At 40.7% G+C, this 144179-nt stretch overlaps 4 protein-coding genes and 1 long non-coding RNA gene across 11 annotated transcripts; 2 read left to right on the top strand and 3 right to left on the bottom strand.

Annotated features, from left to right (window-relative positions):
- Positions 1 to 24063: 24063 nt before the first annotated feature.
- Cdh26 (cadherin 26) lies at positions 24064 to 58026 on the bottom strand. Its single transcript, XM_020171755.2, is given in 16 exon segments — positions 24064 to 24646; positions 28594 to 28668; positions 34159 to 34227; positions 35260 to 35465; positions 36806 to 37030; positions 38176 to 38318; positions 40705 to 40974; positions 42728 to 42912; positions 44906 to 45034; positions 45221 to 45381; positions 47116 to 47171; positions 47173 to 47235; positions 47237 to 47265; positions 57475 to 57600; positions 57603 to 57641; positions 58015 to 58026. Coding segments are annotated over 16 exon segments (1992 nt in total). The 3' UTR covers positions 24064 to 24442.
- A 16332-nt stretch (positions 58027 to 74358) lies between these two features.
- On the bottom strand, positions 74359 to 81527 carry Fam217b (family with sequence similarity 217 member B). Of its 7 annotated transcripts, XM_074075051.1 has the most exons (5): positions 81340 to 81526; positions 80187 to 80237; positions 79982 to 80093; positions 79779 to 79864; positions 74359 to 78431 (listed from the first exon to the last, which is right to left on the bottom strand). In XM_074075051.1, exons 4-5 carry the CDS (start codon positions 79802 to 79804, stop codon positions 77276 to 77278), a joined length of 1182 nt encoding a protein of 393 aa, XP_073931152.1. In that variant the 5' UTR covers positions 79805 to 79864; positions 79982 to 80093; positions 80187 to 80237; positions 81340 to 81526; the 3' UTR covers positions 74359 to 77275. The 7 variants fall into 7 exon arrangements, with proteins under 7 accessions (XP_073931152.1, XP_073931148.1, XP_073931150.1 ...); XM_074075047.1 differs by having other exon boundaries at positions 80187 to 81526; XM_074075049.1 differs by having other exon boundaries at positions 79982 to 80237.
- Ppp1r3d (protein phosphatase 1 regulatory subunit 3D) lies at positions 81528 to 85060 on the top strand. The gene has a single exon (XM_020171752.2). The coding sequence runs from the start codon at positions 81970 to 81972 to the stop codon at positions 82867 to 82869; it is 900 nt and encodes a 299-aa protein (XP_020027341.1). The 5' UTR covers positions 81528 to 81969; the 3' UTR covers positions 82870 to 85060.
- A 5643-nt stretch (positions 85061 to 90703) lies between these two features.
- Positions 90704 to 142193, top strand: Sycp2 (synaptonemal complex protein 2). The gene is made up of 39 exons (XM_074075044.1): positions 90704 to 91965; positions 92238 to 92262; positions 94234 to 94319; positions 94946 to 95031; positions 95297 to 95331; positions 96124 to 96266; positions 96351 to 96403; positions 97719 to 97764; positions 98391 to 98486; positions 99961 to 100021; positions 108336 to 108484; positions 109295 to 109369; positions 109790 to 109927; positions 112305 to 112404; positions 113243 to 113400; positions 114371 to 114440; positions 114781 to 114838; positions 115350 to 115480; positions 115615 to 116045; positions 120807 to 120934; positions 121867 to 121903; positions 124546 to 124610; positions 124711 to 124768; positions 125259 to 125314; positions 125747 to 125804; positions 126481 to 126646; positions 128855 to 128892; positions 129511 to 129678; positions 131010 to 131205; positions 132756 to 132961; positions 136769 to 136859; positions 137112 to 137267; positions 137628 to 137755; positions 138882 to 138976; positions 139092 to 139191; positions 139892 to 139950; positions 140097 to 140175; positions 140313 to 140369; positions 141423 to 142193. Exons 1-39 carry the CDS (start codon positions 91861 to 91863, stop codon positions 141498 to 141500), a joined length of 4065 nt encoding a protein of 1354 aa, XP_073931145.1. The 5' UTR covers positions 90704 to 91860; the 3' UTR covers positions 141501 to 142193.
- Positions 91870 to 99134, bottom strand: LOC141423440 (uncharacterized). The gene is made up of 3 exons (XR_012448331.1): positions 98786 to 99134; positions 94264 to 94347; positions 91870 to 93332 (listed from the first exon to the last, which is right to left on the bottom strand). It is a non-coding gene; the product is annotated as an uncharacterized lncRNA (long non-coding RNA).
- Positions 142194 to 144179: the final 1986 nt, after the last annotated feature.

The raw sequence follows: 144179 nt of genomic DNA, 5'->3' as shown, positions 1-144179 counted from the left end.
GGAAGGTTCTGTGTGGCCATCAGAGATTTCCCAGGCTCTCCCAAGAGGATTGCCAGTGAGACCTGCTGACTGGTGGCCCTGGCCCCGCACCCCCTCATTCTGCTCAGGTTCCCTGCTCTGTCACTTGGCCTCTGTCTAGTTCACCTCCCCCCTCCCAGGCAGCCCAGGCTGTCCCCTCTGCCTGCAGTGCCCTTCCCAGCTCCTTCTGGGCCCCAGGCCTTGACCTGCCCCGACCACTCACCATCTTGGTTTGCTTTCTTGAACCCAGCGCTGTTCCACCTGTCCTGCTTAACTCCCTGCCGGTTGTATTTCCTGCTGAAAGTGAGCTCCCGGCAGTTGGTCTGCACCTGGGTCTGCTGTTCACCTCACATTGCATCCCCAGGCCTGGGACAGAAGCAGGTGCAGAACAAGTGTTCACTAAGTGATTATCCACACCCCAAAAGAGGCCTGTGGAAAACATCAAGAACCCCTCTTGAATAACAGGGGAAGCTGTCCCCACCCCCATCCCACAAAGCTTCTCTGTGGCCAGAGGGCTCAGACACCTGCAGCCCTCACGTGGGGCTGTCGGGCATACGTGGGACATGGCCTGGGCTCCGTGTAAGCTGGGTGAGCATCAGAGATGAAGGGTGGGTCTCTCCCCAACCACCAGACTGGAATCTCTCAGCTGAGCCCTCCTCAGGTCCCTGCTCCGTTCCTGGCTCGCTTCTGCCACCTGCTGGCTGCTGGTTAAATCGCACCCAGGAAGGGAATTGCTTTCCAGTGGAAGAAACTGCTTTCTCCTGGAAGAAAGTCATCACCATCAACTCTACCTAGGACGGTGTCAGCCCGTCTAAGCTGTCCCTCCAGCCAGGCAACTGGAGCAAACCTCATACCCCAGGTGGGTGGGAAACAGCCCCGTTTCTCATCTGGCCTGAGTATTAAGACTATTCCACTGTTTACATATAATAACTTGAATAACATTTAATATTAGACCTATGAGCCAAGGACAACTGGCATCTCTATTTACAGATGAGGCTATTCAGGCACAGAGAGGTTAAGTAACTTTTCCAAAGTCACACAGCTATAGAGTTGTGGAGCTGAGACTTGAACCCAAGCAATAGGGCACTTGAGTGCATACTTCATTCTCAACTGTGCAAATGGCCCAGGTGGCCCTGACTACGTAAGACTCCACTAAAAGGACATGTGAAGAGCAGGGGGCAGACACTCTGACTGGGCCTTTACCTATAGGCCTTGACTTTGCATCTAAGTTGATGGAGGCAAAAATTCAGGTGAGCGTGCAGCTGTCAGCACGGTTTTTGGTTCAGAGTAAATGCTTAACAGAAGCTGTCTGTCACTGTCACCATGTTAAAGGCTCTGAGAAGTCCTGCAAAAAAGAAAACCACTTCCTTTACTCAGCCTCTCCCAACCTAGCTGCCCACAGAGCCCTGCAGCTCTCCTTCTGCAGAGCCGCCAGCCCTCACCAGTTCAGGTTTTCCTCTGATGAGTCTTCAGACTGCAGAGAGCAGGGTCCAGCCAGAACGTGGGCCTCCTGGTTCCAGGCTCCAGGGTCTCTGCTCCTGCTCCACAGCCATCTACCCCAAGCATGGTCTGACAACCTAGGAAGAAAGGTGGCCCGAGGTGCCAGGCTCCCGGGACTCCACATTTCCCACTGGGATTCTGCAGTGCTTGTCAGCTCTACAGACCACAGGCAATTAAGAGTCTAAGGCCTAGATGCCTGTTTTTAATAATTCTGTCATTATTCTCAATTTTCAGCACCAGTACACATGAAAAACCCACTTCCAGTTTCTTTAAAGGTGTTAAGTGGCTTTTTGTGCTGTGTGTCAAGTTTACCGCCAGCCAAATTGCTGCAGAATGAGCACGCACTTCCCAGACCCTGGGCCCGAGAAAGGCAAGGCTGGGCCTGACTGCTTGAGTGAGGCCTCTCCCAGGGCCCAGGATCCAGGACAGGTGGGCTTTGGGGTGACTCGGTGCTGCTGGGTGTTGCCGTCCACCTCGACTGATTGCACAAGACTTGGGGTGCAAATACTCAGCTCGACAGATGGTCGGGCAAGATGTGAACGGGAACCCACTATTTCCTGCTGGGTCACCATGATGCACACTGGTGAAGAAACAGGTGACCAGCCTCCCAGACAGCAAAAGGAGCCCGGAAAAGGGAAGTGAGTTGGCACCAAGGGGGTGTTGGGAGGAGGGGCTCACAGCAGAGGCAAGGTCAGGGGCAGGAAAGCCCTGAGAGTCAACTGGAAGCCAAACCGTCTCAAACAAGAGTGATAACCATAGTATCAACTCAGATACACAGCATCTGTGTAACACTTACCTCGTGCCCACCTTCAGTCTAAGCTCATGCGACCCTTATGAAACCCACCCCATTGCTATCATCCTCACTTTGTGAGTGAAGACGCCAGGACACAGAGAGACTGAGTAAACTTGCCCAAGGCCACACGGTAAGGAAATAGCACAGATACAATATGGCCGGGAGCAAGTCAGACAAGTCCCTGACCTTGGGTGACTTGCAGAAATTAAACAGGAAGCTCTGGCTGTCTCCTGTGACCAGTGCTGTGACACAGAGGATCTGCTCTGAGAGGAGACAGGGTGGGCTGGTCCTGTTGGCCAGGCAGCCTGTGCAGCAGCAAGGCGATGGTCTCTGGATATTCAAACTCAGGCAGTTCTCGCCCTGTGAGGGGCTGGACAAGCGGGCAGTTAGCACACAACCAGAGACGTGATGTGAAGGTCCACACCAGAGTCCACCCAGCTACCTCGGAAGCTCCCTATAGCAGGTTGGAAGATCATAGGTGCAGGCAGGACCCCCAAATCTTCACACCCCTAATCATGTTCACTTACTAAAGAAACTTTAAGCTACCTTTCGTGCAGACCCCAAATTTCATAATTTGGTACATTTAGTAAGTCAGTTAGTACACAATGACAGAGAGAGAGAGAGAGAGAGAGAGAGAGAGAGAGAAGGAAAAGAAGGGAGGGAGGAAGGGAGAGAGAGAGAGAAAAAAAAGAAAAGAAAGCCAACCAGGAGAAACTGCAGGCTTCCCACCCTCAAAGTCAGAGAGAGAGAAATGCAGGAAACACAGGACAGACTTGCCAAGGACCCCTGTGGACACCGGTGCTGATGGATGGGGTCCCTGAAGGGACAGCCAAGCGATTCTGGGAGCCTGAAGCAAATCTGAGTTTTAAATACCTTTCTAGATTCTTCTTTCTATACAGGCAATATATCCTCTGGGCAACACTTTCAGAAATTATCGAAGAGTATTCAGAAGAAATAAAGGAGAAATAAAAATTGAGCAATCAGCACTCTGAATGTTTTACTTTATCTCTTTCTAGTCATTTATCTATGCTCAGAAAGATACTTTGTTGTTATTTTTTTTGACAAAACTAGGAACATGTTAAAATATATTCCTACTTTCCTTCAGAATGTTATTATACTTATATACTTAGCATAACAGTAAAAGATTTTAACATTGTTACTGACAACATATTATTCCAGCCTGTGAATGTGCTATACAGAGTCCCCTGTGGTTGGATTCTGCTTGCTCCCAGTGTTTAATGTGCACAGTTCAGGGTGGGTCTCAGTTCCTCTGTGGGGGATCAGGCTGAGGTTCTGCAGGGACACATTGTGCCCAACCAGTGCCACACCCAGGATGTTGACCACAGGGACACGCTGCTTTCCTCAGTGTAGACTGGCTGTGGCTCCCCCTGCCCAGCTTGGGCAGACCCTTTCCCACACCCTTGCCTCTCTGCTGGGCTGACCTTGCCCCACCTGTCCTCCCAGCCTCCCCTGAGTCTGGGTCTTTTTTCTGCCCCTCCCCTTGCTTCCCATGACAGCCAAGTAAGTTTCGACACTGACACCAGCCTCCCCTGGGCCAGAGGCTCCTCTCTTCCACATAAAAACTTTCCCTCAGCACTTGAGCAAGTAAACAAATGAGCTATCCAACAAGGAGCAATGGCTGACTCACAGTGACCCATACCAGACCCCAGAAGCCACCCCTCAGGCAGTTTCTACCCAGCCCATTCTTGTCACTCGCCCTGCTCTCAGAGCAAGACACAGAAAACAAGGGCTGTTAGCACTGGCTCCATGCTTGTTTGTTTCTAGGATCATGAAGCTTAGTCAGTTAAGAAAGGTTGAAGGCATGGCTCAGTGAGTCACACCTGTAATCCCACCTACTTTCAAAACCTAGACCCTTGATCATCAACAGGCCCTCAAAAGCAAAGACTGTGCCAATTTGTCAGAATTCCTGGCACATTTCTGCCAAACATGAAGGGCCTGGATATTTCTGGGACAATAGGTGCTATGGGTTATGACTTGATGAGGTCTGTAGTTATTTTCTAATGTGGGGTGTCTGGCTCTGGAGGACGGCGTGTTAGGGAGCCCAGCCTCCCAAGAACACGAGGAGAAGGATGAATGACAGCCAAGAGGCAGCAGTAGACCTCGTGGCATGGAAGGTGTGCAGGTGTACAGGTGTCAGACCTGGAAGGAGTTTCAAGACCCCCTGCCCAAAGGGAGGCCAATGGGACCATCTCACTCAAGGTCCCCATGCTTGTGAAGGCCCCAGGAGGACAATGAAGACCGGTGCCTCCTCACTCAGGCCACAGTGTCCGCAAGCCCCATGTACCAGAAGCGGCTGGGCTCCGGTTCTTTCTAGGTTCGATTCACCAGTGTCCACCAAACCTCCCTGGAGCTTCTGCTGGACAGAGACCCACTGCTGCCTGCCGGGAAGACCCTGTGCATAGATGCCCCTTAACAAGGCGTCACAAAGAAAAAGGAGTGAGGATGGGGACAATGGTGAGAGTGCCTCGGGCACACAGCCTCCTGCTTTGGTTTTCTGCCAGGCAAGCTTGGGCCAGGCAATGACGTTCACTGGGCCTCAGTGTCCCGGTAAAATCCACAGGGCTGGAACGTGAGGGCAGTGCAGTGACAGGTATGAAGGGCCAAGCAAGAGCCCCAGCACCTGGCATCTGGCACAGAATTGCACTGCACTGACTGCGAGCTCTTGCATGTCCCATTGGATAAGCTGCTGAAGCTCTATTACCTCATCTCTGAAATGAACACAGGTGCCCAGCTAGAGAGACCAGAAGTGAGGAAATGAGAAAAACCAGTGCCCAGTACATGGAGCACACGCCCTGTGGGCACTGCAGATGTAGCAGGAGCTACACAGTGAGAAGGTCCTTTCTTTTTCCTGACCGCCCATCTCTGCCTCAGTGATGTAAAAAGAGAATGTGTCAGGGTGGGGCCCCTTGCTGTGGCCGCCTTGCAACAAGGAGGTACGCTGTCAGCTTGGAGCCCCACAGGCAGTGTGTCTACCAGCATTTAACTTGGTTCTATGGCATTTATCTCTGCAGGATGCCTCCATCCTCTTTGGAAGAGGGGCCCACTCTAAGGCAATGGAGATAATTTCCCAGGGATCCGTGCCACCAGCCTGGTTGCCACCTGTCCCTAGCAGGTGTCCCTGGTTTTGCATTTAGAGGAGAGTTGGCAGATTTACTTTGTAACTATCTAATTTTAAGGGGAAAAAATGAGTTGATGTAAAGGAAAAAGTGAAGTAAAATCGGCATCTGCATCTTACAAACATGGCCAAATCCAGCAGGTGGTCTGTGATGGATGGAGGCAGAGAGGCTGGGAGACAAATGGATGCAGTACCATGGGAACAGGGCGAGGGTGCTGTAAATCAGAGCTGCGTCATTATTATCATTAGCCACAGTTAGCAGGCCTGGTGTGGGCAGAGGGGTTCCTGCTTGAACCACTTCCAGCTGCCACCCATCTGGAGAGGAGCCGGGTTCGAGGGCATGGGCATAATTACACAGGGATCCATGCCACTGGCTCAGTGATTCATCACCAGCTCTCTGACATTCCTGAACAACCCCTGCCGGGGCATCATCAAACCCTCAGCCTGGGTTTTCCCTCCAGCCACAAAAAGCGCCACGCGGGGCTCAAACAGATGCTCCTGGGGTGTCAGACCACAGGGAATGAGCGGGCTAATTCATCCTGTTCCTCTCAAGCACACACTCTTCCAGCCCTGCCAATATCTGCAATATCCGCATCCCCAACCAGCGAAGACCACCTACTGCTCAGAAGACCCCAGGAAACAAATGACAGCCTTTGCCTGTGATTGCTCAGGGAGCTCCTGGTGTGCCAGACCCAGACAGAGCCAGCAGGCCAAGTTCATGCTCAGTCCATCTCTAGGTGGTTCTCTCCCTTCCTGCCCTCTTCCTCCTCCCCCAGACTTGGCCCTGCCAGGTGAGCCCTGCAGCTCTTAGCCACCTGAGCCATAAGAACGAGAGCCAACATCAAAACACACCTGTGCAGGAGGTAAAAAAAAACAGCCTGGCTCTTAAGAGGCGTGTGTATGTGGAAATGAAACCGAGGCAGAGCTGACAATAAGAACCATGGCCCCTAATCCATTATCCTAAATGTCCAGCTGTCAAGTCTGTTATCTAAGGACACTCTTTAAGCTGAGGACAAGGCTGGATCCACACTAGTCACTGAGAGAGATGGGACTCCGTGGGAGGCAGAAGGACATGCAGGATGAGAGTGAGGGAACAGAGTGGATGGCACAAGAGGAAAGAAAAGGAGAGAGGTAAATAATGTATTAGTGAGACTTGGGGGCTGGGGATTGAACTCAGAGCCTCTACCTGAGTCAGGCTTCTGGCCCTAGTCAGGATTTTTTTTTTTTTTTTAACTAGAAGTGAAAAAAAATCTAAAAAAGTTTAGGTTTTTAAAGTGAGAGGAATACTGCCTGATGGAACTGAGAACGCCACAAACTGTGTGGGCTTCGGGCAAATCTTGAGGCAAGGGTCTACAGGGCATTATCAGCATGCAGGCTCCCTCCGTCTCCCCCTCTGCAGCCGTCCGCACCCCAGGGAGAGGACGCACCCAGGAGCAAGGCTCCCACGTGCGCGCTTCTCTCCTCTCATGGACAGAGATCAGAGGCGGGGCGCCCAGTCATATGCACCGCCTTGAAAGACTCTCATTGGCTTGCTCGGGTCACGTGCTCACCCCTGAGCCAATCACTGAGTCCTGAAGATGGACTAGTCTGATTGGCCAGGTTGGGACAGGCCGTTAATGGTCCCACCAGAGACTTGGAGAGAAAATAGACGGTCTTAGGCAGGTAGAAGTGACAGAAAGGGAAGAGGAGGAAACTGAAATTTCCTGTTTAATCCATCATAACCCTGCTAGTTATGTGTTTTCATCCCCATTTGACTGATGGGGAAATTGAAGCCGTGTCAAGTTTTTCCTCTTGCAGGGATGTGACAGGAGTGGAGGGGTTCCTGAAGCCCCTGCCCCCACTGTACCCAGGAGTGTCCTGTCCATAGGCTGCTGGGCATTGCTGATCAGCTGGGTGATGTGGAAATCATAAACACCTTTGTAAAAATAGGCAGAAAGGTCTTGACTGCGAGGAGCCCTCCAGACGTTTAACTAACCCAGGAGGTCAACACTTCTGTACAGATAAGGCCTTACCTCTCTAAGAATAAATTGAGGTTGGGGTGCCTTTGGCATACATCACTGTAGCCTTCGAGGCTAGTTGTCGCACACCAGTCGCAGCCCAGGCCTCTCCCGAGCAGCATCTGCTGCACACAATGAAGCCCTCCTTGGGTCCTCGTGAGTGATGTAATGAAGCAAGTGGCCTCACAGTGGTCCCTGTCTTCTCTCTCTAGTGCACGACCTGGTGAGGTTCACACTAAGTGAGTAGGCATGATGGCTTGGAATGAAGAGGTGAAAGGAACTCAAAGCCCAGGGTGGAGACAACAGCACCGGCCATTGGTCACAGAGCTCCAACATGCTCCCACCCACTCCCTACAGGCTCCTTCCTGCTCTCCCATCACCCAGTGTCCCATGCACTGCCTCAAATCTGTCTTTGGGGACTACCCAAAAGAACTGTGTCCCCAGGAGCTTTGCTTGGAGGACTGGGAAGCACACGATGAATTTGGGACATCTTCATCCCAGAGAGTGAAACCACTTCCCCCGGAATGTGGAGGGCTCGCATTTATCGACAATGCAGAACAAGGTGACTTCTTTGCCGAGATGTCCCCATCCCAGGCAACACTCTGCCCTTCACCTCTAGTGAAAAATAGTCCCCAAAGTGTTTTCTCAGCAGCATGGCCACTGCATCTGGTAATGAGTGCTCCATTCACTTGTTAATACAGCAGGCTGTGTCTGTTATTTTCAAGATGGGCACTTCCTCCCTGGTACTCTGTTGAGGATCAGTCCCAAGCTGTCCACTCATGCAGCGTGAGCAGCTCAGTGATCCAGGCCAGCCTGTCTTCTGGAAGGCTGCCTGAGACACTGCTAATCCACCTGGTCTTGGTCACAGATCGGTCATCTGGGCACTTCCTTCTTGATAGATGTTCAAGCTGGCTGAATTTGAAAACCACTAGTCCTCCAGGGTCCAGTACCTTGTGGGCCTGGTGAAGCCTCTTCTAAACCAACAGGGTTTTTTTTTCTCCTCTGCTATCCAAATAATGACTTTGGAGTCTGCACCTGAGTGAAGCCAGAGGTCACATATGTGTCCTGCCTCTGACCCAGGGCAATTGAGCTGGTGACCCGGTGTGCTGTGGATTCTTGTCCTCACATAGCAAGTTGTAACCTTGAAATTAATCAGGCTGTCACTACAGGAAGAGATTGGGCACAGTCAGTCTTCCCTGCTCTAGAAGTGGGGATACAGTTTCCCCAGAGTGAAGGTCATGTCCCATCCCAGGTTCTGGGAGCCCTAGGCATCCAGCTTTGGCTGAATTAAATCATATGACAGACATCTGCTGTGCAAGGATAGAATATAGTTTATTAAGGAGTCATCCATCACTCCTTAATGATTACAAAACAAAATGGCTTTTTTTCTGTGCTGCCGAGACCTCCTTTCTACCAGTCACAAACCAGTCAGGGATCAGGCTTTTCTGTCATGTGTAGCAATGCCAGCTTCACCCGGGTTCTGAAGACTTCTAAGCATTCACTCTCCTCAGTTCCCACTCACTCACCCCTTCCAGGCTGGCAGCAGGCACCCCTGTGGAGAGTGGATTATGAGAATCCTGTGAGAACTGGACATGAGCAAGATGAGATGCAGCTTAATTGCTTTTATCTGTAGGCCAAGATAGGCACAGCCCTGGCCACAAACAGAAAAAGCAGAACAGCTGCGTCATCTAAGCTTGTGTTGAGAGATGCAGGAACACAGATTTCTCCTGTTACAATGTCACACCCCTCCCCGTGAACAGCTGCTCCACCCTGTTTACCATTGGGTATAAAAGACCCCCTGAAGGAGGAAGAGGGGCTTTTGCTTTTTGCTTTTGGGGCCTTTTGCTTTGGGGCTTTTTGGTGTGGGAAAAGAATTGCTGGAGGAGAATTGCTAAAGGGGAATTGCTAAAGAGGGATTGATAGAAAGTCTGCACGAAGAACTTTAACATAGGCTTTAGAAAAGCTGAGCTAAAGAAAAGCTAAAGAGAACATGGGATAGCGCAGGTCTAAGGAGCGAGACATCAAGAGTTAGGCCAATGCAGTTTTTAGATGAGGCTGCTGCTGTTTGCAAGTCTGAGAACTGAGGCTTTAAGAAAGCTAAAGAGAGATGGGACAGTGCAAGCCTGGGGAGAAGACTTTAAGAGAGATTAACAGCTAAGAAAACAAGGGACAGAGCGAGTCTAAGAAAAGAGGTTTTAAGCAAGGTTTTAAAGAACTGTAAAGGAGTAAGGCCTGTCTGTCCTGTGTCTTTTCTGAATCTCCAGCCTCCCCCAGTTATCCCCAGTTAGGTTTGGTAATAACCAGGAGCAAGAGAAAGCTTGCTCTAACAAAAGAGCGAGAGAAAAAGCTCACTCCACATCCCAGCCTCTGCTGCTTAGCCTAACCTGCCTGGATCCCCCACTCTTCTACTCTGGGAGATCGGAGGACCTGCCTGCCTGCCTGGGCTCTCACCCCCTTCACGGGGTGAACCAGGTCCTCCCCATCTTCAGCCTATGTCAGCGTCACACAGCAAGTAGGGCTTGGAGAAGTTGATTGTTGGGGCCCCTCCCAGGATCTCCCAATTCTGGGAGATCTGCAAGTCTGGGGAGGAGCCTGGGAATTCGCTGGTTGAGGGGCCACAGACAAGAAGTGATGTCAATAGTCCTGGGCCACTGTGGTTTTGACTGTTGCATACCCAGGAATCACCAGGGTATTCTTAACGGGGAGGCATCCACAGCATAGCAACCAAGAGACATAAAATGCAAACCACATATGTAAGTTGTCCAGTACACATGTTTTTAAAATGTGGGAAAAGTAAGCAATGAAATTAATGTTTCAAACAGACTTAATTCAAATGTGTGCAAACTTTTGACATTTCAACATGTAATCAATACAAAAATTAAATATCTCCTTTTATTTAAGTCAGGTCTTCAGAACCAGGTGTGTGTGTGGCTCTTGCTGCATGTCTCCTGCCCCTCCTCACAAGCCAGTGTATGATACCGCCTGTGCTCACGGTCAGTATCCTGGTCACAATGCCCTAGAGCCTCTCTGGGGAAAATTCAGAGGCTGCTCTTCCAGAAGGTGCTCCTTCCATTTCTTCTGCCCCTGACCTCCCCCAGCCACATAAAACTCATCCAAATGATCCCTCGTCCAGGCCTTCTCAGCCCTGGCTGCTCCCTGGAAACCCAGATGAGCCCTAACATGTCCTGATGCTGGAATTTCACCCCTCATTGTTCCAATATTAGTGCCTGGGGACAGCCCAGGTGATGGGACAATTTCCAATCTCTTCAGGTATCCAGATGGCAACTATAAGCATCTCGTGGAAACTCCCTACCCAGGCAGTACCACCGCGCATGAAGGCTGTGCTGCTCAGAAGCTGCCTGGGACCCACAGTCCAGCACCTCTAGGACCTCACCAGAAGGTTGGGACCTCAGGCCTGCCCAGAGCTGCTGCATTCAATCTGGGGCTTTGGTGATGTCGCCAAGGGTTTCTGTACTACTAAAAGCTAAGGAGACGATATTAAGGGAAGCAAACATGCAGCTGAGGAGAGCGTGATCTCTCCCTCCATTCAGTGAGGACAAGGAGGGGCACTGTGCAAACGCTCCTTGACCAGAGGCCCAGTGGCTCTGGCCCCAGCGTAGTGTTCCACTTGCCCCTCTTCCACTCAGCCATACAGTGAGCAACACCAGCAGACTTGGGATCATTTTAGCCTATAGAACGTTATATTTGGTTAGCAGTTTGCAAATATCAACTTCATTTCTAACTTTTCTAACTGTGTAGCTGGAGATTCTTTGCACTGTGGTGTCTGACCTGTGTTTCCCAGAATTCTTTCTGCTATGTAGTTGACCATGAGAGAAATCTGTGAGTGGGTGGAGAAGGGCTATTGATGGCGGAAGAGGCTTACCTGGTCATGGTGGGGCAGCAGCCAGGCCTGCAGCATTTCGAGTGCCAGAGTCCTGGATCAGATGCATGAACAGTTTCAGGGTACAGGTCCTTCTGTGGGCCGCCTGCATTGTTGACTTTGGAGATGATGTGAGACACACGCAGGTTCTGGTTCTGGTCCACCCTGGTAGGGTCTAGCTTTTCCTTGCCCTCCCCTACTTCCTGTCGCGTTCTTCTACTCAGTCATCAGCCCTGCTGAGCTATAGTGAGCAGGGGCCATGACAGAAGACAGCAGCCTCTGTTCACTCTTTACCATAGCTACTAGTTTCATAAGGCATCCCTATTCCAAATGGCTTCCAGAGCCATTGGGCCAGCTGTCTCACTCTTCAATATGTCACCATGACCACAGGATGGGGCGCCTTTTGAATCAAAGGCAGACTTAGGCACAGTGGTCTGGACAGGGCCCAAGATTCTGCACTTCTCCCAAGCTCCCACGGAGCCGGCCTTGGGCTTTGACCAGCGAGGTATGATGGAGTTTATGAGCACCATGTGGGAAGTCCTCCTTAGGTCTCCTCTGATTGTAATGTGCAGTTGTTTGCCCATTCATTTGGCTGAATAGTTTGCTCAAACTAAGAGACAAGTCTGAGGAGGCCTCAGTGGTACCAACCATGAATGTCCCCCACTGAGAGCATCTAATCTGCCCCCAGGAAGAAGCTGGACGAGACAGAATGTGGAAGCATCATGGGGCTTGGCAGCTGTTTCAGAACAATTTGCCCAACTCTGGTCAGCACAGCCTTGCCCATGGGCATAGGTGGATCAGCTGCTGGGAAGAAGATCTTTCCTGCCCTGGGCAGGAGGCAGGTTCAGACAAAGGCCTTGGAGTGATACACTCCACTCCCCACCACCCACTAGCCTGCCTTCTTCACCCTTCCATCAAAAAGTACAATCCAAGCCCACAGTTCTTATCTGGACGTTCTGGAGTTGAGCTTGGGTTCCTGACTGACTCTCCCACAAACATTCTTCCTCAGCACTAATCAGCAAAGAGCTTTATGCATTTGCTGATGAGTTCAGCACACACGGGTCGGGGTTATACCTGGTGCCAGGCCCTGTGGTAAGTGTGGAAGATACAGAAAAGGGTGGAAGCATGTCTGATCTACGGTGCACTTCCCAAGCACCACATGAGGGGGCATGAGAGGCTCTGGATACAGCCCGGCCAGATGGATCCCAGCTGGCACCTGCAGGCTGAGAAGGAGAAAGCCAGGGAGATCTCACAGGCTGAGTGTAGGAGTGACAGGCTGGAGGAGCATGCTTGGAATCTGGCCTTCCATCCACAGGTGCCGGGGTAGCCACACAACGCGTGAAATTCGCACCTCCCTGCTGGAGTCTTGTGCAATGAGTGTGAATCGCCCACATGCCGTGAATGAGGGGTGAGGTGCCCTGGGAAGGAAGCATCAGAACAGTGTCAGCTCTTTAGAACCTACGTGAACCTCCCCCGTCTGAAGACAGTTGGCAATAAAATAGTCTTTATCGTTAGGGAGAGTTTGCTCTGATGCTGCCAACACCCACGCATGATCGAGGATCCTTCCATCTGGAATTATTAGTTCAGGGCAGCTTATGAACGCAAAGATGGATGGTGTAAGCAGATCTTGCCATTGGTATGCAGAAAACCATGGTATCCTCTGCCATTCAGCAAAAGTTCTTTAATCATGGTTGATTGAAGGTTACCAACCTTGAGTTATTAGTTAATGGCACCTCGGCAAGGGGATGATTTATTGCGTAGGTAAACTTTGCAAACAAGCGAGATCCTGAATGGCTGGCTATTTCACCTGAAGCTGAAGTGCATGTTACTTTGACCGTCTGTCTCACGGTGGAAGCAAAAAGCAAAATTCACAGCAGAGCCTAACGTGTAGCCTTGACTCAGAGCTCTGTGCAGTCAAGATATTAAGAAGACAGGAGCCCAAATCACAAAAGAGTCCCCAAATGCTGAGTTCACTGACACTGGAGGGCCCCCTAGTTGCAAGGAGCCCTATCTGGGAGCAGCCTACCTGAGAGACTCACCTTCAGGAGAGAAGAGTGCCTTTCAGTGGCTGTCACTTAGTCACCTGTCACCAGGGCCCTATTCTGAAACACTACCTAGGCCAACGCCTCTCCTCACCTTCTTGGTTCATTCACTTGAGAGCAAATGATGTTGGTTCCGAGGGAGAGGACTATGTTCCCTGGCACTTATGCCATCTCTGCCACTCCCCCCTCCTTTCCCTCAGTGGGACCCTGGTTCAACCTGGAACCCTCTGAAGGGCAAGGTCAGAGCAGGCAGGAATGCATGGTTCCTCAGCCCTCAGCCCAGCCCTGTGGCATCAGAGGTGCCACGCCCCCTCCCGTCCTATTCGTCCTGCTGCCTCTCAGTTCTCAGTTCATACTCAGCCCCAGTTCAAGCATTGCCTGCAAGGCTCCTTGGTCCCCCGGGGACTCACTGTTGTCACACAAGCTACTTTACACTGAATGTAGCTGAGGCTGCTTTTTTCTGTCATTTTTTTCTCCCTTTTCAAGACGCTCATTGTTTTGCTCCTTTTAGAGCCCCTGGTACCCAGTGTTGGGAGTCTCATGGGTTACTTAGAACCACCAGAGATTAAAGCCCCCTGAGAGAGCAAGAGAACTGGGGAAGGCTGGCAAGAGAACACTGGGACAACCTCATTCCCCAGAAGAAGAGCTGACACAGGAGTGTGGCCGTGGGGATAGCCAGCTCTGCTCCAAACACACCTTCAGTCTACCCAGCAATTTATCTTCATCGCCTTCCTTCCCCACTCAAATTCAATGTCCTCTGGAGGCTATAAAGGAGAGCTGATATATTTGACTATATAATTCTTTTTTAATTTCGTCATGGGAAACAATTTAGGAAAAGAATTGACAAACTAGAAAAAATATTGGTAACACATACAAGTGACAGAGCTAATACTTTCACATATAAAGAGCTCTTACAAATAAATAAAAAGAATCATCAAGCTACCCCCCAAAATGGCGAAAGAACAAATACAAGCACTTCACAGGAAAATAAATGGCTTGTAACATATTTTCCTATGCTCCAACTCAATTTATGATAAAAGACATACAAATACATAAATGCAAAGGCTACAATTGCAAATTACTTGGCTTAGACCAGCAAAGATTTGTTGATAACACACCTGATGGTGGACTGTTGAAGGGCAATGTGTCTATAAGCATTGAACATTTCTATGCAGCCAGGCACAGTGGTTCACGCCTGTAATCTTAGCTACTTGAGAGGCTGAGATCCAGGAGGATCTAGGTTTGAGACCAGCCCGGGAAAATAGTTTGCAAGGTTGCATCTCTAAAATAAAGAAAGCAAAATGGACTGAAGGTGTGGCTCAAGTGGTGGAGCTCCTGATTTGCAAGCTTGAAACTCTGAATTCAAAATCCCAGTCCCACGAAAAAAAAAAAAAAGTTTAAATGCAGATTCTCATTCCTGGAACATGGCTGCTAGGATTATGTCCTAACATTGTGTTTGTGCATGCACACCAAAAATATAAATAAGATAAGAATGTTTATTATAGCAACATCTAGGAATAACCCGACTGTTCTCAGCAGAGAACTGCTTCAGCAAGCCGTAACACAATCGTAAAGGAATGATACAAAGCCTCTGAAAAATGCTGCAACTCCAGTCTGTTGAGAGGAACAATGTTTATGGTGGAAACAGTTCACAGGATCCCCAAGCTTCAGTATCCTTGTGAGCAGAGCAGGCAGTGATGTCCCTGCCAGGCACCTTGCTGTCAGGCAGGGCACAGAACAGCACTCACTAGGTGCTCGATTTAAGCAGCTGCTAGAAAGAAAGATACTGAAGAGATGCTTGAGCCCCTTCTGCCTCCAGCAACTTCCTGCCAGCATGCAGGGATGAGATTGAGCATGCAAATTAGTTACACAACACTGACAGCCAATCAGCATGCTGAGTGTCTGAATCCTGAGGCCACACCCTCCCCCGTCCTGGTTTTGGCCTTCATAGCCCTCCATACACAGGTCAGGTTGACCATTCCTGCCCAGACCTGCTCCTCAGACACAGAGACCCGGGAAGCACGGAGCTAGCCCCCAGGCCACTGTGTTCTTGAGACTTGCTGGGATTTCTGTGGGATGGGCCCTAAGCCTCACAACCCTGCAGATAACACTTCAGAGCCACCAGGGGAAAGCCGAGCTTTCTGGCCTTCCTGCTATTCAGCTTTGAGTTGACCTAGCCAGGACAGCGAGGGCGTGGGCTGGCGTGTCCCAGAGACTTGGGCAAAGCTGCTGAAAGAAGCATTTCCTTTAAGCCTGAGTGCTAGGGAGGTCCTGGCAGAGACCGAATCTCGAAGCTTCCAGGGCTGGCTGACCTTTGCAGTGGGCAACTGGCATGCCTGGTGCCCATGTCACCACTAGGCTGCTTCTGATAACCAAGATTCCAAGAGGCATCTCCAGCCCCTGACCAAGATATTTTTAGCCACTGTCAGCATAGCCATGGCTCTGAGGCTGAGCAGATACGTCACAGCAAAGCCAGGACATTCCTGAACTCTGGTCCCTGCCTGGGCTGTTCCCATGGCTAATTTAGAACTTTCCTGGCTCCCTGGTGACCTTTTGCCTCGTGCTCCTTCTCCCAGAGAGCAGAGCTCCTCCTGAGCAGCCCAGAACAGAGCAGGCTCTGGCTCATGTTACAGCATAGTCTCTCTTTGTGGTTAGCAACGCGGGGGGATTTGATGCCTCCACTTGCATGTGGGGCTTAGAGACAGGTGGAGACCATTTGACTCACAGCCTAGAGGGGGAAGATGTCCAAGGTGGAGTGGAACTCCGGCCTATGGTTCTTCAGCTGCAGCCCTCCTGGGTCTCCCACCTGCACTGTCACCTCTTCTCTCTGGATCAGTACCTCCCTTTGCACTGACCCCTCCCTAACCTGAGTGTTCACTCAGTTACGTCTTGAGAAATACTGTATGTGATGTTCCCATAGTTCCACATCAGGATCAGAGTTCCAGGTTTGATTACTGACAAACAAACCCTGAGGTAGAAACCCACACCAGGCATGCTCAGTGTCCATGGGCTCCTCTCCCAGCCTCCCCAGCACATGCACTGTGGCCAAGTGACTTCTCCATCTTTCCCTGAGCCATGGGGCACATACAGGCCCACTTTGCTTCCCAGCTCTTCTCAGCTCTCCTTCCTGCTGCCTGGTTGCAAAGTGGCTATAATTGCCCCTGCGCACACACATCCTCTCACCCAAAAAGTTGAAGAGAACTCCTGGGCCTGACTCTTACTGGTTCGGTTTGGGCACATCTCTGAGCTAATCATGTGACAGAAGGGATGAGCTGTGTTAATTAGCTTAGATCATTAGCACCAACTCTGTAGCCCACGTGAGCAGAAAACAAAGAGGGAAAATGGCCCAAAGCAATCTGTAGCCCACGTGAGCAGAAGACAAAGAGGGAAAATGGCCCAAAGCAAATTCCAGGTATTTTCCCAGAAGTGTGAAGAGACACTAGTGGGAAATCAGATACTAAAATCATTCAGATGTCCCTGGAATTCGAGGTTCTAGAGCATTCAAATGGGAAACCTGCCAATCAAAGTGAACCTCAATTTCACGGATGGACAGTGAGGCCCAGCTTGGAGAAGTCACCCAGAAAAGGTGCAGCAGAGCCCAAAGAGCTTGTGACGATAATTTTGTGGTGTTCATGTTTCCACGCTCATCCACGCTGCACACATTAACCAGGTGCAGCTTCCTCATATCAACCACGTCTGTGCAGTTTCTCTCTCCTCCTGTTTTCCCCACCTCAGTGAAGATAGCCCATTGCCCCCCAATGTCCGCGTGTGTCTGTGTGTGTACATGTGTGTGCGAGCATGCAGCGAGACACTTCAAAGAACTGCCCTCTTAGCCAAGGTTTACACGTGACACCAGACTAACTGTGGTGCCATGCTGTACCGCGATACTCGCAACTCATGGGTTCTGTACTGCTGTGACTTTAGGCCTGTCACATCCCCTCCCCGCTCTGGCCACCTCCATTCTGTTTTCTGGATCTCTTTTAGATAACTCATGCAAATGAATCGTGCTATCTGTCCTTCCTTGTCGGGCTCATTTCACTGTCGAGGGACACTTGGCTTGTTTCCGTATCCTGGCCAGTGTGCGCAGTGCTGCGGTGAACATGGGACTGCCAGTGTTGCTAGGTCACATGGCAGCTCTGCTTTTCATTTCTGAAGGGACTTCCACATTGGACCAGCCTCTGGCCAGGTCCTGCCTCCAGGATCTTAGCCCTGCTGGGCCCCAGAACACCCTTCCTTTTTCCATCCTGGCCTGTGAGCTCCCCGATCAGCCTTTGGGACCCTGCACTGGCAGCTCTGCTCTTCCTCCACCACCCCTGCCATGTCATGCCATTGGCCTGTGACTGTGCTTTCATCTGAACTGTCTCAGTGAAGTGAGTAAATGCAGAGTGCCTACTAAATGCAGATCCCCAGCTCTGCCTTCAAGTCTGAGGTCTCAGCAGGAAGATGGGCAATTTCAAAGTGTGTCTGATTAAAGGAGGCCAATCACAAAAGATTACATCCTAAGTAATCTCATTTCTATAACATTATTTAAATGGAAGGACTTTAGATATGTGGACCCTGGGGCTGGGAAAGAGGACAGTGTGGGAACAAGTTAGGCCAGGGCATCAGGGTGCACCTTCTGCTTGGGTCTCATTTGGTCTCAGTGTGCTGGTGAGTCCCTGACTGACACAGTGACAAAAGGGCAAAGGATGTGACCAGGGCACATGACTGAGATGGAGGGAGGGTGTCAGTGTCAGTGTCCCAGGTGTGATGACATCTGCAGAGGTTAGATACATTACCCTGGAGGGAAACGGACTGGAGGGTACAGGGAGGGTTCTCCTTGTGATGTTGGTTACAACTGCATGTGGAATCTTCTATGATCCCAAACAACATTTCAATGACATAGGCTATAGACCACCAACATGGAATATTTAAACAAAAAAGATTTTAAAAGATACAAAATTTAGAATTTGGTCTCAGTAGCCACTTTGTAAGTGCTCAAGGGCCACAGAGGATTGGTGGCTACTGTGCTGGGCAGCCCAACTGTCTCCACCACTGCAGGGCTCTGCAGGCCAGCCATGGTCTACACCTTGCTAGGGCTCTGGGATACCTGGTGAGGGCATTTGTCCAAACTTGTGAAAAGGCAAAGTTGAGATTTCTGCATCTCCTGTGTAAATTTCACCTTTAACACATCAAACTCTTCACGCTATACAGACAGAAAGCTTTAGGAGTGAAACATACTCATATCTCCAACTCACTTTGAAATGCATCAAAAATAAGGTGGTAGAGTGAAGAGGAGAAGCAGAGAAAGAGGAGGAGGAGGAGGAGGAGGAGGAGGAGAAGATGCAGCCATATGCACTAAAGCAAATATAGCTAAATGGTTAAGTGCAAAGGTGGTAGGCATGGGAGGAGCCTTCATTGTGCAATTCCTTTACTTTTCTGTGTGTCTGAAGATTTTCATAATAAAATTATGAAGGAAAAGAACAGCGATTGATTAAAATGCAAGGCTCAGACCCTTACATTATCCTAGGCTCCTGTTTCACCGGGGCCACGGTTGAGCTCTGGCCTGGAGGCCGCCTCTGGTCAAGGCAACAGATGCAGAGCCTCTTACTCAAGTTGGCACTTCTCTGATGCTCAAGGCCACATCCTGTCCCCAGAGAGGTGAGCTTCCACAGCCCCTCACACACAGCCATGTGCACACACAGGCATGCACACAGAGTCCTGGCTCTGTAGGCCACTGAGGTCCCTTGGGCCTCCGTCAGCCTTCCATTAAGTGCTCCCCATCATCCATGACAATGCAATCAGTGCCTGTGTCATCACTCCCGCCCACACCATGGGCTCTATGGCAGCTTGCATCCTTGCTAAGGGGGGAGGGGTGCACTGCTTTTCTCTTGCTGTCATGCAGAGTTCCACAAACTTAGTGGCTTAAATACAGCCAGTATGCATAATCTAGCAGCTTCTGTGGGCCACAGCCCAGGCCCAGCACCTAAGTCACAGTGGCGCTCACCTAGTCCTTTGCTCTCAGCCTCACAAGGCCAAAGTCCAGGTGTGGGCCTGGCTGAGTTCCTGTCTGGAGGCTTTGGGGAAGACCCTGGTTCCTCTGGTTTTGAAGACTCAGGTTCCTGTGCCAATGTGACTGCCAGCTGCCGGGCCCTTCCCAGATTCAAGTCCCTATGCTCCGCAGCCAGGAATGGCCCTTTCCAAGCCCCACATGGAATATGGCGGCTTCCTACTTCCCATCTTTCTGAAGCACCTTTGGTCTCCTCTGCCTTTGTTGCCTCTTTTCCATTGTCTCTCTCTGACTCCACCAGAGGATCTTTGTGGCTTCCCAGGATTCTTGGATTCTTTGGGATTGAACCATTGCACACCTCTGCAGCCCAGGCCTGTGGTATCGTTGGTAAAACCTTGAAGGCTTCTAGTCTATGAAGACATCCTTCATGATAACACTGAAGATTCTTGCCTTGTCCTGGTCCTGTCCACACCTCCTGTCTCTGCACCAAGGTGCCCATCTTGAGTCATCCTAAGTAGTGCGTATGGCGGGGAAGGCAACAGCTTTAAAGTGACTTCCGACTCAGGTTCCAAGTTGGTGGCGAGAGTGCTCGTTCTATTTCCCACTAAGTCCGCTGCTTTGCAGAGACCACTTTTATGACTGATGTCGTTTGAGAGACACAGCGGTTGCTGTTTTCAATCCTTTCAAGCTCCAAATTGCCAAATTTCTGTGGATGTGGAGTGTGGAACGCAGGCCGAGTGACTCCATTAGCACAGCTGTGTCCCTTTCACTCTCATTCCTCCACTGGCCAGCAGTAGCCAAAGTCCATATCTCTGTCTCTAGTGGTTCTGTAGTAAAAGCAGCGAGACGCAGCCACTAATGCACGAGTTATGAATTTTTCTTGCCACTTCCGACTGCACTCCTATCCAGAACATGGGCTGCTTTTCAAAGACAATGGGGGACCATTTTTATCAAAGGTGTTATTTTTGTGCAGCAAGGGTCACCAGCTCTCTTGCCCACAATATTTGAGTCCTTGCCACCTGGACACATTCATTAGGCCAATGCTACATGCTTAAGATCTGGTACTCTAGCTCACTTCTCTCAGCTCTGTACTTTGTATCAGGTAGGATTAGATTTGGCCATAAGTGACAGAAAATACAAAGTATCAATGGTTATATTTAATTCACCATCATTTTGAGTCTGTAGTAAGTTGGTATGGGATGGACTGAGATCCAGAGGGTCAGGGACTTCTACCCCTCCAAGTCTATTGCCATTCGAGCTGACACATGGCTCTAATGGCAATGTCTAGGATGGCTGCCCCAACTCCAACTATCACATTCTACTCCCTCCAAGAGAAGAAGAGAGGGTATAGACACATCTCCATCCTGTAAGTTGCCTTCAACTGGCCAGAATGTAGTCATATGGCTACACCTCCATGCAGACCATGATGGAAAATGTCACAGCCCTCCTGAAAGGCAGGTGTATGGTGAAATTCAAGGTTCTTTTCCTAATGAAGAAGAGAGAACATATTAGTGCAATCTGTGGTCTCTGCAATCTCACACATGCATCACATCTCAGTTCTAGTGTCCTTGTGTGGGGAAAAGCTAAAGGATTTTGTTTCATACTCCAGAACTCTTACTTTGATTTTAGAGATAGGTCTTGCTGCGTCACTGAGTCTGACCTCGTATTCACAATCCTGTACCTCAGCTCTCCAATGCTGGGATTTCAGATGTGCACCTGACCCTCCAGGATCTTTATCCTCTTTCTTTATGGCAGATTTATCTGACCTCTGACTCTCACATTTCAGAGGAGATGGTGGCTGGACTTGGTGTGCGGGCTCTTTCACATAGAAGTTCCCCAGCAAGGGAAAACCACCTCAGAACCCGCAGTGGGCCTGTATTATCTTCAAAGGAGCTGTTGCTACTTCTCCTTCACAGATACACAAAATGAGGTCTCGGGAAAGGAAAGCTTTAAGAACTTGGATATCTTCCGTGTTTAATTAATCATAAAAATAAGTAAAGCAAGCACCCGAGCTTGGAAGCCCCAGCACAATTGTTATTGCAAGTGGAAAAACCAAACCGATGAAATGCAAAATAAATGCCAAGTCCAGAGACTGTAGCTATCTTTAGATTGCTAAATAATTTGGGAGCTAATGTTCTTAATGAAAGCACATTTTCCCTGAAAATATTTACTATTTCTGTTTTATTTCCTTCTTCATTGCCATTAGCAAAAGTGGATTAATTCATGAGTATTTGTAAATTCCACTGGAGGCAGACGAAGTTCACCAAAACCTCCTGGTGTTGACATTTCTAATGTCATTTGAGAATGAACCTGTGGGGAGAAGCTGCCGGCTGACGTTCAGGGACGTCCCTTGCAGACCTCAGCTGGGGAAGGTGACAACACGCAGTATCAGCGGACATCAGCAGGGGAAGTTTCCAGTGTCATGAGCTGAGGTGCTCTGTGCAGACCCCAGCAGGGCCAGATTCTCCACTGGACGTCAGAATCCCAAGGCTTAAATTAAGGCCTAGGAAAATGGTCACGATCCAGAAAAAAAAACTTCATTGCCTTCAAAATACATTAAAAAGCAGCAAAAATCAAAAATAATAAATGTCTAATTAAATATCTACAAAATTTAATGCTTTGTCCTCTTGTTAATTGTTGAATTTGGCATTCATGAATATCGCAGGGGATTTTTTTATTACAGTTGAAACCAATTTGTTGGAAAGCATCTTATAATGCAAGAATTCACAAAATGCATGACAACTGCCAAGATTCTACAACTTGCAGTAAATTAAGTGAACTAACTACAGCCAAAAGCAAACTTACTGAAAACCTTTCAGACTGCGTCTGCAACAGCTTGCTCTTTACATAGGGTGTGGTACTTCATAGTATGTTTCCAGAAAGAAAACCTTAGAGGAAGGGTGAAGCATACTTTCGTATGAAGGGCCAGGAGACACCTGGATGTCAGGTGGTCTCCACTGCAACCGCTGAAATCTGCAGCTAGGGCCCCAAGCAGCCATAGACAACACCTAAACAAATGAGCATGGCTGTGTGCCAATAAAACTTTATTTATAAGGACAGATGGTGAGCCAGATTTGCCCCATGGCACTAGTTTTCTGACCCTTGGTTTAGATCCAAGAAAATCTAATAACCACTTAGTGACGATACTGGCCCACAATTCAGACTCTAAAGTGTATTTTCCTAAACAATTGCTTTCTTTCTGAACTACCCAGAAAATATCCTAGACTCTCCACTGAATCATCCCAATATTCGCGCAGCTGTTCAACACACTCAGACATGCCACTGCCTTGGAGATGTCATTCCCTCTTTGTCAGTTATCCAAAACACTAGGCACTGGGGGAAACAGCTGTGTGTGAACAGTGGGAGCTCTTCAAAGTAAATATTTGCACAGCTTCTTCAGAAAGGGAAAGTTTTAACTCTGAGCTAATAAGATATTATCAATACAGTAGTGTTTACTATTGCTAATTAAGTAATTAAAATCAATCAAAACTTACTTTATTGTATTGATTTATTATTTCTGATTATTTTATAATTAAAATAACAATATTATTATTACTTTTCTTCTTGTAGTGCTGGAGATTGAACCCAGGGCCTCAAGCACATTCAGGCATTATAATACTTCAACAGAAAACACATGTTCCTCTTCACTTATCCTAAGGACATATGAGAAAGCATTTGCAAAAAGATTATGCTCAATAATTATATGATTTCTTTAGAAATTTTAGGTATGTGACATATACATTACAGTGTCGTGGTAGCATGTTAAACTTCTGTTAGTCAATTGTCTACTACTAGGCTACATGTCCACCACCTGAAGTTTTCAGAGAAACCTTCTCCCTGCCCCACCCCAAAACTCACCCTAATAGTAAGTGGACAAGGAGCAACCTAGGAAAGGTTGGTTTCCAGTTAAGCTGAAATCTAACCAGAACCTACTCAGACTTTCTAATGCCCTTACTCAATGACCCACACAAGGTAATCATGTCAATTCTCTAGGTTTTCAAAGCATTCACTGCTCTAAAGTTTTAAGCATTGTTGGGGAGCAGGCATGAGCCCTGACTGGGATGTAATGGAGTTTGCACAGCCTCTTCTACCATATTCTTCCCAGCACCTGGTGTCTTGACCTTGTTCTCCCATCTCCTTGAAGAATACAACCTGCTGTGTCCACATACCAGCTCCCGATGCAAAACTAGATAAAGCACCAGAACTGTTAGGAGACTCCCTGATGCCAGATTCATCAATACCTTAGATAAGGTGCCCTGCGTGCCTTGATGGTTCCAGAACTGATGAGTTGTAATTAAGCTTCAGTAGCCTTAGGAAAATTAGCCCACCAGACCTCATTCCTTTTACCTTGCATCAAGAATTGTTAAAGCTTGAATTTTACCTGAGCCTTTACCTAATAAAATAAACACTCTGGCTCAGGTAATTCCACCAGGAATGTGTAGCCCTCCCAATCCCACTTTTCTGTTTGATGTCTGTGTGTGTCTCGTTCCCCACTGCTCTTAGTCAGGTTCACGCAGCATACCCATGCAGGCTGAGGCAAAGCATTATTTCTCTCAAGATAATCCATTTTATCTAGCTAATCGAAAAGTGAAAAAGGGTCAATTTTTATCTCTCTAAAATCACTAAAATATTAATTATAAATGTTCTAGAAAATATTTCCCCACTTAATCTTATTTTGTACCTAAATTGAGGCAGAATCATAATTACTAACAGATAATTTTTTTTAAGTCTATTTTCACTTTCCCCAGTGTTACCTGCTGCTGACAAATCACTTGGTAATTTGTGGATTGCATTTTCATTTGCTCTCAGAGTGAAGTTGCTAAGACACAAAGAACACACAATGACGTTCGGGTTCCTCTACAAAATGGGACAAATGAAATTTGTAAACAGCACAGCCTGCTGTCCTACTTCAGTTCAAGATGGCTGATCTGAGAGCATCACAGCCCTGAATCTAGATTAATAGTTGACCCTTTCCCTAGAGTTGTGAAGTAATTAAAACAATGGATAGAGGAAAAAATCCCTGAAGAGTGACGGTCCTCCACCGATCACTCCAGTTCTCTAAAACATGTTTTTGTGTTTTGTTTTTTTCAGGAAGGAATTCCTGACTTGAAATACATTTCTTCATGAGGAGTAGCTTTTGAGCCCAAACCATCCAGCAAGTCAGCAGGCAGCTCCTCCTCAGAGAAGGTGTGAGAACTGAGGGTCTTGGCTCCTTCACACTCTCCCTCCTGGCTGTAGACACGAGGCTGGTGGGTGGTGTCACCTTCCAGTGCATCAATACCATGAAGCTTCTGGGAGAAAGCAGGGAAAGAGATGGTCAATACCATGAATTTCCAGAGAGTATGGGTGTTCTCTAAGCTGCATCTAGCTCTGCCTCTGTTATGGAGGCAGGTCCCAACTGTATAGGTACAGAAATGGCAGACAAGCTGAGGGCAGAGACACTACCTTCATTGACTCCAGCTAATTCTTGGGAGGGAACTGTGACAATTTTGGTGGTAGCTATCCTAGGTAGTATATCAAGAACCACTCCAGAGGCCTTCCCACCCTCTCTTGCAGATTTGTTCTTTGGGGTGCACCCTTCCACCTCCTGGATCCTGGATACCTCCCTGATTTTGACTCCCCTGGGTCTTCATTTGGACAATTGTTCCTGCTTTTCTGCACTTTTACCATGTCTCTTGCCCTGGTCTCCCTCCCAACCCACAAATGTCCTTCAACTCTGTTCGTCCTTCATTGTATCCTTTAAAGAAAGGGTGGTCCTTACTCACTGTGTCCCCTTAAACACATCCCTCTTCAAACCACAGCTCTCTGTTTCCCTGGTGAATGCTCAAGGCACAGCTTCATCCATCCCCGAGCCAGTGGTGATGTCTAATCACCTCCTAGCTTCCAAGGCTCCCTACGATCACATCCAGAGCCAGAATTCCACCATACCTCAATTGGACAGCTCCACAAGGACATCCACACAGACTTCACACTCAACATCCTTGATACCTTCTCATTCTGTCCTTCCCTTAATTCTTCCTCCAAATCCCCTCCTTCCACACACCCTCTCTCAATGTTCCCCAAGTAGAATGTGCACACCACATTACAGAAGCTGGTACATGACAGCTCAAGGGACAAATTCAACCCTACAGCTATCAGTATAAATAAAGTTTCATTGAAACACAGCTCAGCGTCTCAGGGACAAAGTCACCTCACCATGGAAACTTTCTGTCATTTTCTTGTCTTAGTGACTCAATAAATGTTTATAGAATAGGTCGGTGAGTGGGTGGGTAGATGGGGAAGTGGATGGATGGAAAGATGGATGGATGATAAACTGACAGTGGAAAAATGGATGGATGGAGAAATAGATGAATACATGGAGAAGTGGATGGATGGATGGATGGATGGATAGATGGATGGAAAGATGGATAAAGGAAGAGGTGGACAGATGAGAAATGGCTGAGTGAAAGGAGGAGGAGCTTTAGCCTATTTGTCTTCCAGTCCCTTTATGAGGGTGCTGTATGAAATCGGAGTCAGTTATACCATTGTTGGCAGGAATGGGATTAGAGAGAGTCCTTCTAACCTGTTACTAGCAAACAGGGGTTCTTGAGGTTAGCTCAGGTGGAACATGAAGACAGATGGAATTCCAAGGTCTTTAAGCCCAAGGACAGAGGTGAGAGGAGGCTTGGAAAGGGGCAGCTGAGAGGCCCAAGAACTTGCTTGTCCCTGTTCTGACGGCATCAGTCAGTTTCTGAGCTCTCAGCCACATACCCCATCAGCTGGCAGCCAGCTCCATGGGTCCTGCATCCCCTGGAATATGGAGTGTCTGCAGGTGAATGTGGGAATGTTCTTCCATACATCTGTCTATTGATGGGACCTGGGATTTGGGGCCGTGCTCACCATGTGACTAGCTAGTGAAGTTCGGGTTGGCAGGGAAGAAAGGACTCTGCCAGCTGACAAGCGAACATACAAGCTCTGGTCTAGATATTAGGAATCCTGTCACGTCCCTTCAGTGAAGCTAAATAGATAATTCATGGCAGACCTGGTGTGTGCAGAGCAAAACCGAATTTGCAGTGGGATCTGTGCCTCACGGTTTCAACTTCAAACCCCCGAGGCTGGCGGCAGAGCAGCAGGTTTCCGCACCCTGATTCAGCAGTTTTGGAGCTTCATAAGATCAATAATTCATCACAAACCACCAGCTAAGTTAGAAGGCTCACAGGGGAAGGACCTGGGTCTCATCTGGTTGTTTTTCTCCTCTCACACCACCATGCTCAGAGCTCCAGCCTGCACTGAATGAAGCAGTGCTGCCTGGCGGAGAGAGGAGGGTGGTCCTCAGCTGGAATCCAGCCTTCTCCTGCCTGGCTGGACAGGGACTTGCATCCCTGGCCATACAGTCTACTTGGCATGAGCTAAAAGTATGCATGTATGTGAAAATGGGCAGGCCAGATGCCACAGTCACCATGTCGTGGTATGACAGCCTTTGTGCACATCATCCCTGACAGTTTTATAAATGAGAAACTGAGGTTCAGACAGGTAAAGAGTCTTCCCTGACATTGTCTGATGGTCCAATGGGCCGGTTGGGAGTCAGCAGACCATGCCTCAGCCCTGGCTCTGAGTCCTCTTAGCTCCACCATGCTGAACCGCTTCTCTGAGCCTTGGTTTTCAGATCAGTCATCTTCCTTTGGCTGTTATGGTTAGTTCTTTCATTTGTTCATTCTTCAGTGACCATGTGTCACACATAGTGAGGACACAGCGCTGCGTCACTCCGTGTCTTCCTCACAGCCATCAGAACAGGAGGAAATGTTCTAGCAGCCTGACTGTTGGCACACGACCTCCCACGTGAGCCTGGCTTATCTGCATTGTGCCACGTCACAGAAGCCACCAGGCCTCATCCATTCTGCAGGACTCAGAGGCATGAGGGGCCAAGGCCACACCAGCCACAGAGCCGGAGCTCCCAGCTTCAGGTGCACCAAGAAACAGAAGAATTGATACTAGGAGACCCAGGACACGGCTCTGGTCCTTGACACAGCCTGGGCTCACATCAGGCCATGGTGCCTGCATCCCTGACTCTCACCTATTGTGACAGCCACATGAGGGGATGTCCAGGTGCACCATCAGGCTTCACAAAACAGTGTCCCCAGACCTTAGGTCAGAGGCTCCAATGAGCACCCCCAGCCCACTCTTGCAGGGTCTGCATAGTTGGGGCCCCGGGCTCGTGGATTCTAAGGAGCATCCCCAGTACCCACATTTGTGACCTTGGATGTGTCATCTAATCTCTTTGTCCTTGGGTTTCCCCATTTTATGAAAGGAATTTGACAGTGCCTCCTGATGTAAGCACTGGGAACATATATCTTCCAAACATTCAGAATAGTCTGGAACAAAGTGAATACCATGCATGTGTTGCCAAGGAAAATCAGTCTGACTGATGGAGACTGCCTACAGTGACATTTTCCCATTCTGCCATCACTTCACAGTGAGCCCAGCTTCCCTGCCACATGGGAGCTCCTTAGGATCCCAACCAATAGCAGGTGCAGCATCTGAGTGTACTGTACCCCACGTGGGGGGCACAGAGAGCCTCATGGCAGAGCATGTACCTCACCCCATTTTAACCCAGTCATGGGTTTGCCAACTCCCAAGGTGCTTTCTAATCCTTCCAAGAACAAATGGTGGCTGTGAGGAGGCCTCCAGGACACAGTCAACATAGGAGCCTTACCAATAACCCCTTCAGCAGTCAAGCCATGACTTCACAACTTTTCAGAAAAAGGCCCAACATTCCCTTTAGGTTGCACGGAAGCCCTGGAGGAGGCCCCTCATGACAGCCATTGCTACGATCCGAATCATATCCATAAACACCTATGCCGAAGCCCTCCCCGACCCCACCATGAGGGTCTGTGGCGCTGGCACCTGTAAGAGGTAACTAGGTTTGGACAAGGCCATGAGCAAGGACTCTTTGATGGGATCAGCACCCTATCACCGGAGGCCTTGGTCCCTCCCTGTCTCTGTCACGTGAGCTCGCAGTGAGAAGGTGGCTGTCTGCAGGAAGAGAGACCGTGCCAGACCCAATGAAGCTGGCACCCTGACCGTGGACTGAAACTGAGAAAATTAATTTCTCTTGTTTTATGCACCCAGTTTATATATTTTGCTGTGGCAGCCAGAGCTCATCAAATTAGCGACTTAGGAGGAAGTACCCAAGTCCAGCCTGGAGCAGAGTGGGGAAACGGAATGGGAAGGCAGTGCCCAGGACAAGGGGAGCCCCAACCTGACTCCACATCTCCACCATCCTTCCTGCCATCAGTTTTAGGGTCCACCTGGGCACGGTGGGATCCAGAGACACCTGCAAAACAAACCAGCAGTGTCCTGACACCACCGAGGAGCTCCTGGTCCCTGGCAGGGACAGTCGAGGTGAGGCAAACACAACACAGCAGCTCTCTTTGAGGTGGAATCAGGTGGAACCTGGGGTTCACAGTTTGTCTCTGCATGATGGGAGAGGGGAGACCTTACAAGTCCATTGCTACACCTTCCAATGACTGGGCTGAAACGCACTTCCACAGAAGAAGGAAAACAGGGCCTACTCAGCCAGTGGTGGTAAGAGCTATTCCACAAACTCAGCTTAGTAAAATTTGATGCCCTGGAGACCTTTGTCTGTGCCTGCACTGCCTGCATAGCCTGACCCTTCCCTGCTCTTTTATTCCTCTTCCTCTTAACCTCACTCAGAGCCAGCGCAGGCTGTGCTCCATGGTGAACATACTGCAGGTTACGTGTATTAATGGATCTGACCTCTGGGCACTGTCCAGGGAGTGAGGGTGCAGTAGTGGGGAACAGACTCAGGGTCTACCATGTGGCCTGGCCTCCTGGGAGCCCAGAAGTTCCACAGCTGAGTCATGTGTCAGGGCTGGTCTGGAAGCCAGCAAGGCACCCAGGGCCCAGCTGTCAGGCAGCATTGCTCTAAAGTCCATGTAGGTACAAGTGCAGCAGAGTGATAAGCAAGGGAAGGGACACAAGGGAACCTCTTCTGGCTGGGGCCATGGAGGGTTCTCAGGACAAGGAGAGACATGAGAAGGAAGTGGAAGGACTGAGAAGGAAGAGGGCTTTCCAGGCAGAGGAAACAGCAAAGGCCCAAGCCAGGAGGGAGCTTGTGTGGGTTCTCATAAGGCTGGATCCTGGAGAGATGGGGACAGTGGCAGAGGAAATTGGGGCAGAGGTGAGCAGAGGCCAGGTGAAAGAGGGTGTGCCAGGGCCTGGAGACCTTAGTGTACTAGACTTTGTCCAGGGATACTTACTAGATTCCAGAAGACATATATAAAAAATATAAAATCTGGGCCAATTGTATATACCCATGAGCATGTGAGGATGTGTGCATATATGTGCACATGTGTGCACACCCACACATGCACACACATACACACGCCTAAGTGTGTGAGTTCATATGGCGTAGCCACTCCATGCCTAAGTACATCGAGCTACACACATTCAGCAAAAGAGGCAAGGCTGTGGCTTGCTGCTGGCAGGATTGTGGACTGCTACCACCAGCCCTGAGGACCCTGCTTGCCCAGCTCCCAGAGCCGAGAGCACTTGGTTGGGGAGGCTGTACCCTCTATTGTTCTCTGCCCATTTTGGCCCCATGACCTTCTCCCAGTAAGATCCTTATATAGGCTCTTCACAATGTGGTCTCTGCCAAGTGCTCATGGGTCACACCGTGTCCATCCCAGGACCAGAGGAAGGGTGTCGGGTCAGACTCCAGCATGGCTTTTCCCCAAGGAAAGCTCTGGGCAGTTTTGCTTCAAACCAACATAGAGTCCTACCACCACACCACATGTGACTGACTCCCTATGATTGAGAGAGCAGTCTCCCCTCTCTGGGGCTTTTTGGCCTTAGCCACTGGCTTCAGACTGTGTCCCCACTGCCTACAGCTGCTCAAAGATACTTTCACAAGAGAATTTCAATTGCATTTTAGTTATTTACAAATTATTTCAATTATAATATTTAATATTTTTTGTAATATAATGGAAATGGCTTGCCTCTTTTTGAGCCCTACCCCACCCCAGCGTTAATCCAGGATGCCACATCAATTTGCTTTTAGAAGCTTGAAGTTTTCTATCCCATGTTTCATTAATCAAAGAGAATTCTAACATGATAAATTGAACTGTTTAAATTCTGCTAATATTTGAAACTGTTGCCAGAATATATCAAAATCTTGGTACTTCAAAGGCCAATTCACAACAATGTAAGGCAAAGAATGAGGTGCTAAGAAAACATAACTGCAAACTTCATCCACATTGTCCGAGTTCTGTTTTGTCATTGTTGTTATTTATTTGCTTTTGGCAGATTCACTATTTTTATTTGGTATTTTGGTAATAAGTATATGTTATATCAATGCACAAAAATGGGTGCTGACAATAGCCACTATTTTATTTATACTGTAGACTTTTGTATGATCTCATTTGAAAAGAAGGATTCTGTTGTCAAAACTATTTAGGGTGAAGTGGAGGGGATGATCTCTAAGCCCCCCAGCTCAAATCTTCCCTAAGTCTGAAGCTCATAGCAGAAGCACATCGGCCTATGACTCAGCTAGTGCCAACTCAGCTGCCAAGAAATTCACCAAGAGCTAAAAATTCCTGGACCTTCAAGTCACTGGATACATGAACTTTACCTACTTCAAATCCACACTATTCCACAATCACTTATCCTCTACTTTGTTTGAATGTTGGGTATATTTTGTATTCCCTCTTCCTTTCCAAACTTCCATTGCTCAGGGCCTTGGATGGACATTTGGCAGAACAGCAAGGTAATTTTTATGGTACCATTCACATCTGTACTTACGGGAATAGAATATTTGTTTCTCACTCCTCCTGGCTCAAAGAGCATGCCACGACCCTAAAATTTAAGAAGGATGAAGTTTTATTGGCTTCATATAAATTGGGAAGGAGGCAAATGCATAAGTAGAAATGATTGCTGTCAGACCTTTTCTCATTTGAGTGCTAAAAATAAATTGTAGTGGGAATGGAATGCACAGCCACAGTGGAAACCCATGTACAAGTGTCACTGTTGCTTTGTGGAGGTGGACGTGAGAATAGTAGATTCCATCTGAGGTCCACAAACACCCAGTAAGATGTCCTTTGTGCCACGGCCATGACCTCAACATGTGTGAATGACATTCACCCACTCCAAAGATGCAGGACTGGCCATACAGCATGCAGGGCTTGGTGCCAAAGGAAAATGTGGGGCCCTTGTTCAAAAATCAAGATGGTAACAACAACATTGAGCCAAGCAAGGGGTCCTGCATCATCTCATAGTGTCCACACCCATGAAGCTGGCTGTGCCAGGACTGGAGTGACATACATGTCAACTTCCCTGATGGGTTTGTGCCATCATCTTGGTGCAAGGAACAGCACCTTTCTGTCTTTATTCCAAAACAGCCTGAGCAAAGATATGAAATTACAGAGATGGTGAGTTCTGTTCTAGCAACTCTTCTGTTCAAATTACCATGACCCTCTGGACTTTGAATTCCTCTTAGTTGTATGCCAGAAAAGTAAACTTTTGTTAAATCAATAGCTCATTAAATTGGTGAGGTCCAAATGAGCTCTGAAATCGAGACCTGTGTTGATAGTGCCGTGTCCAAGCCAAGCTCTCCTGTCTTTGATCATGCAGTGTGGTCATGTGAGATTCTCTTCTGGGGAGCTGGGGAGACTCTGTGGGAACTCTCCCTGCTATTTCTGCAACTTCTTGTGAGTCTAAAATTATTTCAGAAAAACACACTGCAAAGAAGAGCGGTTCTGGAATTTGTGCACAGGGTAAAAAAAAAGACACAATGTACAAGGGAAACCAGGCTCTGTTTAGCAGGAAATGTGGGATCGCTAAGCAAGAATTTGACCACGGCCAAAGTGGTATGCCCTTAACCTCACTGTTGGCTCTGGTGTCCTTAGATGCACACAAGAAAGTGTCCTTGTTTTTGGGTGTTCCAAAAAGTGTTATATTCAATCAGGACTATCAAATAATAACTTTGAAACCACAGCCACCAACAAAAACAATAATAGCTAGTTAGAGAGAAAGATGGTTGATATACCAAGCCCGGGGAGAAAGTCTCACTTCTCCGATTTTCACTCATTATGTGTTTGTTCTAAACCATCACATAATCTAGAAGGGCCCTCTCTCAAGGGAAGCAGCTGTCAGTCACTGATGAGGTGACTGTAGCAAGGAGCAGCCTTCTGTAACTCACTGGGGTCCCCAGAGCAGAGGCTACTCTGTCCGCTGGGCTCACTGTGGATAGCAGCGTTTCCTTGAGACCCTAGAGGAAAATACTCATTTACTCCAAGAGAATGCATTTCTCCCCAGCAGAAAGCTGACCAGCCTGTGTGACCTTGGTCAAGGCAAGACAGAGAGGGAGTAGGGGTTGGGAAAGGAAAGGTGGAGAGAGATGTGGGAAAAGCCTGGGACACAATGGAGCTTTGGGGCCTGATGGGACCTGACATGAAACTTCTGAGCTCCTATCAGTGATACAGACCACAAAAAACATGACTATGAATGTGGCATAAATCGAGGAGGTGATGCTGACAAAAGAAACATTTTAGATACAAGGAAGGGATCACAGGCAGCTTTTGCATGGGACTTCTATCATTTTAATTTAGGCCCTTCATAATAAAGTAAAACTTAGAAAATTAAGCAGGCAATGGGCCTGGAGAACAGTCTTATTTAGGGTACTTCATGCTCTGCAGCAGATTTTAAGATATCAGGTTTCCCAATAAATTCTAAGTGGCCACTTAACTTTGAGAAAGTGTGTGAAAGTCATTCAGCTGATTTAACCAGTCACCACAGAGGGACTTCCTATGCAGGACACTGGGAAAGGAACCCAGGGACACAAAAACAGAAGCCAGAGGCCTCAGTTTTCTCCCCCATAAAATTGGGAAGCAAGACTCCTCCTCTCTCCCCTGTGGGGTTCTAGTGAAAACTCACTGGGGCTGTGAATGGACAGGACACACCCAGGGATGCTCAGGAAGTCGTTGTGCAATCAGGGAAATGCCTACGGATTCTAGAAGCCTCCAGACTAGTGAAGGAGGAAGGAGGGAGAAAGCCACCCCCAGCCCACAGGTGTCATTGTAGAAGTGAGAGAAGGACAGCAACCCCAAGGAGCAATGATGAGTGAGAGGGGAAACAGTGGCCCTTTCTTTTTCTTTTTCCAAAATGGGGGATGACTACCACCTAAAAGAAAGGAAGATTCAGCCAGTCTGGAAACAGTTTTAAATAACATTGAATTGCATGGGGAGAAAATTATTCCTTTTTAATTCCTTTTCCATTCCCTAACGACATCCAGGAGAAAGTGCCACTCTGGTGCTCACATTGCTTTGACACCTCTCCCTTTTCCATAGAGAGGCCTCACCCCAAGCCTTTGGCAAGCGACATGATCTACCTAGAATTATTGGGCTCTGATTCTTTTCTGTCTGTTTTCCTACTTTTTTCATTTACAATAGAAACATAAAATCTCCTACTTAAAGTAAATGTACTTAATTTGGACACATGTCCACTTAAACAAAGTAGAAGTGTCAAACACATATGGCAAAAGTCATGAAGGTGGGACAGGACAGGCTGAAATTTGCAAGCCCTGAGTCTTCTGGCACTGTCACAAACAAGGAAACGCTGCCTCTTCAAGGCAAAGGTGTGTGAGGCTGGGCGGAACCAGGGGCTCTGCAGGTGAGACTGCGGTGCAGGTGAGCTTGCAGGCAATGCTCACTGCATGTGGCAGGGGAGGACCTGCCAGGCATTCCCGGATGTGAAAGGGCGCTTCTCTATTTAGTACCAAGATGCAAGTAGGTGGTATGTTATCTCACACCCACTTGGCACTGGCCACAGCTGTGCTGAAGGTCAGAGCAGGCATCAGATCCTCTCCAGCTGGCTGTATCTGTGAAGCACAAGGAAAGAAATAAGGCAGAGTCTGGAAGTCCAGACAGCAGGCATGAAATCAGCAAACAAGGAATGCCATTTCCCCGAATGTGTAATACCAATGCTGCTGCAGAAAACATTCCTGACTGTGAGAAAGACATTTATCCTAAAAATCTGGATGACTTAGCTGGAGAAGGGATGTTATCTGGTTGGGAGAATGAGTTTCCTGTGGTCCAGAATTTCATGTAAAGAGATAGCAAAAAGACTCTTGATTTGGGAGACTCCAGATCTCAACATTCATGGACCCCCTAAGGCTCATGGTGATGGCTCTTGGGGTCTCGCTATGGTGCAGCATTCTGTGCATTGTCTCACTCTTTCCTCATTCAACAATGGTTGTGGGATTTCTGCCCACTGAGGACTCACTAGCATCCATGCCATTCCACAGGTCATCTCGATCAGGAGGTGTCTGCATGACACAACAGCAGAATGCAAAGCAGGGATGGAACCAGCAATGGCACTTTGGATGAATCTTCCCCAGTGCACAGATGTGGGGGTGCAGGCTAGTATGGTGGTACAAGACGGGTAGATGGGCAAGCTTTACTTTGAGATGGCCTTATCTACCGGTGATCACATGGATGTGATTGGTAATCATGCTAATAATACTTTATTGTGTACCTGTCTGTGTCCTATCTTATGCTAAGACTTTACATGTGCTACTTGATTAAATTGCCCAATTATCTGGAAGAGAGAGAACATTCTTAGCCTCACTTAATGAAGCAAGGATCAGCTGGATTATATAACTGACACCTCACAGATTTTCAATCTATACCTGTGCTTGTTGGATCCCTGTATCTTGGAGCACTAAAGATGCTAAGGCAGGAAAAGATGTGTCCCAAGCTATGAACAGCCTTGGAGCATGTCTGCCAGTCTTTGACCTGAGCTAACCCAGAGGTCATTCTCAAAGACATCCCACCAGTCCCGTGTCATCCACCTCCCACCCTAGCCTAGAAGAGCAGCTGTGTTCCCAGCACAGTCCCCACAGATCACTGACCTGCCAGAGCCACAAATGCTGCACAGACAGGGAGCAGAGTCTCCAGCAGAAGCTGGGCTCCTCACACACAAATCCACCAGGACAGAAACAGATCCTCTCATGGACAGTCTTCTTCTGAGAAAGTCCCTGTCAATCTCCGATGAAGAGTGAGATTGCATAACTACCAAGTGGGAGGCTTCTCAGCAGGAGAAGTTCAGCTGAGCAGCCTGCATAGGGAGAAGGACCCTGTGGTGGTATCACACAGGGCACTCATGGACTCTGTGCATGCTCCCTCAGGGGCCCCTGGGCCAGGTATTGCAGGAAAAGAACCAACTGCAAAGTTAGAAGGAAGTACCCCAAGACCTCTCTCGCTTCTGACAACTGCAAGTTCATGTGTTTCTGAGACCACCTTGTGGTTGAACAATTGTCTAGAAGGACTCACAGAATGCTCTGCATACTGTTATACTGACCGTTACCCTTTACTGAGGGCAAGGACATAGATTAGAATCAGACCAGAGAAAAAGCACACAGGGCAAAATCCAGAAAAGTACTAAAGCTGGAGTTTTCTGTTGTCTTCTCCCTTGACATCAGGGCAGTCATGAGTGACAGCACACGTGGAGTAGGCTCAGCCAGGGAAGCTCACCCCAGCCTGCATAACCAGAGTCCTTACTGGAGCTCAGTCAGTAAGCATGGCTGGCCTCCCAAGTGACTGACCCCTTTAGCCTCTTTAGGGATCACTTGATATGGTGTGACCTAAAGTCCCCAGCCCAAATGACATTGTTCCTGCCTAGTTTAGCCCAAGACTCCCAGGTGAACAAAGACACACACTTTTTCAGCCCTGCTATCCCCAGGGCTCAGAGATTCCCTCCCAAACACCCAGATTACAGACCAGACCTCTTCCAAAGAAAGTGAAATTCTTAACTTCTCACTCTGAGTCTGGGAACTGTGAATATGTTGCCTTCTACAGACTCCAGGGACAGGAACACTCCAGAGAACGCTGACAGTGGGTCCCCATGGCTGTTAACCTGTTCTGCCTCCGTTCTTCCTCTACTTACAGCACTCTAATTTTACTTTGGAGGAGCCTACACTTCTTGACTCTTAGTCCATGCACAAGGTTAAGCCCCAGATTAAGGTCCAGGGGTGGGCTCAGACCAACCAATTTGCATCTGCCCTCCCAACTTCCACCACAATGATTGACCCTAGGTGTGGTCAACCAATCCACATCTGCCCTCCTACCTCCCACCATAGTGATTGGTAGGCAGGTGACCCAACCAAAGTGGGGCAGTGCTATCAATCCTAGAGCGTTCACTGGCAGTACCTTCTTGCCAGGTTAAGAACAACAACAGCCATCCTGCCACCCTAAAAAGGAGCACATGCCTAAGAAGGAAGGAACACAGGATATCAGATCCAAGGAGTAGACAGGCAGCTACTGAGGAGCATCTTCTGACTTTTTTCAATGACGCAGACAATGCATTCCCCTCTCGCCTCCCCTTTTTTTGGTCTAAGTCTATTTGATTTGGTCTCTGTTATTTTCAACCTTTTATCCCTGTCTCATACCAAAACTCACCTCGATTTCCCCCCAATTTCCACATCTTCTGCCTTTTCCCATGATGTGAAAGGGTCTGAGTTAGGGGCTCCAGGTCTGGATCCTCTGCCTCTAGGAGAGGGGGCTCGCTGCCCGCAGACTCACAAACCTCCAGGTAGAGAGAATGGGGCTGGAGAGTTGGCGCATTGTCGTTGATGTCAGAGAGGAAAAGCATCACCATCCCTGTCCTCATTTGTGGTGGGAGGCCTTGTAAAGAGAGAGAATCCCAGGATGGGTTGACTGTTACTTAAAGGTGCATGCCGGTTTGCAGAGACCTGGGAAGAGAGCACAACTATTCTCTCAAGAAACCATTTCTTCCAAAGCTATATACTTTCCAGGCCAGCACTTGATCTGTTTTCTTATTTCTTTGAAAATTCAGGCTATCTGGGTAAGGTAACAAAACACTTTCCATCTCAAGTCAGAATGTAGAATCATTAAATAAATTAATCTGTCAATCATGCCGAGTGTTGGGGGGGATGAGGGTTCCCCTGGGGACAGAAATGTTCTGTTCTAGCCTGAAATGCCAGCGATACCCTGGTTGTGATATTGTACTATACTTTTTCAAAGTTTTATACTGGGGGAACTGGGCAAAGGGTACTCAGAATGCACTATATTATTTTTACTAAAAATCTATTTTTCTAATTAAAAATAAATGCCAATCATGAAACCATCCATAACTGAATCGTGGAACCCTGGAACACTGGCCGCTCCCTCTCTCCTCACTGAACACTGATTAGGACTGTGACTCATCTTCATAAGCACCATCCTACTAGTTAGCTACACAAGTGGGATGGGAAGTTAGGCGTCTCTTGGAACCTGGGTTTTAGTTCGCAGTCTTCCTTAAATATAATTCTTAACGCTATTTGAGATGGTTTACTTATTCAGCTTCATGTCTCATGTACTTAAAAATTCAACCTCAGGAGATTGTAGAGAAATGAGCTAAAACACATTTATAAATAAAGCCACCCCTCTTGGTTCCTGAATATGCTCCATATAGTCACATTTGCTGGATTTATATGCCATTCCAAGCTCAGGAAACTGCTAAACATTTATCACATGCCATTGGCTTTCACAAAGCTACAGCACTGTCTTGGGTGAAAAGAATGGGTTTGATGGCAGCTTCCTCGCTGGTTCGGTTGTCTTTCTGAATGAATCCTGCCCCTCTTCCAGTGGTATTGGTCCCTAGTTTGCCATTTCAAGATTATTGGCACCAACATGGGTGCAAAGTGAAAGAAAGGTTTTATTTCAGCATTTTCTTCATTGTGCTGAAAACTCTTTCCCTCGGGAAGCCAGAACAACCTCTTTTTTGTTCTGTTTTGTTTTGTTTTTTCCACTTTTGGGTAAATACTTACCGCTGTCGATGGTATGGGTGATGATTGTATAAAAGCTGTCATCTACATGCAGGGACTCTCAATCAATTTGCTTCCTGGTGGTAACCACTCCTGACTTTTCATCCACAGTGACCCAATTTGCTGGATCACGAACCAGTTTGTATTTGTAGAAGAGAAACACCGTATCAAAAGACAAATCTAAACTTGCAAACTTGTACATCGAGAAGTACGATTCCAGTAACAAATCATTTGGGAATTCGATGAGAGATGAAACTGTAAGCATGCTCACAGATCTAAAGAAGACACCAGGATGCGGTGTGAAGACGCTTAGTGAGCCCCACCCACACTCACTGGAATTCTAGCGTCTTCCTCCTGGTGGTGTTGCACATAACTGCCTGCCTTGGGGAAAATTTCATCCTGGAACAGGGCCAGTGTCCAGTGGCTGGTGGGTGCTGAGGACTTCATCTTAAACACCAACCTTCCCTGGTGGAAGAAGCATAAAGCTCCACTCCCCCTGGAGTAATCGAGTCCAGCAAAACTGTCATCTTCTATGACATTGTCATTAGTGGCATTCATTGGAACCACGTCAGGTTGCCAACAACCTTGCCTTCAAAAGACCTTTAATAGGGACCTCCTGCGGTCAGACGAAAGAGAAAAAATGTGGACCCTAAAGAGGTGAACTGTAAGCTTCTCTTATGCTTTCTCTTTCTCTCCAGCTATCCCTCTCCAATATTAGATGGGTCATCATTTTTAAAGGGATCAAAGCTTCTCCACACACTACTTCATGACTTTGGGAAAGTTCCTGTGGTTTTGAAGTGTTTGCAAACAAAGTGTAGAAACTCAGATTCATCTGCAGACCATCTCAGGGGAAAAGAGCCTTTGGGGCAAGTTGGGACATGGAAAGCAAGTAAACATATCTAATGCAGATGACCCAGAACAAAACCACACCCAATCTGCTCACCAGATCTCACCTCCACCCTATCATGAAAGACAGTGCTTGGAAAAGCAGTATCGGAGGCAACTGCTTATGGACTGATTCATTCTTACTGAAATCTATGTGAGCCAACCATCCTTGGCAGACAGGAAAATGACTAAGAGGAAGATATGGGCTCTGTTTAGGTCAGTGGTCCCCAAAAGGAGGTTCCCTTGACCAGAAGCATCAGCATCCCTGGGGATCTTACTAGAAATGCAAATCTCACTCCTCACCCCAGACCTCTCAGAAATTCTAGGAGGGGGACCCAGCAATCTGCTTTCTTTGAGCCCAGCACGCACCAGTGCTGATGGCACAACCTGTGAACGCTTGGTTACTGCTCACCAGGGGGTCACTATGAAGACTGGGGACACACGTTGAGAAATTCTGAGGGTTGTTGATACCAATGCATCTCCCTCATACATGAGTATTGTTCACTAGTTCATTTTTTATTACATTTACAGAATATCTCTCCATGACAAATTGGAAATTTTTTAATGATAACCTTCCCAACAGGTAGACTAAGAGGCAGGGCTCTAAGGAAAATGGCAAACAGGTATCAAACAAATAACAGAAATGGGTGAAGTTGTGTGACTGGATCTAGGACCAACAGCTGAACTTGGCCTTGAGAAGTGGCAAGAAGCACAAACCCCTCTTCCACTCTGCCTTGATGCTTGTGGCCTCGTGGAACACAGATCCAATGATGGCAAATCTTCCCATTTTTTTTCAAGAACGTCTAGAACATTCAAGTTGTTATTCATAGTATCTTGATTTTGAAAGTCTGGCAACTCTACTTTAAAAAATAAAACACTAAGCAACCCAAGTGCACATGGATAGATGGATGGATCAAGAAAGCTGTAGAAAGCACACGCGGTGTGTGGATATTCAGTCTTACAAAGGAAGGATTTTCTGATACATGTTAAACACAGACTTTGAAGACATTATGCTAAGTGAAATAATCCAGTCTCTTACAGACAAATGCTATAGGAGTCCACCCATATGAGTGATACCTAAAGGATCAAACTCATAGGACAGATAGTAGGATGGTGGGTGCCAGGACCTGGGGAAAGGGGAGATGGGAGTGAGTTTTTAATGGATTGAGTTGGGTCTGGGAAGATGAAAGAAGTTCTGGAGGTCGATGCTGGTGATGTCTGCACAACCACGTGAGTCTGTCTAATGCCACCAACTGTACCCTGAAAATGGCTAAAATGGTATATCATATACACAACTTGCCAAAATTTAAAAAAGGACAGAAACCTTTTGTCCAGAAGCAAGAGTGTTGCTAATTTACAACCTCTGGTAAAGAGGGACATCCAAACATATAAAAATTATTTTTATTCAAAAAAGATTGTAAAAATGCAAAGGGAAAGGAGCAGGTAAGTTCTCCAGGTGTGGACAGAGGAAGATGCAGAAAGAGGAAAGTGGATGATGGAGCCAATGAGCATTCCCAGGGTGGCTTCTTGTATTTTTGTCACTGAGTCCTTGAGCCAATCTCAGGAACACTTCCCAGGAGTGAGCTGGCCAACGGGAGTCCTTGTGGGTGACAAGAATCTGCCCCTCTCCTGCTCCTTTGATCCCACCTTATCTGGCTTGCAGTTCTGTCTGGATCAGTAGCATTGAACGTGCTCAGCTGGATTCCAGGCCTGGTGGCATCCTCGTCACTGACAATGAAACTCCTGGAGTGAAAGGGAGATGGCTCATTGGCATCCACTACCTGCATGCTCACCATGGTGCTGGCCACTGCCATCCTTGATGTCTGTAGCTGCCCACCCTTGCAGGAGAAGGGTGGCTCCAGGTTTTCCACGCCAATGACAAGGCTGTGAGCTGCCTGAGCTTCATAATCCAGTGGCCGCAAAGCCAGAGAGGTTGCGTTAGCACCTGCTGCTCCTCTGGCTCGGGAGGCTCAGAGCCCATGGCTTTTGCACTTCATTCATTATTTAAATTGTCTTTGATAATGATCAAAAGACAGTCTTCAGCTCATTTTCAAATCACTTACTGAGTTCTGTTTTTCCCCTCCTCCTCTCTTGGTTGAAAGAGCCACCATCCATCAGAAGGTAATGAAAAATGCAACAAAACCATAACTTAATGAAACATTAATGTGACAGCCGCACTGAAAAAAATAAGGGAACTTTGGGAAATATAGACACTAATGATCATAGTTATTCAGGGTACAAAGCGGCCAGTGACTTCAAAGAATCAAAGGCTGGAGATATTTGGAAAATCCAACTGCAAGTATCTGATGTAAAGAGCTGACAGAGACTTGCTGTTCACAGCATGGACCCTGGGCCACCGACAACACCTGAGAGCTTGTTAAACTGAGAGGCGGAATCTCTGGCCTCACCCAGACCTACTCAGGTTTGCTGCCCCTGGTGACTCACCAGCCTGCAACAGCCACGCTGGACATTCTGGGGTCTCCCTGAGAGCCCTGAAGACTAGAGGCATTAGACTGCCTCGGTTGGAACCCAACTCCATCATTCTTGAGCGGTGTGACTTTGTGGAAAGAACCCAACCCTTTTGGTCTTTGGTTTCCTCCAGGGTCAACTTCTCCATTAGGCATGGGAGGCACAGTGCCACAGGCTCACCATAATTTTAGAGGCCACAAAAAAATAAATTTTATCTTTTTAAAGTTTAAAATGTGTAAAACTCAGAAGTAAAAAAAAAAAGAGAACTTTTGAGTTTAAAGAAAAATTTCATTTTTATCAAATTATTTATCTTTTATTAGAAAAGAAATAAAAGCTTTCAGGTCTATGCAATGTATTAAATGTTATCTAAAATTTAAAAAGTTGAAGTATTTAGTAATATCCTTCCTTCCTTAAATGTTTTTTTTCCTTCCTTAAATTTTTTCTTTATTTTTATTGTTGTGTCGGGTGGGGGTACATTGTGGCATTTACAAATGTCCTTACAATGTATTAAATATATCATACTTGATTTCACCCCCTCCATCATTCTCCTCCATTCCCCCCATTCCTGGAAGAGTTTCAACAGGTATCATTTTTCCATTTACATATATATGTGCACAGTATTTGCATTTAACATGGACATTATTTTGGCGGGAGGAGCCATTGGTTCACACACAGAGGTTGTAGTGGGGCCCTGCCTTCTTCTCAGGGTGACACCACCACACATGATGTGCTCAGACATGGTAAACTTTCACCAGGTATCAGTTCCTCATGCATCATTACTTATCCTACAGTGAGAAACCTCAGAGGACAGGCATGATGGGGCATGCCTATAATCCCAGCTACTAGAGAGATGGATGCAGAAGGATCAAGAGCTCAAGGCCACCCAGGCAAAGACAGAGACCCTGGCTTTGATCCCCAGTGTCACCAAATGTATACATATATATTTTTGGTGGGACTGGGGTTTGAATTTAGGGCTTTACACTTGCAAAGCAGGCATCCTACCTTTTGAGCCACATCTCCAGTCCATTTGTCTTTGGTTATTTTGGAGATGGGGTCTCAGGAACTATTTGCCCAGGCTGGCCTCAAACCTCAATCTTCCCAAACTCAGCCTCCCAAGTAACTAGGATTACAGGTGAGAGCCACGGGTGCCCAGATAAACAATTTTTTAAGGAAACCTCTACATCTTCAGGAGGGCTTTACTTTGATGACTCTCAGAATCCCTTTGTTGGTCTCAGGGTCAGTCAAAATGGCAAAATGTCCCTCCTCGCTGCCATCCACTGTGTCAAATTTTGCTCTCCAAGCTGATATAAATGGCGAATCTTGATCTCGAACTGGGAGGTGCAACATGTCCTGGTCAACTTGACCTTCAGAAATCTGAATCTTATACTGAAAGTCACAATCAGCATTTCCATGTCATGGAGACAGAGAAACGGAACCAAAAAAGAGGGAAGGGAGGGAATGAAGGAAGGCGAGAAAGAAAACAGGTGCTTAGCACAAGGCCCTGCTCTTGAACCTGACCTTATGGCTTTTTTGAAACTCTTGTCTGTAGAAGAATCAATAAATGAGCACCATCGTGGCCTTTCTGCCTGTGATTTGATTCCCACAGGTGAATACTTTCAAAAGTACTCTGCAACCCGATTCAATGTACCATTTAGCTGAGAATTTTTTAAATAATAATATACATCTCAGTATAAAAATCCTAGCACTTCTCCTGAAATAATATGGCACTTGTGGTTACTCAGATCAAAGTCATCATCTTCGAGCACATGTGGATCTTTGAAATAGCTCGTTATTCAGCATTTTTGGAGATAGTGTCTCTCGACAACGCCATCAAAGTAGCAGGATATTTTCTCCAGGCTTACTTTCAAGAGCACAGCTTTTTTCTTAACCAGGGAAGGATTGCGAGGCAAGGTTCAATTGTAATATTATTTTGCAGTTTTTTTATATACTTTTTTGGTAAGATGCTTTCATTTGAAGTCATTTCACTTTGGTTTATATAATTAAAATTTTAATGACAACTTTAAAAAAACATTTGCATGCATCAGTTATGCAATAGTAGGTTCTATGAGCCAGCTCTGTTTTAGGTCCCAGCAAAGCTGATGGTTGAGTGTATGGGGAGGGGGGAGTTCAGACAATGGAGAAAGTGAACAAATTAATTAAATAGAGCACTGTGAAAAAGGAAGAACAGGGGGCCTAGAAGCCGGGGAAGGATGTGAGCTTGTGATTGGGTTATCAAGAGAAGCCAGAGAGAGAAGCATGTCATGGATATTCACTTCTTAAAAATATGAATGGGAATGGTAGAAATTCCAAATTAGGAGTCCAAGCATGGTGAATCACCCCTGCAATCCCAGCTAACTTTGTGAGGTGTGTATCTCTAGGATGGTGGTTTGAGGTCAGCCCAAGCAAAACATTAACAGAGACCTCCCCCCACCTCAACAAATAAACTGGGCATGGGGTCGTACTTCTATAATCCCAGATATGTGGGAGGCATAGGTAGGAGGTTCACGGCCCCAGGCAAAAAGGCAAGACCCTGTCCGGAAAATAACTAATGCCAGAAAGGACTGGGGGTGTGACTCATGAATACCTCTAGTATTTCTAAAAAAAAAAAAAAGGGAAACAGATTCTGAGTAGCCCTTATTTTGTCTCTTTGCAATCTTGCACACCTCAAGTGGTGGGATACCTCCAAATCACCTTTTTCCTTTTTTGTTCTGTTTTGTTTTTTGTCTCTTGAGACAAGCTCTCACTATGCAACCCTGGCTGGCCTTGAGCTCCCAATCCTCTTGCTTCAACTTCCTAAGTGCTGGGACCACAGGTCTGCACCACCATGCCCTGCATATGGAGGTTTCTGGGCCTTTTTAAGGCATCCAGGGGAACTGAGGAAGCAAGGCCTTCTCCATCCAGGCCACAGTGTGAAAACCGCAGGTCTAAACTTCTCAGCCAGAGAAATGCCCCCAGGGAACATTTGATAACATCTGGAGACATTTGGGGTTGTCACAACTGGGAGGCATCTAGCATGGCCAAGGTTGCTGGTGAACACACTGGGCATCCCATAGCAAAGAATGTTCTAACCCCAAGTGTCTACAGTGTAGAGTCAAGAGCCCTGAGTTCAAGTTACCTGGGGTCCTCTATCTTCCCCAGGCCTCGGTTGCTTCATCTCTAAAATAGAAATGTGAGTGTCAAGAATTAAGATGAAGCCTGCATGTCAGTTTTCAGAGCACCTTTCTGGCATAAACTCCCAAAAGTGTGACTAGTATAAGTGATTCTCTACACTATGGTTATATTTCCTGGTTCTAGCTTAAGGTCCTTTGCTTGGGGACACCCCAGCAAAGCTGAGCGTCAGTGGTAGGGACTCAGAATTCAGGCAGCGCCAGTGCCTTACATCATCCTGAGTGAACATTCGTATGTAGTTGTCATCCCCTTGCACGTGGACATTACCTGTGGCCGTGGATGACAATGAGGGCTCCGCACAATCCCTGGCTCCGGTCAGGAGTGAAAACCAAGAACCAGTCTAGTGGCAAGGAAAAGGGAGGATATCGGCTGCAAGCAGAGGAAAGAGAAATATTAATAAAGAAATACTTCTTTTAACAATTTTGGTAGCAAAGCTAGGCTCCCTACTACAAACGCGGACCCCAAGGCTGGGGCTCAGAGATAAGCGACACACTTCAATTTTTTAAAATAAAAAAACCTATGTAACCTTATAGTCTAAGCATCCTGAAAGTAGGATTTCTCCACTCATCTGATCAACCCAGAAGTCACTTTCCTTCAATAATGGTGTTTGAGAAATGAGGAAATAAAGAACTTGGGAGTTTGGAGTGTTCTCTTCATCATAATCAAATGTCAGCATCTGAAAAATAGCTAGACCTAGGAAGAAGTTTTTAAAAATGTTATCATTGGTTCAAGGCAGGAAGACAACAGGTCTTTGGCTAACTGACCTTGGGCCACATCCCAGAATGAATGAACTATTTAAAAAAATAACAAAGGCGCTGGGGATATAGCCCAGTGATAAAGCCCTGGCCTAGCATGCATGAATCCCTGAAGTCAATCCTCAGCACTGAAAAAAAAAAAATCAGACCATAGATAACCAGGCAAAATAACAATTTTTAAATAGCTATGAAGCTAAAAGAGCTTTCTTCTCACGATTGTCAATGCTGAAGATTCAAAGGACAAATTGACAGCTCAGATTACATTTTTAAATGTAGGACAAAAAAAAAAAAAAACCCAGAGACAAAATTTAAAAGGAAATGATAAACTAGAAAACACATTTGGAATATAAACAGCAGATAGATGCCCTGAACATAGAACATAGATCTAAAAGAAAAATGACAAACACAAGCAGAAAAACTGACACAAGACAAGAGCAAGCAACTGAGAAAAAATAGAAATGGCTAAGAAACATCTCAAAATGCTCAAGCACAGGTTGGCGGAGTGGCTCAAGGGGTGAGAGCACCTGCCTAGCAAGCGTGAGGCCCGGAGTTCAAACCCCGGTGCTGCCAAAAAACAAAAAATGAAATAAAATGCTCAAGCACGTACTAACCAAATATGAGCAGTACACTGGGCACCCCGGCTGGCGGCCAGTGCTATAGCACCCAAGGCTCTCTGGGCCGTCTGAAGTCTCCCTTCCCGACTTCATGCCAAGTGAATAATGAGGTATTTGGGGACTCAGATGTAGCTCAGATATGTTCACTGAAATGTGTTTAACAAAAACAACCAAAAAGAGGCAACAAAACCTAGATGCTCAACAATAGGGGACTGGTTAAATACCGAAAGTTTATCCCTAAAAATAGACATTGTACAACAAGATGCAACCAGAGAATATTGTTGGGTTTCAAACAGTAAAACAGCATTGCTAAAAGAGGGACCTCTGAGCTCACACATATAAAAAAGCACCCAGCATCGGCAAATATTTAAATATTAATATAAGCACGTATACATTTGTACTGTCAGACAGGAGAAATTTATGTATGTATGAATATGCATTTGTACTTATATATAAAAATATGCAAATATGTCATGCAAATTGTGTACAGACACACAGAAAATGCAAGAAAGTTATTGAAAGAATGTAAGCTAAACTTTATAGCACTCATCTGATTGGTGTATCAGAGGTGCTTCCTACTTCCATCTTTTCATTTCTTGGAATTTTCCAAATTTCCTGAGGACAATTTCACACACAAAATAAATAATGCTTTTTTATTAATAAAATAGGTCCATTTGCTGGTAAGCATAGCTTAGCCTTAAAGATTTGTCATGGCTTTAACTCCCAGACTTCAGATGGCACCTTACTGCCCTTCTGCAGAGGAGAAATTTGCAAAGATATTCAGGACCTCCCTCCCAGCCCTGTCTCTCTCCTCGCTGCATGTGGCTTTGTTGTTAGATAGGCATTTGCACACCAGTTCTGCCGACAGGCATGATTTCCACACCATCCCATTGCCCATACAAAATGAGGATTACAGACCATAAAGCATTCACTCTGATCCAGGGCCTGCGACCTTTAAGATGTGAACAGTACAATGTCTCCCTGAGTAGGCCAAGAGGCCCATGTTTATGCAGCAGACTTGGGAGGGGAGGAAGGCCCTTGGCCCTGGCTGCACTTGCCTGCTTCTTGGTTCTCTTTCACACTGATGTTAAATTCCCTCTTGGGAAACGGGTGTGTGGTCACTCACATCATTGATCCTAATGTTGAAAATCAAAGAATCATCCACAATTTTCCGTCATGTGATCCACAACATCAAAATAAACCTACGAAGTAGAGAACTGTATCAATATTGCAGCCTCATATACTTGTGACACTAACCAGATAAGTGTTAACACAATTGTGCGTTTAGCACTGTCTCCCCAGGGCAGGAATGACATCCCTGTCAGGTACTGTGTAACCCTGGGGACCAAGCATCACAATGGCATAGGCTAGGTGCTAACTAAACATGTAGAACAAATCAATGCTCTGACCTGGAAACATTCATCAGCTCCTGTTAGGTTCACATAGTGACTTCTCCACCTGGGCAAACAGGCAGGTTGCTCATGAGCTTTGTAGGGTTCTACAACCTAGTGGTACTGTCATAAGAAATGAAGACACTAAAGAATATTGGTGAACCCTCCCAGATCGCAGGCACTGAATGGCTTTGGGAGAGTGAATCGTCAGAAGAACCAGCACAGCCATTGCCATTGCCACAGGTCAGGTTCTTAGAGGGCCACCGCCCTTATTGTTACATGTGGTCAGGCATTCTAAAACACACCACTGAAAAGTCCTTCCTTCCCCAAGGCCTCAGATCAATAATCTAAACTTCTATCTTGAGAAAACTTTAACAAGGAAGTAAATTAAACACAAAACAAACTGAAAGAAAGAAATAAGGACATAAAATGAAGAAAAAGTAATCAGCAAAGCAATGAAGTCATGGAACTGGAAGTTGATCCTTTGAAATGAACAAAACAGACAATCTCTTGAAAGACTGATAAGGGGGAAGATGGCAGGGAGAGAGAGAAGTGGTGGGGGAGATTTTCAGTATCAGGCATGAAAGAAGGGATATTCCTACAGACATAGGAAAGAAACAGCAGGAACAGTCCACGCTGGGGTATTTAAGAACTTCAGCGAAATGGGCCAAACTCTTGAGAGAAAAAAACTACCACAACTTTCTCAAGAAGAAATAGATGACCCAAATGGCGCTGCATCTATTAAAGAAGTGGAATTAGTTCTTCAAAATTCTAGCAAAATCTAGAGGAAGAAGTAACAGATCCAACATGATCTCTTCCAGAAATAAAAAAGGAAGGAAAATATCCCAACTTATAATATGAAACTAACGTTACCCAAAAGCTAAGCCAGAAAAAAGAAGAAAGCCAAGAACAGTTATCCATCATAAATCTAGACTCAAAAATCCTCAACAAAATGCTAGTAAGTAGCAATATATAAAATGGTTAGTACATCATGACAAATGGGGTTTTCCAGAACATGTAACACAAAATCAACATTTGAAAATCAATGTGAGCAATTAAACAAGACACAAAGTTATTATAAACATAAAGGAGAATGATGGAGGGGCAAATTCAACTATGATTGTAAGAACGTTTGTAAGTGTCACAAGGCACCCCCAGTACAACAATAATACGATAACAAAAAAGAGGAAAGAAACAAATTTAATATAGAAAAGTCAATTATGTTTGTATGAGCCAGCAATGAATGACTGGAAATTGAAGTTCTAAGACCAGTACCACTTACAAAGCTAAAATATGTGCAGATGTTTACTAAAAACTGTAAAACATTAATACACAAAATAAAAAAAAGACCCAGTTGAATGGAAAGACAGCCTGCATTATAAGATTTGGTGTTGCGAAGGTGACAGTTCTTCCCACATTGACATATAAATTCAGTGCAAGCCCAGACAAAAGACTAGCAGACATTTTGGGGGATAACAACAAACTGACCTCAAACTTTATGTGGAAAGGCAAAGAGACTTGAGTGGATGGAATAATTTTGAGAAAGGAAAACAAAGTTAGTGATGTCATACTATGTGATTTCAAAATGTATTACAAGGACACAGGGATTCAAAGAGAGTGGAATTGGTGAAAGACACATGCATTGTAGGAACAGAATGACAAGTGCAGAAATAGGCCACACAAATTGGTTAATTGATTTTTGAGAAAGATGAAAAGACCTTTCAGTGGAGAACAGTAGCCTTTTCAACCAATAGTGTTAGAACAATTGGATGTCCATGTGCAAAAACTACAAATAAATAAAAACAACCTACATCTTACATTTAGGCAAAAAATAAATTGAATCAGACTGAAATGTAAGCATAAAACTAGCAAAAAAATATGAGATAAAATCTTCATAACCACACATAAGATAAAATACCAGGACCATAATCTAAAAGAAAAGAATTGATAAGTCAAAACTTAAAACTTTTATTCTGTGTAAAGTATTATTAAAAGAATGAAAAGACAAAGCCATAGGCTAAGAGAAAATATTTATATGCTTACACGGGGATCTGTATTCAAAACTCAAGGAAAAGAAAACAAACAAAATAATTTGAAAATGGCAAAGGATTGGAACAATATTTCCTCAAAGAAGATATACAAAAGCCAAATAACTGATCATGTGTCACTAGGGAAATCCAAATTAGAACAGCAGTGAGATGCTTTTACACACCTATTAGGATGCAAAACTGAAAAAAAAAATAACTGGCCATACCAAACACTGACAAAGACTCAGATCACTGGAATTTTAGCACATTTCTAGTAAGAATGCAAAATAGTTCATTCACTCTAAAAATAGTTTAGAAATATCTTTAAAACTAGACAAATATGTATCTTAGGATTCAACAAAGCCATTGTTAGGATTGTCACTGAAAACTGATGTTCACACAAAAATCTGTCTGTTTATAACATGGTTCTTGGGCACCAAAAATTGACAAGAATCACGAGCCCTCTGACTCGTGAGTTGAGAAACCGTGGTATGCTCAGCAAATGGAACTCCACTCAGAACAAGACGGGACAGACCTCAGTGCTCACAAAAGCAAGGGTGAATGCCGGGTGCACTGGTGAAAAGTCCAGACTTGAAGAGATTCCATCTCTGTGACATTCCAAACAAGGTAAACGGGTAGAGATGGGAGACGTGTGGGCTGCAGGCAGAGTTTAATAATCAAGGGGCAGTGTAAAAATATGGGTGTGGGTATGCCAGACAGTTCTGTATTTGACCTTGGTGGTCATTTGTGCATTTGTCAAAACTCATAGAATTAGATAACTAAAGGTGTAAATTTTACTGTATGCAAATTTTAAAAATAAATTTTAAGAAAGTAAGATATGCCCAAAATGTGGAAAAAGTAATGTAGTTAAGGTTTCAAGAGATAATTTAAAACTCTAACAACTCTAGACTGGTCAAGGTGGCTCATGCCTGTAATCCCAGGTACTTGGGAGGTGTAGGTAGGAGAAGCATGGTTCAAGGCTGGCCCAGGCAAAAAGCCTGAGAACCTAATATTATATATAATATTATATAAATAATCATATTATATTAATCACAATCATATTAAGTGAGGAATGAATGCTGTAGTTTCTCCATAATTTTTGTCGTCTCTCTATGGAATGAGACCAGAGAGCAGAGTCCGGGTGAGGAAAGATTTTTTAATGACTATTTCATAGACTTTAGTGCTTCTTAAAATTTTACAAGAAGTCTTTATCAATTTTACTTCTAAAAACACTTTCTCTCTCTCTCTCTCTCTCTCTCTCTCTCTCTCTCTCATTGTGGGATCTTGGAAGTAGCCCACATTCCCTTCCCACTAAACAAAACTTAGTGCCCTTCCCACACAATCCAGCAATCGCCCTCCCAAATGAGTTGAAAATGTCTATACACACAAAACCTCCAGATGCGTGTGCACAGCAGCCGCTTTCATGACTGTCAAAACATGGAAGCAACAAGAAGTCCTCCTGGAGGTGAATGTCTAAATCGTGACGTGTGATATGCTAGTGTCAAACAGAGGCAAAAGGACACTGGGCAGCCTAAAACGTATGTTGCTAAGTGTAAGAAGCCAGTCTGAGAGGCTGTGCAGTGCAGGACTCCACCTCTGTGACACTGGAAAAGGCACAACTGTGGACACAGCAAAAAGGCCGAGGTTGCCAGGGAGGCAGGGATGCACAGGTAGAGTACAGAGGACTTTTAGGGCAGCGAAGCCATTCTGTATGGTACTGGGATGGTGAGACATTTATCTAAGCACATAGAATGGGTAACACCAGGCATGACCCCTAAGGTAAGCCATGGGCTTAGTTATAAGTAATGTCAAACATTGGCTCATTGATTCTAACAAACACTCCATACCACTGCAAGAAGCTAGTGACAGGAGAAACTGGGGACGGGGTGCTGTGGAAGCTTTCTGCACTTTCCTGCAAATATTAAACTACTGTAAAATGTAAAGTTCATTCATGAAATGTTTGTCTTTGTTTTTTTGCAGGGCTGGGGCGGGGGGAGCAGTGGTTGAACTCAGGGCCTTGCACTTGCTAGGCAGGTGCTCTACCACTTGAGCTACACCCTTGTACTAATTTTCCATCTTAACTTATAAAATAAAAAGAGGGTTATACACACATATATGTTTGTATACATTGTGTACACATATGTGTTTTGTTAGGTGTAAACCTAACAAAGGATGTGAACGACCTCTACAAGGAAAACTATACACTTCTGAAGAAAGAGATTGAGGAAGACTATAGAAAGTGGAGAGATCTCCCATGCTCATGGATTGGTAGAATCAACATAGTAAAAATGTCTATACTCCCAAAAGTAATCTACATGTTTAATGCAATTCCCATCAAAATCCCAATGACATTCATTAAAGAGATCAAAAAATCTACCGTAAAATTTATATGGAAACATAGGAAGCCACGAATAGCCAAGGCAATACTCAGTCAAAAGAACAATGCTGGAGGTATCACAATACCCGACTTCAAACTATATTACAAAGCAATAACAATAAAAACAGCATGGTACTGGCACAAAAACAGACATGAAGGCCAGTGGAGCAGAATAGAGGACCCAGATATGAAGCCATACAACTATAACCAACTTGTCTTTGACAAAGGAGCTAAAAATATACAATGGAGAAAAAGCAGCCTCTTCAACAAAAACTGCTGGGAAAACTGGTTAGCAGTCTGCAAAAAACTGAAACTAGATCCATGTATATCACCCTATACCAAGATTAACTCAAAATGGATCAAGGATCTTAATATCAGATCACAAACTCTAAAGTTGATATAGGAAAGAGTAGGAAATACTCTGGAGTTAGTAGGTATAGGTAAGAACTTTCTCAATGGAACCCCAGCAGCACAGCAACTAAGAGATAGCATAGATAAATGGGACCTCATAAAACTAAAAAGCTTCTGTTCATCAAAAGAAATGGTCTCTAAACTGAAGAGAACACCCACAGAGTGGGAGAAAATATTTGCCAGCTACACATCAGACAAAGGACTGATAACCAGAATATATAGGGAACTTAAAAAACTAAATTCTCCCAAAACTAATGAACCAATAAAGAAATGGGCAAGTGAACTAAACAGAACTTTCTCAAAAGAAGAAATTCAAATAGCCAAAAAACACATGAAAAAAATGCTCACCATCTCTAGCAATAAAGGAAATGCAAATTAAAACCACACTAAGATTCCACCTCACCCCTGTTAGAATAGCCATCATCAGCAACACCACCAACAACAGGTGTTGGCGAGGATGTGGGGAAAAAGGAACCCTCTTACACTGCTGGTGGGAATGTAAACTAGTACAACCACTCTGGAAAAAAATTTGGAGGCTACTTAAAAATCTAAACATAGATCTACCATTTGATCCAGCAATACCACTCTTGGGGATATACCCAAAAGACTGTGACACAGCTTACTCCAGAGGCACCTGCACACCCATGTTTATTGCGGCACTATTCACAATAGCCAAGTCATGGAAACAGCCAAGATGCCCCACCACTGACGAATGGATTAAGAAAATGTGGTATCTATACACAATGGAATTTTATGCAGCCATGAAGAAGAACGAAATGTTATCATTCGCTGGTAAATGGATGGAATTGGAGAACATCATTCTGAGTGAGGTTAGCCTGGCTCAAAAGACCAAAAATCGTTTGTTCTCCCTCATATGTGGACATTAGATCAAGGGCAAACACAACAAGGGGATTGGACTATGAGCACAGGATAAAAGCGAGAGCACACAAGGAAGGGGTGAGGATAGGTAAGACACCTAAAAAACTAGCTAGCATTTGTTGCCCTTAACGCAGAGAAACTAAAGCAGATACCTTAAAAGCAACTGAGGCCAATAGAAGGGGACCAGGAACTAGAGAAAAGGTTAGATCAAAAAGAATTAACCTAGAAGGTAACACCCACGCACAGGAAATCAATGTGAGTCAACTCCCTGTATAGCTATCCTTATCTCAACCAGCAAAACCCCTTGTTCCTTCCTATTATTGCTTATACTCTCTCTACAACAAAATTAAAGATAAGGGCAAAATAGTTTCTGCCGAGTATTGAGGGGGCTGGGGGGGTAAGAGAGGGGGTGGAGTGAGTGGTAAAGGAGGGGGTGGGGGCAGGGGGGAGAAATGACCCAAGCCTTTTATGCACATATGAATAATAAAACAATAAAAAAATTTATTTTCAAATTTTCTTTCAATTTTTTAAATCTACTGGTACTAGTTTTTGATTGTGCTTGATCAAAACTGTGGGTACTAAATATACACAGACATATATATTAAGGGAAGTCTAATCTACCTTGTCTCTCGTGGCTCTAGGATACACCATGAGTTTAGTTGTTGAAGGCTGAAAGACTAGAGAAAGAGCCAGCTGTGGGTCAGAGCTGCCATACTGAAGAGTGCTCAGAGCAGAGGGTGGCTCCACAATGGGAACTTGGATGCTCCAGGGTCCTTTGGTTGCAGGACCAGCATCCTGCTGGGGGGCACCGAGGAAAACAGGTTCTTAAAGTTTAGCATGGACAATCCAGCTCCTTTGCCCCCTGCAGAAACCCTAGGGGGGCACCCAGTCATCTGCTGTGCATCGGAGCCAGGCTGAGTGGCCACTTGGCCCTGGCAGGGGCAGAGTAAGCAGATCAGAGTTCAGGTTTGCAGAGCCTGCTCCAGGGGCTTGCTCTCCCAGCAGGGCTTCCCAGAGGGCAGGCAGGAGCCTCCCAGGGTGGCCAGTCCACATTGTCTCCAGGTCGGCTCCTCCCCTCCCAGAGAGGCTAAAGGGTGCTGCAGGGCTTCCACTCCTGAGCTAGCCGGCTTCAGGGACTCTAGCATACATTTTTTAAGTTTTTGCAAGCAAACTGGCTCTCTCCCACACCATTGCTCAGTGCTTCTCCATAATTCATGCCCATGCTGGCAGCTCTTTGCTCCTTAATCACCCTGACTTCTGGCTCTCAAACTGGGCCAACTGTAATCCTCCCACTTAAAACAAGAACCACATGTTTGTTTTATGTTTATTATTTTATATTCCATTTATTATCCTAAAAGCTACATCTGAGACCTTCAGTTCTGCAAGATGCCTGAGAAGTGTGAGTGTTGTTTATTCACTGGCAAGATGCTAAGAATTTCTGGGAGATGCAGAGTCACAGTGGAGGAAGGAAATAGCACAGATATTTTCTGCACTTGGAAAGGATTCTCAACTTTTCGTTAGAGCCTTAAGATTTATACCCTTGGATAAACAAACCATGGTGATTAACATGATGGATTGCCATATGGCCATTTGAAATTACACGCACAGGATCTGACACACAAATGAGCAATGGGAGAGTCCTAAGTGCCGAGTGCACAATACAAAATCGCTTATACGCATGGGTTAGAAGTGGACAAAGATGACTGGGGATAAAGATCAATAAATAATTATTTGGAAGACTATAAAGGATGGGTTCGAGCTGTATTTGTATCCTAGGAAATTGAGCATATTTAATAAGTAGATAAGATTCCTGCAAAGGCCAAATAGGCAGACATTTTTCCTTTCCAACTCTTTCTTAAATTTTACCGCAATTCTCAACTGGCATTCCAGCATTCTTACAGGTTAATAGAATTAACAAGTTAGCCTCCCTGCCACCTTCCAAGCCCAAAGCTTCGAAACCTTTGCCTCCTTTTAGAGACCCCTCGGGATCCCCTAGAATGTCTCCCTACGGCTTCCCTGGGTTTACACAACATTTAATAGCACGTTTCCTTATGGTCTGCCAAAACCAATCACAAACATTCTTGTAAGAGGCAGATGGTTCAGCTAGGATGCTCCATTTGTGCCGCCCTTCTGTGACACTTGGCTTATACCATGAAACATGGCCACTGGCTCTAATCAGTGGTTTCCTGTGATCCTAGCCAGTCTGCAAACCCCTGGGCTGTTCTTGTGATTAGAGTGGAAATTTATCCTCACAGCTCTGGAGGCTGGAACTGAAATCCATGTCGGCAGGGTGAGCTTCTGAAGGCTGTGAGGAAAAGTCTGGCCGGGCCTCTCCTGGCTGCATGGTTGCCAGCAAGCCTTGCTACTCCTTGGCTTATGGATGTTTTTATCCCCCCAGGCTCTGCCTCCATCCTCACGGGGCATTCTCCCTGCATCCACGTTTCATGGGTCATCCATATACCAGGTGGGTCACTCACTCACCCACTCACTCACTCATCAACAGAATTAGCAGAGACCTACTGTATGGGTAGCCCTGCTCTTGACCTTGGGACTTCTCCCCTCCTAGAACTTGCGTTCTAGTGGAAGAGATCAACTGTCAACCTAGAGTCAAGCACCAAAGTTAAGGAGGGCATTGGGAGAAAATAAACAGAGCAATGCTCCGAGGGTGATGAGTGAGCCAGGTTCAGAATTTCTGCTCTGTATCTTCCCTCATAGAAGCTGACAGTTAAATGCAGGGACAGGAACCAGATAACTACCAACTCCATGATAAAGGACAACTATGAGCAGTGCTTTGAGAAAAGAAAACATGGATTTGGCCAAATGATGATTGGGAGGCCCGATCGTCGGTGTTTGACATCTTGACCTAACAGACCCCACCAGGATACAGTGCATTTCCCTTTTGGGAAAATGGCATATTTTCACTTTTTGCTCAACAGTGCCTGGGTCCTGTCTGTGATGTGTCAAACTTGCCCAGCTCAACCCTGAGTTCCAGAAAACTCTTCCAGTGACAACCACAGGTGAGCATAGATGTTGGGTTCCATCCTTGCGCAACTCAGGCCAGTGATTACCGTGTGCCGGCTCCTGCCTACTCAGCCCACAGAAACCCAGGGACCAGCAGCTCAGGCGCTGCCTGGGAGCTCCTCAGAAATGCAGAACCTCACCCACCCCGACCTAGTGAAACAGAATCTGCGGTTCACCAAGGTCCCCAGGTGCTCTGGTCATTAAAGACTGAGAAGCCTGATCTCATGATTACTGTATATTCCTTCTTTTAATAACACTGCAACTCCTGCAGAGAGGGGAGGCAAGAGTTTATACGGACAGAGAAGGCTGAGTCACCTCTCTGTCTTGTGGAGTTCTGGGAGCAGGTCTGCCTGTTTAAAAATTAGAGCTCAGAGTCTATCAGTGAGTTCAGGGCACACATCTTATTGTGTGTACAAGTATTTCGAGGCCACTGGAGAGAAATCTTTATAACTTTCCGTCCTCAGATGTTAAGCATGTTCCTTAGGGATTTAGAACAGCTACGCAGACCTGAGAATGGAGCCCACTCCCATGGTACCATGACGCAGACGTCAAAACAGAGCATGACTACTTAAGAACCTGAGCGGTAGGAGAGTAACATGATAGTCGGCTTGGGGCTCTTTTCTTTATAATTTTCTCTCCTCGTTCAGAACCTGAATTTCAACTTCCCAGGAGCCCTTGGGTTAGAGTGATGAAATCCTAACACCTGGCCTCACAATAGGACATTGCGGACAGCTTTGCAAATCCTCCCTGCCAGTTATTGGGCATGTACTAGGGTCTGTTTCTAGCTTGTCTCTGTATTTCAAATGTCACTCATCAGAAACTAAACCAGACCATTTTGTGGTTCCACCCCCAAATGCTTTCAGACATCCTGAGCCTGTTGGGATCCTGGTCAATAAAATGAAGATCTATAGCAGTCACACAGACAGCAGGGATCACCACAAGGCCAAAGCCCAGAGCTCTATCAAGATTCCAAAATTAACCTGTGTCCCATGCAAACTTCTAGAGTCTATCACAGTCTCCAGAACCTGACAGGTAATCAGCATAAATAACGCTTACCAAATACAGTTGTCCTGCAACAGCTTCAAAATAAACCCAACCTTAAAGTATATCAAATTTTTATACACATATAAATAAAGAACACTGAAACCTGTGGAACTCATTTTAGGAAGGGTGAGGGGGAAGAGGGAGAATAATACAAGAGATGAGGTACATTGTACACATAAAGGGAAATGTCACAATGAAACTCCATACAACTATTATATACTAACAAAACAGTCAAAAAAGAATATATCAATTTTTAGATACCATGAAAGATGGTGTTGTTTCTTGACCAACAGGGCAGTGAATGTATATTTTTGCACTGTCATGATCTATAGAAAATAAACCAATCTCTGGATACTCGTCTACTCCAGGTCCTCTGATTAAACGCAGTCATACGTTAATGACATATCATCAGACATATTACTGAACAGCTAGAAGGAGAAAAAAATGGAAAGAGTAAAAAGCACGAGAATGGAATATGGTGATCTTCACGTTTCAGGGCCAGAATCCCAGGATCTTTAAGGAGCCAGACCCGGCGACCGCACATCTGAAGATGTGCACCAAATAAGCAGCTGGGCGAAGATGTAGTCTGGGCTGGAACATATAGGAGACAGCATGGCAATAGCTGTGTGATGGTATGCCCGCCCCTAGCATGGGACACTCAGCAGCCTTCAGGGACGGATGAGCACTGCCAGGGAAATGCCACAGGCCACATCCCAAAACAATGCACGTGCTGGGGCCTTGGCTCTTTAGTACAGATTCCCGTCCCTACTTCTGTAGAGAAATAGCTGGGAGAACCCTTACCAACTTATTCATTTCGATTATCCTCTGGGGAAAAGACAAACAATGGTCACACCACTCACATTTAGGAAGCTCTTAGACTGAGCTGGCCACTGTAGGCCCACTCGCCTTACCCTGTTTAATCTCTCCAACAACCCCATCATGTTGGTTCCTCCAAGTCTTGGGAGTGTACACATTCTGCCACCGAGCCTTGGAAACTTTCTATAACTTCTGCTTGTTTACAATACAAATTTCATAAGTATTGAAAAGTGCAAAATATTTTAAAGGTTTTTTCCCTAAGAATCTTAGAATGGCACAGCTATAGGAGAACTTAATCAGCACCTAGATAAAAGGCCTACTGGTACCAGGAAGGTAGTGAAATGAACACCAGGAGACAAGTTTAAAACTTCTGGCACCTCACCATCACCCTGTGACTTTGCCAGTGAAGCACAGCAACTGATACTCAACTTCAGCAGGAGGGAATCAGTAGGGAGTGGTGGAGACTGTGGCATTCTGATAACTCAAGCCCCATCTGATTGCTGTCATATGGGAATGCAGGGCCCATGTAGCTGGAACTGCCAATTTTTAAAAAGGCTCTAGAAGAGCAGAACTGTTTTTTTGGAGTCAGGGTCTCATTATGCAACCCAGGTCGGCCTCGTAATCCTCTGCCTCATCTTCCTGAGTGCTGGGATTACAGGTGTGCACCACCACACCCGGCTCAAAGATTTTAATGCCTTTCTGTGTACTAGTTTCCCTGTTGAGAGAGAGAGAGAGAGAGAGAGAGATGGGGGCGATAAATGAACTCGTATTGAGATCTTGGCCTCATATATTTATTAGGTCAGAGAACATAGATAGAATTTAACCCTCTGCTCTGATTTTCATAATAAATATTTATAGCTACTGCCTATTAATTAATTATAAGTGAAGCTGGCGCCTAGCCTCATCCCTCTCTTTATCCACAAAAAGGTAAGTTATTTTAGTGACTTACTTCTAAAATGAATTGATCAAAAGAACAACAGTAAGTGGAGAGTCACAGGGCAACATGGCGGGAAGTTAAAACTCACAGCTGTGTGGGAGGCTGACTGCAGGCCCTGTATGGGAAGATACTAAGTCCAGCATGGTTTAATCTCAGAAAGAAAGAGTCACGTGGACAGGTCCCCAGGCCAACGCTGTGTGGCTGATCTCTGATGTCCGCAGGTGGCTCATCTCCCTGGCAGCACCTTGAGACTCTAAAAGGACATATCTAGAGACTATTTTCTTTTCTGCAAGCTGAACATGGACAGGGCGCTAAAGCACTCAAATTGCAATCCAGCCTGTTAGAAAAGTGTAGACACTGGCTTCACTTACCAAGGAGCTGCCTTTCCAACTCCACCTTTGTTTGATTAGCAGGCTCATGCTTTTCTTGTTGGAAGCTGTCCACAATGTTGACCTTGAGACAAAAATGGAATTAATTAGTAGGGAATATACTTAACAGAACCCAATAGAAACCATTGAGGTCACACAAGTCTAGATTTAGAGACAACCAAAAAAAAGACTTCTTTTGGGTTTTGGTTTGTTTGTTTTGGTGCTGGGGATGGAGGAACCCAGGGCTTAGCATGTGCTAAGCAAGCGCTCTCCCACTGAGTTGCATTGCCAGCCCTTGGGTTAGCTTTGGTAACTACGATTTCTTGTTCACTACTTCCCAATTCATGATTACAACTTCTCTAACTACAGAAAGACTAACCAGCCAGACATGGTGGCTCAAGACTGTAATCCTAGCTACTCAGGAGACAGAGATCAGGAGGATCATGGTTCAAAGCCAGTCGGGACAAAAATTTCTCGAGACCCCCCCATCTCAACTAATGGTTAGGCATGGTGGCACACACCTGTTATCCCAGCTATAAGGGGAAGCACAAATAGGAAGATCACAGTCCAGGCCAACCAGGGCATAAAACAAGACCCTATCTCAGAAGTACCCAACATGAAAAGGACTGGCAGAGTGGTTCAAGTGGTACAGTGCCTAGCAAGTACAAGGCCCTGAGTTCAACCCCCAGCACTACCAAAAAACAAAAAAATAGGACTAACCAAAGAATTATTATGTATTATTAACAATGACATGGACATTTCAAACCATACTGTACTACTGTTCTGTCATTTAACAAAGAAGGAGCTAGAACTGCCTATTCTAAATGGGCACACATGTATTTAAATGTGCACATATCAATGGCACCCAATGTCAGCTGGTAGTGGAATATGCCTGGACTCCTTTTCTGGTTTTCCCCTTTATCTTTATTTATATAAATCAGTAATAGAACTTGGCACCTCACATTTTTACATGGAGATGATACAATGATTTACATGGAGAATTACTTATTTATAATTTGTATCTTAGCAACCTCCTTCCCTCCCTCCGAAAAAGTATACAAACAGTGAAACTGCAGAAATAAAAAAGACAAGTCCTACAATGTATGTCAAACCAACAGCAGAAACAAGTGTGTGTGTATGACAGAGACAAAGAAAGAGAGACAAAGTGTGTCCACAGGATAAATAAGATAAGGCAAATGGGACAAAAAATAAGCAATCGACAAATTTTTATGAAAGATATTTTGGAATACTTACGATTTCCTTGAAATTTATGTTTTTAATATTAAAAAGGTTACTGACAAACTTAGATTAATTGAGTAATTAAAATTTAGTATTCAATTTAGCACTAAGATTCTGATAATTAAAGTAAAAAGGAGAATTCTGTGTTTAAAAATTAAACATTTCCAACAAAACCTTTTCCATTAGGGAAGCCCTTTAAATGCTTTGATAATCTAATGCTTTAAGCAGAAAGAAATAGAGAATGGTACAATGACACTTGTCAGCCAGTTCTACCAAACCTTAACATTTTATCATATTTGCTTCAGAGTCTTGAGGTATCAGTTTTTCCAGATAAATTTAAGCTCTCATCTCATTCCCTTCCTCCCTCCTTAGAAGTAATCCTGATCCTAAATTGAATTTAGCATTTCAGTGCAGGTTTCTAAATTGCGTACGTGTGTGTGTGTGTGTGTGTGTGTGTGTGTGTGTTTTGCTATGGTTTGAGTGTGTTCCCCCAAAGTCCACAGTTGGAAATTCATTCCCAGTACAACAGTGTCGGGTGGTGGGGAGACCTCCAAAAGGCAACGAGGCCACCAGGACTGTGACCTCATGAGTGGTTTGATGCCATCGTCTCTGGAGTGGGTCTGTTACCACAAGAGCGGGTTTGCCGGTGAACGTGAAGGCAGTAGTGCCAGGTTCTTGAGATTTTTTTTTTAACCACCATGCACTTGCAGGAAAAGCAGAAAAGACAGGAAAAGAGGATTAGTTTCATTTAAGGATGAAATAATTGGTGAGTTGACATTTACTATTATGATCCCTGGAGAGGTGATGAAGCAAGAGAAATTTTTAACTGCAGTAAATCACAACACTTGATGTAGGCCATCTAAGTAAGCACTCTCTGGGGCCAGTTGGGAAGTATGAGTAGAACACTGGTGTTCTCCATCCATAGACTGCTCATCTCAAAGAAAAGCACCTGTGTAATCGTCTGAGTCAGCAGCTGAAGAAGCCACTACTTTTATGGGACACCATTGAACGTGACAAAACAACTACAGACTGTGATGCGTCAAGCGTGGGCATTTTATGATAAAATGTAGCCTGTCGCTACAGGGGAAGCTTCTGCTCCCAGTGACAACCCTGAAGTTTTCATGCAAAAATCAGAATTCTAGAAAACTCATATCTGTCACTGAAAGTGTGACAGTTTCCCAATAATTAAAGATTTTCTGATGATGTCAGTAGCGATATTAATGGAGGTGGGTGATTTGGTTTGGTGTGGTGTGGTTTGGTTTGGTTTTGCAGAGTGAATCATGTTAACATTTGGAATATCTGCCTGTATTACTTTTTTGTGTCTGTAATGAAATTCCTGAGGCAGGCTACTTACAAAGAATACAAGGTTTGTCTGGCTCATAGTTTTGGAGGGTCAAAGGCATGCAGTGAAGCTGGCATCAGCTTCACTGTGGTGAGAGTTTCTGAGCTTTGTCACATCATGGCAGATGTCAGAGGTGAAGCCAGTGTGGAAGTAAAGGGTCACATCTCCAAACAGAAAGTGAGAGAGGCTGTCATGACAACCTTCTCCCAAGAAACCACAGGGGTCCAGAGGAACTACCTCAATCCCTTCCCAGAAACCCCACTAAGCTCACCTTATAAAGGTCCCACATACTTCTCCCAACCACCACACTGGGGACCAAGCTCCCCATACATGAAACTTTGGGGGGCAAACCACATCCAGCCCATAGCATTTACAACTCAATGACCCAGTGCTTCCAACTGATCAGCAGCTCGTACTCCAAACTCACGCACAGGCAAGTGTCCTCCAAAGAGACCAGTGGATTTCCACTCAGCCAAGTAAGGAAAGCTTCTTCAAAGGATTTCAGACTGTACTTTTCAAGTAACTGTTAAGACACAACACCACTGTATGTCAAGTTTTGGTGTAATATCAAGAAGAGTTCCACAATCATCTGTTTAAGGTGTTAAAATATTTCCCCCTTTCCAAATGCCTATCTGCATGAGGCCAGAATTTCCTCCTGAACTTCAACAAAACATGAGAACTGATTAAATGCAGATTCAGAGAAGAGGGTCCAGATGTCTCCTGGTAAGCCAGACACTCAAAAGATTTGCAAAAGTGTAAAATAGGACCACTCTCCTCATTAAGCAGAATTGGACAAGTATGGTATTTTGCAAAAAATATCTGCTATTTTTATTAACATGTAATGGGTTTTCTGTTGTCTTAATGAGCTTAAGATTCCCCAGTTTTAATTCCTGAGATGGCATCAATAAATACAGCCCACAGAAGCAAAGATTCTAGAATCGATACCTAAATCACCAGGGACAGTGTAACTGTGTCATCAGTCTACCCAGACCATGCCAAGTCTCCCCCCATCAATGTGACCTTTATTCGAGAACACTTCATGACACAAGGACCGTGTAGAAGGCATTTTCACAGAAAATGAAGTAACATTCTTGGGTGTTCATTTCCTGTCACTGGCCACCCTTGGGGTGGTGGGTAATACTGTTAAGGATGCTTTTTTAATGTCAGAGATAATGAGAATGTTTGTTTCTGCCACAAATTATATTTCAAGCTACCAAAAGGAAAAGCGTTTTTAAAACTCTTTGAGTTCCAAAATCTCAAACCAATTTATTCAGACATTAAATATTTTAATCAAATTTCTTGATTACTGTTGGTATATTTAAATAAAGAGCCTAATCAGGTGTATAATTTTAAAACAGAAAACTGCATTTCTTGCAAAAGAATGAAGACATCATTTGTTTCTAAAACAGACATATGTAAGGCTACTAAAAAGGAGTATACTAGGTCTCTGGTCCCCTCTGGGCCTCAGTGTTCCCTTCTGTAAACGGAGGGTATAAGACAGGATGTCTTTAAGGATCCCTTCAGCAGTAAGCCCTGCAGACTCATCTGTCATGACAGCACACCGGACGGGCAGACGAGAGGCGACTGGAATGTTCTAAGAGACACTCAAATGTGATTGTTTGCGCTTTGCCACAGACACGCCTGAAATTTCACATTGTAGCTTGCGCTTCATTGCTCCTCCTTTACGCGTGCCTTGGAAATTAGCAGAAGATAGCTCGTCTGGGTGATGCAGGAAGACTGGAAATCGCTACATTTGCTGAAATGATTCTGTAAGTGCTCTTATTATATTTCCCATCCCGGCCAATTTAGGCAGTTTGTCCAAAGAGAAGAGGAAGGCACGCACAGGATTGGCATAGGGCCTTCTGTGTGAGAGGCGGCTTCCTCCAGCTGCAGCTTCCACCAGGCTGTTTTAGCAGCATGGCGGAGACAGGCAGGTTGTTACCTGGCCCACTCTACATATCATTCCACAGTTGGGCTGGACTTGGGCCATGTCACCATGTTGTTTAAGCTAACCTGGCCTGGTAGCCTTGGCACCTTTTGGGAATTCTCAGAATAAATGAAAAACGTGTATCTAACAAGGTGCTAAGGAATTAAGAAGCTTGGATAGAAATCTTTCTAAAATGCATGAAAATATTGCATTTTTGAATGCAAGCTTGCACTTAAGGAGAATTTGAGACCCTAGAAATCAGAATTTTAAATTCCATAAGCTATCTTATAGAGTTCCTTGAGTCTCCACCCTGTACCTGGCTACTGGGCTGTAGTTGGGACAGCCCACGGTGCCCTGAGGACAAGAGTGTTCTGACCTTTGCTGTCCAGTGTGGTGGCCACTGGCCACATGGGGCTCACCGAGTGTCTGAAATGTAGTTCATACTTATATGGAAATAAATCTTCAATTTTATTTAAGTTAACTTAAAGTTAAATTAAAGCCACATGCTTCTCTATTCCAGTGAAGGCAGTATGGAAAGGTGGTGAGATGGATTCATGAATCCAGTTATCCCAAGTTCAAATCCTCTTCCTCCCTCTTACTAGCTATGTGATGTCAAGCAGATGAGTCTGAACTTCATTTGTGTACACACACACAAACACACACACACTATTTACACCCATCATATTAAATGTTCACAATAGTTCAATCACAATGACAGTTATTTTGCCTTTTTTTTACAGGTAACACACACAGTGCTTAGAACAATTTCCAAAAGCAAGAAGAAAGGATTTTTAATATTTTTACTACAAAGAAATGACAATTGTGTGAGGACATAGAAATATTTGCCTAGATGTGAATACTATACAATGAATGTATGAATGAAAACATCACACAGCATCCTACAAGTATTACCCTTTCATCTATCAGTTTAAATCTTTCTTTTTTTAAAAAAGTTCTTAGGTCAGTACAGGGTATTTGCTACTTTTCCTGTGCAAATTCCATGCAAGATTGATTTCCTTTTGTATCTCTCACAGACAACATGCCTACCACTGAGCCCACAGCTCATGTTCTCACAAACCTGCCCTTTCTTCAGGACTCCCTCACTCAACAAAAGACACTTATCTGCTCATTCCAGAAACCAGGCTTGATACCTGGCTCCTCACTCATCCCCACAACAAGGCCCCCTCCACTTTCACTGCAGGCTACTGGAGCATCCTCCTGACTGGCCGTTTCTGCCCCAGCCATCCTCCGGTGGCAGGCTGAATTGTGACCCTAAACATCTGTGTTGAAGTCCTAATCCCCAGCACCTGTGAAAGTGGCCTTTTTTGGAAGGAGGTCTTTGCAGTGTGATCCAGTTACGATGAGGTCATGCCAGATTAGGGTGGGTCCTGATCCAATAAATGATTTGCGCCTTTATGATTAAACAGTCACACAGGTATGCAGGGAGGAAGCCCTGCAATGACAGAGGCAGAGGTGGGAGTGATAGAGCTGCAGGCCAAGGAGCACCCAGCATTGCCAGCACCCCCCAGAAGCCAGGAGAGGCCAGTCTCTGAGGGATTGTGGCCCGCTGACACCATGATTTCATGGTGTAAGAGAATTAATTTCTCTTGCTTTAAGCCACCCAGCTGGTGGTGCCGTGTTTCAGCAGCCCTGGGATGCTAACATCTTTCCTAATGCAGTCTTGTACGGAAGCTTGGGTGAAACTTAGAACATACAGCTCTCACCATGTCACAGCATAAAGCCCTATGGGGGCCCCACTGCTCTTAGGACCGAGTCCTGGTGACCTGCCCAACTTTACCTATGACCACCTCCTGCAGACCTCCAACTCTGATGCTCCCAAATACAGTATGAGTAAATTGATCAGTTAGAGCATAAATGCTAGCAATTTTTAAAAAGATGATTCAGAATCTGCCAGATTAAAAACAATTCTACCACTTTGTCATTTGGCTTCATGTCTGAGTGACAAAGCAAGAGTGTGAGGTTTCAGACAGAAGCTATTATAGAACAATGACTCTAGATTAACTAGTACCAGTTTTCCAATATGGAGATCATGAGATGGGGGCTAGGTACCTGTTATGGATGTTATAAACTGATTTGGAGGGAAAAGTAAAGGGGCAGAAAGAAATGGATTACTTATAGTCAAATTGGCAAATAATTAAGCACCTCCAGGTTGTATAGTTCTTTGCCATGCTCAGGGTCCAGCATTATGGTTACTAAAAACTTCTGATTTCTTCCTTCTCCCTTCCTTCCTTCTTTCCTTCCTTCCTTCCTAGTACCTTCCTTTGGTACTAGGGTTTGAACTCAGAGCTTATACCTTGAGCCACTCCACCAGCCCTTTTTTGTGAAGGGTTTTTCAAGATAGGGTCTCTTGAACTATTTGCCCAGGCTGTCTTCAAACCATGATCCTCCTGATCTCTGCCTCCTGAGTAGCTAGGATTACAGGTGTGACCCACTGGCATCTGACTAAAACCTGTGATTTCTGTTGCATCACTTTCTCTTCGCCTGCCGTGATTCCCTGAAATCTGTGTGAAGATGCTTCAGGCAAACACTGAAGTACAATCCACAGTCAGAGCCCTACTGCCCACCTCACCCAGCTCTCTCCAGAGGAGAATTGACTTGCTCAGGCACTGTGCTAATACATTAGGAGAGGAACATACAGCTCCATTTCCTCACGAGACCTGTTGGGGACAGGGGCAGGAGTGAAGGAAGGATGAGGACAGGATTTGATTTGCAATGTATTCAAATCCATGCTAAATGGGCTAATAAAAGAGGGCTATACAAAGTATAGGAGATAAAATGAATTGCACTCTACAATTAAAAACACGACTCTCAACATGACAAAATGTGACCAAGAAAATTCTCTAAATTCCAAGTCACAGGCACCTCCACTTGCAGAAACAGTCCACTAGAGTGTGTGTACCCCAAGACAGGACTGCCCTCTCTCCTACTTACTGCCATACCCAGTGCCTATCAAAGTGTCTGGTCCCTGAGCATATGTCCAGTAGTGATAGTAGCCTGGGGACTGAATGAATGCACCATCGTGATTAGAAAAACAGAAAGACAGACTTAAGAGCACATTGTAAGAGCCATTAATACACCAAGGCTTTCTACATTTCCTCATTTACCATCAGGTCAGCTAAGTACAATTTTTAGCTCAATTACCAGATGAAGAAAATGAGGCTTAACAAGATTCTGACCATTGGGATATCTCTCTAGATCAGTTCAATCTAACTTCTGTGATTTTTTTGAAACTCTTTAAGATGGGTTGGACTTAAGCCAAGGTGAAGATCAAAGTCTGTTAGTCCAGGTCACCACTGGAGTGGACAGGGCTGGGCTAGTTCTCTAAGAAACCCAATCCAGAGCCCATGATGTTTAGCCCCAACCTCCTACCCTCAGCTAATATTAAAAGGAAGGAGTGATTCTCTCTTCCTGAATACAGAAAGCAAATCCAGTTGGTTGCACCAGCAAGCACATGCAACACTGATTCTGTCCACTGTAAGCAAACAGAACAAGCCCCGACTTTTCTCACTGTGATTTGGCGGTTCATCTTCTCACATGAACAGTGGCAACTGGTGGTGGTAGCGGGTAGACTTAGCCTCCCACACCCATTGGTTTTCTCCATTTGTCTTTGGTAGAAACCATTGAGATTTCTTCAACATTGTGCCAAATGTAGATAGAAGGATTGTAGAAAAACGTCTATGTGTATATTGATGTAATTTAACTTAAAACTGTGTGTGCTTTATAGGCCAATTTTAAGACAAGATACCCACTTCTTTCCAAAAAGATTGTGATCCTCAATCCTCCTTTATCTAAACTCTGGAGCCCCTCCCTGCTGCCGAGGCCACTCTAAAGATGGCCAGTCCTCATTCCAGCCTCAGTCAGATCACACTCAGTTATTCTGCCCCCTTCCTTTAGCCTGGAAGGGGCAAGGCCAACTAGTGCCACGTTCAGTTCTCAGCACCTGAGTTCTGGCAACAGTCCCAGCTCACCTGTGGCAGCAACAACAGCAGCAGCAGAAGAAGCAATGAGGGGCAGCCTCTGGGATCCATTCTGGTATGTGGATGCCCAAGATGTACTCAGAGTGTGCAGGTGCTGGCCAGTCCCTCGGAGCCTGGTGTCCTCACTGGGAGCCAGGGATGTCCTTCCCAGTCAGAAGGGTATCCTCCAATCGCTCTCAGGGTACACAGGCTCAGCTCTTCAGCCCAGCTTTCCCCTCCCTTCTTCCAGGCCTTGTTTGTAGTATCAGAGCTGGTGGACTGATTTCCTAGCAGAGTTCCTAGGAAAGGATCAGGGAGAAATCAGACCACCCCAGTTAGGTGTGTACACAGGGAATCATGGTTCCGCCAGAGGTATGCAAAGCCAGTGCCTATGGGAGTGGGAGAGCTTTGCTTCTTTTGTTTCTTGGTTGGTTTTTAGTTTCTGAAGAGAATACCCGGTAATCTCTTTCTTGAACAGTGTATTTTAATGATTACTTTCTATAATCATTACAAACTGGAACACAGTTCCGAGAAATTAGTGAAGGTCAAAGAGGATGGGTATGGAAGTAAACAAATGAAAGGCGGAGAGATGCAGCTCGGTGGCAGAGCCCTTGCCTAGCGCCTAGTGTTTTGAAGGCCCCATGTTCTGTTTGCAGGACGGAAACAAAAAACCAACAGACAAAAAGCAAGGTAATGAAAGACAAAACTCTCCTTTAAAAACCCTTAAAAAATATCTTTATTCCAAGTATATGCTTAAACTTTTTTTTACCAAAACCTATTTTGAGTTAGATTAATCTGTCTTTTGATTGTGGGATTAAAGTGGGAGGAGGAGAAATGGGAAATGAGAAGGAGCCTTCTTTTTTTCAGGGTCTCTGCGGCAACCCAGGGTCTTTGGGTTAGAATCCAGGGAAGGGGACATATTCAAGATTGCAATGATTAAATTTTGAATCAAATTCTGACATACATGAACTGATTACCTTAACATGTTACCTTGTTATTACATTGTAGTGAGCTTCTAGACGGACTAGATGAGCTATAGTTTACTCTGTAAGCTGCGGCTGTGGACTCTTTTCATTGGCTAGGTTATTATTTTCACTCAGTTTAGAAGTTTATTATTGAAAAGAGTAAGAAATGTGACTTTAGGGCCTATGGGTTTTGAACTCAGAGCTTCACACTTGCCAGGCAGGCACTCTACCACTTTAACCACTTTGGCCCCAGGCTCTCTAGAGACTTCCCGTGGATAACGACAAGCAGAGTAATAGAAACTGATGTGTTTTCAGAGTGAATAGTCTTGAAGTGTCACCCTATTGAGAACTTAAGTCAGTCACTAATGGAGAGTGTGCAGATCAGGTGAGCTAAGCCAAGTGAAATATTTTTGGGGGTGGGAGAAGAGTATAGGTGGAGCACCCCTATGCTAGAATCATGCTGGGGATGAACACGCTGGACAAGAAAGGTAACCTGTTAGTCTCAAGGGCCTCTCTCTGGGAAGGGGCTGGGGAAGTCTAGGGAAGGGTTCCATTTTTACACTTCTTCTAAGTTGAAAGAAATCGGTATTTTAATATATTAGGAGCAACAAAATTTTCAACATTCTCAAACATTCAAAACAACTGGGCAAAATGTCAGGTGCCCATTAGGCAGCCCTACTCCCATAGACTGAGGTTCTTGAACCAGCTGGTACCCTCAGGCTGCACTTGTCTCCTAAGGTGAGTCTGAACTAGGATGAGGCTGTTCCAAGCATCTGGGATTCTGGGGACAATAGTCTATTGTTCCTGTCTGTGTCCTTGGAAGTACAGTAATACCTTGTGGCCACATGGTGGCAGCTCCCAGCTCCCTGAAACTGACAATGTGATCACTTGTGCTGAAGATGAAAAGGAAGGTGTAAGTTACCATTAGTCACCTAGACTCAAATTTCTCACTTTGGATGTTGGAGGGTGCCTAACTCGCCTCAAGTTCTCAGCATTTCATTTTAGGATGACACACATCATGAATGCTTCCAGGAAAGGATTAATTTTATCCTGAATTTTCCATGTCCACAAAAGTCCTGCAAATGTCATGCTCTGGGCTGAGTTCTATTTTCAGGATTGTCAGTAAAGACAGCTTGAATATGATCATTTGTCATCTTTTCAGGGAAAAGTATATTGCTTGGAAGGTTACTAGTTGCCCAGGAATTGGTGACAAGGACCCTTAGCTGAGAATGTAAGACATTAAATCCAATACATTCAGAGACAGCCACCAAGGACAACTGCGACCAGACAGATCAGGACTCTCAAATATATAGCAGAGCAGATCCTGTCATCCCCAAAGTTTTCCCTTTCCCTTCCTATACCTTGTGACGCCAGGTGTAAAGGAAGAGGGGTGGGCACTGCCTTCTGCCACCGAATTTGCAGAAAGCTCTCACCCCTATCCCGAGGGGAGGGATGGGTGCTCACTTTCCACCTCAGGAAGCCAGATGTGAGCAATGAGAAAACTGTTGGTAAAGAATGAGGGCATCCCACCCCAGATGGACTTCTGCTAGACAGTGGTCTGTCTGTTTCTGACCCATGGCCAACTCTGAGGACAGTAGGACTTAGAGAACAGACACTCTGACATTTGGCATTTCTAGTGTGGACCAAGTGAACACTGAAAAGCTGGGGGGGCTAGGACTGGCCCTCCCTCCTGTCTCCCATGGGGTTCCTGCTGGCTGGGGAGCTGAGAACATGACCACCCACAGAGAGAGGCTAGCATTTAGGTGCCTTCTGGTGAGCCAGCAGTGTGAGGCCAGACAGAGCCATCTGCAGAAGCATGCAGTGCTTCCTTTGCTCTCTCCTTTCTGTCCCATCCTTGGAAGAACCAGTGCCCTATAGGGGCTGGGAGAGGCAAGAAGCAGGACTGTCCCCATGAGGATGCAGGCCGTGCCTTTCTCCCTCAGTCCTAGGGTGGAAGGCCTGGCAGCAGGCCAACTTAAGAGGCTTCCAGCCCTCCCACCCAGAGTGAGGGAGAGATTCCATTTCAATCAAGGTTGACAGTGACCTTTTATTTATTTTTTTAATTTTTTGGCTGTACTGGGGTTTGAACTCAGGGCCTTGGACTTGCTAGGCAGGTGAAGTACCACTTGGGTCATACCCCAGCCTTTTTTTTTGGTTTAGTTATTTTTTAGCTAGGTCCTTACATTTTGGCCTGAGGCCGATCTCAGATCATGATCCTTCTACAGCATCCCAGGCATGTACCACCCCACACAGCTTATTGATTGAGATCGGGTCTGGCTTTTTGCCTGGGCTGGCTTTGAACTGTGATCTTCCTGATCTCTGTCTTGGAAGTAGCCAGGTTTACAGGTGTGAATGAGCCTTCTAAACTGGACTTGTTTTACTGACTGAAGGGACTGGAGGAAAATGTGCCCAAGGTAGCATTGGGGGATTGAAAGAATGTGAAGACTTGGATTAGGAAAATTTTGACGGCACTGAGTGGAGACCTCTCCATATATGTACACTCATAGATGATTGGGGTTTCCAAACAATAATCCTGAGTTCAAGGTCCTATTTCTTTATAGTTACAAGAAAAGCTTCCTTTCTCAATACAGCCTCCAGAAGAGATTTAAAAAATGAAATCAAGGGGAGCTCTGCTTCCAGGAACAGTGAGGTGCTCTCCTAAGTCCACACCTCCCTCCTGCATAAAACAGCTGCCAACAGAATCCAACTCTGCTACCTGAGGTAGAGACACTGCAGTGTGATCGAGAGCAGGCCAAACCCGGAGGGAGTCAGTTGCCTGCCAGGAGGAGGTGACAGCCAGGCTGGATGGGTGGATAAAGGAAAGGACAAAGCAGTTGTATCATGATGATAGCTGTCAGGTGAAGACAGGGAACATGAGCGTGTTCACATGACAACTTTGTTGACTTTTCTGTATGTTTGAAATTTTTGATAATACAGTCATGAGTCAATTAAGGACAGTGTCTTAAAAAATGTACCCTTGAGTGAGGTAGCCTTTGCGGAAGAAACCACAAAGTGGCTTCCATACACCTAGATGGTACAGCTGGTCACATTCCTAGCTATAGGGTAAGGCTCTTGTGCGTAGGCTGCAAACCTGGGCAGCCTGTTACTGCAGTGAACTCTGGAGGGAACTGTAAACCAGTAGAAAGTGTTCGGGTATCTAAACATGTACAAACCTAGAAAAGGCACAGTAGAGCTACGGGGCCATGGGAACTTCTCAGCCCCATTATAATCCTACAGGGCACCAGTTCTGTATGCCATCAGTTGTTGATAGGAATGTTGATACACATGACTGCCACACTGAGGAAAAATCCAAAAGTAACTTTGACTCCATCAGTGAAAAGTCCAAGGTATTATTATTAAATTATTAAGTTATTACTGTTAGTGTACTTTTATCCCGTCCCTAATATATTATATACCTAATATTAAATGTTTAGTTTACCTGAGTAGCATGCTGAAGTTTGTTAGACTTGTGTTAGAATAAAAGAATTCATTGTTTATCATTTATATGTCTTAATTTAACAACTAAAAAGTGTTTGGCTCTTCTACTTTGATGGCTTTGGTAGTCACCTAGATAGGTAAGAAAGGGTGACTCATGCTTAGTGTTTTGAGTCAGCCACCAAGAGCTGGCCTGAACATTTTTTTTGAGAGATCTTCAATGTCTTTCCCAATTTTCCAATTAAGAGTAGAAGATGAACAGTGTATGACAGATCCTGGGTCTTCCTCACCTTTGCCAAGATCTTTCAGTATAAACATATTGACCGTGCAGACAAAGCTCTTTCTTCAGTCATCCATGCCACCATGTTAATACTTCTAAAGTTTGAAAGCGAGGACAGGGAGAAGGGAGAGCTAAGATCACTCCACATCAAGTACTTGCTGAGGTTAAAACCAGAGCATCTTCTTCTACAACAAAAGCATTTTGTTTCAGTGTTTAGAGAACTAAAAACAGTCCTGGAAAAAAGCAAACCTTTGTCTCCTTTTCCCTTGCTTTATGAAGGTAGGCATCTCCTGGGGAGGCAGGGAAGGAAGTCTGGTGACAGGCAAAGATCTCCTACACCTGGCTAAGATGATGGTGGGGGTGAAAGGAATGGGAAAGGCACAGTTTCCCTGGCCTGGAGTATGAAAGTGTGAGAGTCTGAATGTGAGGGTCAGGGGGCTAAGTGTTTTAAGGAACCGAAACTCCTGAGCACACACTTGTGGTGTGGATTATCAGAGGCCCTAAACCTCTTCTGCAGATGATCAGTTCTGCAGCGCAACTGTGAGCCACATGCCTTTAGGCTCTGAGAAAATCCACATAGATAAGCCCATGGTTTCCTTGGTAGCTGAAGTGTGTGTGGGGACAGGTGGGGTCCAGTCCTTAAAGCACCTTAGAAGGAAGCAGTCAACTTGGGCTTGCAGACGTTCATTACTAGGAAAGGTTTCTCAGGCTTTAACGTGCCAAGGGTCTTGTTCAAGAACAGACTGACCCAGAGGCCTGAGGAGGGACTCACAATGTGTGCAGCAAGGCATAAAATTGTGCTAGGTTAGTGTACCATGAAGTTAAAGATGCATTATTGATTTTCCTTTATAGGGGCAGAAAGGTGGGATACCTTTCCTCACCCATCATAAGGGCCAGGCCCACATTCCTGTAGCAGAAGACATGCTCGCAAGAAAAAAGCACAACAAATTTATTTCATCAAAGTGTTCCATGAGACAGGAGCCCTAAAAATGAGGACCCTAAGTCTAGAGAAACCTGTCTATGTTCATGCTTAGGTGTGATGGAGGAAACACGGCTGGACAAAACAACCTGAGCGAATGCAAGACTGTGGGAACACCCAGCAAGGCTGTCTGTTCAGATTCTTCCCAGCCACAAAGTTGCCGTTTATCAAACAGGTCTCTATGAAGGTTTTTATAAAGTAATGACTTACGTTACTTCGTGGCGCGTTACTGTGTGCGCCACACCGTGACTCATGATTTGGGAACGTTCAGTGACTAGAAGGGAACCCTCCCCAGCACTTAAGTTTAATTGTCTGATGGCACGGTACTGGTAGGAAAAGAACCTTTCTAATGAGTAATGGGACAAATTCATGGCTGTCTGAAAGGTTACGTCGCCATCTTGTGGATGATAAGATAGATAGCAACAGTCAAAAATAACCTACTTTTTTTTTTTTTTGGTATAAATGAAGCCTGGATTTAAAACTTACAGCATGGTTAATGTTGAAACGCCACCAGAAAACTGTTTCCTATCCTCCACAAATCCTACTGCCATGATTTGGTAGACTCAAAAGTGTACACCTCAAGGTCAGAAGTGAGCTTAGGAGGAGGAGCCAAGGCCTTTTGGGTTTGGCAGGTGTTAAGTTCTGGCAAGGGTTTCTTGAATTTCATGCCTGCTCACCCAACCTCAACGTGTCTGGGGAGCGGCGGACGTTGATGTTTCCCTAACGAATCTACGATGGTCTACGAATCTTCTCTAAATCCTTACACAGGTCAGGGCTTAGTATCCAGGGAGGAGTTAGAACAGGATTTCATCCCGAGCAATTCCTTGAAATAACAGGGAGAAAACAGACAGACTTAGAAAAAGCAAAACAAAACCATACCTGGTAATATTTTTCTGTTTATTTGATCTCAAGGAAGGAAAAAAAAAATCTGAGTTCACAAAAACTTACGCGAATTGTTTTATTACATGGAAAACCAAACTTACAATCATTTAACAGCAAATAATCATGCTGAATCTGTTCAAGCCCTGTACATGTAAACATAAATACAAACACTGCTTCTCCACTGCCTTGAACACAGTACCACCGGCAGTTTCCTGTTTCTACGTAACTACTCAAGTTAATGGCAAAATAAAAAGAAAAAAAAGACAACGTAAGGTGGCAATTCTTACATCTTTCTGGAAAGTAGCCAAATAGACTGAGGAACCAGTATAAACCATCTTCCTTTCACCATTAGCTACTATTCAGACAGACATTGTCTCTTCCATGTTTTGCATCAGGCCTCATTTAAAGGTTTGCGAAACAGTTTAAACCTAAACATTCAGAGAAGATTTTCTGATTTTTTTTTCTACTAACTGATTCTAAGCCTGAAATATCTTTTCTTATATTCTTTTTGGTTCTTACCTCAGATCGTTTTAGTTGGCTTAAATGCAAGGAGGTGTGTGCAAACAACTCCTCAGAAATGAGAGGCACTTTTTGGAAACTCTGCGACGTAAGTCACTAGGACACTCCAGCAGGACACTCCCACGGTTCTGACCTGATGAACTGCATGAGTCGCCTACAGTACTTAGTGCATTAAGATGTGCTGGATGGGTATATTAAAGATCATAAAACTAAAATTGTGCTTATATTATTTCTGTAATAAATCTAAGTTTAAAAAAAAAGTAAACATTGTTCATAGGTGCTTTGATCCAATCCAATAACACTGGTTAAAATAAACAACTTCAGGCAAAAAGGTAAACAAATGAGGTCACCTTTTCAGGTTTTTAGAACTACCTGAACACAGGCTGTTTGGACTATTCCTCAGGTTAAGCAACCAGCTTTGGTTTAAAAAGCTGGGCCTAGATGCGGGAGGCATTACTTCTAAATTTCCTAATCATGATGATCTTCAGCTCACACACACATAGGCAAGGGGGGGAAAACATTTGCACCGTCACCCATTCAAGGTCTCCAGGAGTAGGGCACCCACATGGATGCAGTACCAGAAAAGGCAACGCGTTGGCACAAAGCCTTTAGTATTAAATGAGAAATACAGGTGTATGTGATGTCATGCTAGAGATAGGTATCAGCCATAGAACTTCATGAAAAGCTACATAAAGATCTGTCAGAGAAAGAAGGGAGGCTATCAGCCATGGGTAATGGACTCATCTGTGTCCCAAAGAGCAGGCAGGCTGGGGCACATGGGGCAATTCAGGAACCACAGGAGGAGAAGGAAGAGTAGGGCTCTTTTCCAAATACAGTGGATATACCAAGGACAAATGGTAAGGGTATATTTAAGGACCAGGAAGCAACGACTACTATATGTACATCTTTTGTTCACATAAAAAGTGTAAGTGTGCTTTCTCCAGTAAGCTGGTGTGAAAGGTAAAGAATGAAAGAGTTTGCAAAAACCCTGCAAGGAAAAGGCTACCATAAAAATGTTCATACGTTTAATATGGTTAAAAACAGATCCTAATGTTTACCCCTTGCATGTTGTTTTAATCGTGAATGCATCTTGTCCTGGTGTGGAGTCTGAATACACTCACTGCTGTGGGAAGAGTTTCTAAGCCATTATAAATTTTCAAATGCAGCATGTCTCATTTTTTCGTTAACTCCAAAGGTGAAAAAACAGAAGCATGGATGCCTAAAGCAAATACAGTAATTGTTTCAATGGATAAAATGAACTGAGCTCATTAAAACAGGACCTCAAGAGGCAGCCAAGCAAAGGTTTGGAAGATACTCACACACTGACAGAGAGCTCCCTGCACAGCCAGTGAATAAGCAGACGTGACTCAACCTCAGCTGAGGAAGTGGCCTGCCCACCGAAGAACCAGGAAGCCTGGGAGCAGATAAGCATGTTCTGAACACATCCAGCAACTGTGCCTGTTCCATTCCACTCCCTCCATCTGGACGTGTGTCCTCTCCCACGCCCACCCCCACCCCCAGGCACGATTATAAATTCCTGCTCTTGCAAACTGAATTAGATCAGGTTTTTGACTAAGGACAATGAGTTCTGGATTCCAAGTCAGTAACTTATTAACTGTTACAGCCGACACAGCTCCACGTTTTAGGCCCTTCATTTATAACTTCTAAAAGGTGGCTTCTCTTCAGAGAGCTGTGCATGACAGAAAGTCTCCGTTGCCAAACAGTTCCTTCTTCCCCACCAAACAGCAATAATCATGCTTAGACCACTTTCTTTCTGCAAGTTATCTTACCCTTAGTTCAAAGGATTCAGAAATGGACTTCACGCCACCTCTAAATTTAAAAATCATGTCAGAGAAATGTATTAAAGCCCTGGGTGCCATTATCTCTGCAAGCAAGCAGCTTAGTGATAAATGACCGCTCAAAATAGAAACTCACATTTTTTCCATAGCTGGGGGAGGAACTGACCCTTCTCCTGGGAGTAGAACAAAGATTTGCTTAAAGAACTTATGCAAAAGCCAGAAAGCCAGTGGCCAGATTGGCCTTATTTCAAATGCTAGGATTTCATGTCATTTACAACAGTACATACTGTTTTACTCTTACGTGAGGGCAAGTAGCACTGCTGGCTAGTGTTATCATTATATTTCTTTATATAACATACATTTTGCTGAATTTTTACCTAAAGGACTCTCAAGTGCCTAAAATGTTTGTCAATACAAAGAAAGGCTTACTGAAGCAGACCAGTCTTTGAGAATAACTCTGCTCAGGTGGGGATGGGGTAACCCGAAGAGTCAGTCTACTGCTTCAAAGCCAGTCGTCACGAGATGTCTTTATCGTAGCTTCTGGAAGGGCTTCAGTATTTCCGTGTCTGTGGGCCCAGCACTTCACCAGTTCAGACACTATTTTAATTTACACGCCTTTTGCTTTACTCCATTGGTTTTTAATTTCTTCTCACTAGCTACAGTGGCACGACCACAGTTATTTCCATTCCCCTTTTTCTTAAGATTTACATGAGTTTGTGTTCTGGCGGCCCCACAGGAGTCCACAGGGTCCAGAATCATGGCTGACTGTTTGGGGACTCGGATGTTACCACTGGCTTCCATCTTAGGGTTGCAGCCACTGCAGGGCAAATCCCAGCGCTGCAGCTTGCTGCTCCTGCTTGATTTCTTTTTCTTCTCTCCAGTCCTCAGCTCAGGAGTTGGCTTCTGAGAACACAACCTGGCACAGCTCTGTGAGTCCACAGGTCTGGAGGAAGCCTCGAATGAGCAACAGGACGGGTGAAGCTCTTCATAGGGAAAAGCCTTCTTTCGTGAAAGGCCTGATTTTGAGGTCCCTTCTCGGTAAGGTAGTGGCTTGCACAGAGTACTAGCAAGTAGTTTACTTCTCCCAGGACTTTTCAGAGCCCCTGAGGCCCCAGGGACAACGGGAGGCCTGGCTTTTCCTCCCCTGCCCTTCTCACACTGCACAGTCTGGATCTGCAGCCACTCAAGCTGGATGAGTCTGTCAAGGTACTTCCCAAGAAGACCACCCGTGTGGGACACTGCCTGGACCTTGCACTCTGTGTTTGGAAGCATGGCTATATCCCGAAGGTCCCAGGAGCTAAATGGGGGTGGAAGGAAGTCTGGATAATGGTATTCAGTCTTTGCACAGCCTTCACTTGGGTAAAGATTGAAGGAAACTGGGTCGATTTCTTCAGCTCGAAGATTGAGATCTGGAGGTGTGAGGGGAGAAGGAGGAATAGGAATTCTTTCTGAATCTGACAAGTCACTTGCACTATCCCCGTCAGCATCTTCCTCAATAATTTTCATCGACTGAAAGTCCATAAACAATTTGTTCCCTGAGGCCCCCTGACTCCTGGTGCTGAATGCATTCTGACCAGGTTTTCCTTTGGTACAAATGCTTTCTTTATGTCGCTCTGTACCTGGCTGGGAGACATCTGCAAGGCTGCTTCTCAGCCGAGAAGAAACATGGGGTACTTGGGATTTACTCTGCCTTTTCCCTGAAGAATTCTTTGAAGGTTGTACATTACTCCAAGATGGGCCAGCACTCATCTTGCTGTGAAAAAACAGAGCTGTGATTCTTACTACGTAAGACAAAAATGTCTACTCTGGCTATAAGTAGAGAAACAAAAAGAATCCTCTGATCGTACTTTCAGCTGTTATTAGGCATTGCACAGTGTAAGGCCTCCAAACTCCTCACGGAAGCATTACAGGCTGCTTCTGTGCAGCACTGTAATTTAACCTTTGGAGGATACATGTGCCAAAGTGGATGCAAGGAGCCTATTTTATATCAAATGTCAGCACTGAAGGAAGGAAACACTGAAATTTCTCTAAGTAACTGTTTTATAATTTTAGACCAACTATGTATACATTACAAAGAATTAGTTTGAAAAAAATCTGTCACGGAACTCTTGGTCTGTTCTGCTAATGGTCAACTGTATTTAAAAACATTCAGTAGTAAAGCATACAGCCCTCTCTTACCTACCTGATTTAGAGAAATTTGAACACAATGCAAAATGCAAGCTTTACATAGCTTAATCACTGATTTGGTAGTGATACTGACATAACTAAAAATCTTAATATAGAAAAGCACAGCATATGCCACCTACACCTCAAACCAAAAGTCTTACTCAGATGTTTTCAAGCAGGAAACACACTCAGGAAAGTAGTGTTTACAAAGAATGAAATAAAATCATTTGGCGCCATTATCATTCAGTACGAATGGAAGTGGGGTCAATGCTATCTTATGGAAGGCAAGCAAAGGGAGACAATAAAAACGGCATGTATTACTAATACAGCAGTGGATCCTTTCTGGAGTTGAAAATACCTTTTTTTCAATTTATTTCCCAATAACGCAGAGTTTAACTAAAGTTAGTAATACCTATCTGCAATAGAAGTCAGATGGAGTGAGCAGAAATGGGGGTTAATGCTTTCCAGAAAGCTCAGAGTCATCTGTCCAGTGATTTCAAGCAGTGACTATTTGAAAATGTGCTAGCCTTAATTAATACACAGAGTATATTATGTAATTGCCAATAGCACAATAGGTGTTCAATAAATGCAAATGAGTAAGGAAAGGAATGCTGCCATGGCCATTGTTGGCATTTACAGCCAACACTTTTGACTTCTGCGTCCAGCCAGCTGCAGTGCACAGCCACAAAAGATGACCACTGACACTATCTCCTCCACGTAGAAGGAGGCCAAAATTGAAAGGTGAGCAGATTATGACCTCAGGATCCACCAGCTAACAATGCTTAAAGCCATGCTGGCCGCTTCTTTCTGCTAGATAAAAATGTAAGTAGACACTTCTTATCCACAGACATTTCTTCCTAATCATACATTTAATCCAGAGAACTGAGGTAATGTACCTTTCGCAAGATAAAGCAATCATCTGAAAACCATTTACCTGCTTTTTTGATGAGATTCATTCATCCTATGCCTTGTCTTGAAAAAATCACATGGTTGGTCATCATCTAAGGTTTGATGGAATGCCTAAAATACAGACAGTCAGTAATAAACACTGAGAACACACACACACAGAGGAAGCACACAGTAACAAAACAAAAAAGCACAAATCTAAGTAAGGTTTTCTTTCAAAGTTTACATCACCTTTTCTGTAGTGGTCAAAATATTCTTGCTCAATCTGTGGGAAGATGATGACAGCTGGGGAGGTGACTTCTTTATTCCTCTTCTCTTTGGAAAAGACAGCTTACCACCGGAACTAGAAGTAACAGCAACACTGACCGTAAGTTGTGATTGCGAATGGTCGGATTACCAGTACTGGGTTGGTTTCTCATTTGTTTTTAGTACTTACAATGTACTGAAACACTGAAGCTTGTGGTTAGTACTCCAAAGTGTAAAAATACTACAAGGAAAATATTATGTGTACAGTTTAGTCTTTTTGTGCGTATTTGTTTTTCAGAGTAGATATCAGGTACAAGACCACACCACTGTGATTCTGCTGGCATTCTGAAGGGCCTATCCAAGGAGCCCTGACTAGACACTGAATACTTCTCTCTCCCATAATACCTAGTCTCTGCAAAATGGAAATGAGATGGGGTTACGCAAGATTATAATTTCTTTCTGAAATGTTCTTGCATTTTTCCATCATAGTCATGCAAGCCTTTTTTTAAACTCAGTTTACATACTGTGGGGACTGAAACTGCACATGGGCTCGCACAATTAATTACTTATACCATAATCAACAGGCTTGACTTCTTTTAGATGCAGAAAATGTTCTTTACTAACCCTCTTTCATGCACCTGGCTTTCTTTTTACTTTGTCCCCTGACAGTAAAAAGAAGCAGGAAAGGAATGCCTGGACTGAACGTCTTTCCCCAGACCCTGCACTTGCATCCTCTTCCTTTCATTCCACTTGCCAAGCCTGACACCAAGGGCTGCGATTTCCGCAGGAAGTCACTGGGAGACATGAATGCCTGCAGGGTCCTAAGGGTGCAGAAAACAAACTCCCAGTCTCCCCAGTGATTCCGGCTTACATAGAAGGAAAGCTAAAAGGGATTCTGGCTGCAAAAATACTCCCCAAGCTCCAGAGGCTGACTTTGGGCAGCTGCATAATTCATCACAGGACATTAACTCTTGTTCCCAAGTCTTCCTCTCTGGCTGTGCGCCTGGGCAGACAGAGGCAGCACATCCGCCCCCTCCCCCGCACCCCCTCCGCCGCCAAACACACCCCAGGAACTGGCTGGCTGGCCATTGGGGCGGCAAAGCATTGTGGGGATGTGTGGGCATGACGCTTCTCTACGCAGTGAGACTTCCCGAGCCCGGCCGCGGGTCCAGGTTGCAGGGAATAAGTCCACAGAGCTGGCTGGCCAGACGCTTACCATCAGCCTGGGTCCAACTCGCAGCAAAGCTGGGCTCTGCCCTCCCTCTCCCCACCCCGGTGAGCCCCGAATTCCAAGAACCCGCAGCATGCATTTTCCTCGTCCTCCGTCAGTGCAGGTACCATACTTGATCGATAGGCGCGCGGCCCAGCAGTCGCAGACAGAAATCGATCAGACCTGTTCGGCAGCGGCCAGGCGCACGTGACGAGGTCTCAGCCCGCTGGCTCCCGGCGCGCACGGAGACGGACTGCGGCGCGCTGCGGCTGGGCGCGGGCGAGCGGCGGGGGCTCCCGGGCTCCGGCTGCGCGCGGTCGGCTGGGCCCGCCCGGGCGGCGTCACGCGGGGCGGGGCGTGGCGTGGCGGAGGCGCGCCGGGAAGTTGCGCCTGGTCGAGTTGCAGTCTTGTAAGTAGCCTCGCAGAACGGGAGGTGGGAGGGGCCCTCTGGAAACGCAGCCTTCCTGTAAGCCCTCCAACGAGTGAAAACCGAGGCGCCACCCTTCTGCTGTGACCCCGAAAAGCTCCCTTGGAGAAGCACTGGTCCCTCTGGAAACTCTGCAAGAAGCGGAGGTCCTAGGCGAAGACCCGAGGGGCAAGGTGAGGGTCGAGGGGAGGGCGCGGCGAACCCCCAGGGGCCCCCGCAGGTTGCAGATCCCGCGAGCCCGGAGCGGCTTCTGAGCCTGGCCGTGACAACCGAGAGAACTGGCACAGGGTGCCCCTCGGTTCTGCCTCCCTCCTCCTGATTACCACCGGCTGGGCCATGTCCAGAGGCAGGGACTCTGTGGTGTTACCCACAGCCCCGGGGTCCCGGAAGCCCGCCCCCCGGAGCCTCAGCTGCGTTTCGGACCTGGACGGCCACGCGGGCCTGGAGCCGCGGCTCTGTAGGCCCCCGGGGAGCCCCGGCCGTGCGCCTCCTCTGGCGCCCGCGCCGTCGGGCTGCGATCCCCGGCTGCGGCCCATCATCCTGCGGCGAGCGCGCTCGCTGCCCAGCTCACCCGAGCGCCGCCAGAAGGCCGCGGGCGCGCCGGGCGCCGGGTGCCGGCCCGGATGCAGCCGGCAGCATCGCGTGCGCTTCGCCGACGCGCTGGGCCTGGAGCTGGCTCAGGTCAAGGTGTTCAACGTGGCAGACGACCCGTCGGTGCCGCTGCACGTGCTGTCGCGGCTCGCCATCAACTCGGATCTGTGCTGCAGCAGCCAGGACCTGGAGTTCACCATGCAGTGCCTAGTGCCTGACTTCCCGCCGCCCATCGAGGCTGCGGACTTTGGCGAGCGCCTCGCGCGGCAGCTCGTGTGCCTGGAGCGTGTCACCTGCTCCGACCTGGGCGTCAGTGGTACGGTGCGCGTGCGCAATGTGGCCTTTGAAAAGCAGGTGGCGGTGCGCTACACCTTCTCCGGCTGGCGCAGCGCGCACGAGGTGCTGGCGAGGTGGCGCGGCCCAGCCGGCGCGCAGGGCACCGAGGATGTCTTCGCCTTCGGCTTCCCGGTGCCGCCCTTCCTGCTTCAGCTGGGCTCCCGAGTGCACTTCGCACTGCGCTACCGAGTGGCGGGTGCCGAGCACTGGGACAACAACGACCGCCACGACTACAGCCTCACGTGCCGCAACCACGCGCTGCACATGCCGCGCGGGGAGTGTGAGGAGAGCTGGATCCACTTCATCTGAGCTGCGGCCGCCCACCTGGAAAGAGTGCCCGGCGACCTGCAGCCACTTCGGGCCAGGCCTCGGAGCTGGGTGGTTCTTCTCCCACCCCATGCCACCCGTCAAGTTGTTTGACCTCCTTTGTTGCTACAAGGGCCCTGGCAGTGACCCGTCCTGTCTTGTACTTGGAGCGTCTATGTCACCGGGTCTACAAAGCAGCTTCAGGAGGCCCTGTACCTTGTGCAGTGCGTTGGGGGAGGGTGTTGCGGGGACAGGGGGCAGATGCGTGGGAACGTGGGCTTCCTTGACGGCCCAAGCTGTGTTTTGGAGAGGTATGCCTCCTACTGGGAAAGGCCTTCTGCATGTGTCCTAAATGTGTCTCTAATCCTAGTTATTTATCATTGTGATGGTGGGACTTTCCACCCGTAGTGGATGCCTTCTCAGGAATGTTTTGGACATAATGAGGCTAAAAACTAGTCCTGTTGTGTGTTTGTGCCCATTGTAAACAAAATGTACAGTGTCACCTGCATCATGGTACCGTAAGGCATTCCTGCCCAGGGAGAAGGAAAATTTGAGACCACGCTGGCCTGCCAATGTCTGTAAGCCTTCTAACATGGAAACTATTAATAGGCAAGAAATTTAGGCCTCATCAGTCATCACACAACCATTTCTGAACTTTGAGGGTGCCCTACTTAGGCCTTGTGTTTCCAACATCAACAGCTGAGGAGGGAAAACCTTTCCACTTTACAAGTAGCCAGTCCTCTCTCTGCAGTCACCGTTCTCATGTCATGTTATTTCCCGTGTATGTTGATAATAAGGTCTGTATCTATACATTGTTAGGCCATTCTGTTTAGGTTTGATACTACCTAAACTTTTTAAGAAGTCTTGCCTTAAGTTATTTCAACTTTCAGGTGGCCCAGAGTTTCAGGCAACAGTGTCCTTTGCAGTTACCTTCTGGATGATTAAGGTGACTTTTTTATTCTTAAGCATCAGTAGACTCCGGCATTCGTCTCTTGGAAGTCCAGTTACCAAATGGAACTAGAAAATGTTTTCAGCATTAGCCAGAGCATTGGAGGAAAAATAACTCACAAACTTTATTCTCCTAAATTGTTTTGTCAGCTACCTTCCAACTTTATTCTTTGTGCCTTCAGACAGTAGAACCTCTAACATTTTGTGGACTTGTGTCCCAGGTTAAAACGCTAAATGCTGGGTTTTTTAGAAAAAGAAATCCTCCAAAGAAGACCACTGTTCCTTTGCAGTATGCCTCTGTTGCTTAAGACTCTCACTGAGGGGCTGATTAGTCCTTTTGGTGCTGAGCCATGCTGTCTCGCAAAGCAGGTGCTAGAACAGAGGTATGAAAAAACAGCCAAGATGGATGAGACTTTCAAGCATGACGTTTGCTTTTGATGCACTTTGGTCAATTTTGTCGCAGCTGTTGCCCTGAGTTGATTCTTAAGTTTTGGAGGGCTGCTGACATTTGTCAGGTCAGTCTCAGAAAGATGCATTTTGCCCTTTAACCGATTGCTTCTGATAATTACAATCGCTGTGTTTTAAAGTTCCAAGAACAGTGCTGGCTTTATTTGGTAATTTTTGGTCTAAGAACACCTAATTTTGATTTAAAACACCGTGATCGAATCGCCCAGCCTTTGACGTTGAGGACCATGTACCACATTGACATGTAAGAGAGAAAGAAGCTTGGTTGCATTTCGTGCTGCTCAACAAACTGTCCAATTAGGTCAGCATGCCTGAGGGCCTTGACTGCTGTTTCCCTGGCCCCAGCCCAGAGGGCAAGACAAGTGTCCAAACTTTTCAGGTACAAGTTAGAGCTGCTTAATGTATTGTTGTTTAAAAGCATGTGGAGAATTTCACAATCTATGTGAAAGTCACTGGCCAAAAAGGTTCTAGTCACAGAATAAAGTACATGCTATAGTGTCAAAATTAAGAGAACCTCGAGGTGCCTTTTTACAAATATCAACATTTTGAGACTTAAAAGCTGAAGTAGATTTTGCCTGGTTAATAAAGAACCTGTAAGACAGTTAAACGGAACTTTCAGATCCTGAAACAGTTGTATTGCTTAGATGCCAAAATTTTGTGGATTGTGCAATTGCTGGGTTGTCTCCCCAAACATATTTAACGTCTGTCATTTAAAATGGTTTTACCCAACTCTGAACATTAAAGTATATGCAGAATGCAGAAATGTCTCTGCCTTATTAAGCTGGAGTGTGATTTTCTCGTGGTCTAATGACAGAAGACAAAGTTTGGGACTTTTGATTGTTTAATTCACCCCACCTATGAGTCTCCCGTCCCTAAGCAGTGAGGAACTTAGGGCCTTGCTAAGGAATGGTATGGCAGCTGAGCTTCTGTAGGGATGGGTGCTATCTTACATTCCAGGTCAGGGGTACATGAGAAGAACACTCTAGTGGAGCTCAGGGGCTCTGACAGTACCAGGCTGTGACACTCTCTGACTCCCTGTTTGGAATAGTGTATGTCTACCCTGTCACCAGGTGGTGACTCTCAGACAAGTACAGAGCCTTACATGCCCTGTCTTACTTGCTTGGCCAAAGTGTGAGGTGCTTTAAGTGTATGATTTCAATTAATTGTGGAAAATACGCTATCTGATAATGTTCCCACTTTCTTAGCTGAAGAGTCTGAAACTCAGAGAGGCTTAAGAAATCTACAGCAGGTTGGTAGCAAATTCAGCACTCAGACCTATACCAAACCCCATGTTCTCTCTGCCACGTGGTAGTGTACACAAGTCTCCAACGTGTGCCTGTCAGATTTAATTGAGAGGGGCTTGGGGTACAGTTCAGTAGTAAGAGTGCATGCCTAGCATGCACAAGGCTATGGGTTCAATCCTTGGCATGGCAGGAAAAAGATGTACTTGAACACTAAATTTTGATTGAGACTAGTAAGGTTTTCCTTCCAACAGCACAATGTAAACAGGATTAAAATGAGTGATACTCACTTCTTGCTGAATAATCCCTAGGCTTTCTCAACACATGAAGTGATAAACAAGGAAGGCCCTAACATTTCTGTCTCTTCTAAAAAGTGGCAAGATGAGAAATCAGTACTGCTCATTTTTAGTGTGTACCAGCAAAACATCAGTGCATTCAACAACTCCACGAGGGATGTTAACTCTGCCGGAAGAAGGCTAAATGTGAAAAGAATTACGATGGAAGCCTGCCAGGGCACGAGGCTGAAGCATGCTATGAGCTTATATTTTCTGTTACACAGTATTGATGCTTCCATCTGCAAATAACTCCCAAGCACTGAAAACTGTGAATATGTACAATACCCCAATACAGAAGCATTTAAACCTATGAAATCCCTGTCAGTTGCATACGCAGTTTGTAAACTGAACTTAAAAGTTAACAATGGGAGGATTTCCACTGTAGGTCGGCCAGGGCAAAATCTGGAGACGCAAATCGAAAGTCCTGCAGGGCGTGGTCAAGTGGCAGAGGCACGTGCAGCCAGAGGACCTGAGTTCAAGCCCCAGGACCGTCAAAATTAAGGTCAATGAAGCATAAAATTGCCAGGGAATATGTAATCGTAGCTAATTAGAGTATCAAAAACACTTCAGAGTTTATCTGAGCACATAATTTGACTTGGTCCTCCAGTGAGTTTCCGTTCCTTTATCCTTTGTTCCTTTTTTCCAAGTGCTCTGCACCGTACACTTAAATCACAACCCAGCACCCATATACAAGTGCACATACACAAGTGCACATATACACACACGTGTATATATAAACACACGTGTACATATACATTTATAAAGACGTATTTATAATTTTATATAAACACGTGTACATACACGTTTACAAAAGCAGGTACTTATAATTTTATATAAATACACGCATATAGTACACATTTTATATAAGTACACAAAAATACACATTTTTACGTATCTGCACGTGAACGTACATTTTATATAAACACGCACACTTGCGGACGCGGGATTCGAACCCGTGCACCCCGCCCCCCTTCCTCCCCGCCAGCCGGGGCCCCGGGCGCCCCAGTGCAGGACCGAAGGCCTCCGCCCGTTCCCCCGGGCGCCTCGGACGCCGCTCCCGCAGCCCCGCGACGCTGGGGTGGGGCGGGGCGGACCGAGGACCGAGGTCGGCGCGGCGCTTCCTGGGCCCGGGGCCCGGCTCGGAGCGCGGGGCGCTGGGACGCAGTCCCGGCCTCCCCCTGCAGGCGCTCGGCCCGCGGCGCCCCCTGCCGGCCGGCTGCGTTCCCCGCCCCGGCGCGCAGGGCCAGCGTGGCTGCCGGTGCCCTCCCGGCGCGCTCCCCCGCCAGCGCAGGGCGCGCAGGTTTGCTGGGCCTACGCAGGGCTCACTCTCCTGACGCCATGTCCTGCCCGTCCTCGGCGCCGCCGCCGCTGCTGTCCCGGCTCAGGCCTAGGTGACCCCGCCCCCCCGGACCCAGGAGGGGGCGGGGCCTGGCCGCCTGGCGTCTCCGATTGGGTACGCGGCTGGCGAGACGCGTCGCCCATTGGACGTGTACTTCCCGCCTTTCCACAGCCGCAGAGGCGCCGCTGCTTCTCTAGCGGAGCTCAGTGGACGCTCAGTGTCGGCGGAGGAGGCGGCGGACGCGGAGGCCTCCTCAGCCGGCAGGTCGGGCGGGATGGAGGGACGGGCCTCCCAGGCCTTGGGTCGGGCACCCCACGTGCCGAGGGGAGACGCCGGGGCCAGGCTCGCGGCGGGAATGGCGGCGGGGCGGGCGGAGGCGGGAGCCGGGGCGGCTCGCGGGGCGGCGGGTGAGGCGTCGCGGCCCAAGATGGCCGCCGACCGCGCGGAGTCCGCCTTCCCTTCCCACTCCTTGTGGCCTCGGTTCTGCCATGGCGGCCTGCCCGGCGGCAAAGCTGCTTCTTGGACAGGGAAATGCTACATAGCAGAGCAGAGGACCCATAAAGGGGCCTCGTGTGCGTGACGGTGACTGGGAACGGGAGGGACACGACAAGTCGGTGGGGAAGGAGGCTGAGCTTTGTGCTCGCAGTCCTGAAATGGCGTCAAGGAATGAGGTTTCAAAAAAATTTTTAAAGGTGGGAGGCAGAGAAAGGAAGAAGAGAGGCGTGCGTTCGTTGCACGCGAGCCCATGTCTTTAGAGACACCCCTGGAACAGCACCCCGAGATTTGGGCGGCCGGCCAGGACGGGTCCCCTTTTTTCCTCAACGCGCACTGCGCATGCGGAGCGCGCCCACGTCGCCAGGCCCCGGGCGCGTGCACGAGAGGGTGCGCGTGCACGGGGCGAGCGCGCGTTCTGGTGGAGCCGTTCTGTGGCCGGGCACGTGCGTGTTCGTCCCTCCCGTGTGTCATTAATTGCCCATTGCGTTCGGCCACTGAGTCGAGAGTTTTTCTTGTTTCCAAGAGTGAACAAGTGTGGCAGGAATCCCTGGTGAGGGAGGTCTGGCTCGTGTTCTTTCGCTAGTTTCGTTCGTGACCTTTCAGCAGGAATTTTGGCATTAATTTTACCAATGTGTGAAAACAGGGCTGGAGTGAATGGTCTTCAAGCTCGCTAGCTTTCGCTAGAGGTGTGTTTTGATGAAAAGGTGTGAAATGCATTCAGTGAAGGATTTTTCAAGTATTCCGTTTGGTGTAACCCGCAATGTTTGTGTATAGTGTGCTAAGCATTTTAAAAGGAAGCTACATGGCATGGAACAGATTGTAAGATACCGAAAATGTTTTCTTTTATAGGCATTTCTTTTGTCCTGTTGTTTTTAAACGAAGTCAAAATGCCAATAAGACCAGATCTCCAAGTATGTAGTCCTGTACCAAAGGAATTGCTTTAATTCCTAAGATCACTTTGTGTTTATAAGTACTCATTACTATATCGTTAGCAATTGCAAAGCCTACATGTTTTAGGAAATGGTCAAGAGTAATTTAAAAATATACTTTCATTTAGTCAATAGATACATTTCCAAATGCTGTATAAAATATTAAACTGAGTCTTCGTATTTTCTACATTGAAAAAAAACGTATGTACTGTTCAATGTATTATGCCTGGATATTTTTATCAACATTTTCAAATTGCAGGATACTTATATTTAGATAAAAAATAGGTTTTAATGTATATGTTTAATATGTATTTCACTACAAGATTGATTAGTGATCCAATTGCAGTTGGAAAACTCCTAATTACTGACAATGTACTTTAATAGGGATGGCAGGTTTATACAGGTTATAAATATTATATTTGGGTAATGCTTCAGTTATATTAGTTGGTATAGTTCTTTCAAGGTGTTTTTGTTAGTATTTATAAAAGTTTCTTTAAACCCTGTTAAGAACTTAGCATTGCAGCTGGTGTGGTGGTGCTCGACCATAATCTCAGCTATTTGGGAGGGTAGGAGGATCCCAGTCCAAGTCTGGCCCAGGCAAAACCACAAGAAAATCTGAAAAAAAAAACCACCTAAAGCAAAAGAACTGAGTACATGGATCAAGTGGTTCAGCACTGGCCTAGCAAACTCAAGGCCCTGAGTTTGAACTTCAGTACTGCAAAAAAATAGAGAGGTGCTGGGCTTTTATCGAGGTATCAGATATAGTTACTCTAAAGTTGATTTTACATTTTTCATCAAGTTCTTGTGTTTGACATGAGGACTTTAACAATACATCTGAATAAGAATTGGAAATACTAGTAAAATTTGACTTTCCTATTAAAGTCTTGTTATCAGGTAACTCAGTTGCTCCAAATTGAATAGAGGGGATTTTTTTTAAATGAATTCATATTTTTTAGCTCATTGTATAGTTTTTATGTGAAACCAGTTCTCAAATTACTAGATTACAGAGGTGACTCATTTTGGTTTTGATTCATTATGTACTGTTAACTGTATTTTTCTAGCAGTTAGAAAAATGCATTGATGACGCTTTACGAAAAAGTGATTTCAAACCTTTGAAAACGCTTTTACAAATTGATGTTTGTGAAGATGTGAAGATTAAATGCAGCAAACAATTTTTCCACAAATTTGATGACCTTATATGCAGGGTAAATATTTTTGCTGAATGGTTCTTAAAATTATTACACTGAATTTTATTTTCTAGAAAGAAGTGCTCCATTATTAATAATGAAGATAAAGGTTTTAGCAAGCTTGCTTATAATTATATACAAAATTTGTGTTTACGTAGAGTTACCATTATTAGGTATTAGATAAACTGGAGGAAAGCAGCTTACCTATCTGAATTTTAAGCAACTTGCTCTTTGTTTTAAACAACCCATCAGCATATTTTTGATATGACACAATGTTTGGTACTTGCAAAAAAAAAAAAAAACCCAAATCCAAGTCTCTCAATTTGATTTAGCATATCTGAAGCATTTTCATATTTGAGTAAAGGTGATTGCTGCCAGTCTCCCCCAATATCCAAATTTTCTTATCCTACAATTGAATAAGAATTTCTTGGATTCATTAAATATAAGAAACTTTTAAGAATGGAAGGGAACTGATACCATTCTAAAGTTTCTTGATTTTTATGCAGATCTTAAATTTTGCCCTAAGTTTGTCATTCATTAGCTAGGTGGTTTGGGGCAGGTTGCTTTAGTGATTCACACTTTCATCCTTTCAGGGAGGTGATGATAATGATTCAGGATTCATGAAGATTAGAAATATGTGCCTAATGCTCCATACTGTTTTGTATTTTCAGAAGTTTAAATGTATACTCTTTATTTTAGGAACTTAGTAAAAAGGATATTCAAAACATTTCAACCATTCTGGTTTCTGTTGTAAGATGTGGTAAAAATATCAGTATATTGGGACAACCTGGACTTCTAACCATGATAAAACAAGGACTAGTTCAAAAGATAAGTACAGAATATGTAACATACTTGTGTGAGAGAAAATATAAAACTGCATGCTTTCTATTAAAATAAAAAATGGCCCAAAGTGTTGAAAAGTAATGTAGGAAGTTCTAGATTGAATTTTGAGAATAAAATAAATCTTTTATAACTTGCGGCATATACTACAAAGATAAAGATCCCAAGGAAACATAGTATGTAAAGTCACTGTAATCGTGTGGAGTTAAGGTCTCAAGATTCTTCTAGGCCTTTATATGCTTTATTTTTTCTTTAGCTCATTTTAATTACTAATTTTATTTTTTATATTGCTTACTGTCTCATATACGAAAATATAGGATATTGGTTTTTGTGTTTTTATTCATTTCTGTATAGCCAGCATGTAGAATAATATTTGGAGCATAGTATGTACTCATATCTGAATTAATTGACTAAGGTAAAATAATATTAAGACTTTTTAAATAGTAATGATACCAAAATAAAGTGTCATGATATTTTGTTTCAAGTATCTAAACTAGGAATTTTTTTTTTACTTTAAAATATTTATTTTGAATGAATGAGCAATGAACATGTTATGAACAAATGATATAATATTTACTCAGGATCCAATTAGTTAAACCTTATTGATAAAAATTTCTTTGGGGTTTTAGAAAGCACAAAGACAAATGAGATGTGTCACTGGGACAGAGGATGTATTATTAAAAGTGTTATTTTTGAATCACTGAATGCTGAGATATTCAGTAAGTGGGTATTGGAGTGATTTTAAGAAGATAATGAAACTGTTACAATGCTTTAAATTACAATAATTTTTAAAGAACACATAAAACATACTCTAGTTAAACTAGGAATTTAAAAATAGAAATAAGGGTCTTTTGCCTGAATTAAGATTAACTACATTCATTCACATCTTAAACAACAAGAAAATATTAACCAAAAAAAGAAAAGCAAGGAGGATGTCCAGAAGTGTAATCTTAACTGGGGCATGATGGTTCATGCCTGTAATCTCAGCACCCAGGAGACCAAGGCAGGAGGATTGAAGAGTTGAGACCAGTTGTAGGTACATAGTGAGACTCTGTCTCCAGAAAGCAAAGTGTAATCTTGTTTTTAAATAATACTGGAATTAGTATTTTTAATGTCTCATTATTTCTAGCTTTGTCTTTTATTCAAATACAGATAAATATTTTTAAACTATTAACATGGAATTCAAAATAACTAATATGTACATTTATTATTTACATGGTTACCTGGTTTGAAAAATCCAAGGAGATTATACTGAGCCGAGGAAATTCAAAAGATGAAGCTGTTATAAATATGATAGAAGACTTACTTGATCTTTTGATGGTAAAAATCATATTTATTAACTGATGTTATAAAACGTGTTTATTGAGAAAACTCTTTGTATTCTCTATTCTTTGATCCTAAGAATCACTAACATACTGGTTAGTATGTTAGATAGCTTAAAGCATTTAAACTTGTTAATATTAAACACTTGGTTAATTACAAAGTTAAATAATTATGCTATGAATTAAAATATAAGCCCATTTTATTGCCATTTGTAATGGTTTGTCATAGAAGATAGCAAATCGTTAATTGAATATTACTCACTTTTTTAGGTCCTGTATGACATCAGTGATGAAGGTAAATAAACATTTATGTTGGAATAATAATTTGCTCTTAGATTTTTAATATAGTTTTGTAATCCCTATAACATTGACCTAATATAAGGAACTCATCATCTAATTCAAGAATCAACAAATCTTTTCCATAAAGGGTCAGATAGTAAAATTATAGATTTTATAGACCAAGTGAAAAACACTGTGAATATTATATAGGTACTTATATAGTAAGAAAGAAAACAAAGTTCTAACATGTTTTGTTCATGCAGTTGAGAATATAATTTTTAGTAATATTGGTCTACTAATGAAAATAGCATTTTTTGAGGAAATATAACTTACGTAATTAGGGTTCAGAGTTTTCAAAGTTGATGATAAGTGTTCATTTGCTAATGTTTAAATTTGTAATGAAATTTTACATAAGTCACAGTAGAAACTGCCTTCTCATGCAAACAGTGCCAAATACTGGTATCAGCATTCATGAGGATGTTCTTAATTGGGCTTCTTCATTGCTCAAAAGACATTGATTGAATTCTGTTAGTTCTTTTACAGATATTTGCCTTTTAGAATGTCATTGCATTAGAGACTAATCACTTACAGTTGCAGGCTATGAGAAAGTTAGTTGTACAACTAACTGGATTTTGAAATATGGAAATTTTCTTTGCACTAACATCAAGGTCTGAAAATAATTGCTGGACCTGCAATTGGAGCTTGGAAAAAATACATCCCTGTAAATCTGTGTGAGAATGAAGATCTGCTTCTTGTTTTAACTTTTGACAGCCTAGGAAACACATAAAGCAGCGTGTATTACTACTTGCCATTCAATGATGTTATTCATCATCAAAACGGCTATTGCAGTGTACGGTCATCGTACAAGTACTACTTTGTCTTATAATTCATTAAGCAGCACTCTCAACTCTGCTGCAAAACTAGTTACCAAAGCAGTCAGTATTCAGTCATAATGGCCGAGGACAGTTCTTGTTCAGGAAAATTTCATTCTTGTCCCAGAGTATGAAAGTCACAATAAAGCTTTGCCACTGTTAAGCCATTGGACTGCTGTCTGATAGGGCAAGGTAGGGTCCTCCTCTTCTATTTCTGGCAAAAATTCAAATAACTCATGAGTGAAGGAAGTTTACCTTGGGCAATAAAACGTGACAGATTCAGGTATTTTTCTGAGCACCTACTGATGATTAATTTAGCCATACAAAAATAGACAGTGAGTTGGATTTAGTTCATGTGACAGTTTGTCAACTCTTGACCTAATGCAATAAAATTTTCTATAGCAAACAGGTTACAGAACATGTTACAACTCTTCCTTTCATGTGTGGCTAGCAAGTGTCTTCTGCCAAACAATCAGATTCGATTTATGTTTGTGTTGGTTGAGAAAGACTTTTCCAGGATTGGTAATTGAGGGTGGTAAATTATTTATACATAAAGCTCTTCACAGCATTCAAAGCCAAAACGTTTTAAACAGATTGATGATTTGAGTAGTAGTTGATCTGCCTTTTCACTGATTTGGTGTTTTTTTTTTTTTTTACAGTTGACATAACAATCTAGAATAAATAGTTAAGTTCTTAGGAGAGAAACCAGTCCTAAAAGCACCAGCAATCATAAAGTTATCCATCAATTTTTAAAAGTAAATCATTATCTTTTCATCTGATTAATTTTTTTCTTCTTTCAGTATAGTCATGTTGTAACGTTTTATATTTGCTGATGCCATCTTTCCATTGTTCAAAATCATTTTTAAATCTGCCTGATGGAGTGGCATGTAGCAGGATCCTCTGAGTAGATTTAGTAATGATTGCAGATGGTTTAGCTCGATGCTGGCTCAAATCATTTACAGCTTCATGAGGGCAAAATGCACTGATAGTCTTTACAGGTGCTTCAGATATGTGACTAAAAACTAATGAGGCAAGTTTTCACAAATGCCTCATCTAAGAATATGTTTGAAAGATTTAAAATTAATGTTTATCAATAATTTAACACTTCTATTCAGGTAAAAAGCAAGTAGTGGAAAGTTTCTTACCTCGAATTTGTGCCCTGGTTATTGACTCAAGAGTGAATATTTGTATTCAGCAGGAGGTAAAGTCATTTCATTATCTTTTGAAACCTAGAAATGAGAAAGTGAAGAAAATTTTATAGCAATTCATCAAAATAAAAATTATTTTATGTTGCACTAAATTTCTTGGAATGTATTTCTATTGTCCAGTGAATTCATTGCCTAACAATATATTTCCTAAATATTTATTTAAAATTCATAACTATATGGGTTTATGTATTCATGTAACTCGTGAAAACAAATAACAGTATCCTGATATTAGGGGTTCTGACGTGTTTAGATGCCAACATAACCTGTACTATTGTATATATATTTATATGCATATAATTATAAAAACAAAAATTAATGTGGTTTTTTTGCTTCCTTAGATCTTATGATAGAGTTACTGTAAATGCATCATTTTTCAAAGGTTATAAATACTTTAAGTACAGGAGTCATTCTATATTCTACTTTGGATAGCCTATGGTTTATGTCATTTTATATTCACTATTTTATACTTGATGCTCTTTCCTTTGACATACTCCAGTCTCTGCATAAATGTAGTAATTACAAAAATTGGGCATCTAAGATTAACTTGCTTATTTCTCTAAGTACTTAGTGTTTCACTAATTATAAAGTTAACTGATGATCTCTTTTCGTTCTTTTCCAGACTTTAAAAAAAATGAATGTTATGCTTGACAAAATGCCTCAAGATGCCAGGAAAATACTTTCTAACCAACATATGTTAACTCTCATGTAATAACTTGTACTATATTGCTTTTATTACATGTTCAAATCAAGAACTTAAAGAATGTTTTATAAGACAATAAGCCAACTACGAGTTTGAATTAAATAAGTGAAACTGTTAAGCTTTGTAAATTTTTGATATAATAGATGAATGTATTTCCTCCAGAAGTCAGATACTAGACAATTATAAATTTTAGAGAAGTCCCCCTCCCTCAAATGCATGGATTTTTTATTTAAATACTAATTCAGTATATATTATTATTTTAATTCACAGGAGTAGTATGGGAGAAAGAATTTTAGAAGCTGGAGGTAGGTATATCTTTTCAAGATTTGAAGTTATTTAGAAAGTATTTTCCTGGCATCTTGAGGCATTTTGTCAAGCATAGCATTCATGAATGGTACATATCTTAAAAATGATATTAGCGTTATAATGTTCTAAGCTTATGCAAAAGAATTATAAGCCGTTTCTGTACAATCAAGCAATTTTAAAATTACTTTAGTAAAAATAAATAAATGAAAATGAGTATCTTTGGAACAAAACAATAATTTGTTATTAAATATAATGAGTTAGATAATTTGTACCTAATGGTAGTTTATGAATAATCACTTAATTTTCCAGGAGATTGGGATTACTTGTGCTAAAATATTGCTCAATGATATTTTATGAAATAAGTAGTTCTAATTTTGTCAGAATTGAGATAAACTTTTTTTAGTGATACTTAGTATTTGAATTCAAAAGACTCATGCCTGATGGCAGGTGCTCTGCTGCGTGAGCCATACTCCCAGGCCTGATAGACATTTTAAAAACAATGATTTCAATCGAAAAATAAACCCTGGCTTAAAATACCCATGTTAGCTATAAACATCATATTATATAAAAGGAAAACAAGGATTCCATTATTTATATATTACTGTATAAATTATTTTGCAATATACAACTCTAATGAAATGTTAATTTTTGAATAGTTAGGAGTTTATTAATTTTTTTAAATTTCATTTTTTACACTATTTCCTTCATCTAAAAAGCTTGCAACCTATAAAACATTTATGAAGTTAATTTTCATAATTTCAGATCACACACTGATTAATAATTTTTTATAGATTATGAATTACAGGTAGGCATTGTGGAAGCTTTATGTAGAATGACCACAGGAAAACAAAGACAAGAACTGGCATGTCACTGGTTTTCAATGGATTTTATTGTTAATGCTTTTAAAGGAATTAAAGACTGTGAATTTGAAACAGTAAGTAGAAGATAAATTATGGAATTTGATAAATATTTTTGTTACTTGTGATTTTTAACAAGCTTTGTCTCTTTTTAAAATTAGGATTGTAGGATATTTCTCAACCTGGTAAATGGCATGCTTGGAGATAAGAGAAGGTAAACTTAGTGCTACATGTAAGCATTTGCTAATGAGAAACAGACTCAACCAATGTTGAACCTTTTAAAAACATAACTATTTGTCTTATTATGTTTGAGTCTAAAATTGATACTTAATTTAAAACAATGGTTCATATAGCTTAACCTAGTCCATTACTGCACTGTTAATCAGAAATAATCCTCTAATGGCCTTGTTTTACTTTGCATTTCTTAGAGGGAAATGCATTTTATTTCATTCATATTAATAATTTGAATGCCTAAATTTAGTTTACTGTATTTCAGAGTTGCATATACATTATTGTTTTGTGTTTGAGCAATAATAAAATTCAAGTCATACATATTTATCACACTGTCTCCTCTGTCTTCACAGTAGAATGAAAATATTGCAAGCAAATCATCCTCATTTGTAATTAGCATATATATGTAGGATTTTTCTGTGACTATTTTAGCCTCAGGAAGAAGAATGAAATGATTCACTCATTAATTTTTAATGACATAACAGTAGTATTTTCAGTGCCTGGCACTGTATAGATGTTCTTGATGAATGAGTTTATATTTGCTTTACTTGTTAAGGAAGTGAACAATAGTGTCAGGGTTACAGGCAAGGAGTGATACCACCTGTATTTAAATTATAAATTCTCCTTTTCCTGTAACATGAGGGTATCATTTAACCTGATTTGCCTCAGTTTCCTTGGCTATAATAGAAGAGTATTAATAATATCTACCTCATGTTTGTTGTAAAGAGTAAAATGAATTAATATACTGAAGTGTTTAAAATAGTATCTGACCACAAAAGCTTTCTAAGAATTTAACCATTTTATTTAGTAAAATTATGAATTCTACTTTTTTCCTGTCTAAATACTATGGGAACTTCCTTGTATTAATAGTACAAGCAAAATTAGGATTCTCTGCTCATATTTGATAGGTTACTCAAAAATCTTGGCATAATTACTTTAGTCAAAATGATAGTTTGAGTAGTATCCTCAAAGAAATAAGCTTTTTTTAAACCTAAGCAAATTTCCATTAAGCACTTGTTTTTAAAAAGTAATAGCTAAGAATGATGCTATGAGTCTCTAATTCCAGCTACTCAGGAGGCTGAGGCCGAAGGATCTCAAATTTGAGGCCAGCGTGGGCAACAGAGAGAAGTCTTTTCAAAAATAAAACAATAATTAGAAAATGATAGACAGATGATTTTATTTAAAATGTTAAAACAAATGTCTGGTTTCCATTTGATTCTAGGGATGATTTCTATGACTGGACAGAATTATGCTGTGAAGGCTTATTAATTTTTTCCTTAAAATGTTTTGTATTCCAGAGTCTTTACATTTCCTTGTTTGTCAGCATTTCTTGATAACTATGAGGTAACTTTGAAATTTAACACGTTTTAGTTATTAGATAAATTTTGATGCAAGAGTTAAGTGAATTATGGGTTACAAGTTAATATAAAACACTAAAATAGTTATAATTAGATCCTAATACAACCTCTCCTAGTATTCTGTAACTGAGCCACACCAGTATAATTTTTTGAAATAGCGTATCTGTAGGCAACCGTTACTGAAATATGACGGCTGTAGTTCTCCACATTTTCTGTCTTCTTAATCAAGCCCTTTTTAGTTTATCAATAATGTATACTCAAAGTAATATTTTCAACCTCTATTAGCACTTGGAATGTTTTTAATTTCTTGAAGCTAGCTAATTTCTGTGTAAAATAGTGAAATAGCATTTTCTTTGTTTTTAAATTTGTCTGAATGTTATACTTTTCTAATCATTCTCTTCACCTTCTAATTAACTTTTTTCTTTTAAAAAAGATTCAGGGAACTCTTACTCTGTTTTATAGAAAAATAGTATTGCTGGATTCTAGAGTCAGAAATAAAGTCAAGTAAAATAATTAAACCAAAAATATTCAGCCCTGAGTATAACCTGATCATAATTTTTCATTTTCATTTTATAAGCATAGTATATAATAATTTTATATTTATTTTATTAGTTGCAAATACCATCAGATGAAAAACTTGAGGAATTTTGGATTGATTTTAATCTTGGGAGCCAGACTCTATCATTCTACATTGCTGGAGATAGTGATGTAAGCTTTAGTCCCACTGTGTTAATCTGTATGTATATGTATGCATAATTTTTTTTTAATTTACTTTAAGAATGTGGATTTCTTTACTTTTGTAGCCATTCTTTTAATATATTTCAGTATTAGCCTTTGTAATTTATGTAGTAACCTGCCAAGCTAATTAAAAATGAAAATTATATCTGATGTTTTATTGTAACAAAAAATAATGCTAAATTTTAATACTACTTTTACATAAGCTTTTCAGAAATAAATTACATATTGATTATACAAATTTTTATATGTACATGAACAAAATGAATTACCCTTAGAAAAGACAGCACTGGAGGCTGGGATTGCAGCTCAGTGGTAGAGTGCTTGATTAGTACGGACAAAGCTCTAGGTTCCATCCCTTGCACCACACTGAGAAAAAAAAAAAGATAGCAGCTACTCAAATACAGACTCACTCTATGAAAACTAACAATAACTTATAGAGATAGTTGTGTTCACTCATAAAACCTCTTTGAAAGTAGTGAGGAATTGAATCTTGTTACATTGGGAAGTGAATTTTAGTTTCTTTCCATGCTATATCATACTCCCTTAAACCTTCCAGCCAGGTGGAAAGTTTTCTACTAACCTGTTTATTACATGAGAAAAATATTTCAGCTACCACCTCATATTTGATACACTGACATACACTGAGATCACATTTACCAGTGTCTGAGTCCAGAGTTGATCAGCATTTACTAATGTAGTCGTGGATGGTAATATTACAAGGCTCTGAGTCTTTTTAGTCTGTTTCCTTATAGAAACCTGCTTTTTTTCGGGCAAATTCTTTATAAATAACATTGGCCAAATACGTCTTGGGATTTCCACTCACTTTTTAATTGTTGAGTGCTTTCTTAGAATGCTTAATTAAAGTTGAATTCTAGTGACTAGCACTGCTTCTCAAGGCACTGACAAATTTCATTAGTATATTTTTCCTTTAAGGTTTGTAGAATATTTTTAGCTGAATTTTAATTCGGAAAGCAGTGAAAATGCTTGGAAGAGCAAACATTTTAGGCTATTATTCATAGGCATTCAGCGTTTTACTCTTAATCAGTTGATGAGTGTTATGATTTTAAGATCTGGAATAAATAGTGGAAGTGAGAATTGAGGAATGGGTATGACCTCACAAGATATTTCAAAGGAAAAATTAAAAAGATTTGGTAACAGTTTTTTAAAAGGGTATCCCCTAATATTAGCACATTGTCACACTTTTTGGTTGGGAATAAGAAATTATAAAATTAATATTATCATTCCCTTTTAAGAGCGAGTAAATAGATTCAGTGTAACATGTACAATATGGAGTTAATTGATGGAGCAAAAAATATATAAGCTGGTTACTTAGTTATATTAGTAAAAATAACCTTTATAGTTTATGTAACCTGAAAATTAGTGCTGAAAGAAGTTTTAAGTCAGGGAAAAATATTTATGCTTTTGGCCTATTTTTATATTTAAGGATCATCAGTGGGAAGCAGTCACTGTGCCTGAGGAAAAAGTTCAGATGTATAGCACTGAAGGTACTAAACTTTAAACTTTTTTGTGATTCTTCTTGATTCTTGTCATATGGAATCTCATCTAATCTGAGATAGCAAAATAGACTAGTGAAAACAAAACCAACATTTTCAGGTATTCATACTCATGAATTCATCAAATTTCCTACCCCACATTTTCTCTGTAATCTCCCAGCTCCCTCCTGTTCTTATTTCTTTTCTACAAGCCATGGTTAGTCAGTCTGACTACTCTCTTGTCAATATTTTCAAGGCTTTTGCATTTCTACCCTATTTGCTTGACTAAATCCAAGTATCTAGTTTCTTCACACCTGTAAAGAAAACTGCATTCCACTGTTGGACAGAATCATACAATTTGGCAGACATATATTAAGACACTTTAGCTGTTTCAATAGACATGTAGTGATATTTCTTTATGGTTTTATTTTCATTTTCCTAATGACCAGTGACATTGAACACTTTTCATGCGTGTGCTTATGGGCTATTCATATATCTTCCTTTATGAAGCATCTTTTTAAATACTTTATTCATTTTTTTTACTAGACTGTCTTTTTTATTATTGAGGTTCAATAGTTCTTATATATACTGGATGGCAATCCTTTGGCAGGTATGTTTTGGTGTTTTCGGTGGTAGGTCTGTTCTTTAAGTCTATATCTTGCTTACTCATTTTCTTAATTGTTTCTTTGGTGAACAGAAGTTTTTAAATTTGAAGTTCACTTGATCAGATTTTTTTCTTTTATGGTTCTTTCAAAGGCCTATTCCTAATCTACAAAGGTGTTTTTCTGTAAATACTATATGGTTTTAGCTTTTGTGTTTATTATTATGACCCACTTCATATTAATATTTGGTTATGGAATTATTCAGGAATTGAGGTTCATTTTTGTCTAGATATGCAGTTATTCCAGCATTATTTGCTAACATGGGTTTCTTTCTTCTATTGGATTTTTCTTTGATTCTCTGTCAAAGATTATTTGGCTCTATAAGAATGGGCCTATTCCTTGGTATTCTAATCTATTCCTTTGATCTAGTTACATTCCTTCTGCTAGTACCACAATGTTTTGATTATTGTATATTTATGGTTAGTCTTAACTTAAGCTAGTATAAGTCTTCCAACATTGGGGGTTGTTTTCAAGATTGTTTTGTAAGCAGAAAGTCTTTTGAATATCCATATGATTTGTAGAATTTGTTAATCATTACTTCAAAAAGCCTGCTGGAATTTGGATTGGGTTGTAGGTAGATAGGGGGAGAAATATCACATTAAATAGTTAGTTTAGAAATATGGTATATCTCTCCATTTATCTATGTTTTTGATTTTACTAACTGTTTTGCAGTTTTCATTATGTAAGTCTTGGAGGTCTTTTGACATAGTATTCACTCTTATGTCATTGTAAATATTATTGACCTTTAATTTAACTTCCAAATATTTTATACTAGTGCACAATTTATATTTTGAATATTTGGCTTGTATCCTACAACCTTGCCAAGCTTGTACTAGACTGTTAAAGCTTGCTAGAACTGTTTAGTTCTAGCACTTGTAGTATGGATTCCTGAGGATATTCTAGTAAGTCATGGTATCTTTAAATAGAAATATAGTTTTATTTCTTTCTTCTATTTCCTTTTCTCTCTTCCTTTTTTTCTTTATTGCAATCTAGCAAGTATCCAGTACAATATTAAAATGGCCATCTTTTTCTACTTCCTGATATTGGCTAGGGGAAAAAATGTAATATTTTACTGGTAAAAGTCTGATGTTAGCTGAAGCGTTTTTGTGAATACCCTTTATCAGGCTGAGGAAGCTGATGTGTTTGTTTTCATGGGCGTATTTGCACATGAAACCATCATGGCAATCCAAGTTAATAACATGTCCATCAACCCCAAATTTCTTTGTGCTCCTTTTAATCCATTCCTTCTGTTAACTTACCCCTAAGCAATCACTGATGTTTTCCTCACCACATATAAATTTACATTTTCTAGAATTTACATGAAAGGAATCATATTATATAGCAATTTTTGTCTGGTTAATTTCTTTCAAAATATCTTTAGATTCAAGAGTTTATTCTTTTTTATTGGTGGGTGGTTTTTTCTATTGTATGGATATACTTCAATTTGCTAATCCATGTGCTGTCACCTGTTGGACATTTAGAATGTTCCCAGTGTTATAAAATGCAGCTGTAAATATGTATAATTATCTGTGTTGACGTAAGCTTTTATTTCTTTTTTAGTAAAAAATACAGTGGTTGTTTTATACCATAGGCATATGCTTAGGAAACTTTCAAAGTTTGGCCAAAGTGATTTTACCTGTTTAAAAGTTTCAATACTCATGTATAAGAGTTCCAGTTGCTCTACATCCTTGCCAGTACTTCAGTTGGTCAGTCCTACTTTCTTGCATTACTTCTCTGGCAGTAAGAACTTTTATTCATTGTTAATAGAAATTATGAGAGCAACCATCTTTGCATAATTTCTGGTATTGGAAGAGAGAGAGAAGTATTCACTTTTCTCACTATGAATGATTTCATGGTGTCTTAGTCTGTTTCCTATTGCTATAACAAAATGTCTGCAACTGGATTATGTATAAAGAAAACAGATTCATGTTAGCTCAAAGTCCTTGGAGGCTGGAAAGCTGAAGATCAACTGACTGTATCTGGTCAGCATCTGGCAAGGGCCTCCCAGTGGAAGGCAGAAGGAATCATGTGGCAAAAGAAGCAAGAGAAACTGAGGAAGTCAAGCTGATTTTTATAACACTCTGCTCTGGCAGTGCTGTGAGAGTGAGCTCACTCATGGGGCACACATTAATCCTTTCACAAGTGCTTAGTTTTCAGGAGTCTTATCACTTCCCACCAGGACCCACTGCCCAGCATTGCTGCATTGAGAAATTAAGTTTCAACATGAGTTTGGTGGGGACCAACCATATTCAAATCATAGGATATTTTAACATTTTCATATATGTCCTCTATGTTTAAATGAATTTTATCTTTTAGTCAGTCTTTAAAAAGATTTCATATAATAATCTGCTGAAACAAGTCATTTCTAGGACTTTGCCTATTTCTATTTTCTATTTAACATGCTATAATTGTTTTAAAGACCATAAAGTATCTACTGTTACACCTGAATCATCTTTGGGTCTTCATCTAAGGCCTCTTGTTTCCTGTCTTTATCAGTCATATATTATTGTGTCTTTGCATATCAAGTAACTTTATGATAGATACTGTGTATAAAAGAACCATAGCAGCTCCAGATGGTTCTTCCACCAGAGAAGATTTCCTCTTTCTTCTTAGGCAGAGAAGTACTGATCATTTTAATCATGAATGATGCTAGCCCATGTTTGGTTTTAGTTTTAGTGGGTTTACTCTGTGTCTTACTTGCTTTCCTTCTTCAGGTGGTGGTTTTAATCTCTTGATTATGAACCTTCCAGGTTTCTTCTTCTGAACCTGAGATACTTTGGGAGATACAGTTTTGCCTTTTAGAAGCTTCTAAGCCAGCCTGCCAACCACTCAGTCCAAAAGCTAGCAAAGGTTCTGACAGGGAAACTATGTGCTTAAAGTCAGCCTGTTTCAGGCACTGCTTTGTACCTAAGCCAGTGAGGCTATTGAATAATTACTTGTTCCTTTTTAAATTTTTGATTAACACTTAGACTTATATGTATTCATGAGGTATAATATGATATTTCTGCACATGTATACAATGGAAGTCCAACCAGAGAAATTAGGCAAGATAAGCCTAATAGGTCTTTTAAGGAGCTTCTGTCAATATCCCTGTGTTGCCCAAAAAGTAGAGAAATTCTGTATATTTCCATTTTCATATATGTTATATTTTCTCTCTTTCAGTGCCTCTTTTCTCTCTTTCTGGAATATATAAATGGGTCACGAAACCAACTTGGATCTTATGTCTTCTTCAAGCACTCTCTTTTTTCATTCATAGCCAACATATTTTTTACTCTTCTCTTCTACCAATTTCTATTCTTATTGAAGTCTGTTGTACTGAAAAAATTCCACTGTCAAGGTAATAATGAATCCTTCTACAATTAAAATCAGTATACATAACTTTAGCCCTTAGACCTCTTCCCCCCACATTTGACATTGATGACCACAATTTATTTTTTAAATATTTTTCTAATTTTTCATCTGAGCTCCAAATGCAGATGTGAGTACAAGTATTAAACTTGGATATTTTCACAAATATCTAAAGGCCATTTATAAACTAAACTCATAATCTTATCCTAAAGAGCCCCTCCTTTGTTTCCTAGCAAATGGTATGATGATCTGTTAGGTTCCCCAAATATAGAAGCCATTAGTCATTGTTTTTTCCTACCAATTAATAACTTTCCATGTTCATTCATTTCTACCTCTCAATGCCTTTTGAATTTGTCCTTTCCTCCTTTGTTCCATATTTGATTAACACAAAGTAAATCATGAGGTTGCTTGTATAAAAAAATTAAGCTCTTTAGTCACATATTAAAATATTTTTTAAATGACATCATAGGATAAAGCATGTTATTATATATTCATAATTATCACATACTGGAATCCCATGGTAATATCTTGTTATGTTAGAAAAGCCTGACATGTTGACATCCATAAATACTTGGATTTCATAACAAGCAACAAGCAGGAAGTTTTCTGGAATTTCAGTAATATTTCTGACTAATTAAAAAGCAAAGCAAACCATGGTATTGTCTAGGCAGTTGGTCAGAGCAAATGCCAGAAATTTCAACAAAGTAATAAAAAATATAAATATCAATAAATCCCTATATATATAGATGAATCTTTGTATCAAGTATTCAGCAAAATCATAAATTTGATGTAATTCTAATGCCATGTGCATGCAAAGAATGAAAGCAAATGCATTTAATATACATAGCAAGCTACAGAAAAAATCAAATGCATGTCAAAGGGAAAACCTTAAATATTATAAATACATTAATATCATTAAATATAATTTTTTAAACCACCTAAAATTTCATCTTTGAAACATGAAAATTTGTTATTGTCAAACCTACATGATTTTTGTAAACTACTGCACTACTGACTTTTAGTTAGAAACTCTTACACAACTACCTTAAATCAATTAATAGTTCTTGGTACCAACAGAAGGCATTACTGAGGAAATTTCAGGACCATATATGTGCAAAAGAAAAGCATTTTTTGTTTGAGAAATCCTCATAAGAATCAGAGAATTTCATAGTCAGTAGAGACTATGTCCCCTTAGACATGGCGTATCCTGGAGAGCTTTTTCAGATGTAGAGATAAATTTTCCTACTTTGTGTGGTCCTTCTCCCTCGCAATATTTTCTTCCTGACCTGAAGTATACTTTTTTCTTTTATTTTTTAACTCATTTTATTAACATAATAGTTGTATAGAGGAATACATTGTGATGTTTATATATGTGCTTACAATACATCTTAGTTAGATTTACCTCCTGCACCATTCTCCCTTATTCCCTTCCCCTTTTCTTAGAACAGTTTCAACAGGTTTCATTCTTATTTTCATACGTGAATGCAAGATAATCCACCATATTTACCATTATGTCTACCTCCCTACTACTGGTACCCATCCCTGGAGAAGACCTTATTTTACCATCCTATCTCTCATTTTCTAAAAAGTATATGTTGATAGTCTAAAAAGGTTTTGCTGTGGTATTTCAGGCTTATATATATATTATGCCTTAATCAAATTAACCCCCTCCCGTTACTTACTCTCTTTCACCATGCTCCCCAATATAATGCAGTATATTATGCCGTTTCAGTATTTTTCTTTTTTTGGAAAAGTTTGTTAATAAATCTTTTTTATTAGTATTTAATCATTTTTTGAGGGGTAGGGGATTCAGAGTGACAATTCTGATTAGGCTTATATTGTACATTACATTGCTGCCTTCGTTTCTTCCCCTCAACCTGCTCCCCGCCCCACCTAAAGCAATTGCAACAGGTTTCTTTGTTCTATTTCGTACAGGTATATGAAGTCCATCAACCATATACCCTTAATCTCCTTTATTCACCCTCCCTACTCCCACACTCACACTATACCTATTTTACAGTCTTGCCTTTCATTATTAATATTTAAGTTAATGTTTGAAGGGGTTTCTTAATGTTCCCCACTGTGGGTATACTTTACTTTGGTCCATTCAGCCCCTTCCATTACTTTCCCATACACCTTTACCTCCCCCCCCCCGCCATTTTTCAGCAGTTTTCAGTACATATCCTTACATCCTCTACCTTCACAAATGTTATATTTTACAATATTATTCATTCTTTAACATGTTCTTTCCTTCTCCCACCTTCCGTAGTCCCCTCAGACAGACCCACTAATGCAACCTTGTTCTCTCACTCATTATATTTATATATGTTTGTATGTATTTATATATTTAACTTACAGGTCTAGCTTCCACATATGAGGGAAAACATAAGACTTTTTGAGCCAGGCTCACTGCACTTAACATAATGTTTTCCAGTTCCATCTGTTTACCTGCAAACAAAATAATTTCATTCTTTTTTATGGATTAATAAAACTCCATTGTGTATATATACCACATTTTCTTAATTTATTCACCAGTTATGGGGCATTTGGGCTGTTTCCAAAGTTTGGCTATTGTGAATAGTGCTTTAATAAACATGAATGGGAAGTGACTATCATATGCTGGAGCACATTCCTTTGGATACTTACCCAGGAGTGGTAACCCTGGATCATAAAGAAGTTCTGTTTTTAGTTTTTTGAGGGACCTCCATACTGCTTTCCATAGTGATTGCACTAATTTACGTTCCCACCAACAGTGTAGAAGTGTTCCTTTCCTCACATCCTCACTAGAATTTATTGTTGTTTATTACTGATGATCGCCATTTTGACTGGGATGAGGTAGAATCTCAGTATTGTTTTGATTTGCATTTGCTTTATGGCCTAAGATGCTGAGCATTTCTTCATATGTTTATTGGACATTTTTACTTCTTCATTTGAGAATTGTCTTTTCAGTTCATTTGCCCATTTATTCCATGGGTTGTTGATTCTTTAAGAGGTTAGATTTTTGAGCTCTCTGTATATTCTGGTTATTAATTCCTTGTCAGATGATCCCAAAATATGCATTGAAGAAAAGATATCCTCTTCAACAAATGGAGCTGGGGAAACTGGATTTTCGCCTGCAGAATACTGAAACTAGATCCCAGTCTCTCACTTTGTATTAGCATCAGTTCAAAGTGGATTAAAGATCTTAATGTAAGATCTGAAATGGTAAAATTACTCTGGGAAGAAATAGGGAACATGCTGGACTACATAGGCATAGATAATAACTTTATGAATGAACTCTAATAGCTCAGCAATTAAGAGAAAGGACTGGCAAATGGGACTGCACGAACTAAAAAGTTTCTGCACAGCAAAGGAAACAGTCACCAGACTGAAGAGATAGAATGGGAGAAAATCTTTCCCAAAGTATACTTTGTGGGTAGGTGTGGAGACTTCTCATTCAACAGTAGGCACCCTTGGTAGTAAGACAGGAGAATGGTGGCCCCTGATGCTGGAACTTTAATCATGATACAGGCAAGTTAATTGGGTGCTAGGTAGTTTTTTGGTAACTTTTCTGGGGGATAGAGTATAATCATTTCTTATAGATTGGCATTTATAGTATTTTCTTTTCACTTTATTGATAAATTGATTGACAATAAAGACTATCCTTCTCACCTCACACTTTCGTGACACTTAAGTTTCATCTAATGTTATTGTTTAATAGCAATATATTTATAACAACTGTAGGTTTACTAGAAATGTTTGAATAGATGCTTATGTCCAAGTATTGTAATTATATAGAATTTAAATTATTTACCTTTGTCTTTTTAAAATTAAAAAAATAACTTTCTTAAATGTGTTAAAAGAATATTTTATTAAGAATCTGTTAGAAGCTAGGCACTGGTGGCTCATGCCTATAATCCTAGCTACTCAGAAGGTGGAGATCAGAAGGATTGAGGTTCAGAGCCAACTCTGGGCAAATAGTTCAAAAGACCCTATCTCAAAAAAAAAAATCACAAAAAAGTGCTGGTGGAGTGGCTCAAGGTAAAGGCCTTGAGTTCAAGCCCTAGTAAAGAATCTGTTAGAGTACAAAACCTATTCTGGGTTCTATTTCATTATTTATGGAATAATTTTGTAATTTTTATTGATCAGGACACAGTCTTTGAAAGGTAGGTTGATTTGTTTACATAGGTAGAATTGGAATTGATTAAACACTGTTCAATTCTAAAGGTTTGGATTTTGATTCAAGTAAGTTTAATGTGCTGCATGTTTTTATTTATGCTTATAGAATGGTACCATAGAAATTGATATAAACTAATCATTGTGTTTTTTTAATACAGTGAGAGAATCAAAGAAGCTACTGACTATAATTCTGAAAAATATAGTAAAAATTAGTAAAAGAGAAGGGAAAGAATTGTTTTTGTATTTTGATGCATCATTAGAAATCACTAATGTGGCTCAAAAACTTTTTGGTGCACATAAATACAGGGTAAGTTTTTAAACTTTTTTAAAATAAATATTTACTGTAGTTTTAGTTCTGGAAAACCAGTTTGAGGTTATAAGTTTCCTTGCTTTTTTTTCCATTCTAGAGAATTCTTAAAATAACATTGGTTCTTTACATTTGTTCTATGGAATAGTCATCAGCTTGTTAGCCATACCTTTTGAGATGCCTAGAAAGTATCTCAGGTAACAGAATTGGTAACAGCTGTTTAGAACATTTGATGAATTCCTTCCATGTGTCTAAAAAGTAAAATGAGACAAAGCAAGATTATTAAAAGTCATGAGAATTACAGAAATGATAACTCAGAATAAGGAAGTAATTGGTGTAGGGAAAATTAATTAAAGAAATAGAAGGAAGAGAATGTTCTTTAAGAATCAGGTTTGAAGGTAAGGAGTTATTGTAGAGATGGTGCTTGAAAAGGTCTTTGAAGTTAAAGAATAGAATTTAAGTAATATGCTTTCGATGATTGTGGAAGTTATTATAGCCAGATCTGTTTAACTGAAAATATAAAGAGGCAATTTATGGGATGTTTTAGGGTGATATTCTTTGGATAAGTTTGGATAGTGTAAAAAGATTATGTTGAAGAACAGAGGGGAACTCTTCCTGTACAAGGACCAAAATGGCAAGCTAAGGAGACTAGTTAGTTAGCAGGAAGAAATTGAAGGTTCTGAGATAGGTGTTTATATATGCAAAGTAATAATTTGAGATAATTTGACAATTGTTGGAGAAAACAGGAAATAATTGCATTGTATTGAAAGAAAATGAAATTTTCATCATTTTGAATTAATTAAATTTTAGGAATTTACCAGGAAACAAGGTATTTCAGTTGCCAAAACATCTGTGCATATACTTTTTGATGCAAGTGGATCACAGGTATGTGTGTCTCTGACTTACTTGGCTTTTATCATTGGACTGCGTTTAACAGTTTAAAAAAAAGCAATGAACTTGCCATTGAAGGGTGAATATCTGTAAATCATAGTCTCAGTATAAATGTTACTGTATTAAAGCGTCTGCTTTACTTACTAATGAAAAATTTAGTACAGAGAATAGAGAGTTACTGATAAATACCAACATTAGTAACTTTAAAAATTAGAAAAATGTCTTTTCACTAGTAGCAAAGCCTGTTTGCAAAAGAGGATACTTTTTGTTGGGTCACTTTATAAAAATTAGACCAGGGATAGAAGGAAGCCAACAACTGTTAATGTGAAATGAAGTAGGAACTTTATTGAGACTTACAATAATTTTTGAGAACTTTCTGTGATTTTCAGTAGGGTTTTCTATATTTTCCAACAGATTCTAGTACCAGAAAGTCAGTTCTCTCCAGTTGAAGAAGAACCTCTTAGTTTAAAAGAAAAATCTAACCCCAAAAAGGAAATTGCAAAATACATCAAAAGCAGTAGAGAAGAGGACAAAAAATATAGTCAAGTTGAGGTAAATATGGTGTCAAAATAGTTGTTTATAAAACTGCTACCATAGATTAGATTATTGCCTTATATAAATACAAAAACCCATTTAGAGTTTTATATGAATAGCCTGGAAAAATTGCATTTCAATTCTCCCCCACATCTTTTGCAAATGCAAACAAAAGAATATAGCATTTTATCAAAATAAGTATATGTGTCAATAAGACAAGGTATACTATACAATTGTAAATTACAAATTAGAGATCTATAGAAGAATAGCTTCCATTGTTTCCATTCTATCCGTCTTTGCTTTGGTATAATGTAGACTACAAATTTATAATGTTCTATTTATTTGCATGCGAAAGAAAGCAGTGTTAAGTTCTTTTTCCTCCTCAATTGAAGACCTTCTGCAGGCCATATCTAGTAGAATCATTTCTCAGCCTTATTTTCCATACTTGGCTTTCTTAAGGTCCTCTCTTTATTCAACTTCTCTTTTAGCGTCCTGTTTCTCCTCCAGCTTCTCTTCTCTATTAAAGATATTTCTCTCCCCATCTTTTTATAGATTTACTTTAAAAGCTTGATATCTGGCTTTCTGAACATCTCATTGCCTTCTTCCTTGCAGAGATTCTTTAATGTGCATAATTTGAGCTCTCAAAATGTAGAATTCCCTTCACAGTTCTATGGCTGCATCTCTACTTTTCTTAAAGTTCCTCTTACATGTCTCTTCAAATCATTTTTCTGAAGTCTTACCTAAAACTTTATTTTTTGCCTCATTTCTGCATCTGTTTGTGTGTTTCTGTAGTACTACCAATGATATTTCTGTCAATATGCTTGATTCCAGCCTGTTCTCCTTACATATCTATAACCCAGGTACTAATGATTGTCCTTTCATAGTATCTCTCACATACTTTCTTCCTTATTCCTTTACCTTTACTTACCTCAGCACACCTAGGTTAACATAGTAGCCTCCTAATTGGTCTTTCAGACCTTTACTTCATCAGCTGAGCTACCCCTGGTACACCAATGATTTTTCTTATATATCAGTATCCTCATATTCTTTTGCTCAAAAACTTTAATTATCTCTATATTTACCCCACTTACTGAGTAAATTTTGACTCAGCTGCTTAATTTAGTTTTACTCTATCTAAAATCATAGTGCATATTCTCCACTTTAGTAAAGTTGTTTGCTTTACTTCTCTTTGCATGCCATGCTTATTCTTGCTTCTAGACTTTCATTTATATTGTTTATTCCTTGTTTTAATTTTCACTCATTTAAAACATACTTACATATGCAAGTCTCAGTTAATTTTCTTCATGGAATGTTTTCTATTTCACTTTTTATTAATCTTTCATCTTTAGGCAATTATAACTCTCACAGGCTCTTCCATACATTTTGACATGTTTATGTGACTGTTTTCTCCTTTATCCTGTGTCCTCAACTAAATTTATAATAATATCTTTTATTTCCCCTAGATAATTAGATTATAACAGCTAGTTTGGGTACTTTTATAAATATATCAGAATCATGTTGGGTACTTACTAAAAATGCTGATTATTAAACACACCTTAAATCTTTTGAATCATAACCTCTAAGAAAGGCTTTAAGCAACCTAAAATGTGGAAAACATCACACTATTGTTAATGTATACTGTATTTTTACTTAAGTTTAACTGTTCGAGGCACGTATGTGAATAAGTAACTTTTAAGGTCTCATTCACTGTGCCAACAAGAACTGCAGTTTCTTTAAGAAGAATCTGGTTCCGAAGCTTTTTTCAATTAACTTAAAAAGAGAAAAGCGTTTCTCTTTTTCCTCCCCACCCTGCCCTACATCCCTATCCACAACTCCCATCATTTTCCCTCTCTCATTTAGAAGAAGGTTCCTTTTTATAAAACAGCTCTTCTGTGCCTCTATTTAGTATGTCACCATATATATCCCTTTATATGGACCCTCTGAAATTCCTGTCCCCTGTGGTCTCTACTTCTATTTATATACTTTAGTAATGCTTTTTTCTTTTTACTACTGTTATAGATTACTTTAGGATGATGTGGGAAAATACAAGTCTTTATTTCATCCTCATGAAATAGAATATGAGATTGCAAGTACTTGATTAGCTAAACTCAGTATCTATAAAATATTTCCCACCAGGATCCAAAAGTACTGTATTGCATAAGCTGAGACAGTCTATAAATATTCTTTAAAACAGTATTTCTTACTTGTTTTAGCTACTTATTCATTGCCACACATAAGAAGTCAGCCTAAAACACAGAAATTTCTGCACATTGTGTTTTATTTTTTTTAAAGATGTCTTCTGCATACAATAAAGGCAAAATGTTGAGTAAAATTATAGGATACTTAATTTTAAGAGAGAATGTGTGCTTACTGTGATTGTTTCTCATGGTTTAAGATAACTACTCCTAGCAAAAGAAAAATGTCTGAAGCATCAATGATTGTTGCTGGTGGAGAGAGATACTCTGCGAGAAGTCCATTACTTTTAATCAACACATGTAAGTTCTACAGTCTTAAAAGATTTTTAATAAGTATTATATTTTAAAAGAGGCATGTTTAAATTCTGTACCTAATTGACCTAGAGGATAAGTTAAGGAGGTAAAAATAGATAAAAATGTGAATCAAATTTCTTCTGTTGGGAAGAAAGAAGCTTATAATGGATATTGACATATAAACAGTTTTCAAAATATTAATAATGTATTAATAGCTTATAATAATTTAAGAAGGACTAAGCATAACATAGTAGTTAAAAAGAGCACTGAATTAATAATTAGGTGTTTGGGGCTTAGTTCCTCACTCCCAGGGTTGTATTTTGCACAGAATATCCTCTAGCTAAGTTTAGAACCAGGTTTTTTTTTTTCTATAACATGGATCTAAAATGTTTATTTCATCAGTTTGTTTAAAGTATTAAGTAAAAATCATTCATTCAACAAAGAATCTTGTGAAACATTTAAACAGTGCTTGGCACATACTAAAAGTTAAAAGTAAAATGATGGATGTTGCATGCTAGTTATTTTAAATAAAGTCTTAGTGTTTATGACAATTTAATATTGACATTCCATTCCAAAACTCTAGTTGCCTGTTGGGTAATTGCCCAATGCATGACATTCCTCAAATTTAATAAGTCCACAATTTAGTTTTTCTACCCTCCCTTGACAAGTTTCTTCCAATTCCTGCCTTGTTTAATGGCATCATGCTCACTTATTTGTCTAAGCTAGAAACCTGGGAACCATCTTAAAACTTTCCTTTTTATCCTCCTCATCTGAATTACCTTTCTTACCTAAAAAGTACCTCAGTAAAAGAAAAATACCCAGCTGACTTTGGTCCTCCTTTTAGCAACACCACAAGAAAGAAAAATTAAGCCACCTCTTCAAGTGATAAGTTCTGCAGAAAAAGTTGGTATTTTTAAAACATCAGAAAATGGAGTGGATAACACCATATCCCTTAAATCTGGACCATCTGAAGGAAGTCGTAAAGGAAATAACATAGACAAAGTAAGTAAACTTTGAAAGTGTTTTTAAAATAAATTAATATCATGGTATTATAGAGATACATATTGAGCTAACTTTGCAAATACCATCTTACTTGGTTTACAAATTTAGATTTTTTTCTAGGTATTATTTATTGCCCTCTAAAGTGGGGAACATTCTGGCATATGACTCATTTACTGTATTTGCAATGAAACTTAACGAGACATCTATTAACTATAACTCCAGTTTCCACATTTGTTAGGAGGAATGAATGTGCTACCATTATTTAGTTTATTATACAAATTAATGTCTTTTTTAATACAAATTTGTGGAGTAAATATGAAAAATAGCTAAAGTGAGGTAAGATATCTTGGGCTAGACAGTATATTTTTCTGATAGTGATGACAGATTTTTATTTGATCTGGGTAAAATATGAATAGTGGCTGTGGAAAGAGGGCAGCTTGCTGCAGGCAAGAAATTAGCTGGGCATGGAATGGAGGGTTGGCTCAAGTGGTAGAGTGCCTGCCTAGCAAGTTCAAGGCCCTGAGTTCAAGCCCCATACTTCCCCCCCCCCCAAAAAAGTTACCTGGGTAATGACAAAACATTTTAAATAATTTAATACTTCATAATTTCCAGCTGTTCTTTGTACTTAGGGAAAAGACAGAATAGAGATGCAGGTTACAGAAATCAGTAGCAAGAGGAGTTATGCCATGGAGATTCTAGAAGTTGTCAGTAGTAAATGAAAATTGAATTATTATTCTAGCTATGGATAGAACTAGAAGTTTTTGAATTTTCTGCCTTCTTGATTGCAGTAAAAGTTATTTTCTTGTGTTTTAGAATAGAATGAACATAACATTTATGAAATAGATACAGGTACTATCCAACTTTCATAGCAAGGCAGACTTATATTTTTAATCCTTAATACTCTGTTAAAAGTTGTTTTTATATAATATCTTGATTGAAGTTTACATTAACATGTTCCCCGTGTTCATAGCATATCAAAGCTGATAAAGTTGCAGAAAAGACAGAAAAAGAGGACATTGAATTCCCAAACCCAAATGACAGTAAGCACATTTTGGTTTAATTTTAGTCACTTAAAAATAGGGGGTGGGGAGAGAGAGCCAGGAAAGAGAAAAAGAACTTCTCTCTATAATTCTCTTTACCTCCTGGTTTTCGTTGATGTGAGAAAGAGATTTATAATTAATATGTTCAGCTTTGTATGAGGAAATTTGAGATTATTCAGAAATAGAATACAGCCTCTGCTCCCAGATAAATTTGGGTCTGAAAGGGAGGAGGTGACGGTGATAAATTTGTTCACCCCAGTGTGTGAGCCTTTGTAGAATTCTGTTAGCCCCCATGTCATTCTGCCAGGACATGAAAATACTATCATTTTGTTTTATTTAGACGAACTCCAGGATGCTATTCCTGATTCACAGGCAGTGGGAAAGATAGATAAACCTGGGTGAGTATGAGAATATATACATGAGATATTCATAACATATGTTCATGTTTTTATCTTTTAACATTGACTAGAACATATTTAAAGGAAAAGGCTTTTATATTATTAGAATGTAATGTTAGTTACAGCATTAATAATCTCTTAAGCATTATTATGATAACCACAGTGGGGAATAGTCTATCCTTTTTCTCCATATCAACCAGCATAACTTTGCTCAGGTTTTGAGAATTAAAGTGAATACGATTTTTAAAATAATAAAGTATGAATGTGAATTTAACTAAGTTTAAGTTCACAGTTGATTGTGTTAAGATTTGTAATGTGATTAGGTAGATATCTAAGTAGTAGCACTGATGTTTTTTAATCTGATCAATTATATAATAAATTTTAATTTTTATCATGACTTAAGAGAATATTCCCATAATTTGTTTTCAACAAACATTGACTAAGTAAAACAAGATCTTGAAATTCATGTAATAATGTTTTATAATGTTAAGCAAATGAATTTATTTTTTAGGTTACCTGGTGTTTTAGACATCTGTGGAAATAAAATGCACTCCAAATGGGCATGCTGGACACCTGTAACAACTATTAAACTGTGTAATAACCAAAGAGCAAGTACTTTATCAGGAGACACATTTAATCAAGGTGAAACATAATTTTATCTATATTTAATAGTACTTCAGTGGAACAGTAATGTCCTCAAATGTCCAACAAACACTTTAGTAAATTTTGGATATTATCAATTCATTCATTTCATAAGAATTAATTTCTCTCACTAGATATTGGTGTCAACAAAAAACATACTAAACAAAAATCACCCTCATTGATATCTGATGATGATTCTGAAGAAACAGGAAAGATGAAGTACAAGACAGAAATAGTGGAGCAGAACAGAATGGATGAAGCAGAAGAAGTTTGCAAAAGAAGCAATCAGCAACAAAATCATCCTAGATGTGCGGGGCAGAGAGGTACTGAAAATGCCAAGCAGAGTGATTGGCATATTGAATCTGAAACTACTTTTAAGTCAGTTCTCCTAAATAAGACGACAGAAGAATCTCTGATCTATAGGAAGAAATACATATTGTCAAAAGATGTGAACACTGCTGTTTGTGATAAAAGCCCTTCTAGAAAAGCTGTGAAAAGTCATGCAAAATCAGGGAAACAACTGTCTTCTGAACTTAATGCCTGGGATTTGAGACAAAAAACAATGGTGAGCTTTCAGCATATTTTGATTTCTACATATCCTTAAGACACCTACTTGGTAACATAAGAGAGTGAATGAAATACACTTGATTGGTTGCTTGTCTTGTTCTTTAATTTAGTGCCTAGACACTGGGAATGAGTTCCTCATCAGACTTTTCACTTGCCTCTCCCTAATCCCAGCCCTCATAGAGCAGTACTTGGCACATATCAGGCCTGTAAATGCATATAGAATAAATGAGCCTTACAGTTCCTTTTTTTTTTTTTTTTTGGTGGGATTGGGGTTTGAACCCAGGGTTTTGTGCTTGCAAGGCAGGTGCTCTATTGCTTGAGCCACATCTCAAGTCCATTTTGTTCTGGTTACTTTGGAGCTAGGAGTGTGACTTAAGTGATAGAATGCCTGCCTAGCAACTGCTACATCCTAAGTTCAAACCTCACCACCACCAAAAACATTTTAAAATGTTCTCTGAGGTATTTGACACAGCAACAAAAAGTCTCAACTAACAAAACACCTCCTCTAAGCCATTTGCTGATTTTTAAAAAATCAACTTCCTATTTTCAAACTTCTTTTCATTCCTTGACAGTATTTTTTCCTGCCAATTCTGTAGATCACTCTCTCTCAAAGTAGTCTTCTGTCTGACATTGTCTTTCCATGTATTAGATCAGCACAAAAAAATAGCATCTCTGTATTTCAATGATTAAGACTTCCTAAGCTGGCTCCAGTTATTCTGGAAGAATAATTTTAGAGGAGATCTGTTTTTGTTACATTTTTATCAAGCCAAGTAATCCATGCCTTCACTCTATAATACCAAGATGGGACAGTAAGTGATAAGTTACTCCTTATTAATAAAAACATACAGACTTCAAAATGACTAAAATACTATAATTTATGTCTATTTTACATTTTTTAAAAATATGTATGCCTGATACTCAGAAAAAAATAAATATAAAATTAGGAGACCTCATATCTTTGAGTATTGTTAGAATTTTTAAGTTAAGTTTTCTAAAATTATACTGATAGAATATTCTTACTTTGCAGTCCTTTTATTTTTTGAAGTTTTAATAGGCTTTATTTTTAGAAATATTAAATGTTTACAAAAATTAATTAACAGGACAGATATATCTCGTATACTCCCTTATCCATTTCCAGCTTTACTAACATCTTATATTAGTGTGGCATATTTGTTAGAATTTATGCATCACCTTGAAACATCATGATTATTAGCTAACATCCATAGTTTATACTAGAGTACAGTCTTTGTGTTATATATTTAGTGTACTTTGACAAATACGTGGTAACATATCCACCACTACAATATTAAACAAAGTGGTTTCTAAAATTTATCTGTGTACTACCTATTTATTTTCCCTATCAAACTCCTGGAAACCACTATTCTTTTTATCATCTCCATAGTTTTATCTTTTCCAGAGTATCATACAGTTGGATTTTTATAATAGATAGTCTTTTCAGATTGACTTCTCACATTACTAGATGCGTTAAAGGTTTCTCCATGTCTTTCTATGCCTTAATTGCTCATTTCTTTTTAGCGCTGAATAATACTGCATTGTATGGATTTCTAACGAGATTTGTTTTCACACATCGAAGCACATCTTAGTTGCTTCCATGTATTGACTGTCATGAATAAAGCTAGCTGCTATAAACATTTGTATGCAGGTTTTGGTGTAGTTTTCAACTCATTTGGCAAACAAACCACAGAGAACTTGGTTGCTGGATAGTATGATAACCATACATTTAGTTTTGTAATGAAAAAAAGCTACTGTCTTCCAAAGTAGCTCTACCATTTTGCCTGCCCAGAAGCAGTAAATGAGAATTCTTACTGATCTACATCCTTGCCAGGATTTAATGTTGTCAGTGTTTTGAAATTTAGATATTCTAATTGGTGTGTAGAGGTGTTTCAGTTTGCAATTTCCTAATAAAAAGATATTGGTCATCTTTTTGTATTTCTGCCATCTGATAAGCATATCTTCTTTGGTGAATTCTCTGTTAAGATCCTTTGCCCATTTGAAAATTTTCTTATTTTTATGTTATTATTGTTTATTGGTGGTACTGGGATTTGAACACAGGGCCTCACACTTGCTAGGCAGGCTTACTACCATTTGAACCATGCCTCTAGCTCATTCTTTTTAAATTTCTGAGTTTTAAGAGTCCTCTGTATATTTTGGATACAACTCCATCATCATATGTGTTTTGAAAAATTTTCTCCCACTGCATGTCTTGTTTCATTCTCTAAATAGTGTCTTTTTTTTCCACAGAGCACAAGTTTTTAATTTTAATAAAGTCCTACTTAGTTTTTTCATAATTTGTGCTTTTGATCTTCCTTATAAAAAGGCACTCTCCAAGATCCCTTAGATTTTCTTTTATTTCATCTTCTAGGAGTATTATTGTTTGTAGTTTATATTTAGCCTGAGATCCATTTTAATTTTAGTGAAAAGTTTAAGGTCTGTTTGTTACATGGATGTTCAGTTTATTTCAACACCAGATGTCAAAAAGACTATTCTTTCAACATTGAATTACCTTTGTTCCTTTGTCAAAGATTAGTTGACTATATTTGTGTAGGTCTATTTCTGGGCTCTTTATTCTGCCCATTGATCTTCTGTGTTGCTATCAGCACACAGTCTTGATTACTGGAGCTTTTAATAAGTCTTGAAGGAAAGTACTATCAGTTCTCTGACATTTTATTCTTCAGTATTCTTTTACCTTTTCTGGATTTTGCTATTCCGTATAAACTTGAGAATAAGTTTATTGATAACCACAAAATAGTTTGCTGGGATTTCACTGGGATTGTATTACATCTATAGATAAAGTTAGGAAAAACTAACCCTCTGACAATGTACAGCTTCTTATACCTATACATGGAACATCTCTCCATTGATTTAGGTTTCCCTTGACTTTTTTCATCAGTGTTATGTAAATTTTTCTCATGTACATGTTTTATTAGATTTATACCTATCATTTCATTTGTGGAGTTGCTAATGTAAATCATATTGTGTTTTTAATTTCATTGCTGGTTTATAAGAAAGTGATGGACTTTTGTACATTAACCTTACATCTTGCAATCATGCTGTAACTGTTTATTGGTTTTAGCAGGATTTTGTTTTTAATTTTTTGGGATTTTGTACAGAGGCAATGAAGCCATCCATGAGCAAAGTTTTATTTCTTCCTTTACTATAAATGGATGGATAGATGTAAATTTTTGTCTTATTTAATTAGCTACAATTTCTGTTACTGTCCTGAAAAAGAATGCTGTGAGGGAACACCCTTGCCTTGTTCTTATCTTAGCAGGAAAGGATCTAGTTTCTTGCCATTTAAGTATATGGCTAAATGTAATTTTTTAAAGATAGATATGTTAGTCAGCTTTTCTGTTAAAGGGGGAAATACTTATTTCAGCTCACAGTTTTAGGGGTTTCAGTTCATGGCACCTTGGCCCCATTGCTGTGGGCTTGTGTAGAGGCAGAACATAATGCATCATCAATGGAATGCATGATAGAGGAAAGCTGTTCACCCCATGGCAGCCAGGGAGCAGAAAAATGGAAAAGAGGAGACCGAGGACAAGATACACCCATCAAATTCATGCCCCCAGTGATCTGATTCCTCCACATAGGCCTCACCTCATAAAAGCTCATTTGACTGTGAACTCATCAATGGATGGAAGCCATCGACGAAGTTCTCAATAGTACCACTGGGTGTAGAGTCAGGGATACTTCATATCCAGACCATAGACATTTTTTAATTAAGTTGAAGAAGTTCCCCTACATTCCTAGGTTGCTGAGAGTTTTTATTATTAATGAGTATTGGATTTTTTCAAATGCTTCTTATGCATCTATTATAGGATTTTTTCCTTTAGCCTGTTGATCTAAATGTCTTACATGAACTGATTTTCAAAAGTTGCATTAGCCTTGCATATCAGGAATAAATACCACTTGGTCCTAGTACATAATTCTTTTTATACATAGTAGATTTTTATACATTGTAGGATTTACTAGCATTGTATTAAGATTTTTTGCATCTGTGTTCCTGAGAGATACTGGTCTATGATTTTCTTTCGTTATAATGTCTTTGGTTTTGGGATTAAGGTGATACTAACCTCATAGGATGAGGGAAGTATTTCCTCTGCTTAGAAAGTAGAGAATTGGTATAATTTCTTCATTAAATGCTTGATAGAATTCACCAGTGAACCCATCTGGGCCTGGTGCTTTTTGTTTTGTAAGGTTAATCCGTTCCATTTCTTTAACATATAGGCATATTCAGATAATCTGTTCATCTTTTGGCCAAGCTTTGGTAAATTGTATCCTTTAAGGAATTGATCTTTTTCATCTGGGTTGTCAAATTTGTGGATATGAAGTTCATAATACTCATTTATTATTATTTTAATGTTTGTTCGATCAGGAGGGAAGATCTCATTACAGATAGGAGTGATTGCTGTCTTCTCTTCTTTTATATTCTTCCTCAGCTAATCTAGCTACAGATTTATCAATTTTATTGATCTTTTCAAATGTCTGGTTTTATCTGAAAGTATTTTATTCTCATGTATAGTAACTTTTCAATTTCTCTACAAAGTGTCTTTAAGGTTCTAAATGTGAAAAGATATCCTGAGTGGTTTTAATGCTTTATAAAGCCCAAACTTATTAAGTAATTTCTGCCCCCTTATTTTATTTAATAGAACCAGATTTTTCTTAAATTTTCTTTCAGCCTTTATTTTCCTTTGATAGTTAATGGGAAAAGATTCATAGTAACTTACAAATTTTTCAGAGAGAAAAGTCAAAAGGGAAAGCATTTACAGAAGCAGCAGAGTCCTTGATAAGCCAAATTAATGAGAGATACAAACCAACAGATGATATTAAGTCTACAAGAAAATTAAAAGAGTCTTTGGTTGACAGGTAAGTTCACAATTTTAGACATGAATATTTTTCTGACAAATGTAACTACATTAGTTTATACAGTTTCGGAAAAGGTTAGTTTTAAATATACATTCAAATGATAGAACTTTCCACTAAAACACAGTTACTAATTATTTTTATGAATAATAGATGTTTGAATTATATAGAAAATGAATTAAATTTGAAGTACGCCAGTCTAGTATCTGGCTACATTTTGTCAAGTGTCAAATAAATACCATGTCAATACACCAGCCAGAAGTGGTGATACATGCCTGAAAATTTCAGCATTTGGGAGACTGAGGTGGGAAGATTGCAAGTTGGAGGCCAGCCTGGACTACTTGGCAACTTAGAGGCCAATGTGTGATACATAGTGAGTCCCTGGCTTACAAACAAACACAAAATCACTATTAACATCTTACAGTTGTATTTATGGACTCTAGTAATGAGTAAAGCTAAACATATATAAATACATTGCTTAATGAAATTTGAAGTTTCATTGAGATGAAATGAGTTATTTTAATATACTAAATAATGTATTGCCTTTCTGAAAGTTAATTCTTACTACAAAATACAAATTTATGGTCTATCAGGTTGTTAATTCAAGTTGAATTCATTCTGGCCTTATTACGTAATATGAGAAAAATGACTTTCATGGCAGGACTATACATCTTAAATTGTGTGGGACTTTCTGCTGCACTTTTTAATAATTCAACTCAAAATTAACTGTTATAGTTGCTATTTTATTATGAGTGAAGTTTAAAAATATCAGACTGACCAGTGACTTCACATTTTGTTGCATATTGGTACACATTTTGTTGCATATTGAATATAGATTTAGTAATGCAAATATGTTTTATATAAAATAGCTTTTGTGAAAAATATTCTACTGCCATATAATTGCTCTTTAAACTTTGTCAAAATCTTTTTTATAGTGGGTTGTCAAACAAATCTGATGTACAACTCAGTAAGGTAGGTGTTTATTTAACTTCAAACCTATAGTCAAATTTGATTATGTTTGAGTATAAACACTAAAATACTAGTAGAATAGAATTAAGTATTTTTAGAATACTGCTAAACAGATTATAAAATCTGACAAATTCAGTGGCAAGTACTTAAAATAGCCCCTGTCTATTTAAGTACATAGAGGAAAACCTCAAAGATACAAGTTTAGGTAATATTTTTCTGAATCAAGCCCCAATTGCTCAGAAAATAAGAATAAAAATTGAAAAATGGGATTGCATCAAACTACGAAGGTAGAAATCAAAAGAAAACCAACAGAATGGGAGAAAATCTGTGCCAGTTATTTATTAGATAAAGGGTTAATATCTAGCATATATAAAAGCTCCAACAATTAAACATCACAGCAATAAATAATCCAGTTAATAAATAGGCAAAGGAACAATTTAAGAATAAGTCCAAATGGCTAATAATACATGAAGAAATGTTCAACATCCTTAGCTATAAAGGAAATGCAAATCAAACATCATTGAGATTTCATCTCACCCAATCAGAGTGACTATCATCAAGAAAACAAGGATGCGGTGGAGAAAGGGATCCTACATTGTTAGTAGGAATATAATTTAGTGCAGCCAGTATGGAAATTCCTTAGAAGTTTAAAGATAGAACTATTATATGATCCTGCTATACTACTACTGGGCATATATCCAAAGGACTGTAAGTCAACATATATGGCCATACCTGCACACCCGTGTTTATAGCAGCACTGTTCATAAAAACTAAAATGCTGAATCAGCTTAGGTACCTATCAACCAATGAGTAGATAAAGAAAATGTGGTATATATGCACAATTATTATTCATTCATAAAGAATAGAATTATGGCAAGAAAATGAATAGAACTAGAAATCATGTTAAGTGAAATAATCTCAGACATTTGCATATTTTCTCTTATATGAGAAATCTAGCCTTTAAAAATGAATAACATGTAAAAGTTCTACTTGGAGGTGGGTAATAGTGGAGGGGAGAGAGTGAAAGGGGGTGACTATGGTCTAAGTAATTCATACCCATGTAGGAAAATAGAACTATGAAACCTGATGAAATTGTTTTAAGATGGGGAGAGGGAGGAGAAAAAAGGGGCAAATTTGATTGAAATATTGCATGTATATGTGGAATACCGTAATGAAATCCCTTTGAACAAATAATACATGACTAATAAAAAACAACAGAAATCATATTAGAAAGGATATGGCATACAGTGGTCAGTGAAACAACATTGAGGGATAAATGTTAAGAATACTAAACAAAATAGCCAAAAGAAATGTTGAAGAGGAATCACAAATTAAAATGAACATTTTTTAATGTTCCTAACTTACTGGACACTAAATTAGTCTTCTGATTATTTATGATCCGTAATCAATTATCCAGTGATATTATTTATATATCTAACTAATCATGGTTAAATTTCTTTAATAATACAATGTAATTATTGATTTATTACATTTTTATTTAACTTCTTTTCTACCCTCTGTACTCTGTGATCTGGTTAAATACATTTTGAGCTATAATCTATATGAATAATTTAAAACATTTTCCCCTAGTTAAATTGATACCTTTTTTTACTCAGATGAGATTTTACATAAATCTTAACTTCTCTCAAAGTTTTCTATTTAAGACTTTAAGCAAATGGTATTCTGGAACAAAGTAGGAGCATGCTTGTTTTATGACTCTAGAATTACTGAAATTTAGCTTAGAGAATACTGGTGAGAAGGTTATCTATGTACAACAATGTAAAACTTGAAGACTAAAAGGATTTTATATTAGCTTTATCATACCTTCTATTATGCTTTTAGTTAGTACATGTATGTTTCAGTTTTTAAAACTATGTTTAATACTCTTATTATATATTTAAGGTATATAACATGCTATTACATAATGAAATAGTTACATAATTGAACAAGTTAACATGTCTATCATCTTACCTAATTATCCTCTCTGTGTGTACAGGGCAAGAGCACCTAAAATTTGCTCTCTTAAAAATTATCCTGAATACAATACAATATTATTAACTGTTGTCCACACATTCTATATTAGATCTCTGGGCTTTATTCATCCTACATATGTGCAACTTTGTATCCTTTAACCAATTCTTCCCATTTTCTTTCCCTGACCCCACTCTGGAAACCACCACTTCGCTCTCTTTCTAAGTACTCAATCGTTTCTTACGGATTTCCACATAATACAAGTGAGATGAAGCAGTATTAGATTTTATGTCTCTAATTTCATTAGCATAATGTCCTCCGTGTTTTCCTATGTTGTAGCAAATGGAGGATCTTTTTCTATTATTAAAGCTGAGTAATATCCCCATGCATGTCCGTGCATGTGTGTGTAGCACAATTGCTTTATCCATCTGTCAACAGACATTTGTTTTCATGTTTTGGAAATTATGACTGATGCTGCCATGAACATGAGGGTGCAGATGTCTTCACAAGGCAGTGATTTCATATACTTTTATTCAATATATGTTAGGGAAATGCTGTAAGTGCTGATTTATATTAGTGGAGTCACAACTGGAAATGTATGCAGTTGATTTCCACATATATGGTTATCTACAGGTATAAATGGTTTTATGTAACCCTCTTGTATTTTGGAAAAGGTTCAGAAAAAAAGTTACAGAAAACTGAAGACTACTTTTGTTAATGTTACTTCTGAATGCCCATTGTAAGTAATTTTCCAAAAGTCTTTTAATTTTCTTCATATTTGAAGAGACTAAATGTATTTATCATATAATAGAACTAATACTTTGTCATCATTTTCACAGGAATGATGTTTACAATTTTAATTTGAATGGAGCTGATGAACCTATTATAAAACTTGGGGTAATCTAGAAATCAGTATTTCTAAATACTAAAGTATTTCATTCTTTAGTTATTTTTCATTTACTATGCAATTAGGAGGGTATATTTTTGATGTGTATCTTCTTGCAGATTGCTTCAAAAAATTCTAAATGTATAACAGTTTATTTAGATAACCAGCCTAGGTGTATCTAGTTATTTTTCCAATTTTTTTTGAATGAAGTAGAGGAAAGTGAGTAAGTGGGGGTGAAAGGACTTAGACTTAACTTCATCAAGAAGATTACTTTCCTTACTATGGGATAAATTTAAAACAGATATTCCTCATTTATTCTGCTTCTAGTGTATTTTGCTATATTAGCTTTCTTCTTAAATAAAAAGAATAAGCTTAATTTATTGTTAAATTTTATCACTTCTAGGAAGTGATAGAAAACAGATTTTATGTTTACTTCTTTAATTTTCATTTATTTACATACTAAGAAGTCTTTATTTAAAAAAATATTTATTCACCATATAGATCCAAGAATTTCAAGCTACAACTAAAGAAGCCTGCATGGATAATTCAATAAAATTGTAGGTCCTTTTTTATTATAATTAGATAGTTCAGATTAAAATTTAGCTCAGTCTTTTTTCCTCTTAGATGATAATCTCCCTTTAAACTGAGTGTTTTTAACATATGAGAGGAGTGTAAAAATGCTACTGTCATGATTACTCCCATTATGTTTCTGTTACTTCAACATTTACTTTTAAATTTAATGCACAGATTTTCTGTAATTTGAATATTGGTTGTGTATCTTAGATCATAAAGCTGAAGAGATTTGGTCCTTTAATCCAGCCTCATTATTTTAAAAGTAACAAATCAAAAAGGATAAGTGACCTGGCTAGAATTATATAGCTAATCAGGAAAAGGATTACAGCTGAAAACTAAGATTAATTGTCCAGTGCACTCTTGTCTTAAGACAAGCACAATAAGTATTTTAAAATTTATAAATATTTTTGCTTAAGGGGAGATCTAAAGGATCATGATGAACTTGAACCTTCACTCAAAACAAAAGATAAGAGAGTAAGTTATGATACCCTAATGTGTCTATGAAAACAGTATTTCTTATAACTTATTTTGGGAAGTACTAGACTTTGAACTCAGGGCTTCATGCTTGCTAGGCAGGCTCTCTACCACTTTAGCCACTCCGCTAGCTAGCTTATAATAACTTTTTAATGCTGAAGATTATCAAAGAACTAGAAAATAAAAATAGTTTGTATTCCTCTGTGAGATTACCCATTGTTCCCTTGTGACTTTTCTTACTGTCTTTGAGATATTTGTAATCATCTAGTAATAGAAAAATATGACAGTGTTACTTATTTTGATGGTATTAGGTTGTGTCCCTGTGGAAGTAAGCTGTTTTGACTTAACTTTTAGTTAACAGGATTAACACCAAAGTACAAATCTGACTGTGTGACTGTATTTCTGAGTGATTTTCTTGGTTAGGTCACTAATATCATGTAGATGAGTACATCGAGAAATGAGATGTTAGGGCTGGGGATATAGCTCAGTGGTAGAGTATCTGCCTAGCATGTATAGCATGGACAAGGCCCTGTGTTCAATCCATAGAACTACGATAAATAAATAGTTTTTCTGATTTTTAAAGAAACTTATGGAGATGGCTTACCTTGCATGATATATCAATATATAAAGACATATTTCTTCAACTATTTCAAGGATTTTTATTATTTTTTAATAGATATCAAATCATACAAAGAAAAATCTGTTTAGTGATACTGATACAGAATACAGATGTGATGACAGCAAAACGGACATTAGCTGGCTAAGAGAACCAAAGTCAAAACCACAGTTAATAGCATATACCAGAAATAAAAATGTGAAGCAATATACAAATGGGAAATCAAGTAAGAAATTACTTTTTAGGGAAATGTTACAAATAATTTTATCATTTCAATTATATAAAATGCTTTATTTGTTGATAAATATGCTTTTATAACTAGACTGAAGCAACATATTCTTGTGAGTAGAACAAAACACTACTGGTTACATTTTTGTTTTAATATTTGGTAATATGATTATGTTTAAATTACTTCTCCTTTTTAATAGGGCCTTAAGGATGCAAAATATGATTTAACATAATCTTTGGTTCATGATGTAGTTTGAACACTTATCTACTCATGGCTGACTGTTACTCAGCTGTTTAGCTAATTAGTTATTGTAAATAATGTACTTAGTACTTATCAACCTAACATTGTTAAACAAAACCAAAGCTTAGGACCAACATTATCCTTCAATTGTTATTTAAGCATATATGTATTCAAGTGTGTGTGTTTGTATATATGTATGCATACACAAACACATACTTTTGACTTCTCATTATCGCATTTTCTTGCTGTACTCAACATACATATATTTTAGGAATTCATTTAGATGTAATAAAAGTATTAGAAAGGAAGATTTTTTTCTTTTAGAAGTTTTGGGGGGTTTCTTAAGTCTTCCACACAAATTATTTCCTAGGATATGACTACTGTTTTGTCTTTGTTTCAGTGACTCTCTCAAAGTAATTAAATAAGAGTTTGAGGTATAGACTTTGACTAGAGATGATCACTGTTTTCATAAGTGAATATGGATGTCAGTGTTTGCTAAATCATAAAGACTATATATTCTACTTTTAAATAGAAGATAATGGTGCTTTTCAACATTTATTTTAAGGTTAGCAGCTTTTATTTAATTTCAGGATAAAAATAATTACGGTGGTGGATGGGAGTTGGCTTAAAAAGATGTGAAAATAGAGTGAATTTTAGCATACATTTAAAAGTGAGGCTGGATCTTGAAAACAGGTGAGAGTCCAACCAGATACATGAAGAAGAAAAGGAACAAGGTTTTCAGATTAAAAAGGATAGAAGTATGAAATAGCATAGTATATTTAGGGAGTGCAGAATCGGGGTAGCTGGAACATAGGCTGTATTTGTTGGAATATAGTTTAAAAAGTGAGGTTGGATCTAATTATAAAGTCCAGACTTTGAAGCAGTGTGTTCAAGCTAAGGAGAAACAAGATTAGCATGTCTTCCAGGAGCTTACAATCTAGTGGGAAGATGTACAAATAAAGACATTTGAATAGATAAAGTAGAAGATTAGGAATTTCAAGGATTTGAGATTAAAATACCATAATCAATGCATACTTATAAAATTGAATTCCTGTGTGAATTAGTTTGTTTAAATGGTGGAATGACAATATGTATGAGCTGGCTTATTGATAGTATTCAAGGACCTTATTCCAAATTTGGCTTGGATAATCTCATTTCTTTTTTGGTTTCCAGAGAATATTTAGAAAAAAGGACATCATACTTGAAAGGCAAAAAAGGACATTGGGACTAAAACTACATCAACAATCCTAGAAACAATGATGTTGTAGAAAATCAGAAATTATAGAATATGACATAGGGCAGTATGATTTTATTCAGCTCATTGTATTATTTAGAGATTCATATCTGTGAAACAAGACTTCTTTAAAGCAAGAGAATGAGAAGCAGATTTCAAGGTAATGATTAACTTTCAGCAGAGGAATATGAAGAGGACAGTACAAGAGAAAATACTTAAGTAGATTCAACATTATTCATAATCTGTTCTGAAATCAGGTGGTAGACTCATTTAACTTACGTTGCACATGCTCTTATTTGTTTTCATAGTTTGATAACATAAAATAGAGGAGAAGGAAAATTGGCAATATATACCATACCAATTACCATACAGTTAAGTTATCCATTCTTGAAACTTTAATTTTTGCGTAAGTTTAAAGATGCATTCTTTCCCATCAGTGATATAGTGCAGCCTGGCTACCACAAAGTTCAGGAGAAGGGAAAGCCCCCCCAAAGTAGCCTGTCAATCCTGAAGGCCACATTTTTCAGCAGAAAAGCTAAGAAGAAGATTAGGGTGTGAAGGGAGCCTGTGTCTGGTGGCTTGAAGCCACATGGAAGGAGGTTCATTAAATGCTAATAAATGCTTTTAAAAAAGAAATATACATTCTTAATTGATTTTCTATTCAAAAGTACTCTAGGAAATTTAATGCTAGTTCTATTTGAAAATTTTAACCTTATTTTCCTGAATTGTAGGATCATCCTTGGATAAGGGACAGCCAAGATCTAAAATGGTAAACCAAGAAGTTTGTGTTTAAAAATTTCTTTTAAAGTTATCTTTTTATCATCTAAAAATAATTATCAATTGTTCCTGCCTTTTCCTACTTTCTCTTGCAGTCTTTGTTAAAAAAAATCATGTTGGCCTTATTTTGAGTCTTATTTTATCCCAATGATTATAGGTCACTTTGATCTCTTCTTTTACTTATGTTAGACAATACATATCAGGCCTCTTAAAAGATTTAATGATAGGAATAAAAAAGTGAAGAAGATAAATGGAAAGGGGAGATAAAATACAATCATTTAGCCAGGTGTGGTAGTACATGTGTGTAATCCCAGCACTGAGGCAGCTGAGGCAAGAGGATCAGGAGTTCAAGGCCAGACTGGGCTACATAGTTCCAGGCCAGCCTGAACTAGAAACAGGTGAGATCCTGCCTCACCACCCCCCAAATTATAAAATTATATATATATATACACACATACATACATATAGTAAAAAATAGCAACCAAGGATAATTTCACTCCTACAAGGTATTTTGTGTATGTGTTGTCAGTGCCAGTTTTATAGAAAATAGCTTATATTTCTTGTATATCAAATATTGAGCTAATAATATTTAAGAATTTTTCTCCTAAAGGCATCCAATAAAAACATTACCAAAAAGGAAAATGAAGCAGTTCCACATGGAAGAACTAGACTTCCCAGAAGAGCAGCAAAAGCTAAAAAGAATTACAAAGATCTCTCAAATTCAGAATCAGAGAGTGAAGAATTTCCACATTCATTGAAAGAGAAAAGGCTAGTAAAGGTAAATATTCCCAGTTACAGTGAGTAATTCCTGAAGATCTCTTAAGATATTAAGTACATATCTGGTCAAACTGACAGATTTATGTTGTCACTTTTGAAAAGACTTGGCCTTCTATATAATAAAACATTTATAATAATTCTAAAAAATCCTTAGGCAATAAAATGCTAAACTTTGTGATAAGTTGGCATTAGTGGTAGAAAAAAGATGTCTATTTCTAGTAAAAGTACAACTTTAAGAATCTTTACATAGAGAAGCACTTGCTTTTCCAAAATTATGCTTTAATAAAGTATAACTCATTTGGAAGTTGTAGATCTTTCTCTTGAATAAAAGGAAAATATTGGTGTTTGAAGTTCTTCACATATACTGCCCTGTCTATGCCCATCTTTAACTTCTCCCTTGTGTCTCATAGTGTGACAAACATAACTCAACCATGTATGTTGAAACCTTTTTAAAAAGCAAAAAAGATACATGCAACATGTTTAAAATGAACCAGTTGCTAATTTTAAGCATATTTCAGATTTATTTCTTAAAATCTGATGATTATTATAGGTAATTACTACTATTACTGTCATCCCATTTTACAAACAAGAAATTGAGGCTCCAGAGAAGAAACTTGTTCAAAGGCAGATAGCTAGGAAGTGTGGTGGAGGGAGAATTTCAACCCATAGAATCTTGGCTAAGGATAGGTCTCTGACTACTACACAATGCTGGTTTTAAGTCATTAAACTTTCATATCCTTTTGTTTATGACATTATCGTCTACTGTGTGGAAAGAATTTCATACATGTTTATCAATCCTTACTTTAATTTACCATGCATAAAGTCTTTTCTAAGCCACTCTCACCCTATCCCTCCTCAAAAAAAAAATCCCTGAAAATCTCTACTTGCCAGATATTTAAAGCATCAAAGTACCTTTCCAAGCTTATTTCCACTCTTCCCCAGTACATACCCATATCTGTAACAATCATATGCTATATAACTTGTGACTGCAAGATAACACCTATGCTTCTCTATTTCCTTTGCTCTGATCAGCAGCCTTCTGTAGTCCTAGTGTGTCTTCCCCCATCATCTTCTTTCACAAACTCCTCAGTGTTTCAAGGATCATGAAATTTGGGAATTTTGTTTTGCCTAAACTGTATATAATCATCATCTTTGAACGCTTACATCATTTTATTTGTATTTCATATTTAGAAAGTATTATGCTCATGTGTAAGCCCTTGCTATGCCTGCATGTAGTAATTAATATAAGACAATCTACTTCAATGTCATTTGTTTTATGTGTCCAAATATATTTGTATTCAACTGTAATCTGAAAGTTATGTATACATTTAGGAGGAGAATATACATTTCAGAAGCAAAACAACAAAACTGCCAAGGAAACAACAGAAAGTCTCTGATGAAACACAGAAAGGACTATCAAAAGATTGGAAAAACTCATCTCTACAGAAAGATACTCTAAGAGATACCAGTCTTGACTTATCTCCTGTATCTTTATCGGGGAGTGTTTCATCTATAGAAGTAATGAGATGTCAGTATCATTTCATCTTCCTTGAATAGGCAACAATTAGGTGAAATTATACTCTGAAGACTAATTTTGAGGGATTTATTTAATATCATAGATAATTAGCTGGGTGTGGTGGTGTATACCTGCAATCCCAGCTACATGGGAGGTGAAGGAAAGAGGATCACAGCCTGAAGTCACCCTTGCCAAAAGCAAGAGACCCTACTTGAAAAAAAAAATAAACTAAACCAAAAAAGATTTGGGGTATGGCTTAAGTGTGGGAGTACTTGCCTAGCAAGCATGAAGCCCTGAGTTCAAACTCTAGTACTGCAAAAAGAAAAAAAAAGATTATGGGTAGTTAAAACTTCCATTTGCCAGACCTGATGGTGCACACCTGTAATTCTAACTGACCAGCAGGATCATGATTTGAGGCCAGCCCAGGCAAAAAGTTAGTGAAACCCCATTTCAATCAAAAAGCCTGGTGTGTTAGTACACATATATAACCCCAGCTGCACAGGAGTCATAGATAGGAGGACAGTGGTCTGAGGCCAGCCCCAGGCAAACACAAGATCTTATTTGAAAAATAACTTAAAAAGGGACTGGTAGTGTGGCTCCAGTGATAGAACACCTTCCTAGTAAGCATGAGGCCCTGACTTTAAGCATTGGGACTGCCAAAACAAACAAAAACTCTTCCTCTAAACCCAGTTAATGCTGGTAAGTTATTTTTTGCTAACTTGGGAATAGTGTTCCTTGAACACTGAAGTTTTTCATATTAGGAAGTTAAAAATCAAGTGTTTCGACATGGAAAATATTGAACACATATTTATAAGTTATGTGAAATTTCAGGTTCACATTAATTTTAATGTGCTTTTAGCTCAAAATATACTTAACATAAAAATTATATGAGTTTCTATTTCTCTTTTTACACTTCGCAAGTCTAAGGAATATCATTGTGTGAACTCAGTAGATTATCTTCATGAACAAGAGAGATTATACTTTTATTTTTAAATGATTGGTAAAACATTTGAAGCTCTATCATATATATATATATATATATATATATATATATGTCTCTATTACACAAACTATACATGTATAGCTTTATATTATTTTAGTTTCTTGTAAAGCTATCTTAAAGCATTTCTAAATATTATTTCCATTAAAATTCATTTATGCTAACTTTTTTCATCAGTGAGTGTCCTCATTTTATGAGTTTAGAAGAGTTGATTTCCCAAGCCTTTTCCAGTCATACAATAGTGACTTTATAACACTATTAGCTGTGACTCAAGATACTCAAGATAGTGCTTAGATCTGTCGATGTGTTTCACCTCATGCTGTAAATACTTCTGTTTGAAAGTATTTTAAGAGTTCTTAAAATTTAAATTTAGCCATTTTTCAGTTTTACAAAATATTTTAAACATGCTTTGATCTTAAATTATTGAAAGTGTCTTAAAAGATAGCTAAGATTTGAGAATTCATTAAATTATTATATCAGAATTTAAATTAAGCATGCTCTTTCTAAAGCAGACATCAGTGATAACACCTGCCATCTATTTGTCTTTTGTGGGGGGATGTAGGTAAAGACAAAACAACAGAAAAGGATTTTACTCAGGATTATGACTGCATAAGAAAATCTCTCTCACCTTATCCAAAAATTTCATCACCTGAATCCTTAAACAGTACTGATGAAGTTAGAGATTCAGGAAACTCGCCCAAAAACAATGAGCTAAACTTACAGTGTACAAGTGAAAGTTGCTCACCAGTTCCGGGACCAGTCTTTTTGGTAAGTATGTATCGTGTATCTGAAGATGATAAATCATGTGTCTGTAATCTTGATCAGACATCCATCACTTGTCTGCTTAAGGTTTTGAATTTGGTCTGGGGCTGGGGGTGAGATGGATATAATAACAAGACAGTTCCTAGCTTCAGTGATCCAATCTAACTCAGTGTATTTGGGAGAAAGATGTGTTGGCATGACAGCACAGAATAAAAATAAGATACTGTGTGATAGGAATGATCACTTCCATTTGTCTACATATCAAAATTAAGTTTTCTGCAATACAAGAAGTACTTCAGATTTTACCCTAAATTAAAGTCTGTAACCTTATTAACTAAGCTTATTGCTTTACTCACTAAAATCACACATTGACAAAGTGAATTGACAACAATGTAGTTTAAAACAGTATAATTAAACACTGTTTGCTTTGGATTTTTATAGGGAGGTTTAAAATTAACAATATAAAAATTAAATGTCATATATTGAAAGGAGATTATCTCTTTCATGTATCAAGTTATATGTACTGTTTCCTCTTAATAAAATTCACAGGTATGCTTAAAAGTCTTTAAAATTATATTAAATAGAACTCAATTATAGTTTAAAGTGAGGTAAATAGTAATATTTGTAGTTTATAAGGAGTAATTTTGTATTTTGAGTTCTGCTTTTTAAAAAAGTTTTACGTACTTTGGTACCGTTTAAAACCTTCTTACCATCTCCCCTTTCTTGCTTATGTGTCATGTAATTACCTAACTTAGATATTGAAGTATTGATGAAATTATGGAGCTCATTTCAAAGACATTGGTGTAGAACACTATAACTGGGTACAGCTGAGTTTTGACTCTGACAAAATAGGGTTTAAATTCTTAGTCTTCCATTATTTGCTAGCTTTGTAACATTTTATAATTTAAAGAATCTTTCTCATCTGAAAGATGGGGCAATGAAAATTATACCTGATACATAGTGAATAAAATATTTCCTCCCCAATATATGCTAACCTTTGCATACAAAATGGAATTAATAACTATTTAAGGTTTGGCAAGTATAGCTCAGTGGTAGACCACCTGTTTAGTATGCATGAAGACCTGGTTTCAGTCTCTAGCACTGCAAAAAAAAAAGAAAGAAAGAAAAAGAAAAAGAAAACCTATAAAATGACTGCTCAACATACCTATACTAGAGATCTAATACTGCTGATTAGATCAGGTAGAACCTCTTTCCTACCACTTTAAACCAAATGTGTTTCTTTTCCATGATGGTTTTAAGGTTCTTTCATTCTTTTAGGCCAGTAGTCATCACAGAGAAAATTTTTTTTAGAGTGGGGGATGTGGGGTCTGAACTCAGGGCCTATACCTTGAGCTACTCCACCAGCCCTTTTTTTGTGATGGGTTTTTTCAAGATAGGGTCTCGTGAACTATTTGCCCAGGCTGGCTTCAAACCACGATTCTCCTGATCTCTGCTTTCCTACTTTTTAATTACATTGTTTGATTTTTATAAATTTATAGGAGTTCTTAATGTATTCTAGATATTCTCTATTGGTGATATTAATTCTGTATTGATTATGTACAATGCAGACATTAACTGGTATCCTGTCTTTTCACTTAGTTAATATGTATCTTGTCTTTTGACTTAGTTGACTCATAACTTTCATATGACAAAGGATATGATATAATAAAAATTTACCAATATTTTGGGTTAAGAAATTCTTCCCAGGTGGTATAGTGGTACACAACTGTAATCCTAGCACTCAGGAGGCTGAGGTGGGAGGATTGCAAATTTGAGCACGGTGTGGGCTAAATAGTGAGACCCTGTCTTTAAAAAAAAAAAATGAAAGAAAGAAAAATCCTTTCCTAAACTATTGTCATAAAAATAGTTTCCCTTTTAATTTTGATTACACGTTTTTAGTTTTTAGTCTCTGGGATTTCTTCTTGCATATGATGATTGATTAGTGCAACATCATAAATGGAATACTCCTAATTCAAGTGTGGACGTGATGTTCATATGAGTCTGGCTGCTATTATGTTTTACTAACCTATTTCTGTCCGTGCTAAAATCACACCGCTTGAATGAATATAGTTTTATACTCACAAGAAGTTTCACCCCACATGCTCTATTCTTTTACTTCACAATTCTCTTCAACCTTAAATTTCAGAATGTAGTTTGTCTAAGAGAAGAATTATCGATACTGATCTCATTATTGATAGGATCTTTCTCACTCACATATCATTTTTCTCTCCACTTTTTGGTCTTATTTCCTACAAAGTTGAACCAAAGCTTCTATAAGGAAATTGTGCTTCTCCTTAGAATTAATTCCTAAATATCTATGAATTTTCTTTCGCTGTGTTAAAAACTCCCCTTTAAAATTATATATTTTACTTTTGTATTGAAAAATTTCTTGTTTTATAGCTCCAACTTGCTGAATTTCATCATAATTGTCTACCCAAATTCTCTTAGATTTTCTGTATAAACATGATAATTTTTGGATTTCTGTTCCAAGTTTATGCTTCATATTTTTTGTCTTGTTAAGGTGACTTGACCTCCGGAGCATAGAGGCTATACTAGCAGTCATCTTCATTTGTGGCTTTTGGTAGAATACTTGTCATCAGCTTAATGTTCTGTTTGGCTAAGAGCTTTTTTAAAAAGTTATGAAAGGGTGTTGATTTCAGCAGTGAATTAATCTCTCAAATTTTAATTTGGTTCAATATTTCCCATTTGTTAAGCCTTTTTTCTGGCTTTAAACAATTATCTGAACTTCCTTTGGGTTTCTGTATGTCTTACCATTCATAGCCCAGGTATACTCCAATTAAGAATAATATTGTTGTGAATAGAAAAATATAAATCCTGTTGTATTTGCACAAGAAACACAAAATTGTAACAGCAATTCAGATGTGAGCAGTAATAGTTCAGAAAAACATTTTATGGAAATTGAATCTCCAAATATCAATGAAAATCATATACAAAGCAAAAGAGAGGTAATATACTATAATTTTCAAAGTTTCCTTAAATTGAAATGATTTTTAAAAGAATCACATTACTGGCCTTTAATACTTTTGAGTTGGTATTACTTGAGAATATGATGCTTAAAGGACATAGAATGGCTTGATCATAGAAAAATGTGTTTTGATAGAAAAAAGTGGAAACTTGTAAAATGAAAATAGTAAGGTCTTAAGTAGTAAAGAGATAGCTGCTAAATCCCTGACTTATATATTTATAACTGTTATATATTAATAACAGTTATATATTAATGTAACTGTTATAAATAATTATATTTATATTACTATATATTATATTTATATTATAATATATATTAATATATAGTTATATATTAATTGTGTTATATATTATAACAGGATTTTCTGGTTTTATGATGATGCAGGAATTTTGTTGCTTTAGCTTGTTGCTGTCGTAAAAGTTCATCAGTCTGTCAACAGAATATTTTAATCTTTAAAATACAGAAATCAAGACAGAATTTTACAACTTAGGGCTGGGATTTGAGCTAGACCTATATAAAGATTAAGTAGAGAAAGAGCAGTAACCTAAATAGAAGTTACTAAGTTTAAAAACCTTGTGCTTTCAAATAGTGAAATATGAGGTTAGATGTGAAGAATGTGACTTAAAATGAAGTGTTCAAGATTTAATTTTCTGTGGCTCCCCATTACCTGACTCAAAGAAATGAAAATCCTAACATGGAAACATTGAATAGCAGGAATAATGGAAAAAGCCAGCTCAAAGCTATTACTATCACATTGACACAGGATTAAAAGATGGTCAAAGGTTAATCCATGAGCATGTTTTTCTAATTTCTAATATGTATTTTAGGAAAGCCATTCAGCATCTCCATTATCCATGTCTAGTGAAAGAAGAGAGAAAATAGAGTTTGACATACTCAGTGACACTACTCATGTATCAGGTTTGTAGTCACAGCCTTTTAAAAATAATTGCTCATTACTGAAATACTACTGTGAAATTTCATTTAAATGTGCTACACATGTTAAGTCAGACCATTCAAATATATAAATATTACATAAAAATGTAAGCTAGGTGTAATTCAGTGCAGTTGTTTAAAATACAATGGAAACAATTTAAAACATTTTTAATAAAAGCAAGGAAATATTGGACATTTTAATATCAGTATTGAGCACTGTTCTTAACTATTCCCAAGGTCCCACTCAACATCTTAGTTGCAAACGAATGTACATAGAAGATAATCTAAGTGATTACAATGGAGTGAAAACAGAAGAGTCAGAAGAAAGGAGAGCACACTTGCCTCCCAAAAGACTGTGTAAAACAGAAGACACAGATCGGCGCACCTACAAAAGTAGGTCGATACAAAGCCTGTGTCAAAATGCAGTTGTTTGGAAGGTGGCCTCTTAGATTTGAATAACTTCATCCACAAAACAAATTTCTTTGTAAAGACAACTTCAAATAAGTCCAAGATGAATGATGCCTTACCACAAATTTCTCTTTATGCGAACATTTCTGCCGTAACAGCCATCTCAGAGATTTTTTAAGTAAATTATTTTATTTTTAAGTTACAGAATGAAGTCTGTCATTGATTTAATAATCCTTATAAGTCCTTAGATTGCATTTATAATCTGAAATACGATTTTATTCTCAACCTAATGACAAGGCTAAATCTGTAATACATATTTTAACTTTAGCTAGTATTCATTTATAGCATCTGGAAGTATGTCTCCATTATCACCAAAGGACTTTTCTGTTCCTGATGAGGACTGGAACAGTGACATATCAGGTGTAGAGATGCTTTGTGAGAAGATCAACTCAGAATTTAAGAGGAAGATGCATGTGAGTTATCAGTTTTTAAATTATATCAATATATTATATCAGTAATATAATTCACCACACTTTCTATTAAACTGGTGGCTTGTTTGATCCTTGGGCAGAAAATACCTATTCATGAATACAACTTTCTTCATATGTGAAAAATTGGAATAATTACCAGGTTATTAAACTTCTCATAAGGCAAGTTTCTTTTCTAAAATCTGTTATCCATATTCTTTATTTTTGTACTAGTTCTTTGTCTTTTGTCCTGTTTTCCTTTTCATATTAGTATTTTGTTCTTTAATTTTTTGAACAATTTTCTCTTCATGCTTCATCTTCCTTAGACATGTTTCATCTCACAAAGGAGACCACTGGTGAGGGAGTTAGTGTAATGTAGTATTTGATACTGCCAGCTTTGTTCTTCCAGCTCTGTACTCAGACATGTCAGTGAGATGCTGTACGTGAAGTTGCTTTCTAAAACAGTTACTAATTTTTAGTAATGTTTTCCCACCCATATCTTTTCTCTCATATGCCTGTATTTGAAATAGACAGTGCTTTTATGCCATTCTTGCAATATAGATATTTTCAGTCCCATCTCTCTTACCTTTTACTTCTATTCAAGGGTAAAATCTAATGACCTAAAATTGTTTGGAGTTTGAACTCAGGGCCTTGTACTTGGTAGGCAGGCACTCTATCACTTGAGTCATGCCTCCAGCTAAAGTTCTTAATATATATTTTGTTTTTATTTATTTTTCCATGGTAGTTATAGTCTAAATAGAGAATCCCTGACTTACATGTTCTATTATATGTCTATGGCTTGTATGAATATATGCTTTTGTGAAAAATGGTAAAAAGGCTTTTGTCTTGAAGAGAATTATAATCACTAGCATTTTTTTGTAAACACTATAGAATTGGTGTTCTTATGTAAATGATTTACAAATTCAACTCTTATTCAAAGCTGTAACAATAGAATTAGACGCTGTGCTGACTAGGTTTGTTTATAAAACCTGTTTAATTACCTGAGTTTTTAAATTTTTGCTTTTCTAAGTACTTCCTAGTCATTCACGTGTCATGAAAAAGGCTTTATTCATAATATAATCTTGGTTAGGCTGTTATTTTAGAAAGATATTTTAACTTAAATATTTTTCAGGTCCGAAGTAAAATGACAGATTATTTTACTAACCAGTCTTGGAAAACGGCTTGGCAGCATCTGAAAACAATGAACCATCAAATTCAGGAGTATAGGTCTGAATTAAAAATCTCTTCTGATAATTTCTGAATGCTATATATTCATAAGTTGTGAATGCATGTTCTGGATGTGACAGTTTTTAAATTTTATCTCATTTTGTTTCTTTCATAGAATTAAAAAACTTGATAAATTCAAAGTCATCATCACAGAAGAGCTGGAGAATTTTGAAAAAGATGCACAGTCTTTAAAAGATTTAGAGAAGGAATTCATGGTTTGTGCTTTTAAGAATTTAAAACTAATTTCAAAAATCTTGATTCTTAAGAGCTACACTTGGAAAAACTTTCATTTACTTTCTTCTTTGAGAGAGCATCCCAAAGTTTTTTGTTGTTTAGTACATGGTTTTTATCTTAGATTTTTAATCGGGTTCATACAAACATTTAAGTTACCAACAAGTTTATGATGAATATCTTTGATAATATAGAAAGAATCTTTTTATATGTATATGAAAAATGTATAACATATACAGTATTCTTAGTATATAGCCAAGTTGTTTAAATTTGGAATAGTAGCCAGGCTCATGCTTGTAATCGCAGGTACTCAGGAGGTGGAGATTGGTAGGATCACTGTTTGAGGCTACCCAGGGCAAAAAGTAAGGGAGATTTCCATCTCAACCAATAAGCCAGGTGTAAACTTGTCATCCCAGCTATGTGGAAGGTGTAGGTAAGAAGATTGGAGTCTAAGGGTGGCCCCAGATAAAAACACAGGACCCCATCCATGTGAAAAATGACTGTTGCAAAAATGACTGGAAGTGTGGCTCAAGTGGAAGAACCCTGCCTAGCAAGTGCAAGGCCATGAGTCCAAATCCTAGTACTTGTCCCTTAAATTTGACATAGAAATATAGTAATTCTATTGTCAGGTTTTAATTTTTAATTATGTTAAAGTACAACTGGTTTTTGTATCTTAAAATTTAGGACTTTTCAGAAAAGGTATTTCAGAAGTTCAGTGCATATCATAGAAATGAACGGCAAAGGTTAGTATGCCCTTAATAGCTGGAATCTATAAATTAGTTTTTCAAATTAACAATAAGGTTACATTGGGAAAAATTACCTATACTCTAGCAATTTAATTTGAGTTCCTGATAAGTACAAAGGTAACTGTCATTATTTTACTTGTTAGGCTTCATCTCTTGAAAACCTCATTGGATAAAAATGTCTTCTGTAACACAGATTATGAAGAGACTATTTTTACATCTGAGGTATAAATTTTATATATATATATATATATATATATATATATATATATATATAATCTTGATATTGGTTAATCTAACTAGTATTTTGGCTGTGAAAACTTTTTGATAAATTTTATGGGAGAAATATGTTTACTTTACAGATGTCTTTGATGAAAGAAAACATGAAAATGTTACAAGACAGGCTTCTTAAGGAAATGGTAAATCAGTTATCTAAGTTTGAGTTTCTCAAATGTAATAATCATGCTTTTGTGTCTTTTTGTTTGTTTTTGTCTTTGAAACAGGGTCTCACTAAGTAGCCCAGGTTGGCCTCAAACTCCGTAGCCCCCTGCCTCAGTTTCCCAAGTGCTGGAATTTGGAATTAGAGGCCTATACCACTACACATGTCAGCTTTTGTGTTTTTAAATGGGAAATTCTTTCACAGGTTTTTTCTTCTTTCTTTTTGTTTTCAGGGTTAGGAGGAGGCAAGTTTAGCACAGTGACTTTTACTTCTTTAAGTAATGAGGAGCTAGTTACAGTGAAAGAATAGGAGTAATTTTAAAAAAGGAGTCCCCCTGAGGATAAAAAAGAATAGAAATTTACAAATTAAAAGATTAGCTGAAGGAATGACTTCTTTGCACTGTTTAAAAACAATGTGCAGTACAGCAGGGCAAAGCTGCCAAGACAGGGCCAATGGAGATTGTTCTTCTTGGACAAGTCCAGGAGACCAGTAACATTCTGGGCATAAAGTGCACTCAGGAGAGACCAGCAGCACTGCTCCGCACGAACATGTTTGGGTGTTTTCTCAAAGATGGAAGGCATTTTAAAGTATGCTTTAGGTGTGCTCTTTGTCTGCAAGGCATATTAATATACTTAGTTAATTTTAATAGAATCTCAATATACTGAAATGGTAAGAGATCAGGTTATTGTGGCTGTTAATATAATTTGAAGCAAACAAAAAGCTACCTATGTTGATTCTTGTTGAAATTTTTTCTAGACGATTTTTATTTTACTTTTCTTTTAAAAATTTGATGTGGTCATTTGAAAGATGGCAGATATCTCAATTATCTTGAACATTACTGGTGATCATAGAATTCTATAGATGTCTAGATGTAGACCCTTACTAGGTGGAATGAGTACTGATAAACAATATCTTTACGAAAGGGATTGTTGTAAAAATGAATCCCTGTAACAGAATGATATGTTTCCTATTCAGTGGTGGTTTTACAAATGTAATGTAAAATCTAAGTATCATTTTTTTTTCTTGGTCATAGCAAGAAGAGGAACTTCTCAATGTACGCAGAGGACTGATGTCATTATTCATGACTCATGAAAGAAGTGTTAATGTGTGAAATCTAGTTTTTAATACATTTTATCTAATTACTATTTTTCATGGATAACTGAGGAAATAAGAGTACCCCTACTAGAAAAAATACACATCACCTAGCAAGTGCACATTTGTGTAGGAACCCCAAATTTAGCAAAATATAAAAATTTTAAATATTTAAATAAATGTTAAATAAAACAGTTTTAGACTAAAATTATATTATTAGAATTTGTATAATAGTTCAGAATATACAAGTACTAAAATTAGAAGGGGAGAAAGACCCTGATTTAAAATCTTTACCTGAGTTGATAGATCTATAATACTTTGAGTGTACTGTTGGAGATCTTTATTCAGTTATGGCTTCAATGTATTAGAATGCATGAAATGGCCTAAAATTGTAACTATATTGCCTGAATGTTTTAATCCAGTGTAGCAGTTGTATAAGCAGACTGTTTGGCAAGTACTTTTTAAGATCCTAGTATTCATTGTAATATTTTGCTAGATTGTTTTATCAAAATAAGTACACATTTGATTTGCTTTAACGTATTAAAAGTTGAAATAAATGCTTACTTGGATAAATATTATCAAATTATTTTATAAGTTCTTATTTTGTGAACACTGGCTAAAACAAAAATATCCCTTTCCGATCAGACACCTAAAGTGTAATAGCAAGCAACCTACTCTCCCTTGTCTACTCAATGATAGCAGATGATTTGAATAATACCAGTATTTAAATACAGTGGTGAGGTGACTTCCTTAATCAAGATCGTAAGAAAAAAAAGCCCTTCTCAGCTCACTCAGTTATTACCCTCAGCTAAGATTTGAAGTTTTACAAGTAGGGTAGTGTAGTTTCTATTTCAAGACAGTAACATCTCTGCTTTAATATTAAATAATACTCAAATTGCAGCTCCATGTTGCCCTATTAGACCTTCAAACTAAACCCATCATGTGTGATTTACCTATTTAGCTCATCCTCAGCCAAACTTAGAAGACTTCTAAATCAAATAACCTACTTATTCGCAAATTGCACTTTATACATATATATATATGTATGTGTGTACACACACACACACACACACACACACTTACGTAATCCATCTCAAATTCATACTTCTTCCTACCCTTAGAACCTTTCTGCTGTACCTGTCATTACCAATAGAATCTCTGAATCTCTTTCTAACATTCTTATCACTTGTTTTCTAGCATAGTCCCAGGCCATTTATTCCACCACTTTTTCTTTCTGCCTGTTAACCCTTCTTTGTTTCTTTGTATGGTCTTTCTTCTTTACTCAGTCTAGAGTCCATAGTTCAAAATAATATCTTACCCTTTCTTCTTTTATCATCCTTTTTATCTAATAATTTACAGACTTTTTTTCTGCCAGCTGAACACCAGTGTAGAAAAGCATACAGTCAAACTTTAAATTTATGGCCACATACATTACTTAATAACCCTTCCATACTCTACATTTCCAGAGTATTATTACATATTAATACATTTTCTTTAATTCTTTACCATTCATCTGATGGTCTCGCCTTACAGTTTTTCTTCATCTTTACCCTAAAATGGAACGTGTCATTTCACGTTCAACTTTAAATCAGCTTTTTCTGGTTATCACTTATTCCAGTGGCAGATTTGCCTCTTTAAGAACAAGCAGCCTACAAGAACCCTGAATGCTGCTATTGCTGATTTTTCTCTCCTGGTTTTCATAGCCCATTGTTGCAAGCACTTATTGGTTCAATCGAGTTCAGAGAGCAGGATTTTATTCAAACTCATTCACATGGCACCTTCCTATGGATCCTAATGCCTGTCTCTACTACCCTAGCCAGCCAGTTTACTCAGACCTTCCCCCAAGTCTCGCTCACCCTGTGTCGTCTTCTCATCTGAGGACGGGATGAAGCTGTGCCCCAGGGGATCCTCACAGCCGCCTTCGGTGCAGGTCCAGTTTCATGGTGGGTTCGCCGGCGACACCCAGTGGTCGTCGGGAGAAGGGACATGCTCACAAGCAGCGGCTGCCTCCGCGTCCGAGCCTCAGGGTACACTCTGACGGTGTGGTCTCTGGCAGGCGAGGAGGCAAGTGAGGTTTTGGGTTCCAGCCTGAGTTTATATACCCGGTGGTGACCTCACCACTCCTGTTATCAGCACTGCCACCTTAGGTTTAGCTTGTGTGCCTATCGGCCACCACCTTAGGGTTGGCTTATTAGCATATCATCCTGTCACACTCCAGCTGGTTTCTAAGTCCTAATACACACTAGCTAATAATTCTTATTTCAACAATTTTTCATACTTTAACACAATACAATCCATCAATACAATAGCAATCTTATATGTGTTCACCACACCCATGGTTATTAAATGAGTAAATAAGCCTCTCCCTTGAATCAAGTTCCCCTCTAAATACTCCCCTTCCCATGTAATTCTTTACTCACCCTTACAGAGAACATGTCAAAATATTCTTCTCTAGTCCCTATCATTCACTTTCTATGTACTCCTTACTTTCCTTCCCTTCAGGCCTCTGCACATGCTATTTCATTGAAACCACTTTTATCAAAATCACTACTCTTATATGTTGCCAAATCTAATGTCTGTTTTCTTAGGCTCAGTGGTATTTCACATTTAAAACCCTCAGCTGGCACAAATTTGCCATTCTCCTTCCTGGCTTCCCTTTACCTACTTTTGTGGGCATTATTTTTAGCATCTCACTTTT

The sequence above is a fragment of the Castor canadensis genome, chromosome 5, assembly GCF_047511655.1.
Source record: "Castor canadensis chromosome 5, mCasCan1.hap1v2, whole genome shotgun sequence".
In the NCBI taxonomy this organism is placed as follows: Eukaryota; Metazoa; Chordata; class Mammalia; order Rodentia; family Castoridae; genus Castor; species Castor canadensis.
This window is presented reverse-complemented; position numbering and strand designations above follow the sequence as displayed.

Bases quoted from the DNA above. Each gene is read 5' to 3' on its own strand.
- Fam217b (XM_074075046.1), bottom strand. From the start codon at position 79,804: ATGAATGAATCTCATCAAAAAAGCAG. The intron at 78,432-79,778 runs GTAAATGGTTTT...GTTTTTTCACAG, and splicing joins GAATCTCATCAAAAAAGCAG to CAAGATGAGTGCTGGCCCAT.
- Ppp1r3d (XM_020171752.2), top strand. From the start codon at position 81,970: ATGTCCAGAGGCAGGGACTCTGTGGTGTTACCCACAGCCCCGGGGTCC.
- Sycp2 (XM_074075044.1), top strand. From the start codon at position 91,861: ATGGTTACCTGGTTTGAAAAATCCAAGGAGATTATACTGAGCCGAGGA. The intron at 128,893-129,510 runs GTAAACCAAGAA...TTTCTCCTAAAG, and splicing joins GACAGCCAAGATCTAAAATG to GCATCCAATAAAAACATTAC. The intron at 131,206-132,755 runs GTCAGTATCATT...GGGGGGATGTAG, and splicing joins ATCTATAGAAGTAATGAGAT to GTAAAGACAAAACAACAGAA.